Source organism: Vigna umbellata, chromosome 7, assembly GCF_029865625.1.
Source record: "Vigna umbellata cultivar VRB3 chromosome 7, Vumbellata_1.0, whole genome shotgun sequence".
Taxonomy (NCBI): domain Eukaryota; kingdom Viridiplantae; phylum Streptophyta; class Magnoliopsida; order Fabales; family Fabaceae; genus Vigna; species Vigna umbellata.
In genome coordinates, this window is record NC_142171.1 from 12,033,235 (window position 1) to 12,177,413 (window position 144,179).

The following is a 144,179-nucleotide window of genomic DNA, read 5'->3' on the forward strand; positions in this document are numbered from 1 at the left end:
TGTTTTCTTCTCCCATTGTTTGCAAACTTACATCAATTATTTGATTACCTCAGTTATTTGAAGCAAACATCATACGACATTCTATCTTTATCTTCATCCACACACAGTTCACAATCCTTTTAGAGAAATAATAAACACCAATTTTCTCTTGGTGTATAATGAAAACAAAAGAGAAATGAAAAAGAGAATAAAAATATAAGTATAATATGTGATGTTGAGAGAGAGTGAAAATAAGAAGGGAGTGAAAGTATGTATTTTGAGAATTTTTCAAATTTTATGCACATTTTAAAGAAAATTACCAAAGCATGAAGAATGGATAATGTTACTTTATTTGTTTTCCTTCTTTTTTTTTCAAGAAAGAACATTTTTGTATTAAAAATTATGCTTAAAAAGGTTAAATTGTGTAAAAAAAAGATAATTCTAAAACATGTATAATAAGATGTTTTTTATACTTTGTTCGAAACATGTCAAACTAAAAGAAGTCAAGAAAAAGAAAATAAATAACACAAGTAACTCGATTACTCAAATTCTCAAAAAGTATTTTCGTCTAATTCTTGATAGATTAGTTAGAGAGCTTTCTTGTATCACTTCCTTGAGTTCCTCAAACTCTCCTTTTGAGCTTGATAAAAACGGTCTACATTCTCTAGCTCGACGTGACACTTCTCGACCACCTACCACACATCATGTTGTCAACACCCAATTTTGTCTGATAAATTTCATTACAATAAATAAATAAATAATACTATTTATTTTACTGTTGACACCCGCAAATTAAATTTTTAACCCTTAACCCAATGGTCCAAAATAATTTAACACTTTTTTACTTCTTCACCACCTATTTTTCTTACCACATCTCACTCTCCACATCACCTTCCACATCATCCTCCACATCACCTACATTTTTTATTTACTATTATGTTTTTTTTATATATTTATTTTTTATTTACTTTTTTTTCCTAACTTTTCTAGTTTTTCCACTTACTCTTTTATTATATTTTATTTCACCTAATTTCTCCACTCACTTTTTATATTATTTCTTTGGATAATGATAATTTGACAACATTTTAACATCATCTACGTGTCATTCTGTGATTGGTCCAAAATTACTCCACAATCTAATCATAAACACTAACATGGATCAATCACAGAATGCCACATAGATGGTGTTAAAATGTTGTCAAAAAAATATTGTCAAAGTATCATTATCCTATTTCTTTTACTTATTTTCCACATTAACTTTTACTATTTACTATATTTTATTTCACCTACTTTCTCCACCAACTTTTTATATTATTTCTTTCACTTATTTTCCACATTAACTTTTTCTATTCATTTTTTTTATTATATTTTATTTCACATAATTTTTCCACCCACTTTTTATATTGTTTCTTTCACTTATTTTTCATATTAACTTTTACTATTTACTATATTTTATTTCACTTAATTTCTCTACCAACTTTTTTATATTATTTTTTTCACTTATTTTCCACATTAACTTTTACTATTTACTTTTTTATTATATTTTATTTCATCTACACTTTCCACCAACTTATTATATTATTTTTATTCATCAACTTTCTTCATCCTTAACTCTATAAATGCATACATTCTCTTCACTTCGATTTTACACATAATTACAATATCCATCTCTTTTCTCTCACACCAAACTTCTTCATTCCATCCGAAAACTCTACTTCATTCTTCTCTCACATTTTACCATTTCCTACTCTACCTTTATACACATTAAATCTTATACCACATTTCTACTCCAAGGTCATTTTCTTCACCTTCCATCCACCTCTTCTCACAACTTATTATTGCAAGTAAGGTTTTCCTCCATCATTCAAATCTTCAACAAGATACACATATATATTCTTCTTATTCCATTTATATATATGTTTTGATTTTTTTTAGTTTATAAATTTATTTTGTTTTCCACCCCATTTATTTCATTTTATGTTTTTTTAACATTTATGTGTCATAGATCTTTCAATTCATCTCTCTTTCTTAAAATAAAAACAAATAAAAAAAATGACAAAATTATATAAAACTTTAAAAATATATATATAATAATATAAATAGTGTATAAGTACTCGTGCGATCGTATGCATCAACCTAGTACTCGTTACCAAAACTATAAAAATAAACAAAAAAAAGTCGTATGGGTACTCGTGTGATTGTACGCATCAGCCTATTGCTCATTACGCAAAACAATAAAATAAACAAAAAAAAGTCATATGAGTACTCGTGCGATCGTACGCATCAGCCTAGTGCTCATTACGCAAAACAATAAAAACAAACAAAAAGCCATATGAGTACTTGCGTTATCGTACGCATCAAACTAGTGCTCATTACGCAAAATCTAAATATTATATCAAAATACCAAAAAAATACAAAACATAAAAAAAAATTAAAAAAATATCAAACTCTCTTACATGCAATCTTTGCCAAAACTACGTGAACCTCGATTCTCCATCAAGAGTGGAGATACGTAGGAGTAAGGTTAATCCTTGTCAGGTTCATCTCCCAAAAATCCAAAATTTTCCATAATCATTCTCAAACAATTTTTAAATCATTTCCTAATCAAATAACAGATTCTCAAAATAAAAAAATATTTTTCTTTCATTTGTATTGTCTTGTCCTGTTATTTTCGGGGGAAATAACCATTTTGAAAACCACATCAACTTTGCACATTTGATTAAAGGTTCCAGCAGACGGTGTAGGGTACTAATACCTTCCCTACGTGTAACCGACTACCGAACTCAAATATCTGATTTCGTAGACCATGCCTTATTTTATGGTTTTTCCGTAGTTTTTGTTGGACCAGCAAAAGAAAATATGCACCGAGTGGCAGAGAAAGAATAGAGAGAGAGAACAAATAAAGTCAGGTACTGAATGATGATATTGTATTATTGAAATGTGAGAACTCGTGTGTCTATTATATACAGATTATAGGGGCATATGTTATGTTGTAGTATATACAATTGTACAACAAAAGAATAACACTGACATATACTCCTAATACACCCCCTTAAGTCAGATTATTTATTGACACAACTCTTATGCTTTGTTTCAAACAATCAAACATGTCAATCTTCAAAGGTTTGGTAAAAAAATAAGCCAACTGCACTTTAGTTTTGCAGTAGGCTAAAGCAACTCTACCCTTATTCACCATGTCCCTTAGGAAATGAAATTTAATTTCTATATGTTTAATCCTTCCATGGCTAATGGGATTTTTAGCCAAGTCAATTGCTAAAACATTATCAATCTTCAACTGAATTGGCTTCTCCATGGGCACCTTCAATTCTTCCATCAACTCTTTAATCCACACACCTTGACACGTAGCGAAGCTCCCTACTATAAACTCAGCTTAACAGCTTGAGAGTGCCATCACTGGTTACTTTTTAGAGCACCAAGAAATGGGAGCATCATTCAACAAGAAGATATAACCTGATATACTCTTTCTCTTAATCGGATCACCTCCATAATCTGAGTCTGTATAACCTGTTATCTCCTCTGTTGTTTTCTTTCTTCTAGTAGGAAATAACACCCCACAGTCCAATGTGCCTTTGATGTACCGTAGCACTCTCTTTGCAGCCTGCATATGAGATTCCTTTGGTTTGCTCACAAACCTGTTAATCACTCCTACACATAAAGCTAAATCAGGTCTACTATTACAAAGGAAACAAAGTGAACCAACAATCTGCTTGAACTTTGTTTCATCCGCATCCTTCTCTGAATCATCTTGCATCAACTTCAGATTGACTTCCATAGGACTCCTTGCAACATTGCACTCCATCATGTTAAATCTTTTCAGTAAATCACTTGCATATTTCCTTTGATGCAAAACCAATCCAGTGGTTGTATAGGAGAATTTCATCCCTAGGAAGTAGCTCAATCTTCCCAAATCAGTCCTCTCAAATTCAGTTTCCATGACTCTCTTGAATTCATCTATGCTTTTTGGATTTGATCCTGTGACAAGTAAATCATCTACATATAAGCAGATAATAACCAAGTCTTCCTCTGAATCTCCCTTAAGATAAACTCCATGCTCGACTATACATTTGTTGAACTTCAAATTGATTAAGAATGAGTCAATCTGCTTATTCCAAGCTTTGGGAGCTTGTCTTAGTCCATAAAGCGCCTTCTACCGTGTGTATACCTGGTGTTCCTTCTTCTTCTTAATGAATCCAGGTGGCTGCATAATGTACACTTCTTCATTAAGGGGACCATTTAAAAATGCAGATTTAACATCAAGCTGAAACAGTGACCACTCCCTTGCACAGGCCACTGCTACCACCAATCTTATGGTCTCCAATCGTGCTACTAGTGCAAATACTTCGTTGAAATCCACCCCTTGTTTCTGAAGAAATCCCTTAGCAACAAGTCTCGCCTTGTGTTTCGAAATTGATCCATCAGAATTCAGCTTTTTCTTGAAAATTCATTTCACCTCAATACATTGTTTTCTGACGGGAAGATCAATCATTCTCCATGTTCCCTTCTTCTCTATGGATCTAATTTCCTCCTCCATCGCATTACTCCATATTGGTTGCGTCATGGCTTCAGTTTCATTCAATGGTTCTCCTCCAGCCATTAAGGCTACATGCACAAGATCTCCCCCTTCATCAATTTGTGCATCAGAATATGTTTCAAAATCAGAAAATCTGTGAGGCATTACCCTTTGCCTTTGTTGTCTCTGGAATCCAAGGTGTTGAGGTGTATAAGTGATTTCTGCAGCTTCTTCAGTCTCTGCAGGAGTGATATTATCATCAATGGCATTCACCTTTTTTCTCCTCAAACTGGTTTACATTTTATTCCAGTCCTAACTCTCTTCCTCAACCACCATAACATCCCTACTTAGAACCACTTTCTCCTTGACTGGATCATAGAGCTTGTATGCACCTGTAGAGTGATAGCCAACAAATACCATTGCCTCACTCTAATCTTGTAGCTTGGTTCGTTTCTGATCTGGTATGTGCATAAAAGCCAATGACCCAAATACTTTTAGATGGCTAACAATTGGCTTAACACCTGTCCACACCTCTCACGGCACCTTCTGTTCCAACCTCTTTGTGGGACATATATTGAAAATGTATACAGTTGTTGACACTGCCTCACCCCACAAATTTCTTGGCAATCCCTTCTCTTTAGTCATGCTCCTGGCCATATTGAGGATTGTCCTATTTCTCCTTTCTGCCAGCGCATTATGCTGAGGAATATATGGTGTAGTGGTTTCATGTGTAATTCCACATGTTTGACAATAGCTCTCAAATGCACTAGAAGTATATTCACTTCCTCCATTAGTTCGAATAATCTTCAATTGCTTTCCACTCTCCCTTTCTACATATGCCTTGAACTTTATGAAGACATCAAGTGCATCACTCTTCACTTTGATCACATATATCCAAAGCATCCTACTGAACTCATCGAAAAATGTTATAAAGTATCGGTTTCCAGCCAAAGAAGATACCTCAAACGGTTCGCATATGTCAGAATGCACCACCTCCAAGCAATCTTTTGCTCTTGTTCTCATCTGCGACTTGAATGGTTTTTTGGTTTGTTTACCAGCCAAGCATGATTCACATACACTCTTAGGTATAGTGATTTTCGGTATTCCAGATACCATGTTTTTCTCACCAAAATGCTTCAAGTCTTTGAAATTCAAATGGCCAAACCTTAGATGCCAAATCTAGCCTTCATCTTTCTTCACAACATTCATCAACTGTAGATTTTCTACTAGATTCATATTGATCTGAAATGTCCTGTTCTTTGAGCTCTTGCATCTCAAGATCAAATTCTTGTTCTCATCATACAGTTCCATCCTATCACGATTTCCCTTCACAGCCATGTACCCTTTCTCCACCAAGTGGCCAACACTCAGTAGATTACACTTCATGTCCGGAACAAATAGAACATATGTGATCACAGCATGGGATCCATTTTTTCTTCTTACTGTCACATCCCTCATTCCTTTTACTTTTATAGTGCTATCATCAGCAAATTTTACCTTACTCCTCTTTGCTGCATCAAAGTTGATTAGCCACTCCCTATGACAGATCATGTGGTTTGAGCATCCAAAGTCTAGATATCAAGACTCAACCTGTGAGCTTGGACCTTCAGCAGTGGTAGTCACCATCAGAGTTAAAGGCTCAAAATCTGAATTTTCTTGAGCGACATAAGCTTCCTTATCTTGATACCTCTTTTGGTTTCCTTTGTTAGCATAGCATTCGTATGAGTAATGACCATACTTATGACAATTGAAACACTTAATTCTCCTTTTATCTTTCTTCTTCTAAAATTTTTCAAATTTGCCTTTGCCCTCCACAGCCTCTGATTCATCATCTTGATCATCTTTTGGTCTGCTCACCTTCTAATTTCCCTTCTTTCATTTCCATTTCTTTTATTTCTTCTTTGCATTACTCTTATCATGATGAACCTTCAATGCTTGTTCATCAATCTTGACAAGATTTTTGTCAAACATCCTCATCTCATGTGCTTTCAGAGAGCTTTGCAATTCCTCTATTTTCATCTTTTCCAGCTCTCTTGATTCTTCTATGGCCACGACTATGTCAAATTTTTGAGGTAAAGATCTCATGATATTTTCAATCACCATTAGGTCCATGATGACCTCTCCACACCCGTTCATTTGATTGGTGATGGCAATCACTTTATCGAAATATTCTCTGATTTTGTCACCCTCCAACATCTGCATCAATTCATATTGCCTTCTTAATGTATGTAACTTGACCTTCTTGATTTTCTCTCCTCTAGTATGACATCTAACAAGGATGCTCCAAGCTTCTCTTGCCATGTTTGCATGTTGGATCTTTTCAAAATGTGCATCATCCACGCATTGGTGGATTAGAAACAATGTTTTATTATCCTTCTTTATCTCCTCAACCTTCCTTTCATCTGCTGCACCCGAAAGAAGCTCCTAATAATCACCTTTGACAGCCTCCTGCACATCTTGGTATCAGAATAAAACTCGCATATGTGTATTCCATCTACTCCAATTTTTCTCAGTGAGAATTGATAGATTAGCAGATGAGATATCATTGTTGGCCATACTTCCCACTTCCAATCTTTTACCAAGAAACATAGTCTTGATCTTCTTCTTGCTTCAACCACCTTTCCACCAAGCCTCCTCTGCGCCTTGATGATTTCTTAAGCTCCCAAGTCTTGAACCTGACCTCTGGATACCAGTTCTGTTGGACCAGCAAAAGAACATGTACACCGAGTGGCAGACAAAGAATAGAGAGAGAACAGAGAAAGTCAGGTACTGAATGATGATACTGTATTATTGAAATGTGAGAACCTGCGTGTCTGTTATATACAGATTACAAGGACATTTGTTATGTTGTAGTATATACAGCTATACAACAAAAGAATAACACTGACTTATACTCCTAATAGTTTTCCAAAATAAACTATGGAGGCGACTCCAAACTCTGATTTTCAAACTCCTTATTTTCGTACGGTTCGTCGTCCTCTTCGTCGCGATCCCAGTTGCGACACATGTGAACCAAGGAGAGCTATCATCCTTAAGCTCCAATTGTCATAGGTGTTCTTGATGAGCATCAATACTTGAAAGGAAACTCCGGTATTTGCTATTTCTGCGAAGATCTTATGACTCTTTGAAAGATGCTGCAGGTAGCAGAGGAATGAAGTAACAGAAAGAGAAAGAATAATCAGTGGAGAGAAAGGAACTTTCCAGAGAGAAAGAATTTTCTTTTCGTCTATGTCCCCTTTTTCAATACAAAATTGTGCTATAAATGCAACAATTGCCATGCAGAGAAAAAACACCTATGCAATTAAAATAAAGGAAAATGAAATGATAAATCTAATCATTTCCCTCTGCCCGATTTTCCCTTTTTACGGGTTGAAGGATATGTAACTGCATAATCACTAAGGTAACGTGGCTGATGAGAGAATCTTTTGCTTCTTTCCTCGAATGGTCCCATAGATGTAGGTGTTGTGGCAATAACTGGACTTGGGTCTAAAGGAGGAATGAGGGAAATGGGTCTTTCATTCCTTACATCCCCCCTGGTTCAAGAAGCACCTTGTCCTCAAGGTGGAACTGTTGTTGAATCTGAAGCCATGGTTCCCAAGTTGCTTCTTTGAGAGGCATGCCCTGCCATTGAATCAGGACCTGAATTATTGGTGGGGAAACAGAATTATCCCATTTCCAGTTAACAATAGCAGCTGGTTCTAACACTGGTTGGTGATCTTCAATGTCAGGTGGAAGAGACAAGGGGGAAAAAGGTAAAGGTCCTTTGTGAGGACGGAGAAGACTAACATGGAAAATGTTGTGGATCCTGGCAGTAGGAGGAAGATCCACTTCATAAGCAACATCACCAATTCTCCTTGTAATTTTGAAAGAACCGAAGAACCTTTTCATGAGTTTACCCGTAGTAGTGTCAGTCACCGAGGATTGACGACGGGGCCTAAGGCGAATGTAAACCCAATCATCTACTGCAAATTGCATAACTCGACGGTGCTGGTCGACCCACTTCTTCATAGCTACTTGCGCCTTTTGCAAATTAGAGGCGAGCTTTTGAATAATCTCGGCACGAGTAGAGAGTTCTTATTGCACTGCTGCATTCGATGTCGCGTCTTCAAGTAAAGGAGGCATGAGTGGAGGCTTGCGGCCAAACATAACTTCGAATGGTGTGAATCCAGTCGAAGTGTTGACAGAAGTATTGAAACTCCATTCTGCCCAAGATAGAAATCTGCCCCATAGAGACGGTTTGAGGTGCACAAAACTACGGAGATATTGCTGCAATACTTTGTTGGTTACCTCTATTTGGCCATTCGTTTGAGGATGGTAAGTTGTTGACATACGCAGCTTGGTCCCCCTAAGACAGAAAAGTTCTTGCCAAAAGTGACAAATGAAGATGGGATCACAGTCAGAAATGAGGTTATGAGGGACACCATGATGCTTACACACTACGTCAACAAATAGTCGTGCCACCTGAGATGCAGAGAATGATTTTGGAAGCATACCAAAGTGCGTGCCCTTAGAGAACATGTCCACCCCAACGAGTATTGTATTGAACCCCTTATAAGGAGGAAGGCCAATAATAAAGTCAAGGGAGAGGTCTTCCCAACAGTGAGATGGAGGGGGGATAGATTGAAGCAAGCCAGAAGGACGTTGAGTAGGCAGTTTGGTTTACTGGCATGTGTTGCATTGCTCGACAAATGCCTTAACATCTCTGCGGATTGTGTGCCAATAGAAGTTAGCCATTAACTTGCTCAATGTTCGAGAGATCCCTGTGTGTCCCGCCATTGGAGTGCAGTGAAACTCGTGCAGCAGTAGGGGAATGAGAGAACAAGTAGATGGCAACCAAATTTTTTCCTTGAAAAGGATAAGATCCTCCTTTAAAGAATATAAGGGAAAATCATGTGGTGCAGCAGTGATTTGATCCCTTAAGGAAATGAAATCTTGATTACTCTGCAGAGATGATTTGAGATCTACCAAGAAGTCCGACTGTGGGATTGATAACACCAGTAGAGATTTGGTACCCTTAGCAAAAACATCCTCCACCCGAGAGAGAGCATCAGCAGCAGCATTGCTCTTACTAGGGCGATATTGAATCTCAAAGTCAAATCCCAACAATTTAAAGAGATAAGTTTGTTGTTCTGGTGTGAGGACTGTTTGAGATAGTAATTCCTTGATAGAACGCTGATCGGTCTGTATGATAAATCGACGGCCTAGGAGGTATTGTCGTCATTTCTGCACTGATGTAGTTATGGCACATAATTCATGTATATAGGTAGAGGAATTCTGAAGTTTTTGACAGAATTGCTTACTGAAATAAGCAATGGGGTGACCCTGTTGTGAGAGAACTGCCCCCATACCTATACCTGATGCATCGGTTTGAATAGTGAACACTGAATCGAATTTTGGGATGGCCAAAACAGGTGCTACTGATAAAGCATTCTTCAAGGCCACAAAAGCCGCATAAGCTGTATCATTCCACAAAAAATTATCTTTCTTGAGAAGATTAGTAAGAGGATGAGCAATTGAGGCGTAACCAGAAACAAATTCGCGGTAAAATCCAGTGAGACCAAGGAACCCACGAAGAGACTTGAGGGTTGTAGGGATTGGCCAATTCTATACTGCAGCGAGCTTTTCAGGATCTGGTTGAACACCCTCACTGGAAACCACATGCCCAAGATACTGAATGAAGTTGTGTCAAATAAAGCATTTGCTAATCTTTAACTTGAAGCAATTGGAAAGCAGTAACTGGAAGGTGACTTCCAAATGACCGACATGCGTAGATAATGTAGGGCTATAAACAAGAATGTCATCAAAAAATACAATAATAAACCGTCTTAAATGGGGACGAAACAAATCATTCATGGTGGCCTGAAATGTAGAGGGGGCATTACACAAGCCAAAGGGCATTACACGAAACTCGAAATGACCATTGTGTGTTCTGAAAGCGGTCTTTTTAGAGTCAGCAGGTACCATGAGAATTTGATGAAAGCCCGAATAGAGGTCTAACTTGGAAAACCAGGACGCATGACCCAACTCATCCAGCAATTCATCGACGGTGGGTATTGGAAACTTGTCCTTAACAGTGGCGGCGTTGAGAGCTCTATAGTCCACACAAAAACGCCATGTGTCGTCCTTCTTTTTGACAAGGAGGACCGGGGAGGAAAAAGGATTGTTGCTCAGTTTAATGAAACCTGAGTCGAGCATTTTCTGAACTTGAGTCTCGATTTCTTGCTTCTGAAAATGGGGATAACGGTATGGTCTAACTGAAATGGGTTATGCATTTGGGAATAGTGTGATGGAATGGTCTGTAGGACGATTGGGAGGAAGGGATGTAGGAGTGGAGAATAGGGTGGAGTATTTGGAAATTATAGCTTGTAAGGTGGGTTCTGGTGAAGAAGGAAACGTGGTTTCTGTATTAGAGGGGTTGGAAGAAGAAGCTGCTATAATTGGGTGTGAATCCAAGGTGAGTTGAAAAAGTGCTTCAACCCGGTTTGTGTTGTGCAAGCGGCGGAGTTGGTGGACTGAGATGGGTGAAGGGTTTGGGCCAGGATCCCCTTTAAATTCCACAAGCTTCTGTTGCCAATTAAACATCATAAATGGACCATTGCAGTCCATTACAAAAGGGCTTATCATGGAAAGCCAATGAACACCAAGTACAACATCAGTGCCAGATAATTCAAGTGGATACAAGTCAATAGGAAATTCCTGATTATCTAAAGTAAGAGTAACATTAGGGCAAAATGAGGAGCAAGGTAGGAACTCACCATTACCAACCATTACACGTAATGGGCTAGGAGTGGGCTGATTTGGTAAGTGGAGAAATTGGGCCACCCTGTGTTGGATGAAATTATGGGTTGCCCCACTATCAACTAAAATCTGAACCGCATAACCCTGTATAGACCCGGTGATCCGAAAAGTTCTGGGGGTCCATTGACCCGCGAAGGCATGGAGACTGATGAGTCCAGCCTCTTGAGGAAACTCTTCTGCCAGCGTGGAATCCTCGAAGAGGAGGCAATCATCTTGATTCTCAGAGTCAAATGTGGTGAGAAGAAGAAATTGGGGCTTGCACCGATGGCCTCTCGTGTAACGCTCATCACAGTTGAAACAAAGATTCTTATCTCTGCGGGCCTGCATCTCTGCCTCGCTAAGGCGTTTAATGGGAAGTTTGTTGGTTGGTGTAGGCAACAGTGGAGGGAGTGGTTTAAGTGGGGTAGATGGAGAAGGTAACAATGATGGTGGGGTGGTGGGGGTACGACCAAAACGGTTGAGGGGGGGATGGATGAGCGAAATTTGTCTTCATGTAGTTTGGCTAAAGCTATAGCATGGGGTAGATCTGGTGGCTGAAGGGCTGTGACCTCACGACGGAGAGGAGGTTTCAACCCCGAGAGGAAGAAGCTTAAGTAGAAATTAGGGGGTAGTCAGAGATGCGATTGGACAAAAACTCTGAGAGGTATTCTTGCAAACTCTGTGTTTGGGTAAGCTTGCAGAGAGCTGCAATGGGATCATCGAACTTAGAGGGAGCAAAACGCAACTCCAGTGCTCGAAGAAATGCCTCCCAAGATGACAACAACCCATTGTTAAACATCCATTGAAACCAGGCTAAGGCTTGACCTTCCAAGTAAAAATAGGCGATCTGGATGAAAAAATGGTTGACCTTAAAAATCCAGCCTAGAGCATCGGAGCCATTAAAGGTAGGGAGGTCAAATTTTAAGGGACGGGTGGTGGAAAAGGAAGAGTGGGGCAGTGGAGGTTGGTTCTCCAGGATGGTGGTTCGGTTGGCAATATCGTGGAGGGTGTTGGAAAGGTTGGCATGAGAGAGGAGGAGTTGTTCAAGTTTGATGTTGATTTTAGTGAGCTCCTCATGGGAAAAAGGAGAATCGGCCATAGAGTACGGGTCAATGAAAGCACCAATGAAAGATGTTGCAGGTAGCAGAGGAATGAAGTAACAGAAAGAGAAAGAATAATCAATGGAAAGAAAGGAACTTTCTAGAGAGAAAGAATTTTCTTTTCGTCTATGTCCCCTTTTTCAATACAAAATTGTGCTATAAATGCAACAATTGCCTTGCAGAGAAAAAACACCTATGCAATTAAAATAAAGGAAAATGAAATGATAAATCTAATCATTTTCCTCTGCCCGATTTTCCCTTTTTACGGGTTGAAGGATATGTAACTGCATAATCACTAAGGTAACGTGGCTGGTGAGAGAATCTTTTGCTTCTTTCCTCCAACGGTCCCATAGATGTAGATGTTGTGGCAATAACTGGACTTGGGTCTAAAGGAGGAATGAGGGAAATGGGCCTTTCATTCCTTACACTCTTGATATCAATTTGTTTGAATTACCAACAAAAAACAATAATTACATGGTGAATTCCAATATAAAAGTGCAGACATCTAAATAAGGAGTATGTAAAGAAAAAGAGCATAAACCCCAAATTGCATAATCAGACTCCAATCCAAAATAGTTAAAGTCGATGGAAAATTCCGATGTTAGGTTTATAACTTATTGTTTAATGTATTTTCTTGGCAATGTATTTTCTTGGCAAAGTTGGGGTTGGTGCTTGGATAAGATTTTCTGAAGTCCATATAGACTTTTAAACAGGGTCATGATAAGTAGATGGATAGGTGTTTTCCCCAAAGGGTCTAAAATAACAACACTCTTCTCTCCAAGGAATCATCAGATAACCCTAAACTGATATAGTCTCAATTAATCTTCATATAACAAATAATTAATTGTCAATAGTTTTTTCTTGTCAAATGAAAAACTTCATGTGTTACAAAGAGATTGATTCAAACCATAAACATGGGAGCATGGTTCAGTTTTATCATCCTTATAGCAGCAAGATCCTTGACCATTACCCAGATTCCCGGAGTTCAAACACTCAAATTGGGACCACAAAACATTCGTCAGATACGGTCTTAAATTTCTTGGCCTAGCTCGAGTATAGTAATGGTTATAAAGAGAAAACTAACAAACAGTAAAAGAAAGCTTAAAATATGAAATCTCACCGACCATGGCAAGAATAATTTAAGCTTTCCAGAGGATTGAAGGCATGGAGACAAAAAACTATATTTATAAAGAGAAGCTCCATGATATGCGGTAACAGTATCAACGTCATGATGTAAAGTTATGACATGATACTTAAAGTTTAAAAAAGTATAACCATAAGGGAAAACCAAAAAAAAAAAAACAAAACACTAACTGTTTGAATATTATAAAAATTATATATGGAATTAATATCTCTATTTCAATATACATACTTTATTTATAATAAAAAAAATATAAGTTAAAGTCAAAATACAAATAAAAAATACTAACAAACTAACTAAATATAAAATATAAACATAATATAATCTTAAAAGATCCCATCTTCTCATTGAATGATCATATGCTCCTGTTCAATGCCATATAACACTATAATGGCCTTGTTTGTAAAGCATACAATTAGCCTTGATATCTCAATAATTACTTTGTCAAGATAGGAACTTAAAATGAACATCACAGTATTGATACAGGTCAAAAAAATAATGCCTTCCGTAATCTTAAATCACATTCTGTGGCTAGAAATTCATTATGACATTTTCTTCCTATGAAGCTTGATCACACTAAATTAGCCTTCGATCATAAAACTAACCATGGTTACTTACATACGTTGGAGTGACAATTTCTACAAAGATGGGAAAATTACTGGACAGACACCACTTTATCAATTACTCGCTACATCGGCTATAAATATGCTGCCTGAATCACACCATCCAGCCAAAACGTCTTTCCCTGAGCACTGCGATGTAACAAACACTAATATTAGAAGTGATATCTCACATGAGTAAAAGCCTTTAAATGTTTAAAAGTAAAAAGATAGAAAGCTGCGAAAGAACAATATAGAATTAAGCCAACATTATTTATGGGCTTGGCAGAACCACAAAAGTGTGTGCAACTAAATTCTTGGTCATCATGCATGTTTACATCCATTGCTAATTTCCACGCATCGGTTTCAATCAACCATTTTGCCCTCATTTTTATTCTTTTAGCACACTACAATTATTTAACATTTCTCCCAAGGTTTAACTGTGTCATTTGCAAGAGAAGTATCTGTGCAAAAAAGTCATGCCAAGTACCCCATCCTACATATTTCTTCCTAAAAATTTTAACAATCCTTGAGGAACTTCACTTTGGAATGATTCAACAAAATAATCTCAATATGAAACCCAATACGGTAGTTGTGAATTTTTCCTGTTAGAAGGATGGACACTCAGAGGGGAGCCAAGCGTCCGTCGATGAGAACAAGGTTGTTTTATAGCGGGGTGTAATGGTAGGATATAATGCAGGGGCGACGGTTAAGGATGTGTGGGGTGCAGGACCGGACAGTCAAGGGTGTAGAGGTTTCTGTTGTAACAGGAGAGTGAGTCAAAGCTGTTATAAATAGAGCTCTTGTAACTTTGTAGAAGGCATGGAGTATTCTTATGTAAAGTTTGGACTTTGATCAGAAGAGGGAGGTTATGCTCCCAACCAAGGAGGTTATGCTCCCAACCAGGGAGGTTATGCTCCCAAACATTCTTTGTAAATAGATTTCTATCGCTGTCAATAATAGAACCCATTCTTTTTTTACTGTTTCTACCTAATGTTAGTGTTCATAGTTAGGTTTCCAACCCAGGAACCTAACAGAAAATATAATAATAATGAGGGTACCAGAGGCGCCTAAAGGTATTGCATCCATATAAAAAAAGTAAATAAACAATACAAGCAATACGGTAAAAAACCTTAACTAGACTAGCACATAATACATATCCAAATTGGAAGGATTATGACAAAGTATTTCCATCAGCAAACCCTTCTCAACCACAAGTTACTTTGAGGAGGAAACTTTTTATGGATGTTGGTGTAATTGGAAGGATTCTTACTAATCTTCAGGTCTATCATGACGATCGTGCAAAAGTAGAGTGCCTGCTTCTACCTACCAAGCTGTTTGGTAGACATAATGGGAAGAAGGCCACCAAAGCTGATGAATCTTCCCCAAGTTTGATGAATTGTCTGATGGGAAATCAAGTCTTGTAGCAAGTGTTAATCCAAGGACAGAAAGGAAGCCTTGAGGTAGCTGCGTGGGAAATTGTTGCAACAATTAAGGGCCAGTTTCTAAACTTCAACCTTGAGGACAAGGTTGTTTCTGCATCCGTGCATAATGATAGGATATGTAATGTGTATGTTAGGAGGAAACATATAGAGAAGTAGTTGTTAGTTGGGTTGTTAGGTTGAGTGAGACTTTCTATATATAGTTGGGGGGTCTTTGTATGCAGGGACTTTTTTGAAAGTTTGGAGAATTGTTGACAGGATCATGGGCATCCTGTGTGAAGGGAACATTGTCCCTTGGATGCATTCTTGCTGTACTTGTTGCCTTGAATCAATAATACAAGATCTATTCAGTGAGTATAGGTGGTTGCAGTGGTTTTCCTGGTTTCCTCTATCTAGAAACCTAACAGAGACCCTTTTGGATCACTGTTGTCTCTAAAGCAGGAGAACTCCGTGAGTGAATTCATCATTCAATTTGAAAGATTTGCTGGAGTTATTAAGGGATTGGATGAACAGTATTTGATGAAGATTTTTTTGAACGGACTGCAGGAAGAGATCAGAGCAGAATTGAAATTGTATAAAACAACAAATCTTTTGGAGATAATAAATAAAGCCCATGCTATTGAAGGGAAAAATATAAGGGTAGCAAAGGTAGCAGGGGATTATGGAGACACAGGAGGGGTAGGAGTTTCCCTATTCAAAGAGGAACAAAGGAATTGATAACAGCACCTCCAAGATCAATGGTAGCAGCTAATTCAGCATCACCCAGATCATCGGCAGAAGCAAATTCTTTTTCTAAATCTGTTACCAGCAAGAACAGTAATGAGGAAAAGGCTAACAGGAATGGCCACAACAGAGACAACTTTAAAAGGTTGACACCGTCAGAACTCCAAGAAAAGATCAATTGTTTTTGCTGTGATGAAAAATATAATGTGAATCATGTTTGCAAGAACAGACAACTCAACGTCATGAAGTTAACTAAAGGGCAAGAGGAAGGGAGCACCAAAATGAAGGAAGTTTCTATAATCGCACCTTTATGGGTCGGGGTATTGTTAGGACACAAACTCCTATTACGAAGTTCCATAAAAGAAGAAACAAGGGAAAAGGAAAATGCAGCTATTTGTTTTAGTTCAAACAGCTGTGAAATCTGTTAGTTAAGTTGTTGTGTTGGGAAACTTGTATAAATATAGGTGTGTTCTCAGGTTTTGGAGGTAGGGAGAAAATTATTTGATTAGTGGGAGGTTCCTGGACCCTCGAAGTGCCAAGGGTGTGGCTGTAAAGGAGTTTCTGAAACTTCTATACGCAATTTTCAGTTCCTTTGTGTTAGGTTACTGGGTATGAAACCTAATTGACTCATAACCCACACTCACACAATTACACACAAAGGGGAATTAAACGAAAGAATTGTATGCATTCACACCAACGAATGTCGTATACAATGATGACGCAGGAGGCTAACCCCCCTCACAAGGTCCAAGACCTGTCTATACAAAAGAATATGACTAACTGTCTTCTAACAATGAATAGAACTCTATTTATACAAGACCTCCCTTCCCTCCTTTCCTAACTACTAAAACAGTTACGATATTAACTCTTCCTTCCCTCTTAAACCCATTATCTCCTATTACTTATATCCTGTCACTTTGTTTGAGTTTCCTTTCCTTTTTTTGAGTTTCTCATCCAGATTCTATAAGGAATGAAGAGAGGTTTAATTGACATGATATAAGATCCAAGTGAAAGCATTCGGGAGTTTGATTAATTCAATTCTTCTAAGAAAGATAACTTCAATATCAGGTGAAAAAATAAGTCTCCTTAAAAACCCATAAGAATTGATTTTTAATTCTAAGTATCATTGTTAATTTTCTAATCTAAAATAACTATTGTGTGGATAGTGATGTCCACGCAACTAATATAAGTGATGCTAGCAGTTCAAAAAATATGAACACTAAGCTATAGAAGTATACCCTTATCAACGCATGCTTGGGAAGTAACCCAACTTAAATTACAAAAAAAACAGAGTAAATTTCATTCAAATGGAACAGTGTGCCTGTTAAAAAGAAAAGCATGTGAAAGCAGATTCCAAAGTCACATTTAGATTTCGGCCAGATACCACAATGGAGTCAAGTGACAAATCATAAACAAGCTATATACAGACCTTACTAAAGCCTAGCCAATTGGAATCTCCTCTAAACGAAAATATTTTGGTGGTGTCTCTCCATCGTCCACAAAAGACCTGCATTGGTTGCTCGAAATTGAAGATCATTACGAGAATAATATGGATATGAACCAAAAATAGAATCCAAAAGAGGGTGTCGTCAATGAAAGCATTAACTTTTTTAAAGGAATTAAATGATTTTATTGTCATTTAGTAATTCTATATTTTATTCCTTAACATGTTCTCTAAAGGGCATTAACAAAACGCATCCTGAATACGCTCACTATGGGTGAGTTGTAAAATTTTAGTTTAAAGAGTTGTAATGTCATGTCTACACCAAGTAGGAATACATTTGGTACACTAAACTAACACTTTCATTTGTGCATGAAACAGCCATGTCTAAAAGACTCTAGTAATACATCTAAAGCCAAGTGATAAAATACAAAATAAACCAGTTGCAGAACAGAAAAAAAAAGTTCAAATATTTGCTTTCCTATTGCAATCCTAATCATATAAATCCCTATCCTGAGACAAAATACACAAGCCAGTTTGGAAAATCACACTTCACCCCAAAAGTTTAAAAAAGTGCTCTTGGAAATCTATTTCAGTAATGTTAAAATAAAAAAATATATATATTTTTTAAGCTAACAAAGAAAAAAGTGCTACTGCTAAATAAATAATTTTTAAACATTTGTATCCAAATGAAAAATTACAGTTGTTCACCTCTAAATACTTTGGAAAAAATGCTTTGAACAAAAGTTAATCCAAACAAGCCCGACATCTTTCGAAGTGCAAGATAAAAATGTACGGAGAACAAGTTGAACATTGGTGGACAGCATGATTATTGGATAAATTTCTGCTAAATTCCCATGGCTAAGAGTTCATACAGAATTCATTGCCTTGTCGATTATAACCTTCAAAGTTGGCCTTGGTAGAATTAAACAAAATTTATACTTTGATATACAGGTCTTCATCCTCAATCTACTGTCAATTAGTCTTTTCAATAATTGATCCCTCTATAGTTTACACATCCTCCACACACCTTTCATTTTCTTATTCCTTAAAAAAATGAGAAAACTTACCTCATAATCAACCCCTTGAATATAGATGCAGTCCGGGTCTATTGTTGAGAAAGCCAGCCCTGTTATCTGCGGTATCAATGAAATCAATTACAGTCATCTGTGGCAGCAATAATCAACAACTAAAACAATAATAACAACATCAACAGTAACCTTATCCCACTAAGTGAAATCAACTATATGGATCACACAAAGCCACTGAGTAAGTTAAAAACCAAATTCTGAAGGATATTATTATCCACCGTGAAACCAAAAATGTTATTTTATATAGAAGAATATTGACATCAATGAGTGTGAAGCTGCACTGACGGGAAAACCATATTCCACAATCCCCAATGGCAACCCAGAGAGAGGCTAGTAATAGAACCATATATTGATTAACGAGATATTTTTGTTATGATTTCCTATTTTTGCAACCTTTTGCAATTAAGAACAAAATTGTAACTTATGTTTTTCTATGTTTCTTCTGTTCAGATATTTAATTAAGAAACAGTGAAAACATGATTTCTGTTGTGATAGGATTTAAGATAGGGCGGTGGAACAGTTGGAGAAGGCGGGCAAGGGGCCTATAAGTGTAAACCTTTTGTAATTCTGTAAGGGGGTTAGTCAATTATATACTTTGTACATACCGGTTTCGAACCTGGTGAGAGGGGTTAGGCCCTCAAGTTACACTTGGTACTCAGTGATTGTTACTGTGAATAACATACTCATTGTTTGATTGTTTTTGTCTTGTGTGAGTGCATATCAGTGGTGAGGGTGACTGTTAGGTTCTTACACTAAAGATTCCTAACAAATTGGTCCGACCCGCCGGATTGAGACGCCGCCAGAATCGTGTGAGGGTGAAGGAAATTGTGGTTGATAGAATGAAGGCACAGACAAGGGAGTTGACACCAGATTATTAGCAATATGCCAAGATTATGCTGCAATACGCCAAGATTATGTTGCAATACGCCAAGATTTGCAAGAAATCATAAGGATGTTGGGACCGGCGAAAGGAAGAGGAAGGGGAGAGAGGGGATGAACGCCATGAAGTGTAACCCAGCGGGGATAGGAGAGTAGATTTACCCGTTTTCGAAGGGTTTGATGCGATGGGGTGGATTGCTAGGGCGGAGACAGTTTTTGAGACCCAGTGGGTGAAAGAGGAAGGAAAAGTGTGTCGGGCATACAGTAGCATGGAGGGAAGTGCGGGATATTGGGTCCGGGCCTGGAAAATTAAAGCCAAGAATCGTTCTTGGGAAGGACTGAAGGAAGCTATGGTGGTCCGATTTGGAGGGCAAAAAGAAATGAAGATTTACGACAATGACATCATTGCCGCTTCAGGTTCGGCTGGTGCATTTCGTTGCACGCACTCCCCAGAGGCTCCAGATTTGTGCATCATCGAGTCGCTCATTCTGGTGAACGAAATCGCAGCGGTGGAAGCCGAGTGCTCTCTCGCGCTCTCCTCCTCCCAGCAGTGGAACATCATCACCCAGAACTGCGTGGCCTTAGACGTGCAGCGCGACCTCACACAGTGCCGCCGCAAGTGGCATGCGTTGCTCTCTGACTATGATTGCTTCAAGAGAACAACCACCGCTGGAGGCAAATTGTCACCGAATTTCGATTACGAAATGTTTGAGGCAGTTGAACGTGTTGTGAGGGCACGTGAGGAGCGGGGCATGCCTGATCCCGAGAGAAGCAGGGAACAATGCACGTGACACCACTGTGGAAATTGGGTCCAAAAGAAAAGGGCAACGGAGTAAGTTCAGACACCGCTTTCAAAGGCCCAAACTTGAACAAAGGCACGAGGACAACCATGAAGAAGAGCGTGAGGAAAAACCATTCTATTCGTGGGTGAAAAGAGAAGAGGTTGAGCACAAAGTGGTGAATGTTGAAGAGTGTTAGGATATTTATCCTATTTTATCATCATTATAGTGTGTCAAGGGTTACCCTATTTATCATGATATATTGTGTCTAGGACTACCCTATTTATCATGATTATATTGTGTCTAGGGTTACCCTATTTATCATGTACTTGTGTATCAATTTATTCTTATAAATAGAAGATTGTGAGAGGGATCAATTAAGCCCTCTAGAATTATTTTACAGTTTCAATCTTAAGTAAGAGAATAATAATAAAAGTAGCACTGAAGGGGTTGCAGAGCAAGCGATGAGTGGTGTTGAAACAGTGAAAGTGGTGGATGTGGCCACCGAGAACCAATAGGAGCAAAGGGGGCTTGCAGTTCATGTTACACCTGCAAAGGGGAGAGAGCTGCTTGAAGTTTTGAAAGACATTGAAGACCATTTTCTCACGGCTTATGATGTTGGAAAAGAGGTGATCATACTGCTGGAAGTTAATAGAATCCGGGAAGAATGGAAGATAGTGGAGGAGGATTTGCCACCACCCAGGCCTCCAAACCTGAAGTTGCAGGTAGTAGCCAGCGGGTTCTCTTCCTATGATAAGACCACATCACAATACAAATGGGCTCAAGTTTCATTGTCCCAACCTTGAGGACAAGGTTGTTTTGCAGCGGTGTGTAATGATAGGATATAAGATAGGGCGGTGGAACAGTTGGAGAAGGCGGGCAAGGGGCCTATAAATGTAAACCTTTTGTAATTTTGTAAGGGGGTTAGTCAATTGTATACTTTGTACATACCAGTTGCGAACCTGGTGAGAGGGGTTAGGCGCTCGAGTTACACTTGGTACTCAGTGATTGTTACTGTGAATAGCATACCCATTGTTTGATTCTTTCTGTCTTGTATGAGTGCATATCAGTGGTGAGGGTGACGGTTAGGTTCTTACACTAAAGATTCCTAACATGTTGTTTCCCCTGTCCTTTGTAAATTTGTACAAGAAATAAGATGGATACAAGAATCATTTTTTCAAATATTTGTAAACATAGAAAATGAAAGTAAAAAAATACATTTAAGCTTAATAGACTTAGTATTCCATTTCCTTTTGAGTAACTTGAAGAAAATCTAGAGCTTAAATGACGTGAAAATAAGAAATTAGAAATTGGCATAAGATAACAAGCTATTTAAATTATTCTTAACTTGAAATTGACTTCCCTATGTCAGAAAACAAATTTAAGTTCATATTATTGAATTCGAGAAAAAAAAACATAGTTTGAAGTAAACCATGGGTTTCAACTACACAGGAAACTCGGTAAAAGCAAAACAAATAAATAAAGGGCGTAATGTGTATCCAACGAAGCTAGATGTAAAGGGCGTAATAATACATGAGGCCAATACACAAAGAATGAATGAATTAAAAGGTGCATCATTCCATACATTATCTGACTTCCCCTTGTTATATCTGAAATTAAGATGATGTTGTTTAGAAAAAATAAATAAATCCACAAATTAAAGAATCAGATTAGTTTAGCAAATCAATTATTTAAAAACTTCAAAACAAAACGTAATTGCCCACGATATTACAATTTCTTTAAGAAACATTCTTTTAAACTGGTAAACAAAAATTTTCTGAGAGATCAAGGCAAAAAAATTGTTAAAACTAACCTCGTATTTTGAACAGTGCACCCATCTAGACAATGCCGACCATCTATATCAAAATGCATTCATGTTAAAGATTAATTAGGGCGAATTAAAAGTAAAATAAAAATAGAAAGGGAGCAGTCTCATGGCTCCTATTGAATCTATACAATATTTACATGGGTTAAATGATTTTTTATATGATTTTTCCTGAAATCAAAAACAGCAGCTAACCTGCGAGGATCATAAATAGTCACAGTACGATCAGCTCCTCCCACAGCAACATTACCATTGGAAGAAATAGAAACAGCATAAAAGATATCACCAGGGATGCCACAAACTCGATGTACACAACCACCATTTTCTTTCACTCTCAAGTCCCATATTGATAGCTGAAATTATATTAACAAGTGCATATAAATATGAACAAATACGAAGCATAAGGCAGAACTTGTTATAAACCACGAAACAGAAACATAGACTGTTAGGTTTCTGGGTATGAAACCTAACTGTCTCACAGCACACACTCACTCAATAGCACCCAAATGGTAAGAAAAGAATGAAAATATGTATTCACATCAACCAATGTCATGTACAACCAGTAACTGGGAGCATAATCCCCCTCCACAGGATCAAGGTTCCTGTCTATACAATTGATATCAAAAACTCTCTCCCTACCAGACCCTCCCTTGCCTTCTTATAAAGGCAGCCCACTTCTAACTACCCAACAACAATTAATTCCTAAACTGAACAATTAATTCTTCAACTGTTTTCTCTCTCCTGCACACCTAATACCCATTATAACCTATCATATTAAATCCTATCATTACACCCTGCTGCAAAACAACCTTGTCCTCAAGGTTGGTACAATAATGCTTGTTCCCATGGCTCATCTTCATCATAGGAAGGGAACCCACTGGCTGCTGCCTCCAATTCAGGTCTGGAGGCTTGGGTGGTGGTCTATATGAAAGAATTGTTGACTCCTTTAAGAGTTGCTTTTTTTCCAGAATTCCCATGGACCCTATGATTCTTCTATATTGCCTTCTGACCTGGTGACCACTTACATGGGCCTGGATTTTAACTCTTTTCTGATGAATGATCAAGAATTCTTTTCTCTTCTTCCACCCCCAAAACCTGTTTTGTATTTTTATAGCAGCAGTACTGGCGAAGCCCTCTCCTTGCCCAAATTTGTTCATCCTAGAAGCTAAAAAGGAAAGAACTTGTTGATCCGACCATCCAATTCCTTCATCATCATCATGTTGAGCTAACAGTTTCCTCTTAATGTTAAATTGCAGCCCTGCAAAGAAATATCTCTGCCATTGGTCTTCTAGTGTTTTGTATGTTTGTGACAACCATATTTTTTCCCCACTCAAGACAGCTGCATCTTCTACTTTATTTCCAGCCATCATAGTCACCCTGTTCCCACCATATTCTGCTTTCTTTCCTCTGTCTTCACCCTTCTTCTCTGTTTTATCATACACATCACAACCTACCCCACTATCTCTCCTAGAAACGGCAGCTTCTGCCACTTCCTGGGCAGCAACACAAACAATGCCTCCATCACATTTTTTGTCTTCTGCACTGATATCTCTTTCTCTTTCCTTCCCAGAAACAACAACTTTTGCCACTTCCTGGGCAGCAATGCCTCCATCACATTTTTTGTCTTCTACACTGATATCTCTTTCTCTTTCCTTCCCAGAAACAGCAGCTTCTGCCACTTCCTGGGCAGCAACACCAACAACTTTTGCTACTTTCCCAATAGTAGTAAAAACAACAGCTTTTGCAACTTTTCCAGCAGCAGTCACACCAATGTTTCCATCACAGTTTTCATCATTGCCTTCCTCTCCACATATATTTTCTTCTCTCCTATTCTGTCCTCTAATTCTTGCAAAACCATCAACACTCAAAACTGCAGCTTTCGTTTCTCTTTTCTTCTCAAAAACAAAACCTCTAACTCTTCCTCCGAACCCCCTTATCAATGCCTCTTTCAGCCCTTTCCAAGAATGGTTCTTGGTTTTATTTTCCCAGGCCCTGAACCAATAGATTGCACCTCCCTCCATGCTAGCATAGGCCAATCTTAATTTTTCCCCCGCTGCCACGTTTTGGATCTCAAAAACTTTCTCTGCTCTGGATATCCATCCCTCTGGATCAATCCCCTAAAAAGTAGGCAATTCTATCTGCTTCCTCCACTTCTGCTGCCCTTTGCCCTCGTCTTCCTCTAGCTCTTCCTCTGAACCATCTTTCTTTCCTTTCATGGCAGATTCATCACTTCGTGTTGAGCCCTTTATCTGAATCTTGATATTCTGCATCATTTCTTTTATTTCTTGGATATTTCTTCTCCATTCTGCTAGCACTATTTTCTGTCCGCTGGCCCACCTTTCCACATTATCGATTCTTCCTTCCATCACGTTCTCCTCTCCAAAGGATCCGGTAGCTTCTTGTTCCGTCAGCTTCTTGATCCGGCAGGTCGGACCAAATTGTTAGGTTTCTGGGTATGAAACCTAACTGTCTCACAGCACACACTCACTCAATAGCACCCAAATGGTAAGAAAAGAATGAAAATATGTATTCACATCAACCAATGTCATGTACAACCAGTAACTGGGAGCATAATCCCCCTCCACAGGATCAAGGTTCCTGTCTATACAATTGATATCAAAAACTCTCTCCCTACCAGACCCTCCCTTGCCTTCTTATAAAGGCAGCCCACTTCTAACTACCCAACAACAATTAATTCCTAAACTGAACAATTAATTCTTCAACTGTTTTCTCTCTCCTGCACACCTAATACCCATTATAACCTATCATATTAAATCCTATCAGACACATGTGAAGACAGATATACAAAAAGCAATAGTAGCCCACCTAGTGGGATAAAGGAGGGTAGACACATACAGTACTACTCCCACAAAGAGGTTATTTCCAAGATTTGAACTTGTGGCTCCAAAGTGACAACCTTACCATTGTGGCAAGTCTTACTTCACTCTCAAAAATCAAGACACTGTATTCTAAAACTTTCAAAAACAGAAATGCATGTGCATGTAATGTGCTAGAATAAAATAAAGAAGGTTGAGTGAAATGAAATTGATACATGACTAGAGCACCCATGTCTTATCTTAGAATTTGGATTTGAATCTAACTCCAACACCACAAAATTGACTGGAAAATAAGAATTCCACTCTACTTATATACGCCATTTAGTCATATCACCAGTCAATGTGAAACTAAACATCATGCTTGAGATTTCAATTTAGGCAACTTACAAAGAAACTACAAATTAAGCAGGCAATTAGTGACACAATTAAAGCAGCTTGCAACATCATTTTTGTAATAAAAAACACAATCTATAGAATATTACTGTTAGAATAATTACTAAGTCTACTTGTTAGTGTAGTCAGTAGGACTAAAATAGGGGCTAGTGTGTTGGGTTATCTCTAATCATTGTACCTAGCAGTCTAGGACAGTGACTTGACCTTCTATCTCTCTATTGTATCAACTCTTTATCTATATAAATAACAGAACATGAGAGGTGTCTTTGAAGCCCTCAAGAACATATTTTTATCTCAAGTTGGTATCAGAGCAGGTTCATCCTGCTCTAGTTTCTGTCCTAAAGTGGTCCACCAGCATTGCATTGTCATTGTTGTTTGCATTTGTCCGGTGCCCATTGTCGCCGTCCGCAGTTGTCTTGCCACTGTCTGCAGCTGTCAACTGCAGTTTGAAGCTCTTCAACTTGGTTCTATGCCATCTCGCATCTGTCCGCCACCGTCCGCTGTCGTCCGCCGTCATTGGATCTGGTTCGCCTCTTCACGCGACGACCAACCCCACCGGTGTCGGCATCTGATTCTTCCCCACGCGCCGCTTCTTTGTGCGCTGCTTCTTTGTGCGCTGCGAACAGGCGCGTGCAGCTCACGTGCCACCCTCTGGCCGCCAGAAAGTCACCGCGACACCTCCATAGTCGTCGCCTGGACCTCCTCTCTCTGCTCTGCCCCTCAAAACCCTGCTTCAGTGAGGTCCAGAAGCTCCCCTTGAAGAAAACCCTAAGAAACCCCTAGGGTTTTCTAGTTCCTCTCGGTTTTCTGGCTCCTTTTTGGTTCCTCTCCTATTTTTATCAACAATGGCATCTGGAAGTGTTCTTTCTTTCTCTGGAAGTCCCTCAATTACTTCCGAAAAGCTAAACGGAAAGAATTACCTCTCTTGGTCTGCTGCCGTGGAAATGTGGTTTCTCGGTCAAGGACATTATGACCACCTTGAGCAAGATGGAAGCCAAGTACCTTCTGAAAAAGCTGAACAATGGAAACAAGCAAATTTCCAATTGTGTGCCCTATTGTGGCAATCTGTGGAACCCCGACTTTTGATATCTCTTAGAGCCTTCAAAACATGTCACTCTTTTTGGAAGAAAGTTCAAAGCATTTATGCTAATGATATTCAACGTCTCTATGATACAGCAAACAAGCTTGCATGTCTCAAAATGATAGACCATGATATGGTCTCCTTCATGACTGAAGCCCAAGCAGCTGTGGAAGAGTTGAGAATGTTCTTGGAAGTGGAATCTTCGGAAGACATCAAGAAGAAGCTTGATGAGAGACCACGGTGAACCTTTGTAATCTCCAGAAAGATACAGAAGGTTGGTTGGAAAACTAATCTATCTTAGCATAACAAGACCTGATCTTTCTTATCCAGTGGGAGTTGTGAGCCAATTTATGCAAAATCCTCATATTGATCATTGGAATGTTGTGGTACGCATCCTTAGATATGTAAAAGGGAATCCATGACATGGACTGTTGTATGAGAACAAGGGAAGTACTGAGTTAGAAGGATACTGTGATGCAGATTGGGCTAGTTGTCTGAATGATCGAAGTTCTACCACAGGATATTGTGTACTCCTTAGAGGGAACCTTGCATCATGGAAAAGCAAGAAACAAAGTGTTGTTGCTCGATCTAGTGCAGAAGCTGAATATCGATCTATGGCCATAGCCACATGTGAACTTATTTGGATCAAACAACTCCTTCAAGAATTAAAATTCTGTGAAAATAAGCCTATGAAGTTGTATTGTGATAACCAAGCAGCTCTTCACATTGCCTCCAATCCAGTGTTCCATGAAAGAACAAAATATATAGAAATTGATTGTCATTTCATCAGAGAGAAGTTGTTGTCCAAGGATCTCATTACAGAGTTTGTCAATTCTAATGAACAATTTGCAGATATTCTGACTAAGTCTTTAAGAGGGCCTAGGATTCAGTTTATATGTTCCAAGCTTGGTGCATATGATCTATATGCTCCAGCTTGAGGGGGAGTGTTGAAATGTATTAAGTTTATGTTGTTTTTGTGTGTGTGCACCCAACTTAAGAGGTGGGTTGTACTCTGTCATGGTATTTTGTATATATATATAGAATACCAAAACCTTGTAAGAGTGAATGAATGAATGAAATGTTTCAGTTAGTTCTCTAACAGTTTTAAAGATCATTCTATTTCTGAAAAAAGACTTGAAAAGTGCATGTTTTTATAAATCACCAATTCACTTCCCCTCTTAGTGTTGAGAAACAAGCTTCTTTATTTCTAACACAATTCAAGAAGATTAACTAGAAATGGAGATGAAAATACAGGGGAGGGTGTTCCCAAGAGTTTAGAGATAAAAGAGAATAGCTTTTCACGTAACAAACCTTTGTTTGGATGTTTGGATGGCTTAGTTAGACTTCTTTCCTGTTTAGATAGAGGGTTTGGGAAAGGAAGTGTTTTATCACTCCTTCCCATGCCCAAGCTTCTCTATATAAGGAGAATATTTGTGAACTTTTGCCACAACTTTGTTCATAACAAATCTTGAGTGATTTTTGTGAAGAGCGGGTCTTTTTCTTTCTTAGAGTTTTTATATTGAGTAGAGACTCAAGTGACCATCCTCCTGCCTTTGCAGATCTCATGGTGAGAGGGTGCATAGGTCTGATTCAAAGTTCAATGATGAAGCTTCTAAATGCACCTATTCTTTCTAGAAAGTGCTAATTTATCCCCCCTAGTACACGTTCCTCGGCGTTGAGGGCATCCCCGAAGAGCTGGGGATTTTGTGACGTTTCGGATTGGCTGTCTTGTGTTTCTAATAAGTTGTTTCATAGTTGGCATGGTAAGTCGTACTATATATATCTATATTTTTGTATAATGAGCAGGTTTAGATCTATCCTAACCGTGAATTACTTATATTCTATATTCCTTATAGCCTATATTATTTGAAGAACCACAATTAGAAGCCATGTTTTTCAATAATAAGCAATGTCCTCATGTCACATGACTTTTAATTTAGATGTCACCCGGATCCATATCTTAGTTCGTGCTTCAGAGGCCATGCAAAACATGTGTCTAGTCTAATGTGTAAACATTACACCAAAATTGAGTGTCCATGTTATACAATTTGCAACAAATAAAAACATCGAAGAAACCATTAGTCAACAAATTTACCTGGCTTCCTTCCGTAATAGCTAATGTAGAACTTTGATCTCCTTTAACTACATTTTGCAAGAAGTTTAATGAAGTAGGGTACCAAAGCCTGAAAGGACAAATTAATTACGGGGAAATTCTCAAAAAAGAAATATAAACAGATAAAAACATTTGTCAACAATATTCCTTTTGTTTTTGGGACATATTTGTCAAAAACATGGTTGCCATCTTGAAACAGATAACCATTTTGTTTGAGAGAATTCCAAAAAAGTGAAGGAGCATTCAAAATGGTTATAGTGATTAGAGTGTCCTTGGAAAGAATTAGTCATAGGAAATAGTTCAACCTTTTATCATTATTGTCCCTGCTAAATCTAAAATGCTACTTAGACCAGAAACATTCAATGTGCATCTCTCCCTTCTAGTGATAATGTAGAGGTCTTTTTTTATAGCCATAAAGATAGTTATTCTCCACTCCATTACTTGGGAGTAATGGGGGTAGTGACCCTGTTATTAGGGTTTCTTGCTCTATGTAGACTCCAAGTCCAATATCTAAACCCAAATATTATCAACTTCTTCTACTCGTCTAAAGACAGAGAGCTGCTAACAACGACAGACCAATTATGTTTAGAGAAAATTACACAAACATCTAAATTTTGTCAAATTTATCCTAACTCCCCCTTTTGTCAACCTCCTAACTCCCATTAATGATTTGAAGGACATTATATTGACATCTCTTATTCATTACACTAACCTCTATTTAAAAAATATTATATCATATACCACTATAAGGAAAATTGATGTTGAAAGTCCCACATGGACTAGAAATAAGACCAATTTATAATATCTAAATGGGTGCAAACCTTACCGTACAAGTTGGTTTTGTGAGATTGAGTTATGCTTAAAGTTTACTTTTTAACATGGTATCAAAACTATTGTTAAAGTCTATCTGATAGGTTTCTTTTGTCAAGAAACTGATCAACACTCCTCAACTCTCAAGCACACACGAAAAGACACAAAAATAGTATGTACATTATTGATATATGAGTGAAACAATGTACAAAGAATCACCCCCAAGGAAGCCTCTCTCCCTCCACTAGAACAATTATCCAATCTGCACCAAATGTACAAAATGACTAACTCCCCCTGTACAAAACACACACTCTATTTATAAACTCCCTTCCCCTTCCCACTAACTAACTAACTGTCAAACAACTCTTCCCTCTTAACTGCCCTCATTTCCTAAACCCATTATAACCTATCACCTTATATCCTATCACTATCTTAGTAAGATTTGTTGTTTGTTAGGCATATTGTTTCACCCACTATCGGATCTGATAGGTTTCTGGTGTAGAAACCTATTGAAACGCACACTACACACTCCCAAAAGACTTCAAAGAATGTTGTATAACCTCTCTTTGTATTATCAACAATCAAGAATACAAAGTAAACTAGTGATGAGAGCTTAACCTCCCCCTTACAGGAATTAAAGAATTCCTATTGAACAACAATTCTCCAAAAACAGTCCTCTCTAAACAACATACAATGTTTATTTATACAACCCCTTCCCGCCTTTCCTAACTGCCAAGGCAGTTAGGCCAGCTAATGTTTCTTTCTTCTTTCATACACTCTTAACCTCCTAACATTACCTCCCTCCCCTTCAACAACCTTGTCCTCAAGGTTGAATTCAGGGTACTGATCTTGAATAGTCACCCTATCCTCCCAGGTTGCTCCTTCTCTGCCTCCTTCCTGCCACTCTACCAAAATTTGTTGTATTATATCGTCTCCTTGCTGCCTTTGTCTAACCCCTAGAACTCTCACCGGCCAATAAGTTGGTCCATCTGCTTGCAACTCAGCTGGTAGATCCTTCTCTACTTGTTTTTCCCCCACAGCTTTCTTCAACTGTGATACATGAAAGACTGAATGTATCCTTGCTGATTCAGGTAACCGCAATCTGTATGCCACTTTTCCCACCTGCTGAATCACCTGAAACGGTCCAAAATAACGAGCTGCAAGTTTGGGATGTAACCGAGTAGGCATGGTAGATTGTCGATGGGGTCTAATCTTCAAATAGACCCAAGTCATCCACCTTAATATCTGCCTCTGTCCTCCTTTTGTTTGCCTGCTGTGTCATTAAATCTTGGGCCCGATTTAAATGGACTTTCAATTGCTTCAATGCCTCGTCCCGTGTCATCAGATCTTGGGCTACAGCTTCCACTGACGTCTCCCCTGGAACAAACCGGCTCAAAGATGGAGGAGCCCGACCATACACCGTTTCAAATGGTGTGCACCGAGCAGCCCCTTGGTAACTGGTATTATACCAGTATTCTGCCCACGGTAGCATTGCATTCCAGCTTTTAGGTTGTTCCGAGCAAAAGCACCTCAAATATCCTTCCACAATTCTATTCACCACCTCCGTTTGCCCATCTGTCTGCGGATGGTATGCTGTGCTCATCTTAAGCTGGGTTCCCTGCATCTTAAAAAGCTCCTTCCAAAATAGGCTTAAAAATAGGGGATCTCTATCACTAATAATCGAAACCGGAATCCCATGCAACCTGACAACTTCTTTAATAAACACCTCTGCCACTGTTCTTGCCGAATAGGGATGTTTGAGTGCCATGAAGTGGGCATATTTACTTAATCGATCTACCACTACCAATACGGCATCATAGCCCTGAGATTTGGGTAGCTTCACAATAAAGTCCATGCTGACCTCCTCCCACACTGCTTGGGGTATCGGTAAGGGTTGTAATAACCCTTTCGGTGATGCAGCCATGTATTTGTGCTGCTGACACACCACACACCCCGCCACAAAATCCGTGACTGCTTTCTTCATGCCTACCCAATATAAAGCTTGGGCAATCTTCCTGTATGTGCGAAACACCCCAGAATGGCCTCCTGTGCTGGTCACATGGAACTCAGCTAATAATTTGGGGATCCAAGCCGATTTGGTGGATATAACGAGCCTCCCCTTGTAGTGCAATCTGTCATTCTCCAATGTGTAAGCTGGATGACAGTTTGGATCTTTCTTAATATCGCTTATTATTCTGCCCAACGTTTCATCTTCTTCGACCTCTCGCAACACTTCTTGGAAGTCTTGCCAATATGATCGGGATAGTACCTGTAATGCCGCTTCCTCCATACCGCCTTCCTCTTTTCTGGACAGGGCGTCTGCCACTTTATTTGAACTCCCTGTTCTATATACAATTTCAAAGTCATAGCCCATTAACTTGGCTATCCAATTTTGTTGACTGTAGGTTGTAATCCTCTGCTCCAGTAGGTATTTCAAACTGCGTTGGTCAGTATGTACCACAAACCTCCTTCCTAGCAAATAGGGTCTCCAATGTTGGACTGCCAAGACCACTGCCATTAACTCTTTCTCATAGATAGATTTACTCAGGGATCCCTCCGATAGTGCTTTGCTGAAATAGGCAATAGGTTTCTTGTTCTGAGTCAGCACGGCACCCAACCCTCCTCCCGAAGCATCGCATTCCACATGGAATACCTGCGTAAAATCTGGTAAAGTCAAGACTGGCGCCGACGTAACCGCGGCCTTCAGTGCCTCCATCGCTGCTCCAGCCTGCTCCGACCACACAAATTTACCCTTTTTTAACAATTCTGTTAAAGGCTTTGCAAGCTTCCCATATCCTTGCACAAATCTCCTGTAGTACCCTGTTAAACCGAGGAAACCCCTCAATGCTTTCAGGTTTTTTGGTTCGTCCCATTGTAAAACAGCTTTGATCTTCTCCGTGTCCATCTCCACTCCCTTCTCTGAGATTTTATGTCCCAGGTAACCTATCTGTTTTTTTCCGAAGTCACACTTCTTTCTATTAGCGACCCAGCCATCTCGTTCTAATCTGTCTAGCACCAAATCCACATGCCCAAGATGCTCCTCCCAACTTGTACTGTATACCAAAATGTCATCAAAAAAAACCAGTACAAACTTCCTTAGATACTGCTGCAGGAGCCCATTCATCGCGCTCTGGAACGTGGATGGTGCATTTGTGAGGCCAAAGGGCATCACTAAAAACTCGTAATGGCCCTGGTGTGTGCGGAAAGCTGTCTTCTGAATATCTTCTTTCCCCATCCTAATCTGATGATAGCCCGCTTTTAAGTCGATCTTCGAAAAATAGATAGCTCCTCTCAATTCATCTAAGAGCTCTTCGATTACAGGTATAGGAAATTTATCCGGTATTGTGGCTCTATTTAGAGCTCTATAATCCACGCAGAACCGCCAACTGTGGTCTTTTTTCTTTACTAATATAACCGGACTAGAAAAAGGGCTTGTGCTTGGTCTAATCAACCCGGCTTCCAGCATGTCCGCCACTTGTCTCTCAATTTCTCCTTTTAACAGGTGTGGGTATCTGTAGGGACGCACATTTACTGGATCCTCTCCTTCCTTCAGCGGAATTCGGTGCTCCATATCCCTAGATGGTGGTAATCCCTGCATTTCCTGAAAAACGTGATAGTGCGCCTGCAACACGGTTTCCAATTCCGCTTTCTGCTCCCCCGTCAAATCAACTGGCCCCTCACCGTCCACCTCTTTCTCCACTCGACCCATATCCCAAGCTATGACCCATGACTCAGCATCTGTCAATTTTAATAAAGATTGAGGCTCCACCAGCTGTCTGGCTAAAGCTGGGTCTCCTCGTATCCTCACCTTCTTACCTTCCTCGATATACCCCATTGTCATTTCTTTCCAATTTATCATCACCTCCCCCAATTTAGCTAGCCATTCAACCCCCAATATGATGTCTACTCCGCCCAGTTCGAATAAATGGAGCCTCTCCTCAACCACGGCCTCTGCCAATTTGATCTTTACCTGCTCACAACACCCTCTAGTCTCTTTCCGCTGTCCATCCCCCAAACTCACCTGATAAGGGGGCGTATCATTTATGGGTAACTTCAGCTCTTCCGCCAGTCTCCGGCTAATAAAGTTGTGGCTGGCCCCGCTGTCGATGAGGACTAACACTTCCCGGTGCCCAATCTTTCCCCTCAATTTCATCGTCTTCGGTTGGGTTAACCCTCCTGCGGAACAAGCCGATAACTCCATAGGTTTTGAATTTTGATCTATCCCTTCTTCCGGGTCGTCCTCCTCATCCTCCGCCAACAACAATACTCGCAGACTCTTCTCCGAGCAGCGGTGGCCAGGAGCAAAGGGGTCCTCCGCACCGGAAACAACGACCCTCTTCTCTCCTTTTAAGAAATTCCGGATACGGTAAGTTTCGCACCGTCCGTCCCCGATTATCGGCGCCTCCGGTCACACTCCCTCTCGAGCTGCTCGTCGGCATCGCTCCCTCTCTCCTAGCTGATCCATTGCCTTCCGTTCCCCCTGTCCGGTTCGTGGACAGACGTTCGGTTTCGCCACGTATTACCGATCCTACCATGCGCGACCCCGATGGGTTAACTTTCATCCCGTTCCATCCCCCTCCTTTCGCTCTCATCATCGCATCTTCTACATCCCGCGCGATCCTGATCGCAACCATGAATTCTTGAGGATCATGAATACGGACTTGTCCCTTGATGTCTTCTCGCAGTCCGGCGAGAAAAAACCCCATCACCAGCTCCTCCGATAACCCCCGAGTCTGACCTATTAATATTTCAAAGCTCCGGACGTACTCCTCCACTGATCCCTCTTGCCGCATTGTCGCGAGCCGTTCAAACACAGATCCTCTGGATCCCCCTCCAAAGCGATTTACTAACGCCATTTTTAGGGCCGTCCAAGAACGAATCTTGGCTTTTTCCTTCCAAACGTTAAACCAATAACTCGCACTGCCTTCCATACTAATATACGCAAGCTCCACCTTATCCTCCTCCGCCACCTTTTGAATGTGAAAGAACCGTTCTGCCCGATTAATCCAGCTATGAGGTTCCCCCCCTTCGAACGATGGTAGATCCACCCGTTTTCGCCAATTGTGCGGTATCCCCCCATGATCAAGTCTTCCCCCATTATCATTCACCGAACTGTCACTCCCTTCAGAGTTTCCTTCGTGATTATTCGTTCTCACCCCCATCATCTGCATCATCTGCTGTATATCTCGTCTCACAGCGGCCGCCTCCGCCTTCATCCCCTCCATTGTAATTTCCAGTGTCTCCATTCTCCCTTCCATGGCTTTCTCCGACAACGCAATATCCGGCAGGTCGGACCAAATTGATAGGTTTCTGGTGTAGAAACCTATTGAAACGCACACTACACACTCCCAAAAGACTTCAAAGAATGCTGTATAACCTCTCTTTGTATTATCAACAATCAAGAGTACAAAGTAAACTAGTGATGAGAGCTTAACCTCCCCCTTACAGGAATTAAAGAATTCCTATTGAACAACAATTCTCCAAAAACAGTCCTCTCTAAACAACATACAATGTTTATTTATACAACCCCTTCCCGCCTTTCCTAACTGCCAAGGCAGTTAGGCCAGCTAATGTTTCTTTCTTCTTTCATACACTCTTAACCTCCTAACAGGATCACTCATTAATGTATAGTCTCACGCTTGAGATGTATATACTTCGACATGAGGGGGGTGTTGGAAATCTCACATAGACTAGAGATTATGTCAATTTATAACATATAAGTGAGTACAACCTCACTTTAGAAGTAGGTTTTGCGGGATTGAGTTAGGCTTAAAGGCTACTTCTTAATAATTACACTAACCTTTATTTTAAAAATATTATATCATATACCAATATAAGGAAGATTGATGTAGGTGTTAAGTGTAATTTACTCCTGTTCTCAATGTAAAATAATTTATTATTTAAAACATCTTTATAAAAAGGATAATGAAATATCATTGAACTCAAGCCATCCATGCAACCCTTCACTAAATCTTTTCCCGGACCCTTCTCAAGTATGTATCAAATTCTTTTGAGGTGCATGTCATTAACATTACATCAACCACATGGAAAGAATTAGAATATGAATGAATGGTGGAAAGTAAACATTTCCAAAGAATTGAACTTGAAAACAGAAAATAAAAACCACTTACGGTCGTAATGTGCGAATGTGCATGTCTTGATCATAAATATCAACGGTTTTGCAAAAGCTATGGGCAACAGCTGTCTGGATAAAGTAAAAACTGAGTAAGGCACTTTAAGGTTTTTCAAAAAACAATTGTGTAAATGGAACCACCATCAATTGTACAGTGCCTACCGTGGACCATTGATTTGGGCAAAAGCAGAGCCCTGACCAACTGCCTTCCCCAATACCATTGTCATGAGGCAATGCAGAATATGTTAGCTTATCAACATCTGCAGATATGTTCAACAAAATCTAAGACAATGATTCAGTGATAACTTAAAAGCTGGATAAAATTAAAATATGGGAGAAGGAAAATGCAGACAGCAAAAGTTAATTTGAAAAAGCAGGTTGATTCTATCAACATTGTCTTGGACATTAGGCAAGTAAATGGCTATGGTGATTTCTTCACAAACATAATTGGCCATACCCCTTGGCATCAGACTATCTGAAGAATGAACAGATAGGATGTTAATATGGAAACCCAGGCTTCTTATTTTAGTTATCAGAAAATTATCTCCCATCAATATGTTAACTTTAAGTCTGTGCTTACCTTGAAGGTATACAATGGTTCTCGTGTCAAATTTTTTAGAGTACTCTTGGGTGGGAGATTCCACCTTTTAGTTGGCTATCCAATGTCTTTAAATGAGTATGACTATATTTTTCTAGAAGAACATCATAATCAAATGCCAGTAGGTCTACTTCAAAATAAATCAAGTTAAATTTAATTATCTACACAGGGAAAGCCAGAATGGTTAACATAAAAGAAAAGAAAAAATACCTTCACCAGATGCATCTAGTTTAGACACAATGAGATGACCATATGAATCCACACTTCCCAACATTACATCACCACAGCCTAAAATCATAGTAGGTTAAAATATAGAACTGTTATGTCCATGCAAGTTTTGATGACAGACACAGTGTAGCAAAACAAAATATTAAAGAAACGCTCATAATTGAAAAGTCACTTACTCTCCACCTCAGCAAGAGCAATACTCTGAATTTCTGAACGATGAGGACATCGGTTGAGTAATGAAGAGTCAATAATCTGTAAGAGACAACAATATGCAGACTTATTAAATTAGTAAATAAGTAAGCATTCGCAAAGATCATGGAAGTAGGATTTTCTTTACAAACCTATATATACCTCAGTGTGTTCAGGTATCAACAGGCTATCTTTTCCTTCATTGACTGAAGACTCTCCCAAAGCAATCTACAGAGTAATATATAAACCATAGTTAAAAAAAACAATATCCAAAATAAATCAGTAAAGTGATACTTTGTGTTTTAGCACAACAAAGTTTACTTAAGTATGTTTGGATGAATTTGTCGATAAACATTTACAGATAAAAAAAAATAACAAGGTAAAACAAATTTACAAAAGTTAAAACTTTATTTATGCATAAGTTCTAATCAGTTTTTAAAGAAGCTAAATGAGATAGCTTCTATATATTGGCTCATTCATTATCTAATATTTATTTTCTGAGACTAGATAGTCCTACTCGTGTCATGTAAGATCACATCCGTGATAAAATTCTTCATTGTAGTATTTAACACATCTGTGCACATAGGACTTGAACTCGAGATTACTGATTAAGCTAGAACAATCATGTACTCCAATGATGCATAGGCTAATTTCAACTAATGGGAGAAACTTATCCAATTTTACTTTCTTACTTTCTTACTTTCTTACTTTCTTTTCTGTTAACTGCTCATTGAGAAATTCATCCAATCACGCCCTATCTAACAAACACAATGAATTTTACTAGAACAACAAACCCCATCCCAAGTCTCTATAACATCCAAACCAAATAACTCAATTAGATGCATTTTCAAACTTTCTCTTTTTTCTATCGATGGTTTCCTTTCCAGTGTCGTTTAACCACTTCAAAAACCACATCACATCAAGAAAGGGGCTTGTGACAACAAAAGTCTACAACTGAAGAAAAAAAATAAAACTACTAAAATTCCACACTTCGGGTAGAGAAAATGAAGAAGGGTGCATACGTGGAGGTGGAGCTTATAAATGTGGGGACCGGAAGCTATGTAGACAACACAAGAACGTCCATCCTCGCTAACCTGAGAAGTCATCACAAACAAAAAGAGGTTACAGTGATTTCAAAAGGGATAAGACAAAAGGGAAGATGAGAGAAATGGAGATGGTAATGGTACTCACACGAAGTGCAAGGCGAGTGCACTGGATGCTTCCAGGAGAAGGGTAGTCAATCAGAGTGGAAGGAACCACTGCTTTCTTCAAACACTTAGCCTCCAACATATCTCTCTCTTCGTCTCTCGAAGTTTGCTTTCGAAGGTGTTGACGCTGTGCGTGTGTTTGTGCTAACGTTCTGAGTTAGCCAACACGAGAAACTTGGTTTGATTTGGATGGTGAGAATCAGAAGAGTTATGTGCTGGATTCAGCATCAGAGTGTTCTGAAGTTCATTCCTGCTGCAACCTTTTGAATTCGGCTATCTATTCCTGAGTATGAACAAATATTCCATCCAAAAAAGCCGAAGTGAACCAATAAAAGTAGAAGCATTTTGGGGAAAAAAAAACTGAACTGGAACATTTTCTGTAAATCAAATTGGTTTTATGAAATGCTAATGAGTTTATACTTTTAATTTTTATTATATTATTTTATTTTAATATATTAAAATTCAATAATTAGAATAAAGACCTCATATTATATAAATAAATAAATATATATATATATATATATATATATATATATATATTAATACAAACTTCATATTTTTAAGTTAAATTTAATCAGGACAAAAAAATATTCATATTTGTGGTAAAATTTGTGATGAATAGGAAATTTATATTATATTATATCTATATTATATTATATAAATATTATATATAGGAAATTTATTTATTATATTATATCTATATTATAGTTATATAAATATTATATACAGAGTATTTTTTATTTTGATGTACACAATTTTTTTCAAGTTTATACTTTACTAAGTAATCGCTTATCAATTTTATTTTTAAGTGATTTTTTTCTATTTTAATTCAAATTTTATTAAAATTTAATTATTTTTTAACTAAAATAATTATTTATTATAAAATATTACATATAAAACTAATAAAACATATTTATATTTATTTTTATAATTTTACTTTATTTTTTTTATTATCATAAAAAAGTAAACACATGTGTGCATGTTTTTACATTAGTATTTTTAATGAATATTTGTAACATTCCATTTAATAATATAAAATTATTAAATAAAACATATTATAATAATTGATAAATCTAAAAATAGATAGATTTTATATGTAAGAAATTAATACAATTATCTTTCAAAAAATAACTATAATAAGAAAATATATACAACTAATATAGATAACATTGTTTTAAAACAACAAACTCATGTAAAAAATAACTATTAGGAATATAAGAACTACTCAGCAACTTCTCCTCCTCTTTCCATTAGAGACGTATCATTACTTAATCCTCATTTGTTAATATTGTGAAGTGATCATTGTAAAAAAAACAAATAAAACACAAAATGGAACAACATGGTAAGTTAGTGTTCAAAAGAACTATACTAAGACAATGAAATCATATCAAATATAAACTAAGCATGGATTAAATACAATAAATCATATATACACACAAATAGTAGACATTAAACTCAATTATCCAGGATACATGTCATTGACATTAGAATTCACTAGAGGCGTGCACTTGTAATAATATTTATGTTCTGTAGAGCCATAGATAAATGAGTTATCACCCTACTACTCAAAAGGTTAATCTCCTTCGCATCGAGGACCAAACAAGTCCAATGACTAGGACTTCATGTGACTTTTACCATATAATTCATCATACTCTGCATGAGTATGACTGGTTATTAGAATTCAAGATACCTCCTTATTGAATCTCATACGTCAATGCATATACTAAAGTTACCACCACCAAGAATTTCTCCTTAAAATTCCTTAAATAACATCATCATTATAAGGCTCACAATAACATTTTCACATCAATTAAACACAATCATAATCATAAACATACATAAGATCCATTATAGATCTTTCTCGAACAGCAAAAGAAGAAAACAAATCTAACAGAAAAACTAGTACTCAAAAGTGGCACTTAGCACCTGACCTCTACAAAGAGTGTCACTCAGTAGAGTTATCAAAACATGTAACCTAGCTCGACTCGGCCCAGCCTGTTGGTCACTTAGTGAGCCAACCTAACCCGACTCGCCTATTAACAAGCTGAAAAAATTTGAACTCGGCCCAACCTACCACGGGTTGGTGGTTAAACGGGTTGGCTCACTAGCTCATTTAATTATAAGTTTTTTTAAAATAAAAAAAAATTACAATTTTTTTAATTCAAATATGAATAAATTTCACACTAAAATGATGTTAAACTCTAAAGACAATTCAAAATAAATAAAAAAAGTATCATACAATCCAAGCGTAATCCAAAAACATGTACAAAAGGCAACCAAACAAGTTTTTAATATTGATAATTTTTATATCACTTGTCCATTTATAATATTAAAGTCTTAAATAGATAAATCTATAATATTTTTCTCTTGAAACATCTTTTTTATCACCATCTACAATATAATAAAAAAAATGCTAACTAATAATATTGAAACACAAAATAATAAATAATTAAATTAAATTAGGTGGGTTGGTGAACTAACCCGGCCCATCACGGATTCAACTCGATGATTCGGGTTCTAAGCGAGCCAGTTGAAAACTAACCTGCATAAAAAATTACATTTTTTTCAAACTCAATCCAGCTCAAACTTATGGTGGGTCGGGTTGGCCTGCGGGTTACAACCCATTTTGCAGCACTAGCGCTCAGTGTCATTCTTCTGGCAAAAGGTTAAGCTCAGTGTCCTAGAGCTAAAATGCCCCAGACATGTAGTACAAAAATGGCGCTCAATAGTGTCCTTTTGTCGCTCAACACTAAGACATTCGCAAAATAGGACGCTTAGTTCAGATGGACGCTCAGTGGTCTAGAGTTAAAATGCTCTTAAACTTACACAATGAAGTTGACATTCAGTGTTAGTCATTACCGCTCAACATTGTATCAGATATCAACAATTGTATTTTGTATTTTTGAGAGAATCTAAACATGTTATATTCATCAAATTGGGCTTCTTTCTTAATGCATTGGTTCAAAATAGTTTTAAAAATAGAAACTCATATCAATTTGCTTAATTGTTTATATTATAAATTCTCTTAATCTCACAAAACCAAGTCCAAACTAATAAAATTTCATGAATCAAACATTGAAACCATACAAGTCAAATTAGTCATGCTCACCACAAATCCAATTCATCAAAAATAGCTAAAGTTCATTTCCAACATGAAATCGATCATCAACATGCATTTATTAAGTTAGTAAGAACACTACAAAAGAATTAAAGACTAGCTTCCTTTACCTTGACAAAGCTGCTCACAAACCCAAAAGGCAAAAATGCCTAATAATGTAAGCACTAGTGCATAATTGGCTTTTAACGTCACCCGTTAGACGTCGGACCCCAAAACAACCGACGTAAATTATTGACCGGTGGCATTTTCGTAAATAAGTGTGCATATAGACGTCCATTGGGGAGGGTCCCTAACGTCTATAATATTATAGACATCGGGGCCCCGCCCAACAAACGTCTAAGTGACTGAAATAATTAATTTCTCACCTACCTGTCAGGCATATAGACACGTCCGTTTGGAGGGGTCCCGACGTCTTTAATATCATAGACGTCGGGGACCCTCCCCAACAGACGTCTATTTGCCTGACAAGATAGGTGAAACGTTCACAGAGACATCGGGCTCCCCCAAACCGACGCCTATAAACCTCGCAAAAATGAATTTATAAATAATAAAGACGTCATATTAGTGAAGTCCCCAACGTCTATACTATAATAGACGTCGGACCCCCTAAGCACCCGACGTTTATATGTTGTTTAACTGCACCCGCGAACCCGCGAGGTGTTACGCTCATTGTTCATCATCTTCCTCGCGTTTTCTGTCTGCAGCATTGCATTCCAGGTGTGTTTTCGCTCTAATATGGACCGTTTAAATTTTCTTTTACTCCGATTAAATTACTCTTTGATGAAAAATCTTCCATTTGAACCGATTAAAATTTGTTTTCGTTACGTTTTGGTGTAGTTTTTGGCTTGTGCGTGGGCGGCATTTTGGACTCTTTTTGGCCTACGTTTTTGTCTATGCATTACTCCATTTCCCTCCATTGTTATTTTAATCTGCTAAAAAGGTTAGCTTTTTTTGTTTAAAACTTTTTTTCTATGCATGTTATTGGCTTTTGTGCATGCATGTTATTGGGTTTAACGTATGCATGTTTTTGGCTTTTAGGTATGCATGTGTTATTGGGTTTTAAACATGCATGCGCTTGTGATAGTTGTGTAATTATAATTAGCATGTTAGATTATAAGTATGAAATGATTGAGTGAAACTTAGTTCCCGTTTGAAATTTAACACAAACGATTAATCTTTTAATCGTTTGTATTAAATTTTGAATTGTCTGATTGGACAGTTTGAGAAAATTATTTTTCATAATTTGCTATAACATGTACGTTGGAATTTATGGATAAGATTGATAAAATTTCGGTTCAGTATTTGTGTTGTTCTCCGGATGCATATTTGATTGTGGTCATCCTTGACTACTCTCATTTCATGTATTTCGGAGTAAAAGAAATATTTAATACATATTTAAAATAAAATTACAAAATATATATATATATATATATATATATAATATAATATAAATTAAAATTAAAATTAAATTTAATTAAATTTAACCTAATAAAATATAATTTTATTTTATTTTTAATTAATTTAATTAAAAAATATATAAATTATTTGTTTTTTAATTTTTCGCGGGTAGCGGGTACCCGCGGGGCGGGTAGTATACTACCCGTACCCAACCCGTTTAAAAGCGGGTATTAAAATACCCGCTACCCGTTACCCGTGGGTAGTAACTATCCGCGGATAGTTACTACCCGCCGGGGATTTTACCCGCGGATACCCGTGCTCGCGGGTAAAATTGTCATCCCTAGACACACTACTGATGAAGGTAATGATGGTGCACCTGCTAAGGTGATGTGGTATTTGCCTATAATACCTAGGTTCAAATGTATGTTCTCTGTTAAAGAAGATGCGAAGAACCTTAAATGGCACGTTGTCAAAACAAAGTGCATAATCTTCTTCGACACCCAGCTGATTCACCACAATGGAAGAAGATCGATGAAAAATTTCCAGAATTTGGTGCAGATCCAAGAAACTTAACACTTGCACTTGCAGCTGATGGTATGAATCCTTATGGGAACTTGAGTAGCAAACACAGTTCATAGCCCGTTATGTTGATGATATACAATCTTTCTCCTTCGTTGTACATGAAGAGAAAATATGTCATGTTGTCCATGATGATATCGGGTCCTAGACAACCTGGAAATGACATTAATGTTTACTTGAAACCTTTAATTGAGATTTGAAATTGTTGTGGGAAGAAGGGGTGGAAGTGTTTGATTCATATGATGAAGACACTTCCGTTTGCGTGCAATGTTGCTTTGCACTATAAATGATTTCCCAACGTATGGAAACTTGAGCGGTTATAGTGTTAAAGGTCATTTTGCATGTCCCAATTGTGAAGAAAACACTAGTTACATTCAATTGAAGCATGGTCAGAAGACGGTATATACAAGACATCGGAAATTCCTTCCTCGTAACCACCCTTATCGTAGATTGAAAAAAGCATTTAATGGAAGTGCTGAGGATGAGGTTGTGTGCAAACCTCGGAATGGTGAAGAGGTGTACAATGAAGTAAAAAACATTGACATTGTGTTTGGAAAACATCATAAAAGTACCTTTGCAAAAAACATTTGGAAGAAACGATCAATATTTTTTAATCTTTCATACTGGTGTAAACTTAATGTTAGATATTGTATTGATGTGATGCACGTTGAAAAAAATGTTTGTGACAATGTCATCGAAACTTTATTAAACGTGAAAGGGAAGAACAAAGATGGAATAAAAGCACGACAAGATTTGGCTGAAATGGGAATCCGATCTAAGTTACATCCACAGATAATAGGAAGACGCACCTATCTTCCCCCAGCCTGTCACACTCTTTCCAAAAAAGAAAAACAAAGTTTTTGTAACTCTTTAAGAAGTGTGAAGGTTCCGCAAGGTTATTCTTCAAATATTAGTAACCTTGTTTCTTCAAGAGTTAAAGTTAGTTGGTTTAAAGTATCACGATTGTCATGTATTGATGCAACAATTGTTACCAGTTGTTATTCGAGGCATATTACCTCCTTCTGTTAGGGGCATTCTAACACGTTGGAGTTTGTTCTTTAATGCCATTTGCAAGAAAGTTGTGGACCCTCGAGGGTTAGATCAATTGGAAAATGAAGGAATAAGACTATTATGTGAATTGGAGATGTATTTTCCACCTTCTTTTTCTGATATCATGGCTCATTTGATTGTTCCTCTAGTTAGAGAGATTCAAATATGTGGGCCGGTCTTCTTAAGGTGGATGTACCCAGTTGAAAGATACATGAAGATGTTAAAAGGATATGTCAAGAATCAATATCGACCAGAAGCTTCAATCATAGAGCGTTACGTTGCAGAACAAGCCATTGAATTTTGTTCAAGTTATATGCCAAGGTGTGAACCAGTAGGCCTTCCCAAGAGCAGACATGAAGGAAAATGTGAAGGTATGGGTGTTCGAGGTGTGAGAATTCAAAGTGTTAGTAGAAAAGAAGTTGACCAAGCTCATTTGTACATCTTAAACAACACTGTTGATGTGATTCCTTACATTTCTGAACACGTTAATGAAATAAAGGCATCACACCCAAGAATGAGTGAAAAATGGCATCTTAATGAACATGTGAAAACCTTCTTACAATGGTTTAAGAAAAAGATTTATGCGCCACATGTTTTTGAAACTCTGTTGAGGTTATGTCGTGGGCCGAACACAGATGTCATTACATATGTTAGGTACTATATAAACAATATTTCTTTTCAGACAAAGGTAGAAGACGACAAAAGTATATTTCAAAGCAGTGGTGTTACACTACAAGCTGAGGTTGTGCACTTTGCTAGTTCTAAAGACAAAAACCCAATCACTGCATCCATGAGTTATTTTGGAATAATACAAGAAATATGAGAAGTTGATTATGTTAGTTTTAGAGTCCCAGTTTTAAAATGTAAATGGGTTGATATCAATTCTGGTGTCATGAAAGATGACTTTGGTTTCACATTGGTAGACTTGAACAAAATGAATTACACTAATGAACCATTTATCATGGCTAGTCAAGCAAGACAAATATTCTACGTAAATGATCCAGCGAATAAAAAATGGTCAGTGGTTTTAGAAGGAAAAACATGCACGGATATGATGATGAAGATTTCTTGATATACTTGACACAACATTTGTTGCATCAAGACCCATTTAAGACTTAGTTGATGACGTTGTCGATGACATCCAGGCAATTCATAGTGATCACAATGAAGGGATCTGGGAGAAAAATATATCTTAATAGGTTGGGATATTTTTTGTAATGACTTTATATGTAGTTTCATCATATTTGAAGTATTACTAACCTTGTATATATTTTTCAGGTATGTCGGCCACAAACTCAGGATCAGGACAAACCAGACGTGGTCGAGGCGTCACACGATTGCCAGAAGTGACATCCACACGCGTTGATGGGCAGAGGACAGATGTTGAAATTGACCCCAGATCAGGTGTGGCATGAGGGTCAAATGCTGATAGGTTTAGGAGTTATCTTGGGAAGTTAGCAAAAAGTCATGTCTCTATCATTCATGCATCTTGGGATGACATCCCGGAGGTCGAGAAAAACCTCTTATGGCAAGATATTCAGGTATGTTTACTTAAAAGAATTGTCATATACTTATTTCTTTTATCTTATTATGTCATTAACATGTTTTTTGTTTTAAACAGCAACATTATGATATTCCAAACACTACACAGATTAGAAAGAAAGTCTTATCGCATATAGAGATAAGATAGAGGGATTTCAAGACAAGGCTCACACGACTATATGTCTTTGGAGACAGACAACATGAAAATCCATGTCAGCATTATACCTTCATAAGTGGGTGCAGTTTCGTGCATCTAGAGAGTCTGAGGAATGGAAGGTATGTTTCTTAACATCTACAAATTTTTCATTGGGTTTTCTTTGCATTTTACACTTATGAATATACATGGTTTCACAGGGTAAAAGGTTAGCCGCCTAAGAAAGGCAAAGGCTAAACGATGCACCACACTTGTTATCACGAGGTGGTTATGCAAAACTGCAGAAGAAAATTAGGAAGTCTCGAGCAAATGCCTTGGGGCTTCAGTCCCCGAACCTAGCACCTCCACTTGCTAGGTACGAGTTGTGGAAGGCTGCTCGAACTAAATCTGATGGGAACATGACATCTTCTTTAGCTGCCTTGATCTCACAAAGAATTGTAAGTTCAAATTCTAAACATTGTTTGGTTGTGTATTTATCATAGCATGTCTTCTAAGTAACTTGGTTTTTTTATGTGCAGGATGAGTTGGTTGAGCAGCAGACTCAGGGAACATTTGTTGGCTATGGTAGGGACGACATTTTAACAACGACCATTGGAAAGCCCGAGCACCAAGGACGTGTACGTGGAGTTCCTGGGGCGATAGGTCTTCGTGACTACTTTGGCCCTACACAGAAAAACACTCAATCAATGAGTCAAGAGGCACTAAGGAAGATGGATCTTCAGTGGGAGGAAAGGCTCAACCAAAGCATTAGATCAATGGAACAATAATTCATGGAGCAGCTACAAGAACAAAAAAAATTATAAAGAGCGCTTGAAGAGAAGTTGCATTCCATGACGTAGGGCACCATGGGGCCCACTGAAACTCCCACACCACCTCGTGTCAGCACTAGAGGATCATGCTCTCCTGTAGAACCTACTCGGTATAGCGGTCAGTATGAGCTGTTGGTTGATGGGGATCCCCTACGCATTGTGGATGTCGAACGAGTACTTGATGCAAGGCAAACTATTCATGGTGTTCCCATATTACCTCACCACGTGCGTGTGACGATTGACGAGGTTCGGGATCCCCAGGCTCAGGTTCCTGTACCCACTCTAGAAATTCAGTTTGTGGGGGAGGCCATAGGATCATTTATAGCCTAGCCTAGAGCATTGATCATGTCACGCATTGCTACTCCATAGGTATAATGTCTTTGTTATTAGTATTTCTATGTTAAATTTAAAAATATTTATTCATAACCTTAAAATTTTTATCTTCAGTTCACGCGTCCTCAGAAGCAGTCGATTCATGATAAAGTCATAGATGAAAATGATCAGATTGCTGAAGTGGAGGATGATCCTATATCAAAGCTAATGACAAGATTACCGAGGTTGAAGAGAGCACCAGTAGAACTATACTGGGATTTGAGAGTATTTGGTCTCCTTCCCATGTGCCAATATATATCACATTGACTGATGCATTGGAGGTCATTGGGGGAGACAGGATATTGAATGTTTCCATCATTCAACTATGGTTTATGTAAGATAGTTAATTTTGTCTTCCATATTAGTTTTATTTAGATTCCTAGTTTCTAACAACTTAACTTTGTTGTTTTAGGTACATGGACACAATCATTGTAGACCAAGGTCGATCTTCCATTTACAGATTTGTTGAACCTCAGACCATTCAACCTTCTGGTAACACAGTTGAAAGCAAACAACATTATTTGCAAACATGGATGGATGAGTCACAAAGAAGCGTATACCTTGTGCCATACATTGATGGGTAGGTGTTGTTATATGTAAAAGTTCATTAAAGTTTACTTAATTAGTTACTTAACTATTTGTGATTCGTGATAGGTCGCACTAGCAGCTGATGGTCATCGTTCCCAAATAATGTTAAATTATATGGTTTTGTTCGCTGTAGAGGAAGATGAAAACTGACTTGAGGACCATGCTTCAAGGGTAAGTGTTTCTCCAAAAATGACTTTGAATTTGATGTTCACCTTAAATTTTTATGATAAATATAGTTATATTAATTTTACTTTGTGTTTTCAATCAAAATCGAGTTATTGGTAAAGCCCGAGGTCAACTTGTTAAAATTTTGTATCCAAAGGTTGTAAGTCATTTATACTTCTAATTCTTTTTCGATGTAATTGAATGATCTAAATTCTTGACTATTTAGTTTGTCATTTTAGTGTAACAAGCACGTATATTCATGGGAATGTGTAGTGCCGTCAAAATGGGTTGAAACCCGTGAGCCAACCTGGCTCACCATGGGTTTGAGCTGGGTTGGGTTGGAAAAAAATGCAAATTTTTTTATGCGAGCCAATTTTGACCTGGCTCACACGAGTTGAACCCGTGGTGGGTTGGGTTGGCTCACCAACCCATCTATTTTTTTTAATTAAATTAAATTAATTATTCAAATCCTATTTTTTTATTGAAATCAAATTAATTAAATTAATTATTCAAAATGCACAACATGTACTTAGTAATAGAGTCTTTTGCGCTGCTGTCTTTCCAAAAGTTCTCCTCTGCAAATAAAACCCTAAGATTATAGATTGGATAATATTATAGATGGAGATAAAGAAGACCATGCTTCAAGAGAGCATAATACTGTGAATTTATCCATTCAGGACTCCAATTTAATAGATGGATAATATTATAGATTGGATAATTCAGGAATATATCATTTGTTTTATTTTGTTTTTAGACCTATCTACAAGCATGACAATTTTATCTTGTGCTATATATTTTTGTTACGGGCTATATGTAGTTTCTTGATCAAACGGTTGTGTATGTCTCATTAAACTAAATTGGCAAAATTTTATGCTTGATATAGCTTATAATATATATAACAATATATTTCTTTTGTTTCATTTTCTTTTATATCAATTGGTCAAATTATTACTATTTCAATTTGATCAATCAAAGTAACATATTATAAGAATATGAGAAGAAGAGGGTGAAAAAAAGTTAATTAAGTGAGCCACTGAGCCAACCCATTTAACCCACCAACCCATGGTGGGTTGGGTCGGGTTCGAATTTTTTCGGCTCACTAATAAATGAGTCGGGTTGGGTTGACTCACTAAGTGGCCAACCTGTGGTGGGTCGGGTCAGGTCGGGCTGGGTTACCCGTTTTGACAGCTCTAGGAATGTGGCTTCTATGTCATGTCTTGGATTAAGATCATCATTCGAGCTTCCATTACAGATGACTGGATAAAGGTAATGATGCATACCTTCAATACATTACAAATCAAATTCATCTTTAAACATATATGAAATCATAATGAATCTTTCTTCATTTTACAGCGCTTCAAGAGTACATCTTCTATACCAGAGCAAACAATTACGCAGATAAGGCGGGAGTGGACAACTTATCTTCTGCAAAGATGGAGCTAGGAACACTTAAATTTGTTGTTGAACATTATTTAGGTTTAGTTTTAAGTTTATATTTTGATAGTTTTGGTTTTGGACTGTTTTTTACATCAAATATAATTTTCTTTATATGAAACGAATATATATACATTATAGTATATTGTTTTGGGACAATTTTCTTTTTTTCAAGTGTGGTTTTATTGCAAAAATAAATTAATTTTAAAAAAAAAACACCCAGTAGACGTCGGTTAATGCACTGTCCGACGTCTATAGACGTTTGTCAATGCCCAAACCGACGTCGAATGAGTTATAGTGAACAAAACGTCTCAGGGCCTATAGACGTCAGATATGCCTACATCCGACGTCTCTATAGACGTTGGATATGTCCAGTCCGACGTCTATATAGACGTCGGATATGCACCTTCGACGTCTGTATAGATATTGGATATATCCAGTCCATCGTCTATATAGACGTCGGGTATACACTGCCCGACATCTGATTAATGTCACCCACAAAGACGTCAGATACATATCCGACGTTAAAAGGCAAAAATAACAGACATCTAAAGCCCTTTCTGCACTAGAGAATGTACCTTTTTCTACACATAAAGACAATATCAAAATGATTTAATGATATCAGCAAAGACATTAATCAATAGAGATTCAAGAAAAATAATACAAGAACGCATGCGAGTAGTAAAAACTCGCATGCAACCAAATGAAACGGAGAAGACGAGGAAATGGTTGAAAACTAACTTACCCGAAAGAAGAAACTAATTGATTGATCTTGATGAGCTTTTTGTAAGAAGAAATCCAATGGTCTTCAATCTTTAAAAGGAAGAATAGATTCTATGTAAGCTTAGAGAGAAGAAGTATTAGATAAGAGTTTCTAGAGAGATAGAGTGCTTTTAAGTAATGAGACTCTTTTATGAGTTTTCTATTTATGTAAAAGTGTTTTATTAATAAAATAAAAGAGTATCATTATTTTAAAACACTATCACTCATAAAAGTATACTTTTCTAAGTTCTCACAATATTCATATTCATAGTAATGCATACAAGTATTTAATTAGAGATTTATTGATGGAGTGGGTATTATATATTGATATTCGTCTAACCGACCAATACTTGTTACCCACTAATAATTATTAATGAATTTTATTTGAGTATTTTTTTTTAAAAAAAATCAAATTATCAAAATACAATTATTAGTAAAAAAATTTAATCATGGAATAACTATTTAAAATTTGATTTCATATTTTTTTATTTTTTTATTTAGACTAATAAAATTTAACTTATTTTGTAAAATATTAATTTTATTAAAATTTATATCTTGACTTAATTCATTTAAATTTACTTTTTTAAAAAGGTCAAATTTATTTGTATTAATATTTTATTGAGTAATTTGATTTGAATTGTACTTAAAATTCATTAATTTTCACTTAAATTTATATTTTAAATATTTACTTTTAAATAATTTTATTTAAAATTTCAAAAAGGAATATAAAAATATTCATAGTATATATGCATTATGGATTACACCAAAATTGTGCAATCATGAACACACTCTTAGATTTGTAAACTTGTAGTTTCAATCATTCCAATACAATTTAAGAGACTATTTTATTTCATAAAGACATTAGGATATATGATTCTCACAACTATATTATTAGAATGGTTAAAGATCTTACTTTGATCCATTGCAAATGAATTGTTGATAAATATTTTTCCTTCTCTTACTTCCTTTAATGACTTTCTTAATTATAGTATTGTTGTAGAAAAACCTTTTTATATTAGTTTTTGAATCGGTACAGAAATAGAAGATATAGAAAGTATTCGAGTTTTAATGCTAATTCAAAACCGGTATAAAAAGTAAATGTTTTATATCGATTCTAAAATCGGTATAGAAAATTTGCTATGGAAAGGAATAAGTTTTTATCTGATTTAGACCTTTTATATTGATTCACTAACCAACTAATTTAAAAAGTTTGACATTTTATACCAATTAACGTTCCAACATATATAATAAGCTCTTACTTTTTATACCGGTTAAGGCCTTAACAATATAAAAAATGTCACTTTATAGGGCAGTTAGAGCCTTCACCAGTATAGAATGTTACTTTCTATAGAGGTTCAAGCAATAACCATTATAAAAAAGTCTTCTTTTTTAATAACAGGTTTGTATGTGCTTCCTATTATCACATACAAACATGAACAAGATTTAGAAATTTAAACCATAATAGTCCTAAAACAGTTCAGATAACATATAAAAGGAACAAAATAATGATTATATTTCCTACTATTTTCACATCAAGTAATACTTCCTAACCTCATGAAACAATGAATACATCTAATATCTATACAAAAACTAAAAAAAATCTAACATTATCTTCTGTAAACACTTAAAAGGAAAAAATTATATTGCTTCCAAACTTTCTTTAGAACCTTTTGCTCCATTAGAGACACTAGAGCTGTCAATTTGATCCATGACTCTAGGGCTAGCTCTAACCCACTCTTGAAAAACTCCCTCTTAAGAAGGCCCTCAAATGGGAGCCAAAAAAAAGTCCCAACCCCCAAAGACCCCCTCTCAAGGGGGTTAAGGTCAGGGTTAAGGTGGGTTTAGTCCACTAATAGAATATTTAATATTCAAAATAATCACTTTTTTAAATAATTAAAAACAATTGCAAACCACACACTTAATTTTATACAACTAAATAGTATTACAAATTTATTTTACTAAAATATTATAAAAATGCTTTATTTTGTTGTTAATTTTAATACAATTATGTGTTATATTGCAGATACCAATTATTAGAAAATTATATATAATTAGTAATATCAAAATAACCCCAAAGAGATAATAACATATTAAATTGATTTAATATTTGCACTGCTTTTACAATTCTTAAAAAGAATCACTCTTTTGTTTTCTCTATTTCTAAAATATCACTCGATCTATTTTTAATTATTTAAAATTAAAAATAATTAAAAAATTTATTATCTAAAATTTTTGGATCAAAAATAGTATTAATATTTTATGTGTAAATTAAACTTATGTTTTAATTTGGTTTTTTGTCTATGATAATCTTTTCTCAAAATCACCATAAGATATATTATAAAAAGAAAGTTAATTTCTTAAAAATTTATAAAAAAAATGAAAATTTTAAATAGAACTAAAATACTAAAGAATGGCAAATGTTATCGTGTTTCAATTCTTTAACTAACACATTAAATAATTTATTTTTAACTTTCAATTAGAACACAACATAAATGTATGTTTATGTTTATATTTATATTTATGTTTATGACATTTAAAATGTAAACATTTTGAGTGAGTAGTTGTTAAACTTTTGGCAAGCGTACCAACAGTCAACTGTAGTATAATGATTTTTAAGTAAGAGTGTCGAACCCATGAGGAACAGTTTCGATTAAATAGATAAATTGTTATCTCAAACAGTATATATACAAGGATGTTCATTTTGATTCATGATGGATGTTGATAAATAAAACTATGTTGCGTGAAAGTAAAATAATAACAATAAATAACTTAACGAAGATTAATATGAGAAGTTGGGATTGAATTCATCTATCTCACTCGTCTGCAATCTGGATGAATACAAACATATAGCAACTGAAATTACCAACATTGATGCAACACACCAAAGTCATTTATATTGATTCCTCGCATATAAAATTCATAAGAGCAGTTCCTTGAATATTGATTCCTCACATATCCAACAAACTGTCCAGCATTATATTCAAGTGCTATAAGCAATTGATAAACTGAAATCTATCCCTAGCATCACAGAATATCAAGTATTCTTGCTCATATCAGAGTTTTAGAAATACTTTCCAGTCAAGTCTAAAATCCACATTCATGAAACTATTGTTCAGGTAGAATCAAGCATTCAGAGCAGAACAAAAATACCAATGTTGAATAAAAACAGAAATGCTATATATAAATATCACCAGATTACATCTGAGTTCGAATCGATTACATTCAATCCCAAGAGAAGAGATCAGCCACTCATGGTGGCGATTGACATTCTAAGAGATGAAGATGAGAATCCTAAAGCTAAAATGGACGAAAACCTCTTTGGGTCGCTCTGTGTCTTCTTTCCTCCGCAGCTTTCCCCCCCTCCAACTCATGAGTATATATACTGCTCGAATTCTCGCTTAAGCTAAATGATTCTCGCTTAAGCGAGATGAAACTTCTTGGAGAAGATAGTCATTCTCGCTTAAGCTAAATTATTCTCGCTTAAGCAAAAATGACTTTAAAATCAATGGCTTCCTGGATGAATCTAGCTTAAGCGAGATCATTCTAGCTTGGGTGAAATGTTGCAGGATTTACTCTTCTCTCTTAATTTACCTGAAATATATACAAAATAGGGATCAAATGATATCCTTTTAATCAACAACTCAGAAACATGTGACTACTTTTCATCTTTCCTAGATTGGGGAAAATTGATACAAATGTACCCAATTCAACACAGAAGTGCCAATATTCCATATGAAAATTTACTACTTTTTTGCACTTATCAGTAGTACGACGAGATTGAATTCTATGGGTGAATACAACTCTAGCCTGCACAAGGTTTATGAGTTTTTTCTTTTTACTTATAATTTATGTTATGAGCATGATTTGTTGAGTATAAAATGAAAAAAAAAATCATTTATATTTAATTTCTTTTTCAATAGCTTTCTAAGAAAATAAAGAAGCCTCATTATTTTTTTAAATTAAGAGCTTCAATTAGAGAAAATCTTCTCTTAAATTTCTATTAGGATAATTTTAGATAAAAAGTTAATTTCTGACTTATAACCTAAAAAAAAGCAAATTAAATATTTAAATTTCAAATTTATAAAATGATCCTTTAATTATATACTTAGAGAATCTAATTCAATAAATATTGTCATTTTGCTTTTGCTTCTTGATTCTAAAACTCTCCTCCTATAAAAATTTCAATTTATTTTCTATAATAACTATTTTTGTAACAAATTAGGAGTTAATTATATTTTTCCTTGTATTCAAAATGAACATTTTTTTTAAAAAAGGCCCATGAGTTGACCCTAGCCCATAGGGCTTTTGAAGATATTTTGGCCCGTAGGCTTTTTTTACGAGGGGCTTTTTGGCCCTGTGGATTGTTCTGACCCCAACCCACGTGGGTTAGGGTCAAACCATGTAAGGGGGGCCAAATTGACGGGTCTAAGAGATACATCATCGAAAATCTACACAATGAGCAATTTAAGTCAACTTATAGTGATAAATAATTAAGATGTTAGTTATAAAATGTTCACATTACCAAATTTCATGAGTCAACAACGTTTGCGGATATGATTTTTTGCATGTGTCTCATCACATAATATATGCACTCAAATCTCCCTGGTTGACGCGAGCACTACAAGTTAAATTCATAAAATATCATAAACTTTATAATTGTATTTCAATAATCTGAAAGATTAACTACATAAAATTGACGGAATGAACTACATCTTCTTTTTAGAGGCAATATGTGTTCCCAACAACTTCGAATAAGCCTCACCCACTGTGTAAAAGTTAAATGTACATTGAAATTTGTGGCTAGTGTGGAACTTAGTAAAATTAAATTATGTGTACATAATAAATAAATTATTAAAAAGTTTATGTTATTAGCATTCTTTTAATTGTAGAAGTGTTAGGTTTCATGTGTATGAACATAAGAGAACCACAAGAGACTATTGAGGAAACCTGTTTTTGAAGTTGAAGATAACGTCTAAAACGAAATAATGCTTAATTGTGTAGGAAAATATGTTAGAAGCGTTAAACGCTACTCTTTAAGTGTTTAAACGATACAAGAGCATCTAATAACTAAGGGTGTTTAATATATGTTTGATAAGTGTTAAACACTATAGAGTTCATAATAGAACGTCTAATCGCGAAAACTTCTAATCAAAGAGTTAGATAATCTAAGATACACATAAAATCGCTAAATGCTATATATCCTAAACACTTTAAAAGTTACTCAAAACAGACAAACGCTAAATGATAATGTTCGTGTCAGTCCTAAAGGCTTACGCCGTTTAAAGCTTGAATGTGTGGTACGTTTTTGTTTGTTATGTTATGCTATCTTTTTTCTGTACATATTATCAACTTTACTCAAAAGCCTGTTCTGAATTAGAATAACTCTAAGAAAAAGAAGGATATTCCAGGAATGTCTCTTACATGCTTTCTGCTTGATCTTTTCGTACGCTTAGCATAGTTTCTCTAACAAGACACAACATAGCTTTTGAATCTACTTTAGGCTACATCCCTAAAAGAAAGTCAAAAGCTTTGAGTAACAAATCTTTTTAAAAAATGTCTATATAAGGGAGTTGCATGAATAGAAGAACAAGAACTTTTGCTATAAAGAATATTGATATACGCTCACTACTTCTTTCTAAATGCACGCATTTCTAAAGATGAGAAACTAAATTATTCTAAACTAAATTAGTCCAAAGTTTTGAAGAGGGACTAATTCCAGTTTTCACTAAAATTTAAGAGACCAAAAACATATTTATATATACACATACTCACAACACAAACCAAACTATATTGTTAACAAGGACTTATCCATTATACTCATTCTTTCAACATGGCTAATGAATGTCTTGGGCAATAAACCTTTAGTTAACAAATCCATTATCATTAAGTTTGTAGATATGTTGAATTGAGACCCTTTGCATTTGTACTTCCTCTTTAACTAATAAATACTCCAAACCCATATGTTTCACTCCTTTTCAAGTATTTATCATTCTTTGAGAAGAAAAAAATTGTAGAATTATCATAATAAATCCTCATTAGTTTGGTTATACTACAAAGAATATCAAACCTCAAAGTAAAGTTCCTAACCATAATGCATGAATTGCAGCCCAAAACATGCTACAAATTCATCCTCCATGGTAGAAATGGCAATCAATGAATTATTTTTCACTTTTCCATGATACCACTCCTCTAGCCAAAAGAAATATGTATCCAAATGTAGATTTTCTTTAGTCCACATATACAACAAAGTCTAAATCTAAATAGCCCATCACTCACTTCAAGGTGATGTGACCTTCTATTTGTGAGCATGTAATCCTTTGTGCCTTTGTGCCTTGTAATTACCTAATAAATTTATTTGTAGTTTTCAGGTGTTATGTTCTAATATTGATTTTATATTTACAACAAAGGTAATGTTTGGCTGACGACTAACAGTGGCAAACAACAAATTGTAGGGACTAGATTGCCATTAGTAATTGATGGGGCTTGCAATGGCGATAACAACAAACTGTAGGGACTAGATTGCCATCAATAACGAATGATGGCCTACACTGGCTAACAACAATAAATTGCATGAACTAGATTGGACCACAAAGAAACAGACTCCCCCTCACGACGAACAATGAAAATGACGGTGCGCTGATGAGAGACAATGAAGGTGAAAGATCTAGATCTTCAAAAGAATGATCTCATTTATTCATCAAAACACCTAGAAACAAACTCCACCTCACGATGGTTATGGACAACAATAGTAGATAGTGGACAACAATGAAGAAGACACTATGGAAAACTCAAAATTCTTAGGGTGGTCATTGACTGCACGGTGATCCCCTAGCCGAGACGATCAAAATCATGTGGTTGTTGGTCGAAACTAAAACTCTGACAATGACAACGATAGACGATGGTGGCAATAGCAACGATAGACGATGCCACTCTCGACAACGGCGAGTGTAGTGGCAGAGGCGACAAAAACTATTTTCTCAAAAGAACCTTACATAATAAGGAATAATAACAAAGTAACTAAAGATAAAAGATAAATATAAGATAAACATAAGATATCTATCTAAGATAAAATATATCTAATAAATTCTTTACAAAATATGTAACACATTAATGCACCGTAATCAAGCCACCAAGTATTATTAGGCACTTGTCCTAAAATTTCCACTTTTCTTTAAGGGTGTTATAACTTGTCCAATTCAGCAGGTAGATTCCTCGTAATCGACTTGTCAATAATGTCAGATTGTGAGAAATCTTTAACCATTCTCATTAATTCCTTAACTTTATAAGTTTTGAGTATAAATAGATTATCATTTTCAAGTATATTTAGTCTCATCAAATTCAATATCAATATGTTAGATTACTCTCAAGCATCACTAAAAGACCTTTCAACTTTTGTATTTGTCTTAGTAATGAATGAGGAATTTTCATCCTTTATTAATACAAGGTTTAATAATGCGTCAAATATATATTCACATCATTTATTTCAGGATAATTAACGTATATACTCAACTTTACTTTGAAACTAATTAAAGCATAAAATGTTATCGCTTTAATAATTACAAATTTACCATAATTAATATAATTTATTATAATATAAAGACTAAGATTTGACATTTCAACCACATTGACTAAGTAACCACAATCACTGAGTGAATATATCATTCACCTCCATAAAATTAATTATAGCCTTAAAATCTATGATTCTTATAAGTATATTATTAGAAGAGTTCAAGAACTTATATAGATCTATTGTAAAACATCTCTTGATGAACATTTTGTCTTCTCTTATTTTTTTTAATGACTTTCTTGATTGATATATATATATATATATATATATATATATATATATATATATATATATATATATATATATATCACTACAAGAAAAATCGCAGTTACATACAGTCAAAATCCGTATATAACCTCCAAAATCCGTATATAAATTAGTGTTATATACGGATTACATACGGACAAAAATCCGTATATAAAAAGAGCGTAGATAAATTATATACGGATATATCCGTATATAAATTACATATGGAAAAATCCGTATATAAATTACATACGAAAAAATCTGTATATAAATTATATACGGAAAAATCCGTATATAAATTACATACGGAAAAATCCGTATATAAATTACATACAGAAAAATCCGTATGTAATCAACCTAACAGTATATCAATCATTAATTGTTTATATCAATCATTAATTGCTTATACCAGTGAGAGATTTGGACAAAATGAATTAAACCACAAACAAACATTTTACATTAATATATAAATATTATTTACATGAATATAATTGTCAATTATATAAATGGATAAAAAATGTGTCAACCGTAAAGAAAACTTGAGAATTACAACTGCATTTGGTCAACTACTTTTAATATTGACGATGAAAGAATCACACAGCTAAGGCATAGCATCCCAATTGCATCACTCATCATTATCATGCTTTCCTAAAATTAAGGATGTTACAAATGCATATTTATGAACATGATCAGTATCAAAGCTAATACATTTAAGCCACATGTAAAGAAAAAATTTATCCAAAAAACTTCAATACAAATATGTCAACCGGTCTTCAAGAATACTCATCTCTTATGAATTTTGAAACTCAGGTCTTCATCATCTTCCCAATCACTTTCTTCCTCATCATCAAAACCATCAGAATCTTCATTCTCACCTGCATTCTAAATAACTAGACAAATTAATTGTCATTGAAGTTAACTATTAATTTTGCTCTTATTTCTTTCTTTCAATTTTTCTCCCTCATAAGTAAATATTATTATAAGCACTACAAATTCGATATTAATCATTTAATAGTACAGGAAATTCTAAATGCCCAAGCTACTATTTAAAATAGTATTGTATTATATATATATATATATATATATATATATATATATATATATATATATATATATATATATATATATATATAAAAGAAACAAAAGATACGTCATTATTCATCTTCAAATCCCCACAACCACACTGTTTACCCTTAATGTTTCCATGGAATTCAATACTTCATCTCAAACTTTCAAACTCACTTAACGTTTCCATGGAATTCAATACTGCATCTCAAACCTTGAAACCCACTTGGTATTATAGGAAAAAAATGTAACTTGAACTTTCAATCTAATTGTTGAATGAAAGAAATATCTTATGTTTACATTTAATTAAATCTTTTAAGTATTTTATAAAATTGAGTATTTTTAATTCACTCTATTCAACACTTTTATATATTTGAGTTTCTTTCATCTAATTTTTCTATTGACTTGTTTAAGAATAAAAATGAAACATTTTGCATTAATATAAAATAATATTAAAAGTAAAATAAAAACATAAGTAATTTTTATTAATTTTATTGGTTAAATGTTGCACTAAAATTAATACAAAACATATATTAGGAACTTTTTACCCTTAATGTTTCCATGGAATTCAATACTTCATCTCAAACTTTCAAACTCACTTAACGTTTCCATGGAATTCAATACTGCATCTCAAACCTTGAAACCCACTTGGTATTATAGGAAAAAAATGTAACTTGAACTTTCAATCTAATTGTTGAATGAAAGAAATATCTTATGTTTACATTTAATTAAATCTTTTAAGTATTTTATAAAATTGAGTATTTTTAATTCACTCTATTCAACACTTTTATATATTTGAGTTTCTTTCATCTAATTTTTCTATTGACTTGTTTAAGAATAAAAATGAAACATTTTGCATTAATATAAAATAATATTAAAAGTAAAATAAAAACATAAGTAATTTTTATTAATTTTATTGGTTAAATGTTGCACTAAAATTAATACAAAACATATATTAGGAACTTTTTCCACTAATACTTAAGGGTGGTGCCCTGATTATGCAGTAAGTTGTTGCTTGGGTACCTTTGAGCTTCTCTTTTAATGTAGCTAAACACTTACATCCTATCTAATTCATTTTACTATGTTAATTATGATTTTTCAGAAGTTTCTAGATAAAATTTTGGCATTCAATTCAACCAAAATGGTAACAAACAAAATCTCTGTAAAATTTGATTACCTAAGAAATAAAAAAGAAAACAACATACACACATTAAGGAAAGAGTAATTAGAATCAGGTAATAGAAGGAAATTATAATTTGTGACACTTAATCAATGATAATTTGAGTTTTCCAAGGTATACCAGTGGCATATAAAGGTGCTTTCGTGTCTTTAAATCCTCGAAACACTCCTTGCATTGCCAAGGAGAGAAGAATGGCAGGAGCACTGAGGAACCTCAATCTCAGATACTGTTGTGTAGGGTGTGGCATAGGAGAGTCCTGCATAAATAATTCATATTACTTGGCAATCATCTTATGCTCAAATAAGATCAAACCACTAAAGGAACAAGTTAAAATAAACACCAAAGTGAATCCTAAAATTTGGAAATGCACAAAACCTTTTATTGGTTTTCCTACAGAGCAATAGATCATTGCTCTTGAGCAGAAGCCAATAAAACTTTCCAGAAACCAAACCTATTACAAAAGAATGGTATAATGGTATCATATACCTCTGTAGTAATAACACTTTGGACTTCAAACTTAAAACGAGGAAGGCAAGAAATATAAAATAAATGGACACCTAGAAAATGGCATGCTTAAATACAAATGACAAAGTTAGCAGCATTTCCTTCCTTTTTCTTCCCCTGCAACAAAACAACAAACCTTACATAATCCCTTCAAAGAAACACATGGTAACCATATCACAACAAAAAAACTCAAAAGTTCAATACTAATTTAGCAACTTGTAATCACAACCAGAACAATTATGTTTGAGCTTTATCATCTTTTGTTAAAGCTTTTCCAACCTGCAATGACAAAGAAAGGTTTAATGAAGTTCAATCCAGTATGAAAATTTGACCAAAAATGTTAGACCATGGTAGTTATTGAGGGTATTAACTAGTAATCACCATTAACTCTCGGAATAAAGTAGCACAGATAGATCAAAATAGCATCCCTACGGTTCTTTCTGCATGATTTCGTATGATCAAATAATTAAGCAACCTTTTACATATTTACGATGCAAATGAAACAATTGATATCTTCCTGTGATGTGATAACTGTCCATGGGTAATTCAATAGTAAAAGTTTGCTTCACTTAGACTTTTTAATTCAAACCAAATTTGTCAAACAGTCTTAAGATATATCCAAATACTATCATTTGATAAGAAGGGTCAATAACACCCTTGAAGTAGCCGCACTTGGAACTGAGCAGGGAACCCAAAAATTTCTTAGATGAAAACTCGTTCTGAGAATACCATGAAAAGAATAAGGACCAAGAAATAAACCCTTCAGGCTTCACTATCGAAAATTTGGAAACTTTTTTGAAAGGGGAAAATAGAAAGTGAAGTTATGTATACCTAGTTTTGGTGAACTTTTCCATTTATGCCACGAAGAGGCACAAAACCATCGTGTCTCTCCAATCCTCTTTGTCCTTCCAACACTCGACATTGCTTGCATTGGACGATAGAGCAAGAGTTGTTCTAACCCTCAATAACTTTGGCTAGGGTTTTCACCTCCTCTAGAGGCATGAGCTATCGAGCCGCGAGCGGTTGAAGCACAAGTGATGGACCTCCGCTAGGGTTTTCGCCTCGTATGGAGCTCGGGCAAGGGTTCCGAATGAATCAACAATCTTTCTTTGTCATGGAGAAGGAAGAAGGAAGAAGCAGGTGCGACTCATTTCTTAGTCCTTATTCTTATGGTTCAAGGGTACAAAGGAGCACGAAAATTTGTAGTGAATTAGCGCAAAGATTTAGGGATTTAAGGATTTAGGGATTTAAGGGACGAGCAAAGAAGAAGGTGGAGGCTAGGGTTCGAGGACAGGGTAACACGAAAGAGGCGTTTGCAGCAGAGGTTAGGGTTTCAATGGTGGCTAGAGAAGAAAGATTGGATAAAAATGGCTTGATGAGAGGGAAGAACAAGAGCTCGTGAGGGAAGAAGAGGGGCTCGATGAGAGGGAAGGAGTCGAGGAGAAATTCGGAGTACTGATTCTGTCTCTTAGGTTTTCTATTAGGTTTAACTTTTTAATTTATCTTTTATTTATTGTAAAATCCTTATATAACATCTGCACATAGAATCCACTTGTATACGAATTTTATATACATATTTATCTTTGGCAAAGCTCCGGGAAAAGGCGCCACCGTTATATACCAATTTTATATACAGAAAATCCGTATATATACTTTTTTTTTCTATTATATACGGAAAAATCCATATCTAATTCATCCGTATATAAAATCTGTATATAATGAAATCTTTATTTACGAATCATTATCCGTATATAATAATCCGTTTATAAATGATATTTTTCTTGTAGTATATATATATATATAATTTGTCCTGTAGAATGTTTTCTATACAGACAAAAGTCACTTGTCTTTCACTATTCACGAACTTAACCTTTTATTAAAAAAAAGAACTTATATAGTAACTTTTAACAAGTATTTTTAAAATATTTATTAAAATATTATAATACTTTTTTGATGAAGTGAAAAGAAAGAGAATTGATTTTAATAACTTTAAAATAATTCTCATAATTGTAATACATTTATATCCTAATAATCATCAAATTAGAAATATTTACATTTATTCTATAAATTACATCAGTCAAGTGAACACATGATTTCCAATTTCTACAATCTCAAAGATTTTTCATTCAAAAAATCACTTTTTATTGCATAATTTGAAGAAAAAAAATACTTCCAGGTTACATAAGTCAAATAGAATTTCAGATTGTGCCATTTGAAGTAAAAAAAGAAAAAACTTATCCAAAAACAAAACAAAAAAGTATTTTTAGATTATACATTCTAAAAGTTTTTTTTCTTTCAAAGTTTATGATGTGGAAGTCATTTTTAAGGGTGAACTGGGAATTTTGTATTTATAAGACGCAAAAGAAAAATATAAGAATGCAATAATAAATGACCACTTGCTTTCAAGTTCCTTTTGCACTTTTATGTTTTCCTTTCGCACTTTTATAAATATGGCAATTCTCAATTCGCCCTTTTAGTTTAACTCTTGATTTGAGTATGTAATTTCAAATTCAAATTAAATTGGACAAATAAAAAGACATTTTTTTTATATAAACAAAACTTTTGGAGTGTGGAATTTAAAAGACACTTTTGCTTTTTAATGACACAATTCAGAAGTATTTCTTTTTGCATAAAAAAATTCAAAATACATAATAAAAAATATAAAATTCATTTTTTTCATTAAAAACACTTTCAAATGGTGTAATCCCTTAATATCTTCCAAATTACACCATTTATAAGTCAATTTTTTCTTAAAAAAACTTTTAGATTTTGAAATTGTAAAATCGCGTTGAAATTTCACAATTCATAAATAATTGTTTAGGACAAAAAGGACTTCCATCATGATGGGATGTGATATGATAAACACTTATAGGTAGAAAAATACCAAAGATGAAAAATGTAAGATCAAAATAAAACACGACCAAAAGGATAGTAGCAAGAGAGAAACATGATATCCAATTGAGCAAGTTGGTTTTGCTGTCCTACCAAAGCCATCACGTATTAGAGGCTTTGGCTTCGAAGAAAGAAACTATATTGGTAAATATTGTGAGTAACATTAACAACATGGAGAGGTTGTGGTGGGCAGGGATACACCCTAATAAAAGGGATAATGGAAAAGATAAAGTTTGAGGAGATGGAGGACTAGGGTGTTGGTGGCTTAGAAATAGATGACGAAGATGAACATGGGCACCAGGTGACAAAAAAAACTCCGTGCTCTAATTGTTCAGTCATGAATGTAATGGATTGTTCTAAAAGAATTTAATTAAATATAATATTTAATAAAGATGAAATTGTTTAATGTTAAAAAAATTAACACTGGAGTAAGATAAAATAAAAATACAGAATCAAATTAAAATTAAAGTAATAACAATGACGCATGATATTATAATTGTTATATCACATTGCCACATGTGACATTACCTGAGTTTCATAAGTGACAAATTTTTACTTTTTAAAAAATAAAAAATAAAATACAAATAATTTAAAAAAAAAAGCATAACATCACTTTAAGTGTTAGTGCATTACTAATAGAAAAAAAAAACTTTCAAATTTTTTAAAAGGTTTAATTGCTTTCTTTGTCCCTAGTTTGGTTGTTGTAACATCCCAAATTCTGACACTTGATATTTCATAAATAATATGAAAACAAAACTGCAACATTTCTACAGTCATTCATTTGGAAATATATAATATTTCACATTAATTACATATTTTAAACTCAGATTTCAACTTAAAGATAACCCGAGTTTTTCTTTACTATCCTTCCTCCTCCATCTTCACTTGTACTGGATTAGACGACACTCCCTCATCTGCTCCCGTATACCAAATACGATATACGATCATCGCAAAAATATGATTTTTCCGGTACATACACAAATAAGTAAGGGTGAGCTACCATGCAACAAACTATTAAAATGAGGCATGATACTACTACTACGCCTAACTCATATTTATGAAAATGATTTTTGCTAGACTCAATTATTCGGATCTAACGTTGATGGAAGTCTCGAATGGTCGTGCACTTGTGGTGACCTCCACTCCTTACACTAAAAATCATGGCCAGATACAACTTGTCAACCACAAGGTTAGTCCGTTAACACTATGTCCAAAAGCGGCACATAGACAAGGACCTCCTGCCCCTCTCACCACATAACTCATCCTTCTCTACTTGAGATTGGAGAGTTATTAGAGTATCCAGGATGGCCTTCCATACAGGACCCTCAACATCAACGTGTACATAATACCATGCCACTACAAAATCTCTCCGCGAGACTCATATCATGTTCATATTTATCAAGTCATACCATGCTCAAATTTCATAATTCCATATCCATCACAATAACATGAATTCATCATAAATTTTCATTCCAACAAGATATATTGCACAATAATTTAACAGTACATAATCTGTTCAATAGGATTTAAGTTAAAAACCTGTTGAGTAGACTTCCAGGAAAGAGAGGTGCGTCACAATGGACAACTTAAGTACCAAGTCTTTCCTTAGCCAAAGTGTTCCTCAACTTGTTTTTAACAAATTTCTTATTCACAGATTCAAAATAACAACATAATTTTATATAACAATATTAACACATAAATTTAAGCATGAATAGATATATAACTAACACATAAACATACACAATAATTCAATACATAAATAGTCAAACAATAATTAACATAAGGCATAGAAAGATTAGCTTCCCTTACCTCTTTTACAGGATCATTCTCTTGACCAGAGGTTGTTCCTAGAAAACTTCCAGAATTTCCACTCTAGAATTTCTTCCTACTCCAAAACTTCCTAATTTCTTCTTTTCTACTAAATCTCTCCACTTCTTGGTGCAAAAATTTCATTTCCCAAGCTTGCTATTTATAGGCCAAAATTTGACACTATTAGAGTTTTTTTTTTACTATTCAAAAAATAATATTTTAATCATCCACCACATCTCTTCTTATCTGCTTCATCAATGCACCGTAGGAAGTCTTATCCACTGAACACTATTCATTTTTTTTATTATTTTTTTTACTATTCACTATTTACTATTCCCTTTTTACTATTCATTTTTTTTTCAAAATCTTCTAAAATAAATTCTCAAAATTTTAATCTCCTTCCTCTGAAATTATTATAATTATCTATCATAAATTTTAATTTTTCTTGCCATAATTTTATTAATTTTATTTTTATCCGTAAAAATTAAAAATTACTACTATTTATTAAATCTAAATATTTTTCATGGGTCTTACATTCTCCCCAACAACAAAAATTTTCGACCTCGAAAATTCAACATAAAAATAAGGTTATGATTATTTCACCTTATCTTCTAGTTTCCTTGTAAATTCACTCATTCTAATTTCCTAAACTAAGTTGATGATCTTTCATCTAAGTCGTTTTGTTTGATGGTTTTCTATACTTATGGGTTGCCCTTCTTATGAGATATCTTCTCTGTTTGTAGTCGCATCTACTTCTAAAATGTGAGAAAGATCCAACACATACTTTCTTAGTTAAGTAACATTAAAAACTAAATGAAGGTTGACTAATGTACTTAAGAGAAAATTTCCTCAAGTGAATAAGTCCCCCCACATCCGTGATTGAACTCACCCACAAGAAAACATTATCCAACTGCAAACTCTAACGGTCTTTTCCCAAGATCAACACACGACTTCTACCTACTAAGATTCCTAAGTCATAACTAACTTAACAATAGACTCCAAATCTCCTCCTTTTGCAAAAATTTTCTAATTCAAAATCTCATCACCTAAAAACAACACAAAAATAATCAACCATTACCTTCCACACCTGATTTCTGTAACATAACAAGTCATAGTAATAACTTATGACAAATAATCACCTATCACTCAAAACCTTCAATTTACAAACTTCCAACTTTGTACTCCAATCTCTAATGAACTACCCTTGGTTCTAGGTCAAATTTTTTTTTTAATTAAACTTCAAAACCAAAACAAATTTAGGAAACTAGATTACTTAAATAACCTCAATCTCACATATTTGTCCCTAGAAATCTCTATTTTCAACCACAACACGCATGTCTTAGACCATTTATACCTCTTAAAGATAACATCCAATTTTAATTATCAAATATCATATACTATCAACCATCACAACAACAACCGTTTCATAATCCCACAGTATTGAGGATCCAATATTCAAAAATCATCATCTAAACAGAATGAATGTTTGAAAATTTTCTCTTTTTTTTTTCACATTTATAATTATAACATATAACTATATATGAACATACTAAATGTACATAGCCTTAAGAAAATGCACATTTTATAAAAACATTGTCTAAAACAAAACCAATAGTATATAAAAAAATTCGACAACAAAAATTTTATTTTAATACTCATTTGCACGCATTCCACTAGAAAAGTCTCACACTCATAACCCGAATCATTTCTCTACTTATTTTATGCATAAAATTTCTAGCATCTCAAATTGAAATCTACTCACGAAAAAAATTAAAATCATAAACCTTCATAACACTCTTACTTGTCACTTTTAGCCCCATCAAAACCACCATTAAACATACCTCACTAGTCTCAAAATAATCCATTAATGTTTTAAAAGAACTCATCACTCATAAACTATTAATCACAAGATTCCAGAAAACTTTTCATACCCACTATAACCAGAAAGTGATTCCCCTTATAGATCCTTTTTTAAGACTTCCATGACCCTGCAAAACTTTAAGAATCATTCTTTTTCCGTAACAACTTTCCATTCTATTTTCTCAACACAATTTCTACTCCTAGAAATCGTACGACTCCAAAAGCCACTTATGTCTACCAAAAATTATACTAGATTGCTCCACCTTACCCTATACTTCTATTCTCCGTAAAATTTATAATTACTCGAAGTCCAAAACACTATTACTAAAACAATTCATCCTTATGTTTTCTTTTCTATACCCACTTAACAAGAACTTGTCCAAAAATAATACCTATATTGAGTATGCTTTATAACATCCATAGAAACCCTTCCATACTTAAGATCATGCATCATTTCCTTCATTCGTCCTTGATGAACTTATTTGATTCTCGGTAATATTGCCTTCACCCTTAACTACACTTAATGTTCAACAATCAACTAACAATTCTTGAAGACGATAAACTTCTAAAAACATATTGGAACATGACCAAACCATCCTTTCGATCATACCCTAGACTACAATGTCTATCCTTCACTTGCATTGGTCAAATATCCCTAAAATACTTATCCTCATCCTTTATTTAACCCACACTAAATGTTGAACCACTATTTTCTTTCCCTGATAAACACTTCTAAAATACTTAACAAAACTAGAATAATCAAGCTTCTTTAAAGATTATACTCCAAATTACTTCAATCTTCATCTAATTATTTTCCTAGCAAACATTACTAGCCTAACTTAAAACATTCTTCAAGAATTAACTTATAAACTCTAAATCTTAGGAATATAAACCTTGTCCTCAAAATACCTTCCCACATCCTATCCTAATATGAATCCACAAACTTAATGTTGTCTGTAACCCAGTACCTAACAACTGTGTATATCTGATAAGACTCAGCAGATCACTCAATCAACAATATTATAAAGTCTGAAACCACTTATTTTTATCTCAATAAGGCCGAATTTAAAACTAACTAACTTTCAACTATCATACCTTATCAGTACTACACCTACTCATTTAAATAAACCACTTATGCCACATAAGTTAAATCCGTCCTATGACATTAAAATATAGTTTAATGGTTATACTAATTAATCCTCTAATACTTGCAATAACTCCCATAGATATAAAGAATTTATGGGTCATTAAAACATGTCATAGCACAAAACCATTGTGCCAAGTATCCCTTCCCACCACTCTATTCAATAGTTTCATTGACAAGTATTAAATCGTGTCCCTTCCCATCACTCTATTCAAGAGCTTCTCCATGCAAGTACACTTCCGAATCATTTAAGCATGTTACTTCCCACCACTCAACTAGAGAGATTATCAAGGTAATTCCCACCACTCAAAAAGCTTATCAGGGCAACTCCCACCTCTCATCTAGTGAGTTTATCAGGGCCATCAACCACAACGCAACCTCAATTATAACGTGCTTCCCGAGATCAAAACCATATCCCAAGGATATTTAGTGTTAACCAAATCTCAAATTTTTATCTTATGCGAACTAAAAGTAAGTATAAACAAGTTTACTCACACACGCATCACTGGTCAGAGATCAAGGTGAGACATATAAATCTTTACCCATCCTTTACATCACCATTGAGGTTTGAATATTACCATATAACTATACCTGATGAAAACTACTCTAAAACAACCTACAACTTCTTAATTATTCCAAATTCCCTAATCACATCAGTTTTCTAACCCTTCTTTTTATCTATTTCCAAACTCTTCTTCTTCCTTATCTTGCCATGTTCATAATAATATTAATTCAACCTACACTACCTCTACTAACTTTAATATTCCAAAATCAATAAGATTTACAACCATTAAACCATAAATCATGACCCTTTAATCCTCTCATAAAAAATACCAAAAATTTGCATAAGCCGAAAGCCAAAATTTTCGTACCTGGATTTTCTCCACTGCTCATCATACCAAAATCACATACTCTCAAATCTTATCTCCAATACATTTACTGAAAAAAAAATCTAACCATCTCCTTTTAATCATCCATTTAGCTGAGAACCCTTTCAATACTTCATTCTTCTCTAAAGACATCGTGTTCTCTTAACTTATAACTTTCTCCTCCTATTAAACTTTCTCTCAATCCGCTTTATGCCTTATACAACTTCTCCTCTACTCTTCTTCGTCTAATATTTGATTTATCCTTTATCTACTTCAGTATTCCTATCCTTTTTTTTTAAACTTTATCTTCAAATCTTCCACCATTTTCTTTCTTCCAATCTTCAAGCATCACCTATATGAAGAATTAAGTTGATTTCTCAAACCTTGCCACACTAATGTTTACCCAAAACTCCTCTCATTTAAACCTTTGAACTCAACTCTTATTGTACAACCATTGATATCCAATCCTCTTGCTCGGTTCTTGAAACACTTCCAAGTAAAAACGACGGTTCTATACTTCAAGACCAAAACTCTTATGTTTTGACTTCTAAGCTCTAACACACCACATCTACCTATCTTCGAGAAAAAGAAAAACTTGTCTCAGAAGGTTTTGCTGAAATCTAATAAAGGTATACAGGTCAAGTTATCCTTGAATTTGTATCTCTCTACCACTATAGAGTACACCACAAAGAAAAACTCAGACCATAACTCTTCCCTCCCGAAACCTTAAGAATTAAGAAACGAAATTTGTCTCTGATAAAGCCATGAGTGTGGACTCTCATTACTCTTATCAAGACGTTTTTCTGTTCTTAAAACCTTAAGTGGGTTGCACTCACTCTACGATTTAAACTTAAAAACACATGACAAATCATGTCACTTAGCCCTCTTCACTGAAAGGCAACTTAAACGTACAACCCGCAGGTCATCCTAAGGACGAACTGCTCTGATACCACTAATGTAACATCCCAAATTCTCACACTTGATATTTCATAAATAATATGAAAACTGTAACATTTCTACAGTCATTCATTTGCAAATATATAATATTTCACATTAATTACATATTTTAAACTCAGATTTCAACTTAAAGATAACTCGATTTTTTCTTTACTATCCTTCCTCCTCCATCTTCACTTGTACTGGATTAGACGACACTCCCTCATCTGCTCCCGTATAACAAATACGTTATACGATCATCGCAAAAATATGATTTTTCCGGTACATACACAAATAAGTAAGGGTGAGCTACCATGCAACAAACTATTAAAATGAGGCATGATACTACTACTACGCCTAACTCATATTTATGAAAATGATTTTTGCTAGACTCAATTATCCGGATGTAACGTTGATGGAAGTTTCGGATGGTCGTGCACTTGTGGTGACCTCCACTCCTTACACTAAAAATCATGGCCAGATACAACTTGTCAACCACAAGGTTAGTCCGTTAACACTATGTCCAAAACCGGCACATAGATAAGGACCTCCTGCCCCTCTCACCACATAACTCATCCTTCTCTACTTGAGATTGGAGAGTTATTAGAGTATCCAGGATGACCATACAGGACCCTCAACATCAACGTGTACACAATACCATGCCACTACAAAATCTCTCCGCGAGACTCGTATCATGTTCATATTTATCAACTCATACCATGCTCAAATTTCATAATTCCATATCCATCACAATAACATGAATTCATCATAAATTTTCATTCCAACAAGATATATTGCACAATAATTTAACAGTACATAATCTGTTCAATAGGATTTAAGTTAAAAACCTGTTGAGTAGACTTCCAGGAAAGAGAGGTGTGTCACAATGGACAACTTAAGTACCAAGTCTTTCCTTAGCCAAAGTGTTCCTCAACTTGTTTTTAACAAATTTCTTATTCACAGATTCAAAATAACAACATAGTTTTATATAACAATATTAACACATAAATTTAAGCATGAATAGATATATAACTAACACATAAACATACACAATAATTCAATACATAAATAGTCAAACAATAATTAACATAAGGAATAGAAAGATTAGCTCCCCTTACCTCTTTTACAGGATCATTCTCTTGACCAGAGGTTGTTCCTAGAAAACTTCCAGAATTTCCACTCTAAAATTTCTTCCTACTCCAAAACTTCCTAATTTCTTCTTTTCTACTAAATCTCTCCACTTCTTGGTGCAAAAATTTCATTTCCCAAACTTGCTATTTATAGGCCAAAATTTGACACTATTAGAGTTTTTTTTTTACTATTCAAAAAATAATATTTTAATCATCCACCACATCTCTTCTTATCTGCTTCATCAATGCACCGTAGGAAGCCTTATCCACTTAACACTATTCATATTTTTTATTATTTTTTTTTACTATTCACTATTTACTATTCCCTTTTTACTATTCATTTTTTTTTCAAAATCTTCTAAAATAAATTCTCAAAATTTTAATCTCCTTCCTCTGAAATTATTATAATTATCTATCATAAATTTTAATTTTTCTTGCCATAATTTTATTAATTTTATTTTTATCCGTAAAAATTAAAAATTACTACTATTTATTAAATCTAAATATTTTTCATGGGTCTTACAGTTGCATATGTCAGGTTGGTCCAACCTTTTAAAAGAGTTTCAATTTTGTTCAAATATGGTAAAATTTACCTCAATCAAGTATCTTTCTTTAAATAGAAACTAACAAAGTTAAGCGTTTGATGATGTGGCAGAAGACAATTAAAACCTGATATTGTCTCGGAATATTGCTTCTGACGTGTAAATGAAATATATGGTGACATGGAAATAGGTTATAGAATTGGGAAAATTACATTAGGATTTTTTTAAGGAAATTACATTAGGGTTATTTTTGAAGGAAATATAATTAAGGCATTTGAGATAGAGGGTTCCTAAGTTCACGAAGAGAGAAAAATCGCAATTGAGGGTTTCGAAAGTAGAACCACATTTGGGGATTTCGAAGCGCATTTTCCATTCGAAGGTGCGTATTTGATTATTTTCGTTCTGTTTATGGTTGCTTTCATTGTGTGTATGATTGCTTTCATTGTGGTCCCCCATAAAATATGATTTCTTTTGGTTGTTGTCCCTCATTATGTCTGTTGTGATGCTCCATTTTCGTTGTGGTCCCCCATTATGTTTGTTAAATTATTTATTTATGGTGTGTTTAGGGTTCCCTAGAATGTTATTTTACTTGTTTATGGTCCCCATAGTACTTTTTTGTTATCATTTTGTTTGTGGTTTACATTTAAATTAATATTTGGTGTTGAAAGGGTTTAATAGAAACTATGGAGTATATGTTATGTATAGTGCAGATAGCATTTAGGGTAATCATATAGTAATATAGGAAATGGTTAGTGAAAACAATAGTGTGAAATATCGGTGTAGTTTAAAATCATAGCCACAAAGTTAAAGATAGCCAATTAGTGGACTTCTATTATCTGGCTTGGCAGTCCTACCCTGATGTTGCTAAAGTAAGTCATTCAGTTTGGCTGAGTGTTGTACCTTGATGGGTTGACAGTCCTACCCTAATTTTTTTTATTTAATAGTTTTGTGCCCTGTTATAATAGTGTTTTTTGGTAAATTAAATGTAGTGTTATTTAGGTAAAGTAAATGTAGTCTGACAATAATTTTTATATTAGTTGAGATGGCTAACTCTGATATCGAAGTGGTCTTTCACCATGGGGTTAAATTTATCAATGATGGGTCATTCAAATATGTGTTTGGTCAAACCAATACTTTAAAAATTGACCAAGACAGATGGAGCTACTTTGAAATTATGTCCATTCTAAAGGAGATAGGTTATAAGAATGTTAAAGAGTTGTGGTATTCAGTGGGTGGTGGTTTTGTGTTAGAAGGAAGGTTGGAACTACTATTTGATGACAAAGGTGCATGTCATCTAGTCAACATTGCCATATTGAATGGTCAATCTCACCTCTATGTTGTACACATGGTGTCATAGCCTGAATATGTTCATATGTTGGAATATGAAGCTGAACTAAAAGTTGAGAGACATATTGTTGAAGCAAAAGTTGAGAGAGAGGGTGGTGAACCCCAAGTTGAGATAGAGGTTGGTGAACCCGAAATTGAGAGAGACCAAGAGGAAGAGGTTGATGGTGCTGTTTTGGGGAGGGTGACAATGATATTGGTGTGGAGGGAAAGGATAAGGGAAAGGCTGATGGTGCTATTTTGGGGAAGGGTGACAATGCTATTGGTGTGGAGGCAGAGGGAGAGGGAGAGAATGATGAGGCTATTTTAGAGAAGGATGTAGAGGATGAGGGACATGATGAGTATGATGTTAGAAGTTGGAATGTGACTGAAGAGGATGTGTTGAGTGAAAATCATCTTGTGGAGGTGTTAAAAAGTGGACTTTAAGTCTAACTTAACCCCACAAAACTGGCTAGTAAGGTGAGGTTTTGCACCCACTTATATACTATAAATTGGCCTTATCTCTAATCAATGTGGGACTTCTAACATACCCTCCTCACGCCGAGGTGTAAACATCATCTCGAGCGTGAGACTAGACATTAATGGATGGTCTGATAACGGCCCGATAGAGGGTGAAACAACATGCCTAACAAACAAAAAATATCGCTAGGATAGACTCTAACCATAACTTTGATACCATGTTAATAAGTGGATTTTAAGCCTAACTCAACCCCACAAAATCAACTTGTAAGGTGAGGTTGGTGTATCAAAGCTATGGTTAAAGCCCATCCTAGCGATATTTGTTGTTTGTTGGACATATTGTTCCACCCGCTATTGGACCATCCGTTAATGTCTAGTCTTACGCTTGAAATGTATATACCTCGACGTGAGGGTGTGTGTTTGGATGTCCCACATTGACTAGAGATAAGACCAATTTAGAGTATATAAGTAGGTGCAAACCTCACCTTACAAGCCAATGTTTTGGGGTTTGAGTTAGACTTAAAATCCACTTATTTATAAGAGGTTAATGTCCATGGAGATGAAGTGGAAGATGATTTATGTGAAGGTAGTGAACAAGTTGAAGTAGGTGGATCAAGTGGATTTCTATTCCATTCCAACATGTACATGACATGGGTTTATCTGACACTGAATGGGAATATGAAAGTTTAGATAGTCTTGTATTAAGTGATTCATCAAATGATGATAAAGAACATTATGACAATTTTGGGATTTTCTCAATGCCCAAAAGTATGAAAGAATATAAATGAAAAGTGGGGACATACTTCACTGAAAAGAAAGATTTCACAGAAGCAATAAGAACCTAATGATGTAGAAAATGGTAGAAAATGGAAGGTATTTAAAAAATGACAAAATAAGAGTTTGTGTCAAAGGAAGGTATTCAAACACTTAACCCCGTTAGTTTTTATTTAACGATCAAACTTTTTAAAAAAGTTTGATCAACTTGACACAGTGCACTCAAATTAGAGACAATGAAAACAATTAAATCTTTTTTAAAATAAAGACTAATTTTAGTACATAAAAAAAATCGAAATTTCTTTTAAAAGATACAAACAAATGATTTAACCTTTAAAATTAAGGGCGTTGCTCCCTCCACCACCACACCTTTCTCCCTCCACCTCCCAAATTTTTTTTAATTCCAATTATATCCTCAAATTAAAATTTTTTACTTATACTATTTTAATTTATTTCAAACCTAGTTCTCTTACTTTATTCCCTGTACTCAATCTTTCCATCTCTCAATTCCGTTTAACAATTTGTCTTCAGTTTTATTCTACAACTCCATTTGTCTTCTTTGTTTTACTTCTCCTCATCTATTTCTTTCTTCTTCATTTTCCTTACATTATTAAAATACATTAAAAATATATTCAAAAATAATAAATCAAAACATTTAAATTAAATTATTAAAATATTTCTAAAATAAAGAATAAACTAATAAAACAAACCCTAAAATTACAAACATAGGTGACATCCTTCAACGGATGTCAACATCCGTTTAAGGAAAAAACGGATGTCAACATCCGTTTAAGGAAAAAATGGATCCGTTTTTTCCTTAAACGGATGTTGACATCCGTTGAAGGATGTTGACATCCGTTGAAGGATGTTGACATCCGTTGAAGGATTTTGACATCCGTTGAAGGATGTCACCTCTGTTTAAAGGTTACGTTTTTTATTTTAGGGTTTTATTTGAAGGTTTATTCGAATACGCACCTTGAGGAAGTAACACACGCACTACACCACTCCACACATTGCACCACGAGAGCGACACTGCACCACGAGAGGGAGACTGCTTGATAATTCTTTCCACCACCATCAATCTTTACAACTTATAGTATCTCACACCGACAAAAGAAAGAGAGAAAGAAATATAATGTTAAAATAAAAGAAAAATATTTTAAAATTTTACTTAGGGGCAAAATAGTAAATGGGAGGTGGAGGGAGAAATGTGTGGTGGTGGAGGGAGCAACACCCTAAAATTAAATCCAATAGTCTAGTAGAGTTTCACCGGCCCAAAGATAAAAAAGCTCACCTTTGTTTTAAAGAGGGCCCAATTATTAGATCCACCAGTTTAAATTTGTATGCTCAGTCTCTCGTATTTCACAAAATCAGAATCAATCACTAACCCTAGTTGCCTGTTTTCCTTTTCACACCCAGTTTCCTTTTTCCTGTTTATCTATTCTTCTTTCTGCTGATTCTTGTTTTCTGTTTATTCTGTAACCTGTGTCTTTTCGGTTTCACGTTTTGCTTCTTTCATCGTCTTCATTTTGTGTGTGTATATATATATATATATATATCTTTTGATAAATGCGTGATATCTAAACAATAAACCTTTTATGTGAAGTGAAGTGATGTTCGGAGCAACTGGAATTTGCTGCACTTGTATTATATTAGTTTAATTAATTTAATAATAATACTTGTTGGAGGCTTCTCTTATATACGTTTTCATCTGTATAATTGTAACCTAAATCTAGAGTAAATTATTTGTTTTGTGGCCCAATGATGTTCAAATAGATCGTTGATCGGCTACACGATTTTGTTCATAATCTCCTGCATCTTTCTCTCTCTTCCTCTCTCTTCCTCTCTATCTATCTATCTATCAATTTCTTATTCTGTTTGTGTGTGTGTGACTAATGCAACCTGTACTATACTACTACATGATCTGGAAGATGTATGTTGATTGTCAACGAAACCAGTGGCAAAAGCCGTACATGATTTCGTATTAAGCTATGAGATCTGAGGGCTCTGAAATTTTTTACTTTAAATTCTGTATTTCAATATTTGTTTTCTTTTATATTTGGATTAGTTTATTGTTGGCTTTGCTTATTGTTTTTTCTTTGTTTGATGAATGCTGATGCATGCACTGGGCTCTGAGAAGTTTTAACCTCAACTTTTGATGAAAATGCACGGCCTTGAAAGCTATTTCTGATACCCACAATATTAAAAGAGTGATTCATTGGTAATTCATTTGTTCCTGTTTCATGTAGTTTTATTGCCTTCAATCCCAAATGTGTTATTATTTCCACAGCCGCAGCGTTTTTAATTTTTTTGTTTCTTTTTGTCTTTTAATATGTTCTTTTAGTATTATTTTCTAATTTATATGGATCTAACTGGCTGTTTTCTAATCTCTGTATCTTTCATGAAAACCTCAACTACCATTTGTCGGTGTTAACATGTGTTTTCTGCTGAAATTGTAAGTCCTTTGTGTGATATGATGCTCTTGGATCCATCTATTTGCCTTATCATCGCGCATAATCGTTGTTGAGAACTTCAAATTTATGAGAATCACGACTGAAAAGAAATCTGTCTGGAAAACAAGCATCTATTATTACACAGATATTTTTTTCTAAATAGCATACCGTATCTTATATTTACTCAGATAGCTCGCGGTGCTAGGTTAGAATTCGATTTTTGAAGAACCGAATTCTTAATATGGTTTTGTATTAGCTTAACACCAAAATCATGTGCAGAATTAGGTCCTCTGTAAACCAAATTCTGAACTAGCACAGTAAAAGTGTGCTATGTGAGTAAATGAAAGTTTCAGTGTGCTATATTGGTAAAAAGAAATTGACAGTGTGCTATTTGTGTGGAAAATTCGTAGAAGTTGACTATTGAGTAGCTTCATGGTTTGGTTCACAAGCTGATCTTCACCGCTCGCTTTTCTTCTGTTCCTTTCTGTGTATGTGTGTGTTAAGTGCTGTGTTTGTATTGGGAAGTTGGAAGAAGTTTGTGAATTGAACTACTGATTAAAGCTGTCAGTGATATTGTATTAAGCTATGGGTTTTGGGTTCTTTCTCTTGTGTTGATTCTAATCGGTTGCCTAAAGGGTCCTAATATGAAATCAATGTTTTCATAGTTAGGCAAAGAGCCCTCACTATTTCTTTATTGTGATCCTAGATTCGTGACTGTTGCCTTTATTTGTTAAGGTGGTTTGGCATTGCATCTGACCATGAAATCTTAGTTTGTATTTCTTTATTGTGAGGCATAACATTGTTTTCTGTTAGTATGACATTTCTGTTTTCGTGTGATGTTTCTTTTAAAGCAGTGCTCGTTACATTTTGTAAACTTTTTTCCTGGTTTTTTTCATTCAATGACTATCCCCTTCATCACTCCAATCTTCTTCAGGGCTTTTATTTCTTTTGTTTTAGTATTTTAAAACTTCAAATAGGTGATCCTCCTTTTACACAGTGAACTGTGAATAGGAAAGTCTACGGTATTTTTTGTAGTCTGTTAGTGCCCTGTGATGATTATATAGAATATTGAGTAGCACCTGGTTTCTTTATAACTGGACCTGTACCACTGGATCTCTCTCTCTCTCTCTCTCTCTCTCTCTCTCTCACTCACTCCCCGGCTCCCACACTCTCTCATCTGACTGGGCTTGTGTGTGTGTATGTATATATATATATATGTATGTATTTTCATGGTGCAAGAAGGCTGTATATGAAACCAGTGTCAATTGCTACGGATGATTTGATTTATATTAGTTTAAGTCTGAGGGCACGGCATTTTTCTGATTATAGGCTTATTCATTTTTCTGTTTTATTTTTCTCTCATTTCTCATTATATCTCTACTAGTAGCAACATCAGTGGTTTATCATCCCTTCCAATTTTTGATATGGGCTCAAAAACATTTTCACAACACTTTTACCCTATTCGTGGGTCTTCCTAACTATGTGATTGGTTCAAAATTGATGTTCTTAACCATATTGTTTTAACTGTATCTTTACTATAAAGAGGCAAAGGTTATTTTAATGAGGCTGTGTTTAAAGGCTATAGGGACAAATAACTATCCCGTATTGTGCACCTATAGGTACATTTTAGTGACACATTTTCCAGGGCTGCTTCCGAAAAGCTACGTACAATAAAAGTAGATCGTGTGTATAAATAAAATTGATTACAAGTATAATTTGCCTATTAGTATATTCAGAGAATTTTGTAATAACTTCAAAATTCGTGAAATGATATACCTTATGGATTATGGATATCATGTAGATTTTGTTCCTTCAACGTCATACATTTCATAAAAGTTGAATTGTATGTGGTTTCTTGCTTCATTTTTGATCCAATTCAAACTTTTGAAAGATGTTATATTGTTTTCCCTGCCTCAAGTACTAAATAAACTGTCTCCACGTGTTCGTCAATATTACTTTCAACCTCTCTTACTCTTACTTCTCTTTCTATTATTTTCTCTATTGCTTGATACATTTTGAAGTGTTTCACAGCTCTAAAATAAGTACCTATATCATTATGCCCCCCTCTCAATAACTCGTTATGTTTATAGTCACCTAACATTATACATGGCCCTTTGCACCTAAAATTTCAATAGCAAATAAAGCTTCGGATAAAATAACAGCAGATTAGAATAAAATGAAAAATAATTTAGATTATATCTATTTGAGATACTTGATAAAATTGTATCTTGTTGCATAAATATATAATTAAAACTATTTTTTTACTATATGTACAATGAACAAAAGAATGTAATGCTCAACTAAAAAGTTAAAATACTATTGATACAAGAAATTGGGGAAATATTGCAATGTCTCCCAACAAGTAAAAAAAATAAAATTGAAAGAAAAGCAATCTATTCTGTGATTCCTAATGAGTCTAGAAGACCTGAACATCAATTAGTATTAGGAAAGTTTTAAGTGAAACAAGAGAAAGACTATTGTTTCTTCCACTCCCAAAATTACTAACTGCACTCAATTAATAGGAAAAAATTGAACCACATTTACCACTGTCTACACAACTGTTATCACTGTCATTATTCCATCATTGCTGCTACTGCAGAAGAAGAAAAGAGAGGCAACATTGAAACATATTTTATGTATTTTGTAAAGCGTATTTTTTTGTAGTGTTATTTCATGTGGGATGTTAGAAAAAACTCGTTCTTTAAAGACGTATATTCTAAAAAGTTTGTTTATAAATCTTATTCTGAATTTTTATTTTCAGAATACATACATGTATTTGGAACACTTTATTCTAAAAATCTTATTTTGAAAATTTCAAAAAATTTATTCTGAAAAATTTCAAAAACATGTAATTTGAATGTTTGTGATGCGCATAAAGAAATTGTAGGGGTTCAGCAAGTAAAATCAGATGAAACATAATGGATGAGAATAACAGGCCTACACATGACTTGCTTGATGGGCCAAAGATAAAAAGCCCACTAAAGAGAGGGAGAGAAATCGATCGACAGTTTCCATTATTTATGCTCACATCTCATGTAACCTATTCACACGTCTCAAACCCTAATACAGTTTTTGTTCCCACTCGCTCTATTCATCATGTATCCCTAACTCATGTTTTGCCATTGAAACCGTATGTGTTGAAGAATGTTTCCTGATTATTGCCAATTTCTTTTTTCGCCCTTTTTGTTTGCATTATTTATGCATTCTGTAGTGTGTTTTGCTTCTTTCTCCTTTTGGCATTCACATGAAGATTTTAATGTTTAAGTTCGTTGTATGCTATGATGTTTGGAGTAACTTGTATTTTGTTCTTGTTGCATTGTATTCTGTTTATTACACTTTTATTTTGATTGTGTATTTTCTTTGTTTTCATACATCTGGCCCAATGATGCATACATAGATTGTGAGCAGCTACACGGTTTCGTTCATATCCGGATCTGTTTCTTTCCCTCTCTCTCTCTCTCTCTCTCTTTCTCTTTGTCTGTGTGTGTGTGTGGTTGTGTATATATATGTGTGTGCTTATGTGTGCGCTTATGTGTGCGTGTGTGGGAGGATGCAAGAGGCTGTGAACGAATCGTGTGACAAAAGCTGTAGATGATTTGGAATTAAGCTATGAGATCTGAGGGCTTTTGCATTTTTTTTTAAAATTCTGTACGTTATTGTTTATTATTTTTTGGTGTTTTTTTTTATATATTTGGCTTTGACTATATATTGTCTTGTGGAGTGAATGATGATACGCACTGGGCTCTGAGCAGATTTAACTGCCCTGCTGTTTAAACTGCATTTTTGATGGAATTGCTTAGCCTAGAAAGCTATGTCTGAGACTACCAACATCTTAAAAAGAAGGATCTATTGCCAAATTTTTCACATTCCTCTGATTGTTAGCTTTGGCTTGTATTGGTTTTTGGTTTTCCTATAATTCTTTTATTTTGATGCATTATGGAATATTTTGTTTTAACTACAATTACTTATTGATAAACTGATGTAATGAGTCTTATTGTGACCTTTTTCTTTTTCATATTCTTGTATTTGATGTTATATAGAAACAATTTTTTGCTTAATTTTTGAACCTTTGGTATATACTCTTATATTCATAAGTTAATGAAATAGTTCTTTGCTTAATTTTTTGCTTGATTTTCATTAGCCTTTGTATTTTAGTAATTGCTCACTTTCATTGCTGGGAAAAGGAAATTTAATTGAATACAAGTCTTGATTTACAGCAAATTGCCTGATATCCTGCCCGAGGATACACAAAAACATTGTTGAATGACTTCACTGTTTTGGATCAAAACCTGATATGTATTCTTTTACCTTTCCGTTTCATTGTGTTGGTGTTTTTGAACCCATAGTAGTGTTGTGTTTGTGTTATCTGTTGGATCGTTGCAGGAAGACTGTGATTTTGATTTGTGGGTCTGTGATAAAATTTGATCGTATTTTGGGAAGTTATGAAATCTGAGAACGTTAATTTTTCTTCATTTATTTTTATTCTAACATCTTGTTTGAATAGTTTTTTTTTACGGGAAATCTCCTTGTGATATTTATAAATTAATATGCTTTTGTATCTAAGTTATCTTTGTAACAAAATTTTACCTATCTTGCCCTAATTTAATAGACAGAGTCATAGGATGTTGTCCAAGTGGAGTACCAACAGGAGTGGGAACAATTTTCTCCTTACATAACATCTTGCACCGTGTTCACTTACATTTCTCACTTTATTTCTGTAGTCCAAAACCAATCCTCTTTTCCAATTGGAATTTTATAATTAACTTGCATGGTACTCCCTGTTTAAGCAAGGAAAGTGGAAGGCATTAACTTGGTTATAGCCTGAGTACGTTTTGCTCTTAATTTTATCCTAAAGAATATATTAACTTTCTACTGTGCTATTTGTTGCTGCCCAATGATGGTTGTTGGACTATATTAAGTGCTATCTGGTTTTGTTTATAACTATGCTTGCACACCATTGTTTCTTTCTCTCTCTCTCTCGTCTCTCTCTTGCGGGAACATACAAGTCTGCTCGAACATTTTATTTATTTATTTATTTATTTATTATCTGGTGGTGCGTGAAGGCTATAAATGAAACCATTGTGTTGAATATTCGATTCGGTGTTTGAATTCGTTGTTCTGAGGGCTGTGCAATTAATTTTGGATCCAAATAATTGGATCAGATTTTGGATAAAAATCATATTTCTTTAGAAACTAGTTTGTTCATTTTTAAATTCCAATCCAAATAATTTTCTAAATCTAAGGGCTCTGCAATTAATTTTGGATCCAAATAATTGGATCAGATTTTGGATAAAAATCATATTTCTTTAGAAACTAGTTTGTTCATTTTTAAATTCCAATCCAAATATTTTTCTAAATCTAGTGTTGTAGGGCTGACCCAATTTGTCATGATTATTGGTTCGGGTCGATTATATTCTGCTTAGTTTTGTGTCTTCAGTCTATCCTAACTTAGTTTTTGTGTCTTCGTCTATCCCTAACTTAGTTTTGCTGGAGCTAATTTGGTGTGTAGTAGATCGAATTTTGGTTTGTGTTCAAATTTTTTCAGGATTGATTTTATCAATTTTTTTCAAATATCAGTTGGGGATTACTTCATCGAAATTTGTTTGGGTTATAGGTTAAATTTGGTTGTAGTCTATTAGACTGAATTCGATGGTATTCTGTATTGTGCCTTAGCAAAATTTTAGTGGGATTGGGTGGTGTTGCTAGAACTGATTTACCTTTGTTAACTGCTAACAAATTAATTAGATTCAATGTGGATGTGGTACTCTGATTATCATATCAGTTGTATACTAGTGAGAGCAAAGAGAATTGTTATGATTTGATTCCATTTTGGAAACATTCTTTTACATCTTTAAATATTTTACTTCTCTTGTTAAGTAAAGTCCCATCAAGTCACCACCAAACTTCTGCACTGGAGTGTATTCAAACCATGCAGTAGGAACAATTCAAGGAATAATTAACAAAACTGCAGACAACAATTTCTCCTTATAACAGCACCTGTTTTGATCAAAGAAAGCTTATATTTTTTCAAATTGCTATACTACCTCAAGGTTTATTTGAAACAAATGAAAGCTTATATTTTTAGTTCTTTAATTTTTAATAAAAATTGAAATTAATTATTTTTGAATTTTAATTTAATTTGGTTTTTAATTTAGAAGGTGTAATGTAGGTTTTTTAATTCAATTTTGTTAAGTTTTATTTAATGTTTTAAACATATTGTATTTAATAAAATTTTAGTAAAGAAATTAAATTTAGGTAATTTTTAAAAATGATGATTTAATTAGTCTAAAATTTTGAAAAAAATAATTTTAATTTTTACAATAGATAAAAAATATATACAACTCTTAAACAAATAGAAAGTTAAAATTAAAAGTTATTTATTCTCTACATATAAATAAGGATCCGTACTCATTTTAGATATGAAATTATTTTTTAGTGGTACATCTTTATTTAATGCTTTTTTTAAGAGATCTGTCATTCAACTTATGTAGATTAAGATTATTTCTAAAGGAAATTATATAACTATTATTTTAATAAAAAGCTAAAAGAATTGTATAACATTATTTTAAAATATAAATTCTTTTCTAAAGGAACAAAATATAAATCCCTATGTATTCAAATTCGCCTTTTTTTCAAATGACCATATAAAGTATTTTTTTTAATCATGTATTAGAAATAGAAAAATGTATTTATAATATATGAACTTATATCTAACGCTTTTTCGACGTGGTAGTGGTAGATTCCTATTCTTCGTGATAACTTGAAAAATATAGAGTCTAATCTAGATAAGTTTCAGCCAACTCGGCATAAAACATCGACTCTTGTTAGTTGAACATCTTAAGAGAATGAGGCAGGTTTCATCCTCACCCTTCCTTGCAAGAAAAGGGGGTCATTCACTATTGGAACTCGACAAGACAACATTTTGATGAAGAACACAACAAATAAATCTCCAAGCTGATTTGGATCTCAAAGTTTTGGGAAAAAGATGATTAGTAAAGAGGAAACAGGGAAACAAGAGTGCTGATAGTACAAAGAGTCCAAAGCTTGGCAAAACCAACAAATAACAAATCTCTACTACTAGTAACTCTTAATACACATGGCTTCCCTGGTTGATGTATTGACGACAAAATCCAGTGCTTTCAATTGAAGACTTTCATGCATGGATAAAGACATTGTAAGAGAACAATGAATATTCTTGATGTGTAAGAATTATCTGGAAAGTAGAAGGGAGAATATATTCAACATAATGCCTACATAATTGAAAAGAACGAATAAAGCTTGGCAGATAAGCTTAACAATAAACTTGGCATACAACTCAACAGCTCGACACCAAGTTCGCCCACATGAAGCTCACCCACATGAAGCTCGATACACATGAGCCCGATAGTAAAACTTCATGTCTTTTTCATTTATGTTATTTCAAAAGTAACAATCATGAAGAATCAACAAACTCTATTCGAGTAGCAGAATCTCGCACAAACCCAAAAGGAGCCTGACACCTAAACGTCGGGAACAACTTAATCTCCAAAACGTCGTAAACCACCTCACTAACGTAAAAATGGTGGTTGGTTCCCATGAACCTACAAGAATAGGGCTTGAAGCCAAAGACTGCAAAAGTGCATCCTCTAGACAAATCAAAAACTCGACATGCTAGTACCTTAGTATAAGAGAAGCTTGATGTAACTAGGGAAGAAAAAAAAATCCACACCCGCTTATAAATGGGTTGGGTGTGAGTATTATACTATCCGTACAGCGGATATCCACTACCCGCAAAAAATAAAAATAAAAATTAATTTATATTTTGTTAAGTTAAATTTAATTAAAATTAAATTAATTTATATTTTATAAGATTAAGTTTAATTAAATTAAATTTAATTTATATTTAATTTAATTATATTATATTTTATATATATTTTTTGAAATTTTAATTAAATTTTACTTTAGTAATTTATAAAAATATATTTTTAATATTTCGGGGTATCCGCGGGTTTTAAATACCTGTGGATATTTTTTTAAATGGGTATTTGTGGCAGGTAGCGGGCAGGTAGTGGGTGGATTTTTTTTCGGGTCGGGTTGTAGTAGGCACTATTCGTGTCCGACTCGACCTGTTCCATCCATAGGCGTACCAGTGTCAAGTAGAGGAAAAATTGAGTCTTTTCAATAGCTTACTACAAGAAAAGCGCGAAGAACAAAAGAAGTCCATGATGTCACTTTTGGTGGGTACCTAGAAGCATGGCCTTTCAGTTTTCCTTCCCTAGGCTTCTCTTGCGGATGATAAGACAACTAAAAAAGCCTACTCTGGAAAAAATAAAGCCCATGATGCACGACACCATAAGCCCTCAAATGAGGCACCTGAGTTAATTATACGATAACGAGAAAAGTCCATAGAGGTGAAAATGAGAAAAGTCCATGAGGTACCAAAAGCCCTCCAAGCAAGACACCAAAAGTCTTCCAACAAGCACCACAAAGCCCTTAAGCGACACATCGAGCTACTTCAACAAGTAAATAAAGCCACTTTACCAAGTAACTTTCATAACAAAAACCTTAGCCTTGGCACCCGTGTTTGTTCATCAAGAGAACCAAGTTAGCTTCACCAACTAACCAATTTTAAAGCCTCCTGTCGAGGCAACTGCACCAAGTCACTCAAAAAAATAGGAGAATAGAAACCAAGTTATTGAGTAAAAGTAGACAATTCATTAGACCGAGTACAAGATAAGCTCGGTCCCAGTACCTGAGTACGAGAGAAGCTTGGTATTCTAGTGCCTAAGTACAAGAATAGCTCGACATCTAGTGCTCGAGAAGAAAGAGCAAATCAGCGTCCGAGTACAGGAATAACTCGACAATCTAATGCCTGAGCACAAAAGCAATTAAGAGTTTTTAGTGCCTAAGTACAGAAATAACTCATCAACCTAGTGTTTGAGCACAAAAGCAATTCAAAGTTTCTAGTGCCCGAGTACAATAATAGCCCAACAACCTAGTGCCCAAGCACAAAAGGCAATTTAGCGTCTTCAGTGACTAAGTACATGAAGAAACTTGACATTCAGTATATGGGTAACTTGACCAGAGCGTAGGAGTAATAATAAATCGACGTGACAATACTCGAGTAAAAAGCAAGAGAAAATCAACATTCAATAAATGAGTACATGAGTCATCCATTGCCCCAAGTCCAGTGGGACTAAAGAAGGAGGCCTGCCCTTTTTCTCTAAAGTTTTAGCATAGGTCGCTAGCCCATCAGTCAGGAAGTTTGTACTCTCCTAACTAGAGAAGTAACATTAGCCTTAAGGGTTGGAAAAACCCGAACATCACAACTAGAAGTTTGGCACCAATTCTAGGTCTCTGTTCGTTGGCCCTCACTGACCTTAGTACACAAGCTAGCCAGGATGCCCCCCACCTTCACCTTAACCCCCTTTACCTCCTTTGCAATAGGCGAATTCAAAAAAGAACAAAATAAATTCAGGACCAAGGGCGGAGAGGACTCAAAAAGCATGATATTGCTTGAAGTAAAGTTATGGTAAAGAAGCCTATAGGAGAAAGAAGTTTAAAATCATCATGAGCTCAACCAGACCTACCCAAAACCAACAGCACCTAACAATACCTACTTAAAGTCGACCCATAAAAAAAAAACTTTTCTAAAGTCGGCAATATCAAAGTAAAGCTTGACACAAGTCGAAAGGACTATTCTTACATAGCGACTTTTGAATGAGCTCATCCGGAGGGCCTACGCACAATGAACTAACTGAGGGTAAATCCATTGTGAAGCTTGGCTAAAGGATCAATACACAAATAAACTCTACTAAAGGGCCAATCCATGCAAATTATACAAGTTAGCTAAGGCTTGACCAAGAGATCAACACGATCATGTATGCTAAACCAAATCCTGAGACTGAGGACTCTTATGTTCCACCCGTCCAATAGACATATGGTGGCTGCAAATCAACGACAAGTGCACCAGTTGTAATGTACCAAGTGATAAATATCGTTCTCTCCTAAAGGAATTACGGAAACTTAACAACTATTGCATTCTAACTCAATTAGACCACAAAGTTCACAAAACACAATAAACTCTTTTTGGTATTTTTATCACATAGTTGGTGTTCAAAGAAATGCAAACATATATTGTTTACAAATTGTTAAGACTATAGTTTCATCCCTCCACTCTCATGCATTCACAAACATCTCAACTTCATAATCAAGTCAAAATCACTAACAAATATACTCAAATTGTATTCCTAGTGACTTTTGCCTATGATAACTCATCAAGTTTCAATTCCTTGAATCCTTAACAAGAAATCATGCATAAGTTCAAATGTCTTAAGATTACTAATGAATCATGTTCTATTCCAAAATACAAGCATCCATTAAGCATTCAATTTTAGGTTTAGATTCTAAAGATATTTCATAACACCTTAATAATCACAAATCAAGCATAGAATAATCGATATATGAAAGCGATAGGGAGAAGAAAATCAAACTCAATTTTTTAACTGGTTTGGCCTCAATGGCCTACATCTAGTGTCCTTTTCAATCAACTGAGATTGAAAGCCAATTGCACTATAAAGATTTGAGCTTTTACAACAAGGCTTTACAGCGACCAATCTGTCAAAATGTAAACCACCTCTCTACTCACTAATCTAATATAGCCAATAACAAGACCCTGCAACAAGAACAATCCTCTCCTGTAGTCACCCCTTTGAGACACCACTCAAGTACAAAGAACTTCCCGCTCTTTCTTCCTGGCCGCACGAACAGGGAACCACAAATCAAAGATTGCAAATCTTCTTCTCCTGATCACGCAGAAAGCACCTCAGTTGTGCAGAACGATCAGTCTCTTCAATCTAGTCAAGTTTGCTACTCAAGAATTCTTCAAGATTTACAAACCACTTTTTCTTGATTTTGGAGCTTTTAATCCTTTCTAAAACTTCTCAAAACAAATATCAATTAGATATGAAAAGTGTAATTCTCAATTGTCTTACAAAAAATCAATCAATGCGTCAATATATAGTTTTTGTCAATCCTGATGCTATGAAATCGATTAGCCAACTTACGTATTGGTTATATTAAACACTTGTAACAAAATTATAACCAATTTGGCTCCTTATTGAATACACAATTAATACACTCGATTCCATTAAATGCTGGTCAAACATATTAAAAATATGACCGTTTATAGCAGTTATGACCATATGAATCAATTTCAAATCTTAACAGAGTAATTGAATACATATCCACATAATCGATTAAGCTTTAACACGTAAAAGATTTTGAAAACTTTTCTTTCCAAAACACCTCCAGCACATTTTTCAAAAGATATATGCAAACACACGAGTTTTAATCGATTCATCAACTATTGTAATCGATTCAAAACTAGTTGTTTTGCACAGTTTAAACTCAAGCTGTCTGATGACCTAATTGATTATCATTCAATATAACATTAAGTCATGCATATATGCTTTTGTGCTTGTGGTTTTCGTATCACCAAAACATGTATTATGCATACACATATATCATCTTCATAAGCACAATAGTATGCATCAATCATATAATATGTTCAACAATGTGAAAACACAATACGTGCATATTACACAGTAAGCATGTACACAGTGTGTCATCATAAAAAAACCAACATCACAGGGATTGGGTTTAGTTAACACCATGCTCCCCTATCACAAAATGGAAACTAAAGAGAAGATGCAATCACTCTCCAAGATACTCGATAGTTGCTCCATGCTCAATTGTGCCCCTCCTTTTCCTCAAACACCTGTAATATGCAAACCTTTCTTCCTCTTCACCCTAAAAGGGGAAAACCACCATGGATGACGAGGAACTCAAGGAGGAGAAGGAGAGCTCCCCAACATTCCAAAAAACCTATGAGATCCTCTCTCAAGACCTTAGGTGATTCTATTCCTATAAGAATGAGGAATGATGGAAATCCTCGCGAAAACATGATTAAATACCCACTTTTTGTGTATCAAGACTGCATACGCGCCTAACGAGGCCTAAAAATGATCTTTCCAGACATGTAGCTCATTAGGTGAATGTTATGAATGAGTTGATTTTTTATGAAAGTATACATACAAAAAACATGTAAAATCAACGGTTATCACATACTAAAAGCACGACCCAATAAAGCCCATTAAGCCTCTTCATTCTGAAACAGCTCAAACCTACATCTATTGGGACAATATTCCATATATTATAACTGTTAAAATAGAATGAATCAATTTCACACTAAGAGGGGATGGATTGGTGAAATGTAAAAAAAAGTCTTTTAAAATCTTTTTCGCAAAATGTGATGCCTTTAAAGCTTTCCTGAAACGCAAGGTAAAATACTTTCTAATGCAGCGGAAACTTAATCGAATAAGTACAGAGTTGTTAAGATGTCGACAAGTGTACCGAATCGTATCAAGTAATAATAAATGGTAAGACGAGTATCGTTTCTCAAAGGACTCACGACACTAAACAATTATGTGATTACAACTAATTAAGACTTTTGAAGAACAATTTAGTGATTTTGAATGCAAATGCTATAAAGTAAACATGAAATGCAATTTTGACCAATTGAAAGAAAACCACAAAGATGAATGGATGATATTGAGAATATGAGATGAATATGTTGTTGGGGTTTAGATTTCACCAAGTTTTCCTCTCATGCATATATGAATTCATCTTCTTCATAAATGTTAATATCACTTTCTAAATTACTAAAACCCTGTCTCGGTGAAGAAAGCCTATGCTTAATTACTAGTTTACAATGTCTTGTCTCCCTAGCAATAATTCTGCATTACATATGCACATAAGCATAAGATAACCAAAAACTCATATCCCTGTGTCTACGCAATACTGCTTTTGGGAGCAATTCTCCAGATCTAGGTTTCCCCCCGTATGTGTCCATATCACGAAACCAAAATCATGCCATGAATGAGTTAAACATAAAAGCATTGAGGAAAGAAATAACCCTACAAATTAATGAAAGAAGCATAAGTAAATAAGAATCAATTCAAATACATGAGAGTTCACAAGGTTACATCATCCCCCAACAAACAAAGAATGTTTAGTTCCCCATTGTCATGGAGAACTGATGAAACAATGAAATGAAAAGATAGAAAAACCCTAAAAACTGAAGAGGAGAGCTCCGCATCTAGGTATGGCTTCAGAGAGTTGGAGAAAATTTGAATTTGTGTCATGCTGTCAAGAGATACCCTCTCTAGGTTGAGCTAATCCATAATAGAGCTGAATTGGGCCATGGGCCAACATTGCCACCGCTCACGCCCCTACTTAGGGCGCTCAGGCGTGCTTGCGAGAAGGATGGTGCTCAACATCCAATGGAGGGCGCTTGATAACAGTTGAAAAACTGTTATTTTATACTTAAAATTGACTTCAATTACAACCTTTAGGACTTAGAAATTAGCTTGAACTCATGATTTGTTGAATTATTGGAATACAGAGTTGGACAGGTTTTATGCTTGATTTCCTTATTTTTGCAGGTTTTTAGATGAAATTGATGAAGAAGTGAAAAGGGATAGATATGAAATCAGAAAAGTACATAAAAAGTGCAGAAGAAGAGAAACGCAAGTTACCGCTCAACGCCATTACCGCTGACGACACTCTAAAGGACCCGTTGGCATCGTTGAGGGGGGAAAAGTCGCTGAGGGGAAGAAGTGATCTCGCGCTATTACCGCTGAGCGGCACTTTTCTGGGATTGGGCCTAATTTTTTTTATTTTTTAGAATATTATAAAGCTTTAGGACATTCTAGGGTTGTATCTTTGCTGGGACGAAGCAAAAAGCACTCTTTCACCCCTTGGAGAGGATTTTGGATGCTAAGGCTTCTTTCTCAACTTTCTAGGGTTCTATCCTTCACTTTTCCATTGTATTTCATCTAGTTTCACCATGAATATGGGGAACTAAAACTTATTTGTTGTTGGGGAATCAATGTAAATCTTTAGAGCTCTCTTGTATGGAATTTGTTCTTCAAAATCATTTATATGATACATGCTTTCTTTCATTAATACTTAGGGTTTTTCCTGTTTGCTCAAAGCATGCATTGTTTAACTCATTCGATGTCATGATTATTTGTTTTGTCGATATGGACACATACGGCGAAATCTAGATCTGGGGAATCTCTCCCATCAGTATATATTACCAACCTAGACATAGGAGTATGATAGTTGGTTTCCTTTAAGCTTCAGTTCATTATAATGCATGATTAATATCTAGGGAGACAAGACATTGTAAACTAGTGATTATGATTAGGCTTTCTTCGTCGAGACATTAGGTTTAAAGTAATTTAGAAAGTGGCATTAACATTAAGGAAAAGAATGATGAATTCTTAAATACAAGAGAGTGGAAAAGTTGAAATTGATAAACCCCAACAACATATTCATCCATATATTTCAATTCACGTGTTTTGTTCTTCTTGCCCATTGATCATCACATGCATACATATTTACTTTTCAGTCTTTTGCATTTGAAACTTACAACACTTTGTTCTCAAGTCTTAATTAATTAATAAATCACATCACTGTCTAGGCCGTGAGTCTCATGGGAAACAATACTTGGTCTTACCAGGATTATTACTTGATACGATTCGGTTACTGATAACAGTTGAAAAACTGTTATTTTCATGCTTAAAATTGACACAAAAAGCAACCTTTACACTTAGAAACTAGCTTGAAATCATGCTTTTATCCATATTTTCAAAAATAAGAGAGCTGGACAGGTTTATGCTTGATTTCAGTGTTTTTGTGCAGGTTTTAAGGTGAATTTAGTGAAAGAAGTGAAGAAGGAGAGAGATGGAATCAGAAAAGTCAACCAGAAACCATAAAAGTCAACCAGTCAACCAGAAAAGTCAACCAGTCAACCAAAAAGTCAACCAATCAACCAGAATACGAAAAAAGTCAACCAGACGAGTTTTGGGCCAGTTTTATGCGATTTTATGATCTGTTTGGGCCTGGACCCGTTTTTTATTATTTTTATGTCCTATTTAAAGACCTAGATGTCTTAGGGTTGGGATCTTTGGCAGAAACGAAGCAAACACTCTCTCTTCCACCCCTTGGGGTAGATTGGGAGATGGTGACAGCTCTCCTCTTCTCTTTCTCGGGTTTTTCTATCTCTTTCATTCTTTCATTATTGTTCATCTAGGTTCACCATGAATATGGTGAACTAAACCTTGTATGTTTGTTGGGGAATCTATGTAATCTTTTGAAGCTCTCATATATGGAATTTGTGCTTGCATCTTAATCTAAGACTTATGCTTTCTTTCATCATTAGTTAGGGTTTTTCCTCTTTGCTCAATGCTTGCGTTGTTTAACTCATTGAATGCATGATTATTGGTTTTGTCGATACGGGAACGTACGGGGAAGTCTAGATCCGGGGAATTTCTCCCAATAGTATATTGGTTGCCTTAAGCTCCTATGCTAAAATGCTAGGAATCGTATGAACTCGTAATTAGGGAGAAGCCTTCTTGAAAGTTAATTTAGAGAGTGGCATTAACAAGGATGACTTGAATGTTGAATTCCTAAAATATATGAGAGTGGATAAGATGAAATTGACCCCCAACAACATATTCATCAATATATTTCATTGAAAGTGCTTGTCTTTTGTTTTAGCCATTGATCAATCTCATGCATACATGTTTATTTTCTGTTTTGCATATTAAACTTCAAATATTTCGTTCTTAAGTCTTAGCTAATCAACGAACCACACAATTAAACTAGGCCGTGAGTCCTTTGGGAGAACGATACTTGGTCTTACCGAGTTTATTACTTGAAACGATTCGGTCATACTTGCCGATTGTTCAACAAGTTTGTGACATCATATTTTGGTGATCATAAATTTGTCCATCAAGTTTTTGGCGCCGTTGCCAGGGACTCTGGTTTAACTGGTTAATTTGTGTGATTATTGATTATCTTTGACTTTAATTTTGAATTTCTGTTTTTATTTTCTGTTTTTATTTTTTCGGTTTTTATTTGATTTGGTTTTATTTGATTTGATTTGATTTGATTTTATTTTATTTGATTTGATTTGATTTGATTTTATTTTATCTTATTTGATTTGATTTGATTTGATTTGATTTTATTTGATTAGATTAGATATTATTTGTGTTGGCAAAAATCACCTATGAAGTTTTGATGATGAACAGAGTTGCACAAGTCAAGACTAATTAAGGATTTATGTATTTTTATAAAACTTTTGTAATAATCTAAGTTGATGAAGTAGTGCTCACAAATGTATTAGGACCAATTATTGTAATTTACATTTAAATGCTGTTGAGATTCGTCAACATTCTGTTTTAATCGATTAAACCTAGTTTTAATCGATTAAAACCGAAGCTGGCCCTGAAAACCCAAGTGGCACTGGAATAATCGATTAAAGTGTATAATAATCGATTAGCTAATCGATTAATCCTGAGAATAATCGATTAACACTGACCGTTGGGGTTTTCAGATTTGAAAAACTAGCCGTTGTACTCATTTTAATCGATTAGTACTTATGTTAATCGATTAAATGCGTTAGATGGCCCGTTTTCGAAGAATGGAAGGGCATTAGGCTGAGTCTATAAATTGGCTCACTATTTCTCTCAAAAGGAACTCTTCCCTTGTGCAAAAGATCTCTGAACTCTTTGAGAACTCTGTGAGATTGTTGAAGCTAAGGAAACTCTTGTCTGCAAAGTCCTGAAGTGCTACTGCGGTGACAGAGGAATAGCTTGTTCATCCTTGGTGTGTACGAGGAAGTGCGTGGAAGAGAATCATCCTTCGTGAAGCATTCGAAGGAGGTGGTCATCCTTTGTGAAGATTCAAAGGAAGTGTAAGTTCGTCTCTTGTGGTTTCAAGAGAGGTGGTATCATCCTTTGTGAAGATTCAAAGGAAGTGTAAGTTCATCTCTTGTGGTTTCAAGAGAGGTGGTATTTCTAAACTCTTACAAATTGTTTTTCTTTGTGACTAATATTTGTAAGTGTTTTGTGTTAGTGAAAAAGGTTTATCTTGTTTGAGATAAGCGACTGGACGTAGGATCCTAGTGATCTGAACCAGGATAAAATCACCTGTGTAAGTTTTCTCTTTCCCTTACTCTGTCATTTATATTTAATCATTCGCCCAGTAAGAAAAATTAAGAGAAAAATAATAAAAGGCACAATAAAAGTATATAACCAATTCACCCCCCTCTTGGTTTGTTCCACGCTAATAATTCCGTTGCAGCGATTCTAACAATTTGATTTGATTAGATTAGATTTTATTTTATTTTATTTTATTTGATTAGATTAGATTTGATTTGATTTGATTAGATTAGATTTTATTTTATTTGATTTGATTTGATTAGATTAGATTTTATTTTATTTTATTTTATTTTATATTATTTTATCTTATCCTCTGAATCTTTTATCTTCTGAATCTATATCTTCTCCTATATCTTTACAAATTTGTAAGCACCAAAATATGTTGTCACAAACTTGTTTCACAATCGGCAAGTATGACCGAATCGTTTCAAGTAATAAACTTGGTAAGACCAAGTATCGTTCTCCCAAAGGACTCACGGCCTAGTTTAGTTATGTGATTTGTTGATTAGCTAAGACTTAAGAACACAATAATTGAAGTTTAATATGCAAAGACGAAAATTAAATATGTATGCATGAATTGATCAATGACAAAGACAAAAGATAAACACTTTCAAGGAAATATATGAATGAATATGTTGTTGGGGGTCAATTTCATCTCATCCACTCTCATATATTTTAGGAATTCAACATTCAAATCATCATTGTTAATGCCACTCTCTAATGTACCATTCTAGATGGCTTCTCCCTAATCAAATAGTTCATACAATTCCTAGCATTCCTAATGATTAGTTCATGAGTGCAGGAGCTTAAAGGCAACCAATATAATATTGTCAGTATAATATTGGGAGAAATTCCCCGGATCTAGATTTCCCCGTACGTGTCCGTATCAACAAAACCAATAATCATGCATTAGAATGAGTTAAACAATGCAAGCATTGAGCAAAGAGGAAAAACCCTAACTAATGATGAAAGAAAGCATATGTCTTAATTCAAAGATGTACTCAACAAATCCATATATGAGAGCTTCAAGAGATTACTTTGATTCCCCAACAAACATACAAGGTTTAGTTCACCATATTCATGGTGAACCTAGATGAATTACAATGAAAGTATGAAAGAATAAACCCAATAAAGTGAAGAGGTAGCCTGAGCATCCAAGATCCTCCTTCAAAGGGGTGAAAGAGAGAGTGTTTGCCTCGTTTCTGCCAAAGATGCCTAACTATAGGACGTGCAAGCCCTTATATACTAATCTAGAGTTACAAAAGATTACAAAAGTCCAAGCCCAAAAAGTGCCGCTCAGCGGTATTTACCGCTCAGCGGTGATTGCGCGTCTTCTTTCTTCCCCTCAGCGGCCATTTTGCCCCTCAGCGGTTCCAACGTCACCTCTTGAGTGCCGCTCAGCGGTAGTTTGCCGCTGAGCGGTGCCTTCGACTTCTCCTTTTTGCACTCTTTCTTGTCTTTTCTAATGTCCTCTCTCTTATTCTTCACTTCTTTCACCAAATTCACCTCAAAACCTGCACAAAAACACTTAAATCAAGCATAAACCTGTCCAGCTCTCTTATTTCTGAAAATATAAACAAAAGGCATGATTTCAAGCTAGTTTCTAAGTCTAAAGGTTGCTTTTAGTATCAACTTTAAGCATGAAAATAACAGTTTTTCAACTGTTATCACAACCCCAAACTTAGAACTTTGCTTGTCCTCAAGCAAATAAAATGTAACTCCATCTCCAACCAATTCATATGATGGTTCACTCATTCAAAATCCTCTTTTCAAGATAAGTAATAACTTCACTCAAACTTAAGACCAAGAGTTCAATCAAGATGTGCACATGCTTTAGTGTTCACAAAGTCATTTAAATTCCAACAAATGCTATTTTTCATGAATGATCAATCAATTAAGCATGGATGTTCATGTGCTTATGGAATATTTCCTCACTAGGTAAAGTGTTTCACTCAACACACAAGTGTATAAGAGGTAAAGTGTTTCACTCATTCACTCCACTATCACAATGTCACATGAATCAACTTTGCCTTTCATTTAACCACAATCAAATACATTCACAAGCATGCATCATCACAAGGACTTTTCAATGGCTTATAATGTGGCTGGGCTAACAAGAAAATTGGTTTTTCTGGATCACAAAATCCTTGAGTTAAGAGAATCATAACAACACAATCTTCTTATTCATTCCCAACTTTCTTTTGCCTTTGCTTTTGCATTTGCATTGAGCTTTGCTTCTTTTTCTTTTCTTTTCTTTGCATATTCTTACTTTTTAGCTTTAGCTCAATGCTTTTTCCTTTTTCATGTTTCCCCAATAACCCCAAACTTGAACATTTAACAATACCACACAAGATCTTCTACTTAACTCAAGGTAAAGATTTTCAATCAAGGGTGTTCAGTGTATATTTAAGGCTAAGGGTTCAAAGGATAGAACACAACGTGTTCTCTTTTAGAAGGCTAACTTTATGAATTTGGCCAATAAAAAGGGTTTCAAAAACACGGCCTTTGATCATATGATGCAAAACAAGCAATTGATTCAATCATAGAAAACCTGGGCAAAGTCATTCATGCTTTCAAAGTAATAGCATTCAACAATAACAACTCTGGAGCTCAAAACCTCACATATAAGCTCATTCACATTTGACATGCACATCCTGCTTAATTTCACAATCACAATCATGATATTATGCATTTGTTCACAAAGCTTGTGAATCACCTGTATAAGCATTTTAATGTGCACATCATCTCAACATCAATCAATCATAAGCATCATCAGCATTACTTATCAACAAAATCACAAATTCAGCAACCATCAAGAAACCAGGTTTCAATAGAGTACATCAACCCTAATCTAAAACAAAAACAAATAAGTTCAGAAAACTTAAACCACAAAAGCATAATCATATGATAGCATTCATCAGTAAATGCTATCTCAGCTCCTCATCAGTCCGAGCTCTCTGTATCTTCCTCTTCCTCTTCATCATCATCTTCATCAAATGCATCCTCCTCCTCAGCTTCATCTTCATCCATGTCTCGGGCTGAAGCTTCAGCTGCTTCAGCTCCTCCATGCCATGGTTCTTCTGGCCAAGCTACCACATTATGGAATTCATCCATAGTCCACCTGTGTGCTGGAGGGGTATCATACATCCCCACTATCATCTCAGCCGTGGCCACCTGCCCTCTGTGGATGGACTGCAACTGAGCACCTATAAGAGACATATACATGTCCCTCATCTGGAATGGTTCTGCCTCATGAGTATCAGCAGAAGTCCTGCTCTGTGCTGGCCTTCTCTCTCTACGAGCCTGGCGTGGTGGCACTGGCTGGGCTGCCTCCTCACCTCCACAGTACTGTCTGTAATAGGCCTCATCTATAGCTTTTCTTGGCCTCTCAAATGGTGGAACAGAAGTGTCCACCCCAGCTAGCTTGCAAAGGTGAGTGATCAAAGAAGGATGTCCCAGTGGTGCTTTGTTGTTTGAGGTGTTAGCACACACACTAATCTCATCAGCTATCACCTGCCCAATATTAACATTCAAGTTTCTGATAGCACAGTAGATGAGAGTGCCCTGCTGAGAGTAATATCTGACACATGTGAACATGGCTGAATGTTGGCATGAGAAAATGCCATCCAATACTTTGCAAGAGGAGTCAAATCTGTCCTCCTAATATTAACCACTGAGCCAGATCTATTCCTTTGGAAGTGTCCTCCAGGTATGCACAATACTCTCTCAACATCCTCAAAGTCAGCACCTTCCTCCATGCTAAGAGCAAACTGGCATTGCTCACCAGCCCACACAGTATCCAGAAAGTTATTGATGGAGTCAGGATCATACCTGATAGCATGGCCTCTAACATAGCCCAAATAATTCTCAGCTGGATAATCACCAATCTTCTTTGCATTGGTGTAGAATTCTTTCACCACAGCTATGTTGGCAGGTGATGGATAAGTGGCTAGCTTCCCCAATCATTCCCTAACACTTGCTCTCCAAATTGAGGAGCAAAGTTAGGTATCATTCCAACCTTTCTCTCCATTAGAAGTCTCCTGTCCTGAACCACCCTAAAGTGCTTCTCATGTTTCCTAGAGAGGAACCTGCCATTATGGGGCTGCTCTGGTTCCTTTTCCTTTCTCTTGGTTGCCATGGTTTTCAATCTCTTTCCTGAAGAGGATGCCATTCCTGCATTCAAACATAAATCCAAAACCACAGAACATGATGTTAATCATTAGTAAACACAAAACAAAACTCCTTTTGAAGCTAAACCACCGCTGAGGGCCAGAATTTCCCCTCAGCGCCACCAGTGCCACATTCAAACGCAACAAACCAGAAAAAGCAAATCTGGCAGAGTGCCGCTCAGCGGTAAATGCCGCTCAGCGGTGATCTGCAGATTTTTGCAAATCTCGTTTTTAAACTGTCCTAACTCCACCCAAATGCAATTTTCAGTTTTCCAGTTCATAATCAAGCAGTTTAATCGGTTCAAACATCAAATATATCATCAAATCATGCATAGAAATCAAAACCCCTAAATATTCATGCTTTGACAATCACAGTCAATTTCAAGAACCCTAGAATGAACAAAATGCATTTTACTTACTTGGGTGGAGATGCTAGATGATATGAGAATGCTTCCAAACTAGAATGCTCTCTTCCAACCCCAAACTTTGATAGCACACTAGTGTAAAAGTGAGTGGAAGAGAAATTTTCTAAAGAGGGAAGAGTAAAAAGATGTGGGAAACCTAAGAGGAGATATGTGGGAGTCTTAGTGCAGAGAAGAGCTTGAAAGAATGTAAAAACGCGCAGCTTAGGGTTTAAAAATACCCCAATGGGCTCGGGTTCCGCTAAGGGGAACTTAAGCCCATCTGCGATAGTACCGCTCAGCGGTAATTGCCGCTCAGCGGCACTTTCGTGATGTGCCCTTCTCCTTCTTTTCTTGACCTACGTGCCTTCCTAGCATACCCCTCATAGGTTCCCTGCAATTCAATGTTAAAAATGCTTATGCAAATCCTAAAAATAAACAAACAGAAAACAATCAATCAACTGGGTTGCCTCCCAGGTAGCGCTTGTTTAACGTCACGAGCCTGACCCAAAATCCACCAACACCCATCAGTAGGTGTTTCAAACTTACCAGCACCCATCAGTAGGTGCAAAATCTTCTCACCAACACCCATCAGTAGGTGTTACAAACTTAGTATCCTTCAGTAGATACTTAACCACCTAGCATCCTTCAGTAGATGCTAAATCCAACAAAATAATGTCCAGAATAATGTTCACAAATTACAAATTATAAAACCAAATCAAAAGTTTGTAAATCTACTGGGTTGCCTCCCAGCAAGCGCTTCTTTAACGTCACTAGCTTGACCCTGTTAAAGCTCACGTTCCATCTTCTTTATAATTGATGTAGTCCTTCCACCAACCTTTCAACTGCTTCCTTTGGACTGTTTTGGACTCTCTAGAATATGGAGACTCTATCTCTATCATCTCCTTCTCTTTAAAGCCTTTTATAACCCACAACTTGTTCTTGAGTCTTACAGGTATGCCAAGTTGGAGTTTTAATTTTTTCCAGTCTCTAGGAACTTCTTCTCCTTTTCCAATCTCTTCTACCTTGGGTGCCTGAAAATACAAACAATGGTTATCAGAAACCTCAAGATTTTTATTTTTACCTCTAGTTATGGGTGCATCTCGAAATGCAGCTTTATAACTGGCTTCTTCCTCCTTTGCTTGTGTTTCATCTTTGAAGACATCCACCACCACTCTCTCCTCTCTGTCTTGGAGAACCACTATACCTTCATTCACATCTATGATAGCCCTGGCCGTTTTCATAAACGGTCTTCCAAGTATAAAAGGTATCTTCTCGGTTTCCATCTTCATCACCACAAAGTCTGCCAAGAACTGAAGTTTGCCAACACAAACTACAATGTCTTCTGCAATCCCACATGGCTCCTTTGAAGATCCATCAGCCATTACAAGATTAACCTTTACAGGTTTTATTTCAACATGGCCAATTTGCTCCAATAGAGAATAAGGCATCAAGTTAACACTTGAGCCTAAATCAAGGAGAGCTTTCTTTACCTTTTTCTTCCCTATAATGCAAGGGATAGAAAAACTGCCTGGATCTGCTGCTTTTGGTGGGAATGATTCTTTCTTAACAGTTATACACTTTTCTTCCTCATCCTCTCTACGTCTTCTTTTTGTAGAGGTTCCTTCATCTGATTTGGTGTAAACTGCTATTTTCTGTAGAATTTGTTCCCAAGGAGCTTCATTATCAACCATTTTGAATAAATCTGTGAAATCCATTGGTTTCTCCTGATTTGTTAGAAAAGGAAAAGTGTCCTTTCTTTCTTCTTCTCTTCTCTCTTCTGTTTCATCTTCTTCCAACTCAATGATCTCTTCATTTACACTCTTGACCACTTTGCACTCTTCTCTGGGGTTAACCTCAGTATTAGCCCCAAAGTTTCTGTTGGGTCTTTCTTCCAATTGCTTGGTGATCTGACCCATCTGAATCTCCAAATTCTTTATAGCAGCTTCAGTGCTCTTTTGAGAAGATTCAGTTTTCTGGATGAATTGCTGAAGAGTTTCTTCCAACCTTGTTGATCTGTCATTAAGCATAGATAATTGTTGCCACAAGGTTGGTTGCTGCTGCTGCTTATTATACTGATTAGCCTGCCCAGTTTGTCCTTGGCCAATGCTTGGATGTGGTTTCCAACCCTGATTATAATTCCCTTGACGGTATGGAAACTGATTAGCCATGAAGTTAACATCCTCCACGGCCTCCACTGGAAAAGCACACTGGCCATTTATGTGATCACCTCCACATAGTTCGCACAACTGGGTTTGTATCTGGGCAGCAGACTTCAACTCTTTAGGTAATTGAGCCAAAGTTTTTGTCAGAGTCTCTAGCTGTTGAGTTAGAATTTTATTCTGTGCTAGCAGAGCATCATGCGTTTGTAATTGTAGAACCCCTTTCTGTGGCATAGGAGCTCCTCTTTCATTGTGCAGCTCATTATCACTTGTAGCCATATTTTCAATGATTTCAGTTGCTTCCTCTGGAGTCTTCCATTTGATATTGCCTCCAGCTGAGGCATCTAGCATCATCTTGGTTTGTGAACCAAGCCCTCCAAGGAAAGTTAGGACTACTTCTTGATCTTCAAAGCCATGCGTGGGAGTTTTACGTAACAAGCTTTTATACCTATCCCATGCATGTCCAAGTGATTCTTCCATGCCCTGCTTGAATGAAGATATCTCTTGCTTTCCCTTAGTCACTTTAGATTGTGGGAAGTATTTATTCAAAAACTTTGCAACCACTGCTTCCCACTCCGTGAAACTTTCTTCTGGAAAAGAGTTCAACCAAAGCTTAGCATTGCCTCCCAATGAGAAAGGAAACAAGCTAAGTTTGATAGCTTCGTCTGGCACCCCATTAATCTTGACCGTGTTACAGATCTCATTAAATGTTGTAAGGTGCTCATATGGGCTTTCATGTGATAACCCATTAAATTGATTACTCTTTACCAGTTGAATTAATGCTGGTTTGACCTCCATGTTGGCTGCATTGACTCTAGGTCGAGCTATGCTATTGAAGTGCTGAGGTCCAGCAAGATTAGTGTAATCTGCAAGAGTTCTTCTAGCATTATTATTGTTCTCCATACTCCCTGTGCTATGAACAGAACCTTGTGGTGATGATTGTAGGAGAGTTTCAGGAGAAGGGAAAAGTTCTCTGGACGTTCTGATTCTTCTCCTCCTTCTACTCTCGTCTAGCCCTTCAAGTAGTGGTTCTGTTGTTTTCTTACTTCTAGTTCGAATTGCCTCCTGCATGCACAAGAAAACAAAACCCTAGAAAAGATTTGTTAGCACAAAAAGATATAGAAGAAAATAAAGATTGAAAAGATATAAGAAGATAAAAGATTTAGAAGATAGAATCAAATAAAATAAAAAAACCTAATCTAAAAAATAAAATCTAATCTAAAAGATAAAATAAAATAAAATCTAACCTAACCTAAAAGATAGAATAAGAATAAAATAAAATCTAACCTAAAAAGATAAAAAGATAAAATCTAATAAAATAAAATAAAATCTAATCTAAAAAGATAAAATAAAATCAAATAAAAACCGAAAAATAAAAAACAGAAAATAAAAACAGAAAACAGAAAAACAGAAAACAGAAAAATAAAATAAAATCAAATAAAATACAAACTGAAAAATATAAACAGAAAAATAAAATAAATAAAATAAAAATTCGAAATTTAAAATAAAATAAAAAAAATAAGTCAAAGATAATCAATAATCACACAAATTAACCAGTTAAACCACGAATCCCCGGCAACGGCGCCAAAAACTTGATGGACAAATTTGTAAGCACCAAAATATGATGTCACAAACTTGTTTCACAATCGGCAAGTATGACCGAATCGTTTCAAGTAATAAACTTGGTAAGACCAAGTATCGTTCTCCCAAAGGACTCACGGCCTAGTTTAGTTATGTGATTTGTTGATTAGCTAAGACTTAAGAACACAATAATTGAAGTTTAATATGCAAAGACGAAAATTAAATATGTATGCATGAATTGATCAATGACAAAGACAAAAGATAAACACTTTCAAGGAAATATATGAATGAATATGTTGTTGGGGGTCAATTTCATCTCATCCACTCTCATATATTTTAGGAATTCAACATTCAAATCATCATTGTTAATGCCACTCTCTAATGTACCATTCTAGATGGCTTCTCCCTAATCAAATAGTTCATACAATTCCTAGCATTCCTAATGATTAGTTCATGAGTGCAGGAGCTTAAAGGCAACCAATATAATATTGTCAGTATAATATTGGGAGAAATTCCCCGGATCTAGATTTCCCCGTACGTGTCCGTATCAACAAAACCAATAATCATGCATTAGAATGAGTTAAACAATGCAAGCATTGAGCAAAGAGGAAAAACCCTAACTAATGATGAAAGAAAGCATATGTCTTAATTCAAAGATGTACTCAACAAATCCATATATGAGAGCTTCAAGAGATTACTTTGATTCCCCAACAAACATACAAGGTTTAGTTCACCATATTCATGGTGAACCTAGATGAATTACAATGAAAGTATGAAAGAATAAACCCAATAAAGGTGAAGAGGTAGCCTGAGCATCCAAGATCCTCCTTCAAAGGGGTGAAGAGAGAGTGTTTGCCTCGTTTCTGCCAAAGATGCCTAACTATAGGACGTGCAAGCCCTTATATACTAATCTAGAGTTACAAAAGATTACAAAAGTCCAAGCCCAAAAAGTGCCGCTCAGCGGTATTTACCGCTCAGCGGTGATTGCGCGTCTTCTTTCTTCCCCTCAGCGGCCATTTTGCCCCTCAGCGGTTCCAACGTCACCTCTTGAGTGCCGCTCAGCGGTAGTTTGCCGCTGAGCGGTGCCTTCGACTTCTCCTTTTTGCACTCTTTCTTGTCTTTTCTAATGTCCTCTCTCTTATTCTTCACTTCTTTCACCAAATTCACCTCAAAACCTGCACAAAAACACTTAAATCAAGCATAAACCTGTCCAGCTCTCTTATTTCTGAAAATATAAACAAAAGGCATGATTTCAAGCTAGTTTCTAAGTCTAAAGGTTGCTTTTAGTATCAACTTTAAGCATGAAAATAACAGTTTTTCAACTGTTATCACTAGGGTTTTGTTTTCTTGTGCATGCAGGAAGCAATTAGAACAAGGAGGAAGAAAACAACAGAACCTCTGCTTGAAGGTCTAGACGAGAGTAGACGGAGGAGAAGAATCCGAACATCTAGAGAACTTTTCCCTTCTCCAGAAACTCTCTTACAATCATCACCACAAGGTTCTGTTCATAGCACAGAAAATATGGAGAACAACAATGTTAGAAGAACTCTTGCTGACTACACCAATATAGCTGGACCTCAGCACTTTAACAGTATAGCTAGACCTAGAGTCAATGCAGCTAATATGGAGGTCAAACCAGCACTGATTCAACTGGTGAAAAGCAACCAATTTAATGGGTTATCTCATGAAAGCCCATATGAGCACCTCACTACCTTCAATGAGATTTGCAACACAGTCAAGATTAATGGGGTGCCAGACGAAGCTATCAAACTTAGCTTGTTTCCTTTCTCATTGGGAGGCAATGCTAAGCTTTGGTTGAATTCTTTCCCAGAAGAAAGTTTCACAGAGTGGGAAGCAGTGGTCACAAAATTTTTAAACAAGTACTTCCCACAATCTAAGGTGACAAAAGGCAAGCAAGAGATTTCTTCATTTAAGCAGGGTATGGAAGAATCACTGGGGCATGCATGGGACAGATACAAAAGCTTGCTAAGAAAAACACCCACGCATGGCTTTGAAGATCAGGAAGTAGTCTTAACTTTCCTTGGAGGGCTTGGTTCACAAACCAAGATGATGCTGGACGCCTCAGGAGGAGGCAATATTAAATGAAAAACTCCAGAGGAAGCAACAGAGATTATAGAAAACATGGCTACTAGTGATAATGAGCTACACAATGAGAGATGAGCTCCTATGCAAAAAGGAGTCCTCCAATTACAGACACATGATGCCCTGCTAGCTCAAAACAAAATTCTAACTCAACAGCTGGAGACTCTGACTAAAACTCTTGCACAATTACCCAAAGAGTTGAAAAATGTTGCACAGGTACAAACCCAGTTGTGCGAATTGTGTGGAGGCGACCATATCAATGGTCAATGTGCCTTTCCAGTTGAAGCCGTAGAGGATGTAAACTACATGACCAATCAGTATCGTCAAGGAAGATACAATCAGGGGTGGAAACCACACCCAAGTATTGGTCAAGGGCAAACTGGGCAAGCTGGTCAATATAATAAGCAGCAGCAGCAACCCACCTTATGGCAACAATTATCTATGCTTAATGAAAGGTCCATGAGGATGGAGGAAACTCTCAACAAATTCATACAGAAAACTGAATCTTCTCAAAAGAGCACTGAAGCCGCTATTAAGAACTTGGAGATTCAAATGGGTCAGATTACCAAGCAATTGGAAGAAAGGCCTGACAAAAATTTTGGGGCTAATACTGAGGTTAACCCCAGGGAAGAGTGTGAAGTGCTAGTGAGTGTAAATGTTGAAAAAGTTGAGTTGGAAAAAGAAGAGAGAGAAGAGAGAAAAAGAGAGAAGAGAAAGAAGAAGAGAAAATTTGTGTGAAGATTGAGAAAGTGAGTAGAAAAAGAAAAGAAAAAAAGAAAGTGAGAGAAAAGAAAAAGAGGACGAGAGAAAAAAAGAAAGAATCATATGAAAAATATCTTCCTCATCCAAAGAAGTATCATAGGAAGGAAAAGAAATTTAAGTGCCTCATGGAAATCTTCAAGAAATTGGAGATTAAAGTTCCTATGATTAAGACATTGCAACAGTTCCTGGTTTGATCAAATTTCTGAAGAAGTTCAGTAGAAAGAAGAAAAGAAGGTGGAACATGAGCTTTATTGGGTCAAGCTAGTGACGTTAAAAGAGCGCTTGCTAGGAGGCAACCCAGTGATTTAAAAAACTTTTAATTTTATTTTGGTTTGTAATTTTTAATCTGTTGAACATGATTTTGTGAATATTTTGCTGAACATAGCATCTACTGATGGATGCTAGGTGGTTAAGTATCTACTGAAGGATACTAAGTGTGTAACACCTACTGATGGGTGTTGATGATAAAATTTTGCACCTACTGATGGGTGTTGGTAAGTTTTAAACACCTACTGATGGGTGTTGGTGGATTTTGGGTCAGGCTCGTGACGTTAAACAAGCGCAACCTGGGAGGCAACCCAGTTGATTAATTGTTTTTGTTTGTTTTATTTTAGTTAGGGTTTGCATAAGTATTTTAAACATTGAATTGCAGGGAACCAGTGAGGGGCATGTCTAGGAGGCACGTAGGTTAAGAAAAGAAGGAGAAGAGCACTTCACGAAAGTGCCGCTGAGCGGTACTCTCGTAGATGGGCTTTAGTTTCCCCTTAGCGGGATCCGAGCCCATTAGGGTATTTTTATACCCTAAGATGCGCAAATGCGTTTATTTTCAGGCTCTTCTCTGCACACACACTCCTACATACCTTTTCAAAGGTTCTCTACAACTTTTCCCTCATCCGTCTTTAGAAAATCTCCCTTCCACTCACTTGCTCACTAGTTTTCCATCTAAGTTTGGGGTTGGGAGAGAGCATCATTGAAGGGGCTGATTTCTTCATTGTGGTTTACTAGTGCTTAACAATGTATCTTTTGGTTTTGTGAATTATGTTTGATGCAGGGATGGCCTCCTCATCGGGCAAAAAGAATCAAGACTATAAGATCCAAGAAGAGGAAGATACAGAGGACAACTCAGATTGATGAGGAGTTGAGATAGCATTTACTGATGAATGCTATCATAACTAGAGCAGGACTTATGCTTTTGTTGGTTTAAGTTTTCTAAAGTTATTTATCTTTTGTTTTAGATTAGGGTTTGATGTACTCTATTGGAAACATGGTTTGTTATGATGGTTTGCTATTAACTGTGGTTGTGTGATAAGTAATGCTTGATGATGATTAGTGATTGATTGATGTTGAGATAGATGTGCACATAAAATGCTTATATAGGTGATTCACAAGCTTTGTGAACAAATGCAGGATATCATGATTGTGATTGTGAAATTAAGCAGAATGTGTATGTCAAATGTCAATGAGCTTATATGTGAGGTTTTGAGCTCCAGAGTTTTTGGTATGATTGAATGCTATTACTTTGAAAGCATGAATGACTTTGCCCAGGCTTTCTATGATTGAATCAATTGCTTGTTTTGCATCATGTGATCAAGGCCGTTTGTTGGAACCCTTTTTATTGGCCAAATTCATAAAGTTAGCCCACTAAAAGAGAACACTTTGTGTTCTATCCTTTGAACCCTTAGCCTTGAACATACACTGAAACCCTTGATTGAAAATCTTTACCTTGAGTTAAGTAGAAGATCTTGTGTGGTATTGTTAAATGTTCAAGTTTGGGGTTGTTGGGAAAACATGAAAAAGGAAAAGCATTGAGCTAAGAGCTAAAAAGTAAGAATATGCAAAGAAAAAAAAAAAGAAAAGAAAAGAAAAAGAAGCAAAGCTCAATGCAAATGCAAAGGCAAGTTGGGAAGAATAAGAAAATTGTGTTGTTATGATTCTCTTAACTCAAGGATTTTGTGATCCAGAAAAACCAATTTTCTTGTTAGCCCAGCCACATTATAAGCCATTGAAAAGTCCTTGTGATGATGCATGCTTGTGAATGTTTTTGATTGTGGTAAAATGAAAGGCAAAGTTGATTCATGTAACATTGCGATAGTGGAGTGAATGAGTGAAACACTTTACCTCTTATACACTTGTGTGTTGAGTGAAACACTTTACCTAGTGAGGAAATATTCCATAAGCACATGAACATCCATGCTTAATTGATTGATCATTCATGAAAAATAGCATTTGTTGGAATTTAAATGACTTTGTGAACACTAAAGCATGTGCACATCTTGATTGAACTCATGGTCATAAGTTTGAGTGAAGTTGTTACTTATCTTGAAAAAGAGGATTTTTGAATGAGTGAACCATCATATGAATTGGCTGAAGATTGAGTTACATCTTGTTTGCTTGAGGACAAGCAAAGTTCTAAGTTTGGGGTTGTGATAACAGTTGAAAAACTGTTATTTTCATGCTTAAAATTGACACAAAAAGCAACCTTCACACTTAGAAACTAGCTTGAAATCATGCTTTTAACCATATTTTCATAAATAAGAGAGCTGGACAGGTTTATGCTTGATTTCAGTGTTTTTGTGCAGGTTTTAAGGTGAATTTAGTGAAAGAAGTGAAGAAGGAGAGAGATGGAATCAGAAAAGTCAACCAGAAACCATAAAAGTCAACCAGTCAACCAGAAAAGTCAACTAGTCAACCAAAAAGTCAACCAATCAACCAGAATACGAAAAAAGTCAACCAGACGAGTTTTGGGTCAGTTTTATGCGATTTTATGATCTGTTTGGGCCTAGACCCGTTTTTTATTATTTTTATGTCCTATTTAAAGACCCAGATGTCTTAGGGTTGGGATCTTTGGCAGAAACGAAGCAAACACTCTCTCTTCCACCCCTTGGGGTAGATTGGGAGATGGTGACAACTGTCCTCTTCTCTTTCTCGGGTTTTTCTATCTCTTTCATTCTTTCATTATTGTTCATCTAGGTTCACCATGAATATGGTGAACTAAACCTTGTATGTTTGTTGGGGAATCAGTGTAATCTTTTGAAGCTCTCATATATGGAATTTGTGCTTCCATCTTAATCTAAGACTTATGCTTTCTTTCATCATTAGTTAGGATTTTTCCTCTTTGCTCAATGCTTGCGTTGTTTAACTCATTCAATGCATGATTATTGGTTTTGTCGATACGGGAACGTACGGGGAAGTCTAGATCCGGAGAATTTCTCCCAATAGTATATTGGTTGCCTTAAGCTCCTGTGCTAAAAAAACTAATTATTAGGAATGCTAGGAATCGTATGAACTCGTAATTAGGGAGAAGCCTTCTTGAAAGGTAATTTAGAGAGTGGCATTAACAATGATGACTTGAATGTTGAATTCCTAAAATATATGAGAGTGGATAAGATGAAATTGACCCCAACAACATATTCATCATATATTTCATTGAAAGTGCTTGTCTTTTGTTTTAGCCATTGATCAATCTCATGCATACATGTTTATTTTCTGTTTTGCATATTAAACTTCAAATATTTCGTTCTTAAGTCTTAGCTAATCAACGAACCACACAACTAAACTAGGCCGTGAGTCCTTTGGGAGAACGATACTTGGTCTTACCGAGTTTATTACTTGAAACGATTCGGTCATACTTACCGATTGTTCAACAAGTTTGTGACATCATATTTTGGTGATCATAAATTTGTCCATTAGTTACACTTGCCAAGGGGTAAACAGCGCTCAGGCGTGAATCGTTGGAAGAAAGATGGCGCTCAACGCCTCGAAAAGGGTGCCCAGGCGTGAATGCAAAGCTCCAGCGCTGAGGGTCATGAAAGGGGCGCCCAAGCGTGAGTGCGACCTTTTGTAACCTTCTATTCTGGTGCTCTTTCCGTCCTTTATGAGTTCCAACTTCTTGACAACTTAACTGTTCTTCCAATTCATCCCAATTTCCTAAAAAACCAAGGGTATTTAGTGATAGAATCTTCAAGTGTAACCTCAATTCTCTTATTTCCCAAAATAAACCAAAATCAAGAGAACAAACAAGTTTCTAAGTCAAAAAAGATTCATTTGATATCAAAATTTACTCTCAAATAACGGTGAAATCAACCGTTATCACGATTAAAGTCGATTAAAAGTAAAAGAGTATGGATCAGAAGATTCAAACACTGCTTTTTATACTGGTTCGACCAACCTGCTTACATCTAGTCTCCTTCCAACCACGAGAAGCAAATGCAGTATAATGATCAAGGTTTTTACAACAAGGCTTTTATAGCGACCTCACGTCAAAAATATAAAACACCTCTCTAACCCTCTAATCAAATATAGACAATACAATAACTAGACCAACAACAAGAATCCCCTCTCCTGCTGTCTAAACCCTTTGAGAAACCTCTCAAAGTCAAGAACGCTGCACGCTTTTCTTCCTGTAGTCACAACAAGGAACCTCAATCCAATCTACAAAGGATTGTAGACTCTTATCTCACAGTTACACCCAAATGTGCAGAATTGATCAGCCCTTTGAATACACAACAAACCTGCTCTTCAAGAATTCACAAGGAGATGATCACCACGGTCACTTATTGATTCTTGGAGCTCTTTTCCTCTTTCTACAAGATAGCATTTTATGAAAAATATCACAAAAAATTGTTAGATTCACAAAAGTCCTTACAGAAATCAAATTTGCGTCAATTTATAGTATAACACATCTTTGACGCATTTTAATCGACTAAGGTACTAATGCAGTCGAATATAACAATTCTGTTATAGCAGTTAGCAATAGTCAAAGCAATTAATTGAATTCGCAAGTAATGCAGTCGAATGACATTTAATGCTTGATCAACATATTTAAAAATATGACCGTTAGACATTTATATCAAGCATTAACAGAATTGCAAAACAGTAATAGACTTAGTCGAATGCAACACACATATAATTGACTATGTAACAATATAAATCATAGTTTTGAAAAACTTTTTCTTTGAAAAATCTCACAGCACACTTTGAAAAAGGTTTGTGCAAAGACACGAGTTTTAATCGACTTAAAACTGTTGTTTTGCCACACAATTAAAATTCAACATTAGTGCTTGTGGTTTTTCTCATCCAGAAACATGTGTCATGCATTGATGTATAAAATCACATATATAACACAGTTAAATGCAGTGAAATGCAATGAACAACACAACAAAAACACAATCATGTTCTTATATACGCATATAACATGTAAGCATAGAACATGTAACACATAATACACATGTGTTATTAATTATGAGTTGTCATAATAAAAAATTCAGATATTACTAAGATTGTGGGTTCAGCTAAACCAGTGCTCCCCTATTAACAATCTCAATAATTTCCCCCTTTTTTTATGATGCACAACCATGATTAATAATCAACCATGTTGCACAACTCCATACAGATTATCAATCAATTACCAATCAACATAATTCTCCCCCTTTGGGCATTAGCAAAGGTAAGCATAATGGTATTGATATACAAATAATCAAGCATACAGAGATACATCGGATACTCATCAAAAAACAAATAATGATGCTCCCCTTGTCAAAGATATTCACATGATTTAATATATACCCTCACCCTTAAATGTAGGCATGTGAAACATCTCAATGTATATGCAATGCTCCCCCTATCATTATGCATGCTTTAATCTCACAACACAGATGCACAAGTAAACAATTAATAACACATATATCAATAGTTATCAAATTAATACTACTTTTCAAGGTAACTTCAGTATTACCAAGTAGTATTCAAGAAGGTAGATAGGGCTAAAGTAACCCTGAGTCGTCTCCCAACGAACACAAAATTGCTTTTGAATATCTGACTCTTACGAATGTTGTGCAATGCTTATGGATAAAAGTAATGTTTGGAGAATGTTTAAAGAACAAATAAGAAACTTAAAAACAGTTACGATGAAATAGGCTAATTCCACTGTTTTTCCAAGGTAGATTCGTCATCGGTTATTCACGGATAATTGTTCAATTGATTATTGTTTAAGTTTCAAATTAATTAAAGTACATTCTTAATTAATTTGAGTGCGGGCACGCATTTAACCAAAGTAAATTCGCAATCAAATGCAAAACCTTTCTAGATTATTCACAATAAATTCAACTAAAGTACATTCTCAATCAAATTCTATTGTGTTTAATCATGTCTATTCTTAAATCTCCTAACCAAATTAAAAGCTAATCAATCAAAGTAAATTCTCAATTGATTATAGTTGAAATTATTACTAATCAATCAAAGTACATTCTCAATTGATAGTAAGAACCATTTAATCATATGAAAGTTCCTAAATTAAATCAAAGTAGATTCTCAATTTAAACCTAGAAACCCTAAAACTCATATAATCAATATGCATGTAGATTCAAACACATTATGATGCAAAAATCTTTGCTTTTAACAAGATAGAGAGATGAAAGACATAGAGAGAACAACTTAAATCAATAACCAAAGTAAACAATTGCATTAACTCAATCTAACCTCAGAATCCATAATGGAATTATGGCAGAATAGCCCTAGATGCTTAGCTCTCCATGAATGGAGTTGAATACAAGATGAAAGAAAAGTGAGAGGAGTATCAGAGAATGAATGAAATTGAAGTAAGTGAAGTCCTTGGTCTCTTTATATAGGGCTTGATTGGGCTTGGACTCTGAGTATTCAGTTGATAGAATCTTTTATCTTATATCTTCCAAATAACTAAAAGATTTAGATAATTATAACATTATTTGGAAGATATTTTCGGTTGATATTCCCAAATTAAATTAATTCACAACTAAATTTATCTTTTAGCTTTTCTAAATTTCCAAAATTGCACAATGCCCTGAAATTGTCTCTATCTGCACTTTAGCCCCTTCTGAATTTCCCAAATTGCAACTGAACCCCTTAGTTGACCAGAATCAATTCTGTTTGACTAGTTTTTCGCAGTCAATGGGAGACTGACACGTGTCAGCCCCTTTCCCACCCAAAATTAGGGTTTCAGATTGGGGAAAGCTCTTGTGCCGCCGCGAGAACGCGTTGTTCTCTATGCTTGTGCCTTCGCGGTGGTGATGATGCTTCTGTCTCTGGGTTTTCTGAATGCAGGTGCGTGTTGATGATGGGGAGCGGCGTGAATCGTGGTGTGTTGAGACTGGTTCACTAGTGAGTGCAAGGATCAGTGATGTGGCATCATTTGAGTGGTTCAATATGTTAATGGTGGACTGCCACGTGGCATGATCTGGTGAAGTTTGGCTTAGGAGGGGTGTGTATAGGAAACTTAGGGAGGTGTAGTAGAAATGGCTTAGTGTTTGGGCTTGGTCTTTGGCCTGTTTCAAAAATAGGAGTGTATGTAGGGATTTTAGGGGGTGCAAGGGTAAAGTCTGCCTGTTTGGCCCATCTGTACATTATTTTCCAAATAAAACCTGATTGAATTGCCATTTGAACCAATAGAACTTATAATTTCAGCTGCACAAATAAACGTAAGAATTTCAAGAATAATTTATGCAATTAAAATCACTTTTTAAGTCCCTTTAATTCCAAACACAATATATCAAATCATCACAAATCCTCTTTAAATCAATCATTCAAGCACAATTATCCCATCAAAAATTTGAATTTTAAAGCATAAATGTGGGTATAAATATGCACTCATCAATATGCAATGCTCCCCCTATCATTATGCATGCTTTAATCTCACAACACAGATGCACAAGTAAACAATTAATAACACATATATCAATAGTTAAAGATATCAGATATCCAAATATTGGAATCTTTAACCCCTGTTGATATACAATCGATTTGCCCTTAGTCATAATCGACTTTATTGCTTCCCGTGAGTTGATTTGCTGGTTTTATCCATCCAGTAAGGAATGTTCCTACAAAACCTTTCAAGATCTTTCTAGATCAAGCATTTTATAATCAATATGATATTGGAATTAACACATGTATAATATAAGTATGTAAATGTATGAATGTAATAGTAATCAACAGTTCATTCGCATAAAAGCATAGCATAATCGATTTTAATAACTTCTGATTTCATTAAAATCAACCATATAGTACAATCAGATAAAGCTAAGACAAAATGACATATAAAGCCATCTATTACAAAATAAAACACAACAATACAATCAACACAGAAAATAAACTACTACAATCAAACAAACTAAAACAAGCACTCCTAGTAACCTTATTCTGATTTAGATGTCTCTATAGAATCCTCATAAGATGAACTGCTTTCCCTTTGTTGTTGTTGAGCATCATCAAATTTTCTTACAAGCTAATTAACTTTTTCAATCAGAATTCTGAATTGATAAGGTGCAAATATCTCAAAATTAGTTTCAGGGAAGAAGTTTGTGCGTTCTTCATTTACAGCTGGTGTACTCCTAACTATTGACCGAGTCTTCTTCACCTTTGAAGCACCAACCTTTTATTGTCTTTACCAATCCAAGAGATGCAATAGTATTTCTGTTTATCATGTTTGTGCAATTGTAAGAACACTTTTGCTCGCCACTAATATCCACTCCTTGAAGCACAAGTATTCGACTTACAAAGACAACATAGGGCAGATAGTGAGATTGCCTGAGTGCAACATTTGTCATATGATCTTTTACAAACTCCACCCAGTTGGTGGGAACATCATTTTTGATTGCATATAACAAATAAACATCTTTGGTAGTCATTCTATCTTGTAGCAATCTTCCTGGTAGAATTACTCATGCAAGAAGGTAAGCTGTAATTCTTTCTTCCATGTTCAATCCTTCATGCAGATAGAGTCTTTCAATAGTATATCTTCCCGGAAATCTCAGCCAGTTTATGTAGATATCTCTCTTTTTCAGCCACCAGTTTGTCTCAGAATTTGGTAGATGAGAGAAGATACCTTCTGCTTTTAGTCCTGGAATTTGTTGCCATACATCATTGTTAATGTAAATATTAACACCTTTCACTCTTGACTGAATAACACCATTTGTTATCCTCAAGTTGTTGTAAAACACCCTTATCAGGTCAATGTACCAGTCACCCTTCATTTGAACAAAAGTAGAGAGTTCTTGAGTTTCAAGCCATCCTGGAAACTGAAAGTCCTCTCTTTCAAACATACTTAGATTCAGATACTTGGGTGGAACAACAATCTTCACTCTTCCATCTAGAAATCTTTCTCTAGTCTCATCATCACTGATCCAACCTGAGGGATCAAGACCTCTTGCAGTTGCTACTTCTTTGCCTCTGCTTCCCCTGATGGACGATTTGAAGACGCCATGTGATACAAATTTCTTGGACACTCTTCTTCAGTCTAGGGTTACAGGATTATGAGCACAAAATACCCTAAATGCTAATACAGTGAAATAAATGAGACGTTCATGAGGGCGCGAACAACATCCATTTAATTTTGCCCAATTAAAATTTTCAAATAAGAAAGTCCATACCAGATTTTTAATTAGTTTAATTAATTCCAAAGTCGATTACATGTATCAACAATGATTAAGAAACAAAGACATACATGCTTCAAACATATTTGACTTTATACTTAATATAATCGGTTAAAACTCGAGCGAGTTGTTTTTCATATAATACAATCACTCAATCAATCATTCAACAAATATGCATTCATCAATCAATCATACAAACAATTATTATGCATGATGCAATGAAAATACATCAGTTACCACTTTCAGAATCTCAAGAATTTTTTACTTCATCATGGTAGTTCATCCTTGAGTTGAATTCTGCTTCAGCAGCAACTACTACCCTGCAAAATAGTTAAACATTTTTGACACTGTACCCATTTGAATTTGGGTCCTGTCTTGTTAGTTTCAGAGAGTTGTTCCGTAGAGATCCACCTGTACTTTCCTTTTGAAACACCAACTTTTCTAGTAACAATTTCTAACATTATGACCAATATTGTTACAATAAAAGCATGCATGAGTAACAGGTTTACTAAGATCAAGAAATTTCTTTGAATTAGACATATTACTTTGAGCCTTATAACCAATTCCTTGTTTGTAGACAACTTTACCAGAAGCTCTTAGAACAACAACTAAGTTTTCTTTTCCCTATGTGAATTTTACTAGAGTGCTAGTCAAGTAATCAATTTTTTCAATATGAACAAGAAATTTTTCACATTCTTTCTCAACTATCGTTGTTTCAGTTTTGACTATCTTAGCAGACTCTAAGGCATTTTTTAACTCCTGATGGAAAACCATCAAGAAATCACATTGGACCTCTTACTAGAGCAATGGCAAGGAAGATTCAAGAAGAAGAAGGATCACCTAACATTTTAAATCTATGGAAGGTTACTTATAAAAATCCTTCTTCTCTTAACTAAAGCACTTATACTTTGTTTTGTAGGAATTAATAAATCTTGGAGACTATGATTGAGCCATCCAAGAAGTTAAATCAATAGAACCAAGCAAAGGAGCCAAAAAGGAGGTGCTTACGGCATGCACCAGCATTTTCCACGTGAATTGGCTGATTTGGAAGGAAGCATACACCTTGCTGGCTGAGCTGGAATGAAGCATGGACTTTGCTTGATCAAAATAAATCTGAATAATTTGAATTTAGGAGGGAATTAAAATCAGAAATTAGGCTCCTCTTCACCTATAAATAAGAGGGCCTTTTCTTTGTATTGACTTACTTTTGAGCTTAGTAAATTGCTGCTGAATTTAATTTCCAGCCCTATTGCTCTTGAGTCATTTGTTCTCTCTACTTTCTCTTCCCTTTCCTCTAGCTTCCTTCCATTGTAGGAAGGCCTTCTGAGCTGTGAGGTTCCCCCACATACTCATTCCACTCAAACACACCAACCATCAACCAATCTCACTCAATTTCCGCTGCATTCTCACTGCTGATTTCAATCTGCTGCACCAATACTGTTCTGGATTTTTTTTGAAGCTTTGTCTGCAAGGTCCAGGTCATTCTAAGCATGGCTAAGCTTCCATCAAGTGGTATCAGAGCCTTGGTTGTCCACGCAAACCAGAGCTAAGTTTCTCTTCCATTTTCTGCTTCCAATGGTGATCTAATTTCTGTTTCAGTTTTCCAAATCAGTGTTCTGTTTTGTTTCCAGAGGTGCTGTTTTTCATTTCTGTTTTGCTGTGTATTACTTTTCCAGTAGTTCAATTGAGTTTCCTTTGTGTGTTGATGTTGTCCTTCATTTTAAACGGTGAATTTTCTTTGTTTGAGTCATTTCCAGCTTTAATTTTCAATTTCAGTGTTGTCTTGGTCATGCGCAAGTGAATATTGCAGTTTTAATTTCTGTCACTGCTTTGGTATTCTTTTCTGCTGGTTTAATTTGTTTTGCTTGAGTTCAAGTGCTAGAAAACTATATATCAACCAATAAAGGCAATGAGAATTTGTTCTAGCCTTGGTGATACAAGCTAAAGCACTAGAAATCCATTTTGATTTCAAATCTGTGTTGAACTCTGCTGCAAAATTTCAATTCTGTTTTAAATCATGAATCTGTTTTCCAGTTGATTTCTTTTTTATTCTAGTGCTTTATACAAATTTGGTTGATGATAGTGAATGATGCTAAAAGTGTAGCAGACCATTACAAGCAATGAAATGCAATTTGCATAGCTTGGTTGCTCACAATTAATAGCATTCCACTGTTGTAGCTTTTAATCCAAGCTTTTCACCGTGCTAAGTTTCTTTGAATTGTCTAATCTGAGTTTGGTCATGCTAAGCACATTAAATCTAGCTTAGATCTGTGTTTTTACACTTCTTAGAGTCATTTCCTTTGCTGTCCAGTTTTTGAATCCATGAAAAACTAAAAGTGGTTGGTTAATTGATGGTTTTTGCTGCATAATTTGGCCATAGCGAGGGTGATTTTCGAATCCTGCTGTTTCTGTGCTTTTGGAAAGCTGAGCAAGTCTAAATGGATGATTAAAAGTTGTTAATACTATTCATTTGGTCAAAATTGAAGTTATATGCAGATTGGATACTTAAACCATCAATTTTGAGTTAAAATTGGAAGTGGACCAGTGAATTTGAGTAGTAAGCGTTAATTCAGTTGTTTAAGAGTTTAAACATGTTTAATATCATGAATTAAAGTTGTTTGAACATTCATCCAAGCTGCTGAAACACTGCTACTCATTTTGGGTTCCAAAACCACCATTTTAGTTCATAATTTTTGTGCAGATTTTGATTTTTTCCAGCAACTGTTTTGGTAATTTTGGTTTAAATTACATTGCTGGATGGTGAAAAAGCTGGTTCAATGTTTAAAAATGAAAATACATGATCAAAAGAAGAAGAATCAAGTGTTAAAAAGCTGTTAGAACCAACCAATCCAGATTACAAATCTTGAAAAACAAAGCTGAAACTCAGTGAGGCATTTTATCAAACACTTTTGAAAATTATCAAACAGTTTGTATTGGAAGAATTTCTGGACTGTGCTTGTGTTTTTTCTTGCTTTATTCATCCATTCTAGTGCATTTGATAAGTTCCTTTTGTGTACATTTCATTGGTGTGCTGTTCCAAATTGCTGTGTCTATTTTTTTGGCATCCTAAGTTTCAAAACAGCAGCATAGTTTGGTGCAAACAGCAGCATAGTTTGGTGCAGATTTTTTTAAACTGATTGGTGTGATTTTGCTGAGTTTTGGAGTGTATGTGCAAGCTGATTGGGGCATCCAGCACCAGAATCCTTCTCCTACTTTGGTAGCCTCCTAGGAAGTGGTTTGAGCATTGAAAGTGGAGCAAGAAGGAAGACTCAACAGCAGCCAAACACCACTGTCCAGCAGCTGAAAAACTCTGTTACAGCAACTGAAAAACTCTGTTACAGCAACATTTCAAACCTGGAAAAAGAGCAACTCACACCTTCATTTTGAGTAGCTTTCTGCAGCAGCAAGAAGACAAAGCTCACATTACTTCTAGGCCTCATTTCAAGTTTATTTACACCAAATATCACGGAATTTGCTGTTTGAAATTGTATTTTTTTCTTTGCTGTTTTTTTGAGCCAAGTAACTTGGAAAAATGCTCTTGAAGCAATTCCAAGTTCACAATTGAACATTGTAATAGTCCAATTTCGTTTTCTTAGTGTGGAAGTGTGTCAAGGGGCTCCAAGTGTCACTTGCACTTTCACTTAGGGCCGTCTAGCATTTACATTCTTGCATCTTTATTGCTTTCTTTAATTTCTTGCTTAATTTTTTTTTGTTTTTTTTAAGTCTCCGTGGTATATAGGATTTCATAGCATTTAGTCAACCTTTCTTTGGTTTTAGGTTCATTTCATAACATTTGAAAAGAATTTGAAGAATTTCTACTTAGAAACTAAGGTAAAAGATAACTCTAAGGAAACTCTGGCTAAGGAAGAACTTGGTTTCTAAGCTTGTCCATTTGTGACTCACCTCTTCTTCCTGGGAGCTACTTAGAAACATCTTTTACCTCTAGAATCTCTTAGAAATTTTTTCACCAAAAAATAAAGAAAGCTTGTGAAAATCTTTCATCATTACTTGTCAAATATTTTGAAAACCTTGTGAAAACCTCTTTCATTTGACAAGAATGAGTTAATCAAGTGTGCAAGGTAGCATCAAACCCAATAGTGAGAGTTCTTTAAGGGAGGAATTTCAACAAAAATTTGAACAAAGGGATAGAGAGATTAGTGAGCTCAAAGACATGATTAGTCAACTTTTGATTAATCAAGACAAAAAGAAAGAGAGATCTTCCCATAGGAGAAGAGAAGAATCATCATCTTCTCATAGTGAGCTGAGCAATATAGTAGTCATCACAATGATGACCACTACCAAATGCCTCCTAGAAGACATCATAGAGTGAGAGAACACCATCCAAGAGAGCCCAAATTGATCTACCTTATTTCATGGGAAAGGATGATGTGGAAGAATATCTAGAGTGAGAAATGAAAGTTGAGCAATTGTTTGAGTGCCACCAAATAGAGATGAAAGGAGAGTCACCATGGTTTCTCTAAGCTTTCAAGGCTATGCCTTAATTTGGTGGACAACCTTGGTCAAGGATTATAGGCTAAGACACTTACCTCCCATTAGATATTGGAATGAGTTGAGAACTGCCTTGAGGAGGAGGCATGTACCAGCCCTATGATAGGGAGATAATGGATAAACTCCATAAACTCCAACAAAGGAACATGAGTGTTGAGGAATATAGACAAAAAATGGAATTACTCATGTTGAGGGCTGGGATAAGAGAGGAACCAAGAATCAAATTGCTAGGTTCCAAAGTGGACTCAACTATGACATAAGAGATAGGGTTGAACTTATACCCTACAATGATCTCAATGAGTTAGTCCAACTTTGTGTGAGGGTAGAGCAACAACTAAAGAGGAAAATCTCCACCAAGAAAGATTACCCTCATAGTTCTAATCAAAAAAAAGATTACCCTCATAGTTCTTACCATAAGAAAGAGTATAAGAGGGAGGGTAGTCAAACCAAGCCAAGATATGAAGACAGAGAGAGAGAGAGGAAAAGAAAAAGTCAAAGAACCTTCAAGAGATCATAAGAGTAAGGAGACTAAGTGCTTTAGATGTGGGGGAAAAGGGCACTATGCATCTGAGTGCCGCAATAGAAGGTCAACTTACATCCTTGAGCATGAGAGTGAAAGTGAGGGTTCTTCATATAGTGAGTCTGAAACATCCACTTCTGAAGAGAAGAAGCTTTACCTTGTGATGGTGACTTACTTATGGTAAGGAGACTCCTGGAAAGTAAACATGTAGAATTAGAACAGTCACAAAGAGAGAACCTATTCCACACAAGATGCAAAGTTTTAGAAAAGACATGTTCATGATAGTGGATAGTGGCTCTTGTTGCAACTGTTGTAGTTCTAGAATGGTAGAAAAGCTTGGCTTAACCACTACTCCTCATCCTAAACCTTACAAACTTCAATGGATCAAAGAGGATGATGGAATAGTAGTTAAAGAACAAGTAAGTGTACCTATTTCCATTGGCAAATATGAAGATCAAATTGTTTGTGATATAGTACCAATGGAAGCTGGGCACATATTACTTGGAAGACCTTGGCAATATGATAAACAGCTTTACATGATGGAGTCACCAACAAAATCACCATTCAACACAAGGAAAGAAAATTATTTTGTGTCCTCTTACACCTTCACAAGTAAGAGAGGACCAAATAATTCTTAAGAAGAAGTTGGATGGAGAAAAGAAAAAGAAAATAAGAAAGAAAGAAAGAATTTGGTAACCCATGCCTCAGCCCATGAAGTTGTCCAACCTCAAACCTTAAATATTTCCAAAAATCTTTTTCTTGGACAACCACATTTCCTTCTTTATTGCAAAGAGGCATTTGTTTCAATCAATCATGAACTTGGTTCTCTACCAAAGGGGTTGCAAAAACTTTTAAAGGAATTTGATGATATATTTCCCAAAGAGGTACCAAGTGGATTACCACCTTTGAGGGAATAGAACATCAAATAGATTTGGTGCCTGGGGCAAGCCTACCCAATAGGCCAGCCTATAGAACCAACCCTATGGAAACAAAAGAAATAGAGAACAAGTTAATGACTTGTTGAACAAAGGGTGGATCCAAAAGAGTTTAAGTCCCTGTTGCTGTGCTGTGTTGTTGGTCCTAGAAGGATGGATCTTGGAGAATGTGTACAGATTGTAGGCCATTAACAACATACTGTCAAGTATAGGGCACCCCCTTCCTAGGCTAGATGATATGCTGGATGGATTACATGGAGCAAATTTTTCACCAAAATTGATCTCAAAGCGGATATCATCAAATAAGAATTCATGAAGGAGATGAATGGAAAACTGCTTTTAAGACCAAGTTTGGTTTGTATGAATGGTTAGTCATGCCCTTTGGCTTGACCAATGCTCCAAGTACATTCATGAGGTTAATGAACCATGTTCTTAGAGAATGCATAGGGAGATTTGTAGTGGTCTACTTTGATGATATCCTAATCTATAGTCAAGGCCTTCAAGAACATTTTAATCATGTCAGAAAAGTCTTGCTTCTTCTTAGAGAACATCATCTTTTTGCCAACTTTGACAAATGTACTTTTTGTCAAGAAAGTGTGATTTTCCTTGGATTCAAAGTGGGAAAAGAAGGTGTACATGTTGATCCAGAGAAGATCAAGGCTATACAAGAATGGCCAACCCCTAAAAATGTAGGAGAGGTGAGAAGTTTTCATGGGTTAGCAAGTTTTTATAGAAGATTTGTGAAAGACTTCTCCACCATAGCTGCTCCTTTAAATGAGCTAGTCAAGAAAGATATGCCTTTTATTTGGGGTGATAAGCAAGAGTTGTCTTTTGAGACTTTGAAACACAAGTTAACACATGCACCTATTCTAGTTTTGCCTGATTTTTCCAAAGCCTTTGAACTAGAATGTGATGCATCTGGGGTAGGAATAGGAGCTGTTTTAATACAAGGAGGACATCCCGTAGCTTACTTTAGTGAAAAACTTAGGGGGCCTACCTTAAACTATCCTACCTATGACAAAGAGTTGTATGCCCTCATTAGAGCTTTAAAAACTTGGGAGCATTACTTGGTAACTAGAGAATTCATCATACACACTGACCATGAATCTCTCAAGTACATTAAAGGGCAAGCAAAGCTAAACAAAAGACATGCAAAGTGGGTGGAATATCTTGAGCAATTTCCCTATGTCATCAAACACAAAAAGGGGAGTACTAATGTTGTTGCGGATGCTTTATCTAGAAGACATGCATTATTAGTAACCCTAGGATCCCAAATACTAGGATTTGATGACATAAAAGAGTTATATGAAAATGATGAAACATTTGCATCCACTTATTCATCATGTCTTAAGAAGCCTTTTGATGGATTCTATCTTTCTGAGGGGTATCTTTTTAATAAAGGAAAACTTTGTATACCCCAAGGATCCATTAGAAAACTTCTTATCAAAGAGAGTCATGGAGGAGGACTCATGGGCCATCATGGAGTTGATAAAACTCTAAACATTTTGAAAAGTAAATTTTATTGGCCACACATGAGAATAGATGTTCAAAGGCATTGTTCTAAATGTATAGCTTGTTTACAAGCTAAGTCCAAAATTATGCCTCATGGACTCTATACACCTCTTCCTATAGCTAATACCCCTTGGGAGGACATAAGCATGGACTTTGTCTTAGGATTGCCAAGAACTCAAAGGGGGTATGATTCTATATTTGTGGTAGTAGATCGTTTTAGTAAAATGGCTCATTTTATACCCTGCCACAAAGTAGATGATGCTAGCTATATCTCTAGACTCTTCTTTAAAGAAATAGTGAGATTGCATGGCTTACCCAAAACTATAGTGTCTGATAGAGATGTGAAGTTTCTAAGCCATTTTTGGAAAACTTTATGGAAAAGCTTGGAACTAAACTTCTATTTTCTACTACATGTCACCCACAAACTGATGGGCAAACTGAAGTAGTAAATAGATCTTTATCTACATTATTAAGGGTAATATTAAGAGGAAATAACAAATCTTGGGATGAACATCTACCTCATATTGAATTTGCTTATAATAGAGTAGTCCACAAGACTACTAATCTTTCTCCTTTTGAGGTTGTTTATGGTTTTAACCCTATCACACCTCTTGATTTACTACCTCTTCCAGAATCATCTTCTTTTCTTCATAAAGAAGGTGCTTCTAAAGCGGAGTTTATCAAGAAGTTACATGAGAAAGTTAAAATCCAAATTGAAAAACAAACTAAAAAATATGCAGAATACAACAACAAAGGGAGAAAGAAAATAGTTTTTGAAAAAGGAGACCTAGTTTGGCTTCATTTGAGAAAGGAAAGATTTCCCTCTCAAAGGAAATCCAAACTTAGTCCAAGAGGAGATGGTCCATTCAAGGTGGTCAAAAAGATAAATGATAATGCATACATATTAGACCTTCCTGAAAGTTATGGTGTCAGTCCTACTTTTAACATCTGCGATTTAATTCCTTTCACAGGAGATGATCAACAGGATGAAGCAGATCTGAGGACAGATCTTTTTCAAGAGGGAGGGTCTGATGGAAAACCATCAAGAAATCACATTGGACCTCTTACTAGAGCAATGGCAAGGAAGATTCAAGAAGAAGAAGGATCACCTAACATTTTACTTCTATGGAAGGTTACTTATAAAAATCCTTCTTCTCTTAACTAAAGCACTTATACTTTGTTTTGTAGGAATTAATAAATCTTGGAGACTATGATTGAGCCATCCAAGAAGTTAAATCAATAGAACCAAGCAAAGGAGCCAAAAAGGAGGTGCTTACGGCATGCACCAGCATTTTCCACGTGAATTGGCTGATTTGGAAGGAAGCATACACCTTGCTGGCTGAGCTGGAATGAGGCATGGACTTTGCTTGATCAAAATAAATCTAAATAATTTGAATTTAGGAGGGAATTAAAATCAGAAATTAGGCTCCTCTTCACCTATAAATAAGAGGGTCTTTTCTTTGCATTGACTTACTTTTGAGCTTAGTAAATTGCTGCTGAATTTAATTTCCAGCCCTATTGCTCTTGAGTCATTTGTTCTCTCTTCTTTCTCTTCCCTTTCCTCTAGCTTCCTTCCATTGTAGGAAGGCCTTCTGAGCTGTGAGGTTCCCCCACATACTCATTCCACTCAAACACACCAACCATCAACCAATCTCACTCAATTTCCGCTGCATTCTCACTGCTGATTTCAATCTGCTGCACCAATACTGTTCTGGATTTTTTTTTTAAACTTTGTCTGCATGGTCCAGGTCATTCTAAGCATGGCTAAGCTTCCATCAAAATAGGTCTAAGATACAATCATTTTCAGGACCAATTTGTCCAAAGATCCAGGCCAGATTTACAAAGGAATCCCAAGCAACCAAGAACTGGATACCTAGGTAACTTTCTTCATAACTTCATAAATGTTTATTCATTCCTTGGTAAACTTTATGTCAGACACTTAAATGTGTTGTTTAAATTTTTTTTTATTTCTTTATAGCTGGTCAGCACACAAACTCTTTGAAGTAAGACACGTCTCCCAAAGTGGAGAAAAATTTGTTGTAAACATAGACGAGTTCTCATGCTCGTGCAGGAGATGGAGCATCACAGGAATTCCATGTTGTCACTCCCTAGCCGCAATGAAGCTTCTTAATATTGATGGCCAGCAGTTCATTCCGGCTTGCTTTCTAAAGTCCACCTATGAAGAAACCTATGCATCAATCGTATATCCCATCAACGGAAACAACATGTGGGACCTAACACCATATCCGGATGTCATGCCTCCTAGGAAAAAGGTTATGCCTGGAAGACCTAAAAGGAAAAGAAGACTGGAGCAGTGGGAGATCAGAAAGGATGATTCACGAGTGAGCAAGGGTGGTTTGCGGAAGAGATGCGGGCTATGTAGGGAGGTTGGGCACAACAGGAGTCGTTGCCCCAAAGCAACCCAAGAACCAATCATGCCATCATCACAGTTATCTGAAGTGTGTATGAATGACCAGGAAGCTCAACTATAGATGTGTGTATAAATGACAATGATGCCAAGTTTAAGGATCTTATTATGTAATAGTCTAAGGAACAAGGTTTATGGTTTTACTGCTATGTAATTTAATGAATGACAATGATGCCAACTATGTATGGTTTTCGATGTATTACAATGAGCAGGAACTATTTTGGATGTATTACAATGTTTTGGATATATTACAATTTCCTTCTTTGACGTCTTATATAGAACGATACACGAGGGTGGACGACCAGACCGAACGGTCTGCAACACGGAGGTAATTGGAAAGACCGATACAGGAGGGTGGACGACCAGACCGAACGGTCTTGAACACGGAGGTAGTTGGAAAAGCGATACAGGAGGTGGACGACCAGACCGAACGGTCTTCACCACGGAGGTAGTTCGAAGAGCGATACAGGAGGGTGGACGACCAGACCAAACGGTCTTGAACACGGATGTAGTTGGACGAGCGGTAGACAAGGGAGGACGACCACACCGAACGGTCTTCAGCACGGAGGTTGTTCGAAGACCGATGCAGGAGGGTGGACGACCAGACCGAACGGTCTTGAGCACGGACGTAGTTGGATGAGCGGTACACGAGGGAGGACGACTAAACCGAACGCTAGGGAATAGGGACCTAGTTGGACGAGCGATAGACACGGTAGTTGGACGAGCGTTAATTATTATGTAACATTGCTGTGAATAAAATAAACATTCAACAGTTTTCAAAAGGCCTTAAAACCTGCTACATTAAACCAAAACCTCAATTTATTATGTTTATCACTTCAGTAACACAACTTCATTCCTTCACATCTCGTCATATACATAAACAGTTCCATCCTAACAAACCGAAAAACCCGGCTAATTTCTTCCTAAGAATACGATCAACACTACTACATTATGGATTTATAATCCATATTGAAATTACAATAATATTAAGTAAAAAAATCAAAATAACCAATCCTGTCAACACCTTAATCCATTTCTCCACAACGTTGACAGATTTAATCAAATCACTCATCATCTTCGATCCACCTCCCATTTCTCCTGTCTTTGACAAAGACTCATGCTTTTCTTCCCACTTCACATTCGTATAGCTTTTGTCATTACCGTCTTCACAACACCATTTGAAGAAATTGCAACCACCTTCATGTCCAGTCTGTGAAAAAAATAACAATTAAAACGACTTTCCACTCAAACAAAACACTACTTCTACACGTTCTTACCTTGTACTTAGGGCAGCTCCAGAATTGCTTCCCTCTGTTCTTAGCAGTTCTAGCTGTTCTTACCACTGTTTTCTCTCCACAGAGGCAAAGGGGTGATACACCATCAATGGTAGATACTCCACCACCACGAAAAACGACATCACAGTTTTGATTCCGCCACCCATTGCATGTCGAAGATGAACAAGAATGCGATTTCTGCACTTCATTATCCATCACTTCGAGTCGAACAAAGAACGCGCACCCTCCCACTTCCAACTACATAAGCTTCACCAACGAACATCGGCAAAACCATACATGGGGGACCACCAAAATGCAATCAAAACCAGAGACCAAACCATACATCATGGGGGACCACCAAAATGCAATTAAAACCAGAGACCAAACCATACATCAATGGGGACAAACACTGACCTTCCTTGAGATTAACCTCCACTAACCACGTGCTTCAGCTTCTTGCTTCCAACAACAAAAGGACCCACACCTGATTTTTGGATCGAACTTAGGATCGCGATTTTTGGCCTCTCACGCGAACCCTAATAATAAAAACCCTCAATTTCTTTCCCCAATCTCATGTGCATTCCTCAATTAAAACGTCTTGCCCTTTAATTTTTTCAAATTTCCTACTTTGCCCTTACCCAAAACTGAATATACATCTGTGCATACCAATTATTTAATACAAAAATAGTTTTAAATGCCACGTCTGATTAGTAACTGCACTCAACCATGCCACGTAACCAATACTGTAACGGCCGTTTGTCCAATTTAACGGCAGGCCTGTAATTGATTCAATTTTACAAAAACAAGGACTCAATTGATACGCTGAAAATGAAGAGGACCTATTTGAAATTCATGACCAAAATAGGGACCTACGGAGACATTAAACCTATAAATTATGTGTTTTAGTTGATTTTTACTTTTTACACCTCCACAATTTCTTTTCACACCCCGCTCAAAGTTTTAAGTGACTATTTTATCTTTCGAAAAAGTGACTCCCGAATTTCGTATGAAGTTTTTTGGAACAAGTTTTCCATTGTTTTCGGAACAACATTTCCGAAACAATTTCCAGAATAAAATTTCTCGAACTAAATTTTCAGAATGTTATTTTTGAAACAATTTTTGAAAACATATGAAATATGTTTTGGAATAAAATTTTTAAAATAAGATTTTCATAAAAATTTCTAAAACTCAATATATTTTGGAATGAATCTTCCTAAGTATCCTACATCAAATGTTTAGGATCACCTGCGAACTTCTAAGCATAGAGATGTGAAATATTGGACGTATCTTTGTAAAATCTGACAACTGTAATTTATAAACAACATTCCCAATCTTCTTAATTATCTCAGATGGCCCAAAATACCGAAGGCACAATTTTTGTTCTTTCTTAAAACAACGAAATGTTTCTATATGACTATAATTTCATCAATGCTAGGTCCCCTACCTTTAATTGTACATACCTCCTCTTTTTATCCACCTGCAATTTCATGTAGTTCTACGAATGATGTAGTTTTTTTTAAGTTTTGTTAACATTGCATCACAAGCTTTTAGACAGTCTTGGAGATTTGTTGGATCATGCTCACTATGTTCATATATGATGATAGAAGGTGGTGATTTTCCATACACGACTGGATAAGGAGACATGCCAATGCTGTGATGGAATGAAGAGTTATACCAATACTGATGAGCCCATAGCAACATATTCATCCAATCCTTAGTATGATCAAAGACAAAACACCTTAAGTACATTTCTAAGGTTTTGTTTAAATTCTCAGTTTGACCATCTGTATGGAGATCATGGTGCCTTAAGATTTAAACAATTATTTCCAAAAATTACTAATAAACACCTTATCCTGAACCTATGCAATGGACTTTGGAAACCCATACAGTACGAGCATGTTTAGCAATGCAAAATTTACACATCAGTTTAATTTCAAAGCATAAGTTGAAACAATATAAGGATGCACAGATATTGATTGATCATAGACCACGAATCAATGATCCAAGAGTCCATGTCACATGCATTAAGTGAAGAACAAATGAAAGCTTTACCTGTCTTGGATTTCTCATTAAGTGAATGACCAACATGAGAACTTACATTCACTTGCACTGATGAATATTGATCATATTGGAGTATACTGATGAGCTTTTCACATTGTTCAGTTCTAAGATCTAGCACCAAAGATCTTGATGAGTTTGTAATTGTTTTGTCAGCCATTTCGTAGAACAGTAGAAAAAGTTCTATTAATATTAGGTGAGAGATCCATCAATAGAATTTGAGATTTAATAATAGTAAAATTGTAATTTAAACCAGTCAAGAATCTAATTGCATAATTTAAATAGTTATAGTGTCTTGCATTTTTTATAACAGCACAGGAGCATTTTACATGACATGCACAACTAGGCATTGGCATACAGGTTTCCAACTCTTCCTATAGAATTTTCAATTATGAAAAAAACTCAGTTACTGTGCGTGAACCTTCCTTGAGTGAGTAAATTTCTTGTTGGAATGTCATATAAATTTTTTTCTCCAAGAACACAATACTATGCCCGATTGATTCAGTCACTGAATTCATTAGAAAGTAAAAACACGTAATGAATTGTGAAATGCGTAGAGTAAAATTAATAATAGTAGGGTTAATAAGGTAATCAATACCCTACTTACTTTGGAGAGAAATGCCTAGAAAAAAATTATAAAAGTAAAACAGATAGCAAAGAAAAAAAGCTACAGCCTAATGCCTAGAAAATAAAAACTATGCTAATTTTGCTATCCTATATTGTGGTGATGGAAAAGGTTGCTATGGTTTCCGATTTTAAATTTCAAAACTATGCAAAAAGGTAAAAATGTTGACTTCTCTGGAAGCATGCAGAATTTTATACTCCGAGAATTTAAATGACAAACAATTGCATACAGGACAAAAGAAAACTTGATTTAAATCAAACTTAATCTCACAGAACCAATTTGTAAAAGAGATTCAACACTCACTTATATATTTTATTCTAGTCATACTGAAACAAATATAAGTGAAATTTGGTTCTCTCGATAGTCAATCATGAATCATGAAATCCGTAACTGCAGTAATAGGACCCTAGAGGATGAGTTAAGATCTATACAATTAGCATAGAAAATATTGTAAAGCACAGTCTAACAAATTAGTTTGAAGAAACACAAATACGATATATAGATCTAGCCTTCAATCAAACATCAACCTAAACTTTATCACAGTTACAAAAGCCTTGATGTATTACGATTACAAAAGCCCTCAAGGGTGAAAAATGTGACCTAAACTTTATCACAGTTACAAAAGCCTTGATGTATTACGATTACAAAAGCCCTCAAGGGTGAAAAATGTGAATGTTAATAATATTTTCTAGGGCCCACAGTAATTCACTAACACAATTAATAATTATAGAAGTGGCTCTCTAAAAAATTTCCCCTTAAAATCCGGAATAGGGTAAGATGATCAAAAGTCACTTGACTAAAATAAGTCAAAGACAAATGTAGGCCATGCATAAAGAATAACATGGTTAATTATTTATCAAGTATATATACCCTAGACAAAGGCATTTGGAAGCAAGCATCTGCTTAGTACGAACTTCCAAGTTGTATCTATTTCTTCACGTTGAATGCCCCCTCGTCTGTTTATCATATAAAATAGATAAGATTAAACACAAAACAGACAGAATCAGCATTTGCTTAGATGAGAACAAATATGTGATATATAGCACATCACCAAAATTTTGGATTCGCTTCGTAAATCAAAAATGAAAATCTTACATGAAGACAAATGAGGAAACTGTTAGAATGATTATACCTATGTATCATCATTAAGCCTACTAAAGGGTAGTGTGCTAGTCTAGTATCTAGAATAGTACTTAGGTATGCACCTAGGTGTTTAGAGCAAACCCCTGTTCTAATCTAAACATGATATCATGGAGGGGTTAAAAATTTGTCTTTTCTGCAATAAGCAATCATGTTCTTGTTGGGTCTATCATGGAGGGGGTTTGCAGTAGAGACACAAACACCAATGAGATATGAGTCCAATCATATAAGGGATTGACACGACTTTCTATCCAAAACCTTAAGGCAATGGGTTAATGGATCTTTCACCTTTATATAGTGCTCTACTTTATCATTTCTATCCAATGTGGGACTTAGACTCACACTTGGATTCCCAACAATCTCCCCCTCAAGGGTGAGTCCCTTCCACATTGGTACAGTCCCCCTCCAGCGGAAACATTCCCAACCACGAGTACCTCTTTGTACCGCCGTTCATCTTAACAGGACACGCTTACCTGGAACCACTAGTGCAAAAATAACGTATAACGTCACGCGTTCAACGTCTAACCACTCAATAGCCAACGTTAAAAATGATCGGTGGCAATTTTGTAAATAAATGCAATTATTAAACGTCGTTTAGAATTATAATTCGACGTAAAAGGATATAAAACATCGAATGTCTCAACGTTAGACGTCAAAAGGTTAGTGAATTCAATAAAAATTTGAGCGGGAGATTGAAAATTCATTCACTTTATCTTAGCGCGAGACCCTCTTTTCTGCTCAAACTTTTCTCAAACAAAGTTTGACGATCATCACATGTAATCTTTCTTTCATTTGATACAAATGCATATTAATTAACTACTTTAGGTATGATTTTTGTTTTGTTTTCACCGGTTATTTTCGTGTTCTTGTCCTTCATAGGCGCATTCTGGTGGTAACACTTTATTCCGATGAACCCACCTTTTAAAGGTTAGTTTTCGTTTTCGTTTTGAAGAACTTATTTGTTGAACTTGTTTGTTGTTTTTTTTGTTGAACTTGTTTATTGTTGTTGTTTGGTTAAACTTGCTTGTTGTTGTTGTTTGATTGAACTTGTTTGTTGTTTGTTATTGATTATATATTACCGTTCATAGTTCTACTTTTCAGGTATAGTAGAGTTGTAAAAAAGGATTACAATTAATTTAAAAAAAAAAATTGATTAACGTCGTATATTGACAAAATTCGACGTTAAATTACTGTCGTTTATTGACAAAAATTGACGTTAAATTAACGTCGAATGTTTTAAATTGGACGTCAATTTAATGTCTCCCAATATGACATCGTTCTCGAATTTGACGTGAAAAGCCAAAAACTATTTGACGTTGTATGCTGTTTCTGTACTAGTGAACCCTTCGCCAGGAAGACTTTCAAATACAGGGACCATTGTACTCGTCTTGAGCCGGTCACAAAGACAAACCATCGGCTCTGATATCACTATTGGGTCTATCGAGGAGAAGGTTGATGGAGGTCACACCCCATACAAATTTGATGTGCATTAAAAATGCAGTATAGTGCTAGGAAGTGACTCCTAGGTCGTCTTTCAAGGACCAAATGTGGTTCAGGTAATAGGTCGAACACGTAGTGGGGGGTTGATGAAGAGTTTGTGAATGTGGATGAACTTAAATAAGACACGAATGCAAACAAAAATGTAAAAATGAGTTCAAATACAGAATAAAAACGGTTTGTCATTAATTCAATTAATGCTTCCAATCACAAATTAACGACAATTACACACTACTCTGATCCAAATCCAACACGAATTACCCAACTAAGCGAAGGGTAATCCGGTCTTCAAAATTACAAACTAAGTGAATGCAATACACAAATTCAATCAGTCCTGGACCATACAACCTAATCAACTAAGCAAAGATTAAACACCGATGAGGCAACTAAGCGTATACCCAATCGCAAGCACAAAACAGATCGAATATTGAGCCAAATCAAAGTATCGACATGACAATTAAAGTGCAAGAGTCTCGTGACTCTAACCTCTAATCCAACATGAATGAATAACCTAAGTGAAGACAAATCATGCTATCATAACCGCGAACTAAGCAAACACAATACATCCATTCGATCCAATGTGTTCTATACAGATTGATCAACTAAGCGAAGATGCAATCACCAATTAGGAAACTAAGCGTATACCCATTGCAAGACCACAATCAGATTTCATACAATGTTAGGCAGAGCAATATAAACATAATTACAGTCCAAAAATCTCAAGGAAACAATGTAATTTTCCTAGTGTCCAACCAAAACTTAATTAAACTTCCATCAAATGAAATTAGATGCAACATTCGGAGGAGGTGTTCATCCTTTGTGAAGATTCAGAGGAGGTGTTCATCCCTTGTGGGTTACAGGGGAAGTGACTTTCATCTCTTGGGGTAACAAGAGAGGTGGTTTCTAAACTTTTACAAATTGTTTCTTAATGATTGTAATTTGTAATTGTTTTGTGAGTAGTGAACTGTTTATCTTGATTTGAGATAAGTGACTGGATGTAGGAATTGTAAGATCCGAATCAGGACAAAATCATCTATGCAAATTTCTCTCAATCTTACTCCACTCAAACATACTCCCACGCCTTTATTCACGTAAGAAAATAAGGTGAACCCCATAACCTTTAATTATTTCAAAACTCCATATATAATCCCTATAGTAAACAAAACAAACCCCAAACAACGAAAGAAGATATTCGGTTTGCCCCCCTTCTTTTTTACTTAGCCCAAACCTCCACCCACAATATCTTCCACACACTACAACCCAAGTAACCAACCCTTTCTCCCACTCATCTTTTACTCACCATTTCCCAAAACCCACAACCCCTAGTTCACTTTCTTCTATTACACCATGCATACATAAAACAATCCATCCCCACTAACTTTCTCTCTGTTTCACACAACACCTACACACTAACACTTCCTACAAAACAACAACCATTCTCGATCACACTAATGACTCTTCCACTACAGGAAAACTGTTAATTTTTGAAGGAATAAAACCGACGACCTCTGGGGCCTTCGGTAAAGTTTAGTTACCGAAGGATGTACCGACGGTCATGTAAGTGGTTAATTACGGAAGGCTTTTTGACTTTACCGAAGGACTACGACCGTCGGTAGAAGCTTCGACTTAATGAAATGAAAATTTGGGATTCCCCTCTCCCATTCTCCCAATTTTTGTTTCCGCAGAAGCTCTCCCCTAAATTTTCCTCTCCCACTTCAGAACTCAAGGTTAACCCCTTTTTTGTTGCAATTGGTGTGCCGACGTTAGGATAGTGACGGTAAGGAGGGTGGTGGTTGACGAAATTCATTCTTCCGAGGGGGCTGGTCGAGGGTGGTGGTTGGTGTCGCGGCATGACGACGGTGTTCTGGCGACCTCTTGACGGTGTGCTCTGAACTTGAAGGAACTTAGTCGAGGGACTTCGTTGGAGGGGCCGTGATGACAAATTTATGAACACCGAAAAACGGCGCCACAAACTTGTTGAACAATCGGCAAGTGTGACCGAATCGTATCAAGTAATAAAACTAGGTAAGACCAAGTATCGTTCTCCCAAAGGACTCACGGCCTAGTTAGTTATATGATTTATTGATTATTTGAGACTTGTAAACAATTGATTGTAGGTTTAAATGCAAAAGACAGTAATTAAACATGTATGCATGAATTTGATCAATGGAAAATAGGAAAACAAACACTTTAATGAATTAAATGGATGAGTATGTTGTTGGGGTTATCAATTTCATCTTGTTCACTCTCATATACTTTAGGAATTCATCATTCTTTTCATCAATTGCTAATGCCACTCTCTAAATCACCTTGCAAGAAGGCCTATCCTTAATTACGAGTTCATACAATTCCTAACATTCCTAGTAATTAGTTCTGAAGTGCAGGAGCTTAAAGGCAACCAATATGCTATTGGGAAAAATTCCCCGGATCTAGATTTCCCCGTACGTTTCCATATCGGTAAAATCAATAATCATGGCAATGAATGAGTTAAACAAAGCAAGCATTAAGCAAAGAGGAAAATCCCTAACTAAAGATGAAAGAAAGCATGTATCTTAATATAAGATGTTAAAACAAATTCCATATATGAGAGTTTCACAAGACTACATTGATTCCCCAACAACAATACAAGGTTTAGTTCACCATATTCATGGTGAAACTAGATGAACAATAATGAAAGAATGAAAGAGATAGAAAAACCCTAGAAATAGAAGAGGAGAGCCGTCACCATCTCCCAATCTACCCCCAAGGGGTGAAAAAGTGTGTTTCTGCTTCCTCCCAGCCAAAGATACAAAACCCTAAGACATCTAAGTCTTTAAATAGGACATAAAAATAATAGAAAACGGGTCCAGGCCCAAACAGATCATAAAATCGCAGAAAACTGGCCCAAAACTCGTATGGTTGACTTTTTCCGTATTCTGGTTGACTGGTTGACTTTTCTGGTTTCTGGTTGACTTTTCAGCACTCCAATCATTCGGTACTTCAATTCTTCTTTCAAATCATTCAATTAGCCTACAAAATCAAGAGAATCTTGTAAAAAACCATTAAATTCACTTTCAACTCTCTTATTCACAAAACTAACGTAAAAATATGAGTTCAAGCTAGTTTCTAAGTCTTAAAGGTTGCTTTTGGTATCAATTTTAAGCATAAAAATAACGGTTTTTCAACCGTTATCACAACCCCAAACTTAAAACTTTGCTTGTCCTCAAGCAAACAAGATGTAACTCAATCTTCCATCAATCCATATAATGGTTCACCACATTCAAAACTCCCGTTTCAAGACAAGTAAATACTCAATTTAGCTCATTGCAAAGATTTCAATCAAGACATGCACATGCTTTAGTGTTCACACAATCACATACTATCCAACAAATGCTACTTTTCATGAATGATCAATCAACTAAGCAAAGATGTTCTTATATGTTCATGGAGTCTTTCCTCGCTAGATAAAGTGTTTCACTCAAGCACACAAGTGTATCAGAGGTATTCACTCATTCACCCTACTATCACAATGTCACATGAATCAACTTTGCCTTTCATTTAACCACAATCAAAAACACTTACAAGCAAGCATCATCACAAGGACTTTTTTTATGGCTTATAATGTGGCTGGGCTAACAAGAAAATTGGTTTTTCTAGATCACAAAACCCTTGAGTTAAGGGAATCATATAAACACAACCATTCTTACTTATTCCCAACTTTCCTTTTTCATTGAGCTTTTCTTTTTCTTCTTTTCTTTCCTTTTTCTTTTTCTTTTCACATAATTAATTCTTAGCTCTTAGCTCAATGCTTTCAATTTCCCTTTCATAACTTCCCAGCAACCCCAAACTTGGACATTTGTCAATACCACAAAATATTTTCTACTTAACTCAAGGTAAAGCTTTTCACGAGGGGTTTTCAAATTATGTTCAAGGCTACGGGTTCAAATGATAGAACACATAATGCTCTCTTTTAGTGGGCTAAATTTATGAATTTGGCTAATAAAAGGGTTACCAACAAATGGCCTTGATTTATGATGCAAACAAGCAAGTAAATCAATCATAGAAAACCTGGGCAAAGTCATTCATGCTTTCACAGTAATAGTATTCAACAATAACAACTCTGGAGCTCAAAACCTCACATATAAGCTCATTCACATTCCACATATAACATCCTGCTTAGAATCATAGTCACAATCACAATGCTTGTGAACCACCTGTATAAGCATATAATGTGCACATTCTCAACATCAATCAATATCAAAGCATCATCAGGCATTACTTATCAAACAACAATCATAGGCAAACCATCATAACAGACAAAAATTCCAATTGAGCACATAAAACCCTATTCTACAAACATAAGTGATTGATAAAACAAATCCTACTCTAGTGCTTTGAAAAACTCAGCCCCATCAATGATGCTCTCTCCCAACCCCAAACTTAGATGGAAAACTAGTGAGAAAGTGAGTGGAAGGGAGATTTTCTAAAGAGGAATGAAAGGAAAAATGTAGCGAACCTTTGTAAAAGTGTTTAGGAGTGTGTGTGCTGATGGACAAATTTATGAACACCAAAATATGATGTCACAAACTTGTTTTTCAATCGGCAAGTATGACTGAATCGTTCAAGTAATAAACTTGGTAAGACCAAGTATCGTTCTTCCCAAAGGACTCACGGCCTAGTTTAGTTATGTGGTTTCTTAATTAGCTAAGACTTACAGATAAAATATTTGGAGTTTAATATGCAAGACAGAAAATAAACATGTATGCATGAAGTTTTGATCAATGGCAAAAAGCAAAAGATAAACACTTTCAATGATATTAATGTATGAATATGTTGTTGGGGGTCAATTTCATCTTATCCACTCTCATATATTTTAGGAATTCAACAATCAAATCATCATTGTTAATGCCACTCTCTAAAGTACCTTTCTAGAAGGTTTCTCCCTAATCACGAGTTCATACAATTCCTAGCATTCCTAATGATCAGTTCATAAGTGCAGGAGCTTAAAGACAACCAATATCATATTGGGAGAAATTCCCCGGATCTAGACTTCCCCGTACGTGCCCGTATCGACAAAACCAATAATCATGCATCGAATGAGTTAAACAATGCAAGCATTAAGCAAAGAGGAAAAACCCTAACTAATGATGAAAAGAAAGCATAAGTCTTAATTAAAAGATGTAAAAACAGATTCCATATATGAGAGTTTCACAAGATTACATTGATTCCCCAACAAACATACAGAGTTTAGTTCACCATATTCATGGTGAACCTAGATGAATTACAATGAAAGAATGAAAGAATAAACCCTAAAAAGGTGAAGAGGAAGCCTCAGCATCCAAGATCCTCCTTCAAACGGGTGGAAGAGAGAGTGTTTGCCTCGTTTCTGCCAAAGATGCCTAACCCTAGGAAACCCTAAAGCTTATATATCATTCGTAAATTACAAAAAGTCAAGTCCAAGCCCATTAAAGTGCCGCTCAGCGGTAAAATACCGCTCAGCGGTGAGTGCGTGACTTGTTTTCTCCCCTCAGCGGCCATTTTGCCCCTCAGCGGACCTCACGTGACTTCGAGAGTGCCGCTCAGCGGTAAACTGCCGCTGAGCGGTGACTTCGGCTTCTCCTTTTTGCACTTTTTGTTGTCTTTTCTGATTTCAACTCTCTCCTTCTTCACTTCTTTCACCAAATTCACCTTAAAACCTGCACAAAAACACTGAAATCAAGCATAAACCTGTCCAGCTCTCTTATTTCCAAAAATATAAAGAAAAGCATGATTTCAAGCTAGTTTCTAAGTGTAAAGGTTGCTTTTAGTGTCAATTTTAATCATAAAAATAACAGTTTTTCAACTGTTATCATGTGCAGAGAAGAATCTAAAAATAGAGGCCAAAGCGTGAATTAGGGTATAAAAATACCCTAATGGGCTCGGGTTCCGCTAAGGGGCAACCTAAGCCCCTTTTACGATACCACCGCTCAGCGGCACTTTCGTGTTGTGCTTTTCTTCTTCCTAGCTTACCCTAGGTGCCTTCTACTCATGCCCCTCACTTGCTCCCTGTAATTAATTTCTTAGATCACTCAAACATTCAATCCCTATCATGCAACTAAAGCAGAATCAAAACAAACAATACAGATAAAATCAATCAACTGGGTTGCCTCCCAGGTAGCGCTTGTTTAACGTCACGAGCCTGACCCAAAATCCTCCAGCACCCTTCAGTAGATGCAAATCTTTCTTACCAACACCCATCAATAGGTGTATACAAACATAGTATCCTTCAGTAGATACTCTTCCGCCTAACATCCATCAGTAGATGTAAACCCTGTAACAAACTTATAACCAAAACAAAAATATCCAAAAGTTCAAAATTACATCACCAAACCAAAAATTAAAAGTTCTTAAATCACTGGGTTGCCTCCCAGCAAGCGCTCTTTTAACGTCACTAGCTTGACCCAATAAAGCTCATGTTCCATCTTCTTTTTCTTCTTTCTACTGAACTTCTTCAGAAATTTGATCAAACCAGGAACCTGTTGCAGTGTCTCAATCATAGGAACTTTAATCTCCAATTTCTTGAAGATTTCCATAAAGCACTTAAATTTCTTTTCCTTCCTATGATACTTCTTTGGATGAGGAAGAGGTTTTTCATATGATTCTTTCTTTTTTTCTCTCGTCCTCTTTTTCTTTTCTCTCACTTTCTTTTTTTCTTTTCTTTCTTTACTTACTTTCTCAATCTTCACACATATTTTCTCTTCTTCTTTCTCTTCTCTCTTTTCTCTCTCTTCTTTTTCCAACTCAACTTTTTCAACATTTACACTCACTAGCACTTCACACTCTTCCCTGGGTTAACCTCAGTATTAGCCCCAAAATTTTTGTCAGGCCTTTCTTCCAATTGCTTGGTAATCTGACCCATTTGAATCTCCAAGTTCTTAATAGCGGCTTCAGTGCTCTTTTGAGAAGATTCAATTTTCTGTATGAATTGCTAAAGAGTTTCTTCCAACCTTGTTGATCTTTCATTAAGTGTAGACATTTGTTGCCATAAGGTCGGTTGTTGCTTGTGAAATGGCCCTGATTGTCCAGCTTGCCCACTTTGTCCTTGACCAATACTTGAGTGTGGTTTCCACCCTTGATTGAAGTTCCCCTAACAGTATGGAAATTGATTGACCATGAAGTTAACATCCTCTAAAGCTTCCACTGGAAAGGCGCATTGACCATTTATATGGTCACCACCACATAATTCACACATTTGTGGTTGAACCTGTGCAACAGTCTTTAACTCTTTTGGCAGTTGTGCAAGTATCTTTGTGAGATTCTCCAATTGTTGAGTTAGTATCTTGTTCTGTGCAAGCAAGGCATCATTGGATTGCAACTGTAGAACTCCTTTTTGTTGAATAGGAGCTCCTGTTTCACTATTCAACTCATTATCATTAGTAGCCATGTTTTCAATTATTTTCGTAGCTTCCTCTGGAGTCTTTCATTTGATATTACCTCCAGCTGAGGCGTCAAGCATCATCTTGGTTTGTGAACCAAGACCTCCAAGGAAGATTAGGACTACTTCTACCTCGTCAAATCCATGTGTGGGAGTCTTTCTTAATAGGCTTTTGTATCTGTCCCATGCATGACCTAGTGATTCCTCCATTCCTTGCCTGAAAGATGAGATATCTTGCTTTCCTTTGTTGACCTTGAAGAATGGAGTTCCCATATAGTTAAATTCTTGACCGAATTGCATCCTGCAGGCATTAGGCACAAAACCCTAAAAACAATTGTTAGCACAAAAAGATAGAGAAGATATAAAATAAGAGATAAGAAGATAAAAGATAGAAAGATAGAAGATAAAAATAAAAACAAAAAACAAAAAAAAACAAAAAAAACAAAAAAAATAAAAAATAAAAAAATAAAAATAGAAAGTAAAATAAAATAAAGGTTTAATCCTTTTCGACATCCCTATTTATGTACGAATGTCTCCGATGGGTCCTCGTTTTCTAAAGTGTATCAAAATGGTCCTTAATTTTGAAAATTGATATCAATTGAGTCCTTTCCGTTAAGTTGGCTGGACGGCGTTAAAAAAATTGATGAGTGGATGCTGAGATGACGAACGAACGCTCGTCCACCAGCGAACAAACGCTCGTCCATTAGCGAACGAACGCTCGTCGACCACCGAACGAACGGTCGTCCAGTGTGGAACGAACGGTCGTCCAGCAGTAAGAGGTCGACGAGCCCTATATTGAACTTGTTCATCTCTTAACATTTTCAACTCATTGGTGACCATGGCATTGTGCAGTTCTCTTTGAATCTTTTCTTGCCCTATTTTCCTTTCAATTTCTTTGAGTTTATTGACAAGAGTTTGAAAACAAAATTGATCTTTAGGCTCCTCATTAATTCTAGGGGAGTGTCTTCCAGACATTTTATGAACTTAAAGATTTTCTTGAGGTAAAGACTAAGAGAGTTCACTTGAGGACAATATTCCAGGTAAGAGAGGTGGACCTTGTAGGTCACTTAAGTACCAAGTCTTGCCTTGCCAAATATATCCTTAGTTACTTACTAAAAGTCTTTAAATCAAAATCATTTCTAAATTCACTAAATATATGGAGACACAAACAAACACAAAGAAAGAAAACCTTAGACTCTAAGACCGGACTCTAAGACTTCCTATGCGAAACTTGCAAATTAAAAAGAAATTAAGGGTAAGGTCTCCTAGGTGAGGCTTAGACTTTTTGGATCTAAGACACACTCACCGTCTACCAATTTTAAAGTGATGAGACTTTAAGTCAAGTTAGCAAATGAGGAAAGAACACGTATGAGCTCTTCCACTTCACTTGTTTGAAATGGCCAACTTACAAGAATGGAAAAAAAAAATTCAAAATACAATGGAAACAACAAAAATTGGGAAAACAAGAAGGTAGTTTAATGTGGCAGTGATGAGTTGTTATTTCTTGAACTATATTTAGTTTATCACACTTAAATAAACCAGGGAATTGTTTTTAACTGTCTGTTATTTCCCCGTTTTCCGAATTCTGCTTAATTTGGTCGGAAATTCGTAATTGTGCTAATTTGGGTTTTCTGAGCTGATTAAGTGCATTTTTGGTTGCAGGGAAGTTGTGTAAACATCATTTGGAGCATTAGGATATGGAGTGACACACTCAAAGTCTCAACATTTAGTCATTTAGATTCTAATTAAAGTTGTAATTTCGTTTTCTAGAAGCCCTTAATTAGAATTAGGTGTTTTGGACCCTTTTAGGGGCAATTTTGTAAAAAGACCCATTTGTAAGACATGTGCCTTTTTGGTTAGGCTTTTTAATTGATTGTGGACCCCTTTGGAAAAAAAACTCTCAACATTTTAGAGAGCCTTAGCCAACCACACAAAAAAAACTCTTACACACTTCATTTTTTTCATGTTTTGGAGCTTTTCTCTCTTAGGGTTTCTTGTATGAACACTTTTATGGAGAGCTTGACTTGGGTGTCTCATTTTTGGCCATTTCAATGAGCAAGATGCAGATTTTATTCTTCTCTTAATTTACTCTTGGTTGTCTTAGCTTATTGGTGGTGAAAAACTATTCATTTCCACTTCCATTTGCTTGTTCTTGATGCTTGAAGTTTGAGTTTTGGAGCTTGTCTTTGCATTTCCATGGTGGATGTTGGGTTTGAGTAACTTTATATTTCGTTTTCCTCTCCCTTTTCTGCTGTTCCTCTTGGTTTTTATCTCATTCTATATGGTTGGATGATAAAAATGAAGTTTTATGTAGTTTTAGGTTGAAGAGAGCTTAAGATGATGTGTGGGTGTTGTGGGTTTAACTCTTTTCTTGCATTTTTCGGTTTTGATGCTTGAGACTAGGTTGGGATCAGATCTTGGTGATGTTATGGAGGCTGGACAGTACTGGAATTGATGGTTTAAGTATTATTTTCGTTTTTGCAAAGAAACTTGAAAAAATGGTAGTATTGAAGATGGGTTGATGAGTAGAAGTTTGGGTTTATTGTTCTTGTGTTCATTTGCAACTTTAACTTTGGTTTCTTGAAGTTGTTCTCTATATTGAAGAGTGGAAGAAAGCTTTTGGATGCATAATTCTTGAAGAAAAACCGTTTGGAGTTTGTAGGAGAGACGAAATTGCTTCATTTAATTTTTACCACTTTTGGACCAACACAAAAGATGCTTGTTTTAACCCAAGGAATGTTTCCACTTTGAGATTTGGCCTTTGCTTGTTCCAGCCGTGAATTGCAATGAGACATGGAGGTTTTTGCATTTTGTTTTCATTTGATTTAGCTTACTTGGCACATTGGTAGGAGCACCCATGGTATCTTCCATTTGCACATTGGTCTTTGAAGCATTCTTTGGCATTTCCACTTGGTGGTTCACGTAAATTGTGTGCTTTGGTGTATAAAATCATTTCTTTGCTGCATGGAAGGAGAGAGGGGACGGTCTTGGAGAGTGTGGAAGGCACATGCTTAATTTCTTGAAAAATGGTGCACATGGGAGAAGAAGTCAACACATTTTGTGGCTTATTTAAGGTGAAATTGAAGTTTGACTTGGGTGCATGGTGACTCACGGCCATGTGCTTTTTCTTTGGCCAATTGGACTTTTAAATTCATTTGTTAATTGCCATTATGACAAGTAATTTGGTAGGATTAAATTAGGCTTGTTGGTTTCTTTGGTTTTTAATTAATTTAATTAATAGGTTGAGTTTATGTGTTTGAGTTAGTGTTGCATTTAATTATTTTTAACTGTGTTTGTTAATCAGTTTGTAACAGTGTTTGATTTTTGAATGTTGTCTAAGGCTTTTAATAGTGCTAGTTGAATTACCATGCTAGCTTAAATTAGTTTGTTTGCATATGTGTCTTTATTGAGTCCTTTAATTTTTGCAAAACCTTTTCAAAACCCTCCCTTTTCAAAACCTTTTTTTTATTGGTCCTTGAGAGACGACCTAGGAGTCAATTCCTAGCTATACTGCATTCCTTATATGCAATAAAATTTGTATGGGTCGCGACAGCCCACATCAGGCAGCTTTGGTTTCTCTCAAAGGGAGTGAATTTGGGTGATTCACACTAATCTCACAGCTGCCAAGTGAAATATACTGTTGTTGCAGCAACCAGATTTTATGCATACCAGTGAAAAACGTGGTTCTGCTGCACCAAAAATCAGCCCCAATGTTGATCTTTCCTTGCTCCAATCCACTCCCTAAGATGCTACCAGTGTTGTAGGACCACCTGAGATAATTCTGCACCCAACAAAGAGCTCATACAAACCACCAATAATCAATTATTAAGCCAGAAAATCAACATTGTTGCTACCAGAAAACTGTTAAACCAGAATGCACAACTGTAGTTTTATCAAACAGCTTATGTGCAGGATTTTCAAACAACTTAAATCAATCAATTAATCGGTTTCCAATGAATGGTGGCACTGAAAATGAACTTAGGAAAGGATCTAGAGTGGATTTGAAAGCAAGAAACAAAGATAAGTTGCATCTATGATCAATTCGAAACCAAATTTAAACTAGGCAAAGTGTTTGATAAAATGCCTAGGAGAACAGTTGAAAATTGTGCATCAGAATTTTGAGATTTGCTGAGTACAGGTTCAAACAGCTTTTTACAGTGCAGTTTATGGTGGGATTTGAATTGTGCACTTCTTTTAATTCAAATGAACCAAGCTTTTGCTACCAATCTAACACTGAATCTGATGCATTAATCATACCAAACACTGAATTTACAAAATCTGCAACTTATATCAGAAAAAGTGTTGAAAATTTGTGGTTTAGATGGTCAATTTGCACAAACGTGTTTGGACTTTCAATTTAATGGTTCGAGCAACTTTAGTTTACCAATTAAGACTTGTGCAAGTTGCCAGTAGAGGCTTAATGCTATCAAATCAAAATTTCACTAGTTCAATTGCTTTTTAACATCAAATTTGACCAATTCACCAACCAAACTTTAGCAGAGGATTCAAACGAAACTGTAAACAACTTTTATGACTCCAGGACAAAAAATTAGACTTGAAAAAGACTCTATAAATACAATTAAGAGATGTCTAGAAGGGAGTTCTAAACTGGACAGATTCAAAAATCAGAAAAAAATGGCTCAAACAATGATGATTGCAGTTCGGTCAAGCTGCTTAAACAAGGATTTCCAGATTCTGCAGAATGGTGCATCCAGTTTTTATGATCTTAGACAATACAATGTTCATATGGTATGCAGACAACGCAGTCCGAGAATTCAAACACAACCAGAAAGCAAATTTCCACACGATGTAGTTCAAAAAATTTAAAGCAGATTCAAAAACTACGTCAATTGACACTGCACTGTGATGAAATTCAAGATGCACTTGAGCTCTTTAATCATAGCTCATCTGATGTGCTTCCATTGAAAAACACATCCAGTTTCACAGATTTATCCAGGCACCAAAATTACTCAGGATTTTTGACAAAATTCAAGCAAATCACATGACTCGACAAAACAATGCAGATTTAAAAAAAATAAAAGACTCAAATCAATGAATTGATCCGATTAAAATGATGAACAATAAAGCAATTAAAAGCTGGAAACAAAGAATTTCTCAATTGAAATCTACTGGAACTGTGAAAACAATGTAATAGTGCAACAGAATAAAGAAAACAAGAATGGAAATGTTGACAGAATGGAGCGAACGAAAACAGATACTCAGTTGGAGCGTGATGCAGAACCTAGGCTCTGAATACCACTTGATGAAGTTGTTCCAGCAAGTGTGATGGGTTGAATGCAGCGGAAGATAGAAACCAAAGTTGGCCAGCGGAGATGCAGCATGAAATTAGTGGCAGTAGAGGATGTGCTTGGGTTTTAGCAGTAATGTGCAGAGGTGAAACAATGATTGTTGATGGTGGGAGAAGAGCTTAAGGTGAAGTGGGTAAACTAGCTCAGGCGGCCTTCACTAGAAGGAAGCTAGGTGGAAGAGGGAAAGCACAAGTAGAGTGACTTTTGGGCAGAGTTTGGTTGCTGGAAATGCTTCAGCATGATAAACTCTCATTTCATTCAAAAGTCCTTTTACAAAGGTAGCTGCTGTGATTTTATAGGCTAACCATGGAGCTGCAGCGAGGAATTAATGGACCGAGAATGATGGATCAGCTGCCATGTGGTGACCCATGTGTAAAATATGAAAGCCTTCTAGAAAGGCTTATTAAAAATGTGCTAAAAACCAAACCAGCACGTGGTCTGTTGGTGTTGATGTTGCTATGGTGTGCTTAGCAAAGAGTGGTGGTGCAGCTAGCAACTTGGACATTCATATGGACAGATTTTCCTCTTCTCTTGGTATCTCCAAATTCCACTTAAAATGAAGGAAAAGAACTTGCCCTGTTGTATCCATATCTTCAAGCTCTTCTTGGATTCTTCTAGCCATACTTCTAGTATTATTTGATGGGCTTTAGCCCAAGTCATCACTAGGCCAACCCTTGTTTCTCCATCTAGTTCTCTCTTTTCTCCTC

The 144,179-nt window shown here is 35.7% G+C and overlaps 3 protein-coding genes, 1 long non-coding RNA gene, 2 other non-coding genes and 3 pseudogenes across 7 annotated transcripts; 4 read left to right on the forward strand and 5 right to left on the reverse strand.

Moving 5' to 3' along the window:
* Nucleotides 1–5,689: 5,689 nt before the first annotated feature.
* LOC148195143 (uncharacterized) lies at nt 5,690–6,811 on the reverse strand. The gene is made up of 3 exons (XM_088095096.1): nt 6,421–6,811; nt 6,115–6,210; nt 5,690–6,021 (listed from the first exon to the last, which is right to left on the reverse strand). Exons 1-3 carry the CDS (start codon nt 6,809–6,811, stop codon nt 5,690–5,692), a joined length of 819 nt encoding a protein of 272 aa, XP_087951222.1.
* Nucleotides 6,812–8,032: 1,221 nt separating this feature from the next.
* LOC148195144 (uncharacterized) lies at nt 8,033–8,518 on the reverse strand. Its single transcript, XM_088095097.1, has one exon. The coding sequence runs from the start codon at nt 8,516–8,518 to the stop codon at nt 8,033–8,035; it is 486 nt and encodes a 161-aa protein (XP_087951223.1).
* Nucleotides 8,519–13,849: 5,331 nt separating this feature from the next.
* LOC148195145 (uncharacterized) lies at nt 13,850–38,202 on the reverse strand (annotated as a pseudogene).
* Nucleotides 18,878–20,726, forward strand: LOC148195146 (uncharacterized; annotated as a pseudogene).
* A 7,120-nt stretch (nt 38,203–45,322) lies between the features above and the next one.
* Nucleotides 45,323–47,503, forward strand: LOC148195147 (uncharacterized; annotated as a pseudogene).
* A 10,612-nt stretch (nt 47,504–58,115) lies between these two features.
* Nucleotides 58,116–61,928, reverse strand: LOC148195148 (uncharacterized). 2 transcript variants are annotated; one of them, XR_015780606.1, is made up of 6 exons: nt 61,262–61,928; nt 60,660–60,709; nt 60,484–60,547; nt 60,302–60,377; nt 60,047–60,182; nt 58,116–58,563 (listed from the first exon to the last, which is right to left on the reverse strand). It is a non-coding gene; the product is annotated as an uncharacterized LOC148195148 (long non-coding RNA). The 2 variants fall into 2 exon arrangements; XR_015780605.1 differs by having other exon boundaries at nt 58,116–58,556; nt 61,262–61,927.
* Nucleotides 61,929–76,295: 14,367 nt separating this feature from the next.
* Nucleotides 76,296–76,383, forward strand: LOC124822789 (small nucleolar RNA snoR118). Its single transcript, XR_007027600.1, has one exon. It is a non-coding gene; the product is annotated as a small nucleolar RNA snoR118 (small nucleolar RNA).
* Nucleotides 76,384–80,362: 3,979 nt separating this feature from the next.
* On the forward strand, nt 80,363–80,464 carry LOC148195149 (small nucleolar RNA snoR118). Its single transcript, XR_015781296.1, has one exon. It is a non-coding gene; the product is annotated as a small nucleolar RNA snoR118 (small nucleolar RNA).
* Nucleotides 80,465–125,125: 44,661 nt separating this feature from the next.
* On the reverse strand, nt 125,126–125,666 carry LOC148195150 (uncharacterized). Its single transcript, XM_088094343.1, has 2 exons — nt 125,454–125,666; nt 125,126–125,386 (listed from the first exon to the last, which is right to left on the reverse strand). The coding sequence occupies exons 1-2, from the start codon at nt 125,664–125,666 to the stop codon at nt 125,126–125,128; spliced, it is 474 nt and encodes a 157-aa protein (XP_087950469.1).
* Between the last annotated feature and the right edge of the window lie 18,513 nt (nt 125,667–144,179).

What these genes read in the sequence shown, in the direction of transcription:
- LOC148195143 (XM_088095096.1), bottom strand. Translation starts at nt 6,811, where the DNA reads ATGGCAAGAGAAGCTTGGAGCATCCTTGTTAGATGTCATACTAGAGGA. An exon ending in GAAGGTTCATCATGATAAGA is followed by an intron (nt 6,211 to 6,420) that starts GTAATGCAAAGA and finishes ATGCTAACAAAG; the next exon opens with GAAACCAAAAGAGGTATCAA. An exon ending in GGTGACTACCACTGCTGAAG is followed by an intron (nt 6,022 to 6,114) that starts GTCCAAGCTCAC and finishes ACTTTGATGCAG; the next exon opens with CAAAGAGGAGTAAGGTAAAA.
- LOC148195144 (XM_088095097.1), bottom strand. Translation starts at nt 8,518, where the DNA reads ATGAAGAAGTGGGTCGACCAGCACCGTCGAGTTATGCAATTTGCAGTA.
- LOC148195150 (XM_088094343.1), bottom strand. Translation starts at nt 125,666, where the DNA reads ATGGATAATGAAGTGCAGAAATCGCATTCTTGTTCATCTTCGACATGC. An exon ending in GGAGCTGCCCTAAGTACAAG is followed by an intron (nt 125,387 to 125,453) that starts GTAAGAACGTGT and finishes TTTTTTTCACAG; the next exon opens with ACTGGACATGAAGGTGGTTG.